Source organism: Vicugna pacos, chromosome 21 (assembly GCF_048564905.1).
Source record: "Vicugna pacos chromosome 21, VicPac4, whole genome shotgun sequence".
NCBI classification, from domain to species: Eukaryota; Metazoa; Chordata; class Mammalia; order Artiodactyla; family Camelidae; genus Vicugna; species Vicugna pacos.
In genome coordinates, this window is record NC_133007.1 from 17,115,527 (window position 1) to 17,228,237 (window position 112,711).

Sequence of the window (112,711 nt, forward strand, 5' to 3'; positions counted from 1 at the left end):
TGTTTTTGAAGGTACTGATCACACACTGCAAATTTCTTATTGATTAGAATCCGCTAGAGAAATTTCTCTCAGGTGTGCTTCCTAGGAAGGTTTTTGCTACTCATGAATAAGATATTTGCTATAGACATACTGTTTTAATTGAACATATAAACTATAAACTTGTGTTTTTCCCTCTTTGCAATGGTTAACAGCAAGCTCAAAGTCAAACTTATGATGCAGGTCAAGCAACTACATAGAACTTTTCTAAATAGATTTGTGAAACAACTTTTTCCATTATTTTATCATCATTGTTTTAAGAAATGTCCTAATTTTTACCTTCACATAGACTTTGCCTTTATTACCTTTATTTAGCTTTTATTTTTAATCTATTTTTGTAATCCACCTTAATAAATCCTTTTGAAAGCAAGATGAGTTTGATGAGCAATAAGTAAGAATAATGAAAACAGCTATGAGGTGTGAGGTCTAAGTGCCTGGAGCTCTGGATAGAGTGTTGGCTGGTTCAGTGCTTGAAGGGGCACAGGCGTCCAGGAGGGGGTAAAGTCATGGACATCAAGGAGATGCCGTGGGTGAGGGAGTGTGGTGAGAAAGAAGCCAAGGACGAGTCCTGAGGGTATCTTTATGGGCACATGATGGAAGAGAACTGGCAAAGGAGATGAAAGTGAAAAGCCTGCAGTGAAGATGGAGGAAAACCCCAGAGAGGCTGGTCCACATGGCAGCAGACTATAGCTTCCTCTTTAGAGGCTTTTAAACAAACCCACCATGTTTCTATCTTACCTTTTCCTCGTAAAATCAACACGAAGTATTGCATAAGTGAAAGTCTTAACTGAGCATTGCTTGCTCATTGTGACAATCTTCTATGAGTTTTTTTTTTTCTTTTTTTTTCCTGAATCAAAACAAGGCTACCCATGGAAAGTCAAGCCAATCTGTTTCCACCTCAAGTTCACTTCCCAGGTTCCCAGGGGTAATGAGACACACCAGTCAGCCTGGTCTACCACCAGGTTAAGGAACCTTCCAAACTTCCAGGCTGAGAGCTCACCCAGTGACCCGCGGACCTCCCAGGGAGCAGGGGCGCAGGGCTCAGGAAGCACGTGCAGCGGCAGGTGACGCCAGCTTCTCAGAGAGCCAGAAGTGGATTCCTGTAGAGAGACACCTGGACTCATAATTTAGGCTACTTTCAGCCCCTTGGCAATCAAAACCGGAGATGCTTTTGCATTTTCTTTTGTGTTGCCCGGAGAGATGGGCTCACTGTGCCAACAGCAATTATTTCATATCGCTCTGAGAAGAGTACACACAGCAGCTGCCTTGGAGCAGGAGCTTTGTGAGGTGGATTCAAAGTGTCTCATCTCGCCTGGCATCCAGGCACAGGCTTCAGAGACCGTGCTGAAACGCTAATTGGGCCACTTTCTAGAAAAATCAGCCTTGGTGAATCACAAATACTCAGTTTCCCTATTCAAATGTCTTGCGGTATGTATATGCATACTTGAGGGTGTTCGGGGAGGGAAATGGTCCAGCAGGGGTTCGTGAATAGCCAGTTCAGGAATAGAAGAAGCATTGAACTTTATAAAGCATATTCAGAGACATGACCCATTTTCATCCTCACATCCATTCAGATAGCCACACTGTCTCACTTCACAGATGAAGAAACCAAGGCTCAGAAGATTGATGTGAACTGAGGAGGATTCAGGCAGCTGGTTATTGACAGAACTGGAGCCCAAGCCTTAGTCAACCATTTAAGTCCTGGGCCCTGTCGCAGAACCTTCTCTATCAGACAGAGATCCAGAACCCCTACATCCATATGTTAGTTGCTTAAGTACAAGCCCACATATCATGAGCCTTAGTCCGTCCCTTCAGGAAAAATCTATATGGGTAATTAGCTCAGAGCAGCCTCCCTCCTCTCTCAGCATGTTACTTGTATCTTCCTGCTCCCACTTTTCTCTAACTGGCTTTTACCATCTCCCTCATGAAACTGAAAACATCCTGCAGTCCCTTTGTACCAGGTCCATCACCCAGGAAAGCTCTGTGATTTAGCACATAAGGGTGGGGCCAGGGAACAGTCTGGCAGAACCAACGCCACCACCAAATATTGCCCGAGGCCCCCTTAACAGGAGTTATTCTCTAGACCAGATGGTGACCAGAGGATGTGGTTGCATTTGCATTATTTTTCCTCCTTTAACTTCTCTACTAGGTTGATGCCATGGAAATAACCCAGTGAGACCTAAAAACCTAGGACCCTGGCTCTGTGTGGCTTTGAGCTATGGTAAGATCTCCAGATCTTTTTTCCTTCATCACTAGAAGCAGCAAATGAGACAAGATGAGGCTGAAGGTCCTCCTGCAGTACTGAGAGTCATCTCTATGGCAGAAACTAGGGTTTTTACTATTGCTTTTGACCCACTAGTGGGGCTGATCCCCAGTTTGTGGATACTGCAGATGGAAACATGGGGAAACTCACATGAAAGAAGATATATTCTTTTAGGAGTGATCTTTCAGCCTGAATCAGGAGAATAATGTCATTCCCTTCTTCATTAGCTCCCTGAGGTTGGGGAATAAGTTCATCGTTGTATCTCCAGTGCCTCAGTGTTTGGACATAACATGTTCTCAAGAAATATTAATTGAATTAATGAGTAAATGAAATTAACTTAATTGCCTGAGAAATCCAATATTTCTTAGCTCATAATTCAAAACCTTAATCAATATTTGAAAATATCTGTACCCTTGCCCATGTGCGTACACGTCTGTGATTCTCCGTGATCCCTGTACCACTCTCCAACTGCAGTTACGCTAGGACCTGAGGGTCCTTTGGTGTTTATTGTTCTTGCTAGAATGTGAGGCTCTGTTAGTTAGCAGAAAGATAAGACAATAATTTGAAATATAGAGAAGAGTCTGATGGGTTCATAGAGAAATAAACTGACAATGCTCAGAAAAAGCATGAAAATTACCCTTAACCATGTGAAAAGATGCTCAGCATCACTCATAATAAGATAAATGTAAATTAAAACTACACTGAGATACAATTTCCCACCTGTTAAGACCAGCAAAAATCCAAAATTTGGGCCACATGCTTCTCGGGCAAGGCTACGGCGAAACTAGCACTTGAATGCACAGTAGCTGGTAGAAATGAACAGCGGCCGAATGGCCCTGATGGAGGAGAAGTTGGCAAGTATTTAGTAAAATTATATGTGCATTTATCATTTGACTCAGCAATCACACTGGAAATTTCTATTTTAAGAATCTAGATTTTACAACACTGTCTTGAAAACATACTAAGAAAAATATGGCAACGCGTGTGAACAGGGCACTCGTACAGCACTATTTGCAACAACAAAAGCCTGGCAAGAAGCTGAATCAAGAGGAAAACAGTTAAATAAACAGCTTCAGCTGCACAGCGAAACACAATACAGTGTAAAAGGGAATGCTACCATGCAGTGATCTCTAGGGTCTATCGTTAAGCGGAAACAGCAAAGTGAAGAACACATACAGTAAGCTACCATTTACATAAGAAAGGGAAGATGTGAATACATCTATATCTACATCTATACATCTACTTAGATATATAAATAGTATATAGATACCCATGTATGTGTTTGTTCATGTAATAAAAACCAATAAAAGAATAATAAACTTTAAATGGTTAAATATAAAAGGGGAGAGAGAGAATTTTTGAATATTCTAAAGATTTGTCTTTAGAAACATAAATATTTAAAAAATTTTTTAAAAATAAAAATATTTTAAATAAAAACATAATTCCTAAAAGTCAAAAATAAAATATTTATATGTGTATCCAGTTAACAGCATAATTGCTCAGAAAGAAGTTATTTTAAATGACTTTATTTTATTTTTTGTATATATATATTTTTTGAAGTATGGTCACTTTACGATGTTGTGTCAATTTCTGGCATACAGCACAATGCTTCAGTCATACATGAACATACATATATTCTTTTCATATTCTTTTTCACCATAAGTTACTACAAGATATTGAATATAGTTCCCTGTGCTATACAGCGTAAACTTATTGTTTATCTATAAATGACTTTAAAAACAGTAATTTGATCATATATTTCCACTGAGATCAACCCTAAGGACAAAAATAACAGCAAAACAAACAAACAAAACCCTTAAGTCATTCTCAGTAGTCATATTGGTGGTAGGTTTGGTGTTGCTATTCTGAGATTGCTGTGTTGATTAAAGAGAAATGATTTTTTGGTATCATTGAGAACCACCTAGTTTTGGCTTGGTTGAAAGGAGATACAAATGCAAGATGAATGAGTTTAAGTAAGAGCCAGTAGACCTGTACTTCATTTGGAATATCAGTATGAATCATGAGGTATTTAGATCTTAAAGATACATTTTTTTTTGTTCTATCTAGTGATGAGTTGTAGTCTGACTGTAGTCTGGGATCCCAAAACCAACCAGGTTCAATGATTCTCTAAAAGGACTCAACAGAACTCAGCAAAATTGTTGTACTCTCAATTACAGTTTATTACAATGAAACAATACAGACTAAAATCAGCAATGAAAAACGGCATGTAAAGGACAAACTCACAGCTGTCCCCTCCCAGGGAGGTCATACAGGCAGCACTTAATTTCCCCAGCAATGATGTCCAGCAACTTGCACGATGTATTGCCCCCAAAAAACCTTACACACACACACACACACACACACCTCACACACACTCACACATACAACGTGAGGTGGTGAGTAGAGCGTAGAACTCATAGAATGTGTGGTGGGGTTGTGTTATTGGTAATAATAAGGACCTGGCTAATGACTAGGACAGTGGTAGTCAAAGAGGGATAAAGGACGAGTTCACTGGTGAGAGGATGTCAAAGAACTGAGACATCAGGACTTGAAAAGATCATCTCCATGGAGACCGAAGCCACCAGGAACCATGGCAGAAGTAGCCCTGGAGAGTGCGACGGTGAGCCCAGAGCTAAAATGGTCAGAGAATGAGTGGAAGGGCTCTGTTGGGGCAGATGACAGCAACAAGGAGGGGTAGTGGGTGACAGTCTATCCAGGGGACGCTCAAGCCTGGAGATTCTTAGGGTTTAGGTTTTAGGGAAGAGGAGGGGGAGGTGGGAAATGGTATTTAAGGAGCAATGAGGAGCCAGGGGGCACCCACCTCACCTCGAGGCCTGGGGGTAAGAGAAGCAGCCAGCAGTGGAGGGGAATAACCTGAAGGGGAAGGACTGCTCCGACAAGGTGTGTAAGGGACAGGCATCCACCACTGCCCTCAAGCTCCAGAGGGCCCAGTGGGAGGACTTTAAGAGACGGGGCCAGCTGGGAGATGGGGACAGAAAGAAATGGGCAGAGCTGTATGGGGATTCCAGTGTGGCGGAAGAGGGGTGACTGAAGAGTCTGCTGTTTGGGGACAGGGTTGGGGATGGGGGTGGGAGGTGGCTGATGTAATCAGGAATAACCGGCAATGAGACAGGTCCAGTCGTCTCATGGCAGATGGTCGTGAAGACGGGCGTGAGGGAGTGGCAGGTTCTTGGGCCACGATGACATTCCTGCCAACCAGGGATGAGCAGGCCAGGGAGAAGTCATCTTATCAGAGCATTCAGAGACCTCTGAAGGCCTGGGAGATCAGGGTGAGGTTGTCTTACCTAGAATTTACAAGGCGCCAAGAATCTTCTAAGTATGTTAACTCTTTTAGTCCTCATAACAACCCTATAAGGTGTTATTATCAGCACTTTTAGACGAGAGTTAAATAATTTGCCCAAGGCCATACAGCCAGAAAAGGTGGAGGTCAGATTTGAATGGAGACTATCTGCCTCAGGGCTCTCACTCTGGATCACTAACACTATGGATATTTGATGTTCATTGAACATTGGTTGGGTACCATCTACACGTTCATTTCTCCGTGAACTCCCTAAGAGTAGGGACTGCTGCTCATCTTTCTCTCCCGCACCTGGTATAGTGCCAGATATTTATAAGGCATTTAATGTTTGAATAGTAAGTAAATGAATTAATTAATATGTAGACAAATGAAATGAAAAAATTTGACCTTGATGAAGGGTAGAGGTTGGGTTAAAACATGAATGAAGCTCTTCCTTTGCCATACCAGGTGTTAAAAACTTGTTATAAAGCTTAAAGTAAAACAGGGCAGAAGAAGACATGAATAGAGTAGAACAGAAAGTCAGGAATTAGACCTAAACATACCTAGGAATTTATGATATGAAAAATTACAATAGTGTAGAAAAATTTGTGTAGAAATATGAATGAATGAATGATGTGGAGAAACTAGTTAACCATCTGGGAAAAAAATACAATCTGAGTCCCTGTCTCACACTGTCATCAGAATACGATTCAGATGGATCAAAAATTAAAATATCAAACAATATTAATCTTGAAGTCTGAGAAGTAAGCATGGTATATATACATTTACTTTTCTTCTCAGCATGGGGCAGGCATTTCTAAATGTATATAAATTCCCAAACATAAAAGATGGATAAATCTGATCAACCTAAAGATAAAAATTTTAGCTTGGCAAAAACAATTAGTAAAGATAAAAGATATGCAACAAGCTCTGATAAAATATTTGCAGCTCGTGTCATGGATAAAGGGCTTCTGAGGAATCATTATAAAAATACCTCAATAGCATAGTGGACAAAGGACAGGAGCACTTGGTTAAAGGAAAAGGAAATATAAATTGCTCTTAAGCATATAAAATATCCTCAGCCTCACTCATAGTAAGAGAAATGGAATTTAAATTATGCTGCAATCCCATTTTTAACTACTACACTGGAGAAAATCCAAGTTTGGTAACATAATATGTGGTGAGAGTGTGGGGAAACAGGCACACTTATGTACTTGAATATGTGCAAAATCACACATGCACGTACAAGGATATTCACTGCAGCTTTTGTAGAAAAGGTAAGAAGCAACTTAACTGAACCTGAACACGGATAAGCCACACCATACAGGATATTGTGTTGCTACATGGACGTGTAAATACAGGCACCTGTTAAAAAACATGAGGAAACTCTAGAATGATATGGAAAGTGTTCCAAGATACATCAAGTGGGGAAAAAAAAAGATGCAGGACAGTATGTGATCATTTCTAGTTTTGAAACAGCGGTTAAAGACTGTATGAATGCATGCACGTTTGGTATGTTTCTGTAAGATGTAAAGTTGTTTGGAAGGGCACCCAAGAAACTGGCAACATTGGTTGCCCCTGGGGAAAAGCACCGGGTACGTGGGGAAGAGCGGTGTCACGCACGCCATGCGTAGGGATTACCATGTATCCTTTGTATCTTCTGAATTGGTACGCAAGTATAGTACCTCCTCCAAAAAATAGTAGTGATAATAACAAAAAAGAATGTCTTTTTATCCTGAAGTTGAGGAGACAAAATGTACATACACCACTTTACTACAAGATAGAGAGTGTTGGGTGTCCTAAGAGAGGCAGGGATGAGATTACGTTCTAGTTTGGCTAGAAAGACAAGGCTGGTGGAAATTTAGGCAGGAGTATGCTTGAATTTTTTTTTTTTAATATACTTAAACGGAACTGGAATGAATACACTAATCTCCAAGTTCAAGTCGTGACTGGCAGCACTTTGGTCTCCAGCAAGTTTTTTTCTGGTTAAAAGCAGGTTCCTGAAAATTTGAAGAGTTTGGATAGAGCGCTGATATCATCTGGTAAAAGTCAGGGGTCTAATGTTCCTAGTTAAGAGCCTTTTTAAGCGCTCATCACCCTCCTTTGTGAGCTGTTCCGGTGTTGAAAGTAGTTGTGTTTAACACTATTGTGTGCCAGCAGGAGAGAGAAAATGTGTGTTATTTTTAGCAAATTCTAGTACATTGGTAGATGCTCTTTGGACTCTGCTGGCAGACTTGCCTCTCAGCTCCCGGGAAGCCAAATTCATTTAAATTGCCATCTTTGCCTGTCATCTCAAATGGAGAAATGGACTTTTTAGATTCCTCAAACTGTGATGCGGTGGGTGAATAAATTCCCAAGGTGGCATCCAACTGGGGCTGGGCTGAAAATTTTGTTTTGTTTTTTCCCTAAAGCTAAGTATTCCACAATAGAAGAAAAGTCTCAGGTAGTTAACTCTAGCCCTTTCCGTATCAACTAGTATAAACTGTCTTAAAGAAAGATTGAGATATCATAACTTGAGAGAAAGAAACTTGCTATTTCAGTGTTTATTGCTTTAGTCACCAAAAAGCCTCTATTAAAATCTGCTCTTTACTGTCCCTTTAAATGTAGTATTTGACACATACATGCCTCTGCTTTCTCACTCTCAGTCCCCAGAAGCAATTGCTATCTGGATTCTGTGCTTACAATTTTCAGTTTGTGGCTTGTCTTTTCACATTCTGTGTTTTTTTATTTTAATGAACACAATTTCTTAAAATTAATATAGCCACATCTAGCAAGTTTCTTTTATAGTCAACTTTTTATATTATGTGTTTAAAAATCCTTATAACTTCAAAGGTATTATTATACATTTTCCTTCTAAAGTATAAAAAGTTTCCTTTTCATATTTAAATCCTTAGATCAAGTGGAATTACTTTTTATGAATAAGGTGGGGAACTAATTTCAACTTTTTTCCTTTGTGCATTTATCAGTTTATTGTTTCTGAACTATTTTCTAAATAGTCCCAGAGGTCTGAAATGTTACCTTGGTCATGTATTGGGTTCATAAATGCATGGGTCTTCTGATTCTGTACCATTCGTTAATTGGCTATCCTTACTTTAGTATCTCACAATCTGAATTATCATTAATAATAAGCTTCATAATAAATTAAAGACCTGGCAGAGTAAGTCCCATCCCTCTTACAGTGTTCTTCTTCTGTAGGTGTCTCCGGCGTTTTCTTTGTCTCTATCTTCCTAGAATTAGCACGTGAAGTCCCACAAAAACAAGGATGGGGATTTTAATTGAAATTGCATTAATCTACAGATCAGTCCAGGGAGAATGAAAATCTTTTTAATACTGAGTCTTTTTATAGATAGAAAAACTGTTATCTCAGTATTCTAGGAACTCTATTTAGGTCTCACATTTTTCACTGAAGTTTTATTACTTTCTGCATATAGGTCTCATAAGTTTTTTGGTCAGATTTATTCTTAGGTACCTCACAGTTCTGTGCTATTGTAAATGCTTTTTCCCTCTTCCTTTAAAAAAATGTTTTCAAAACTATTGCCGATGTACAGAAATGTATTTGATAATTTATATTGACCTTATAGCCAGCTAAATTTGTATTATTTCTACTTTTTATCTGTAGATTCCTTTGAGCTTTTATGCAATCATATCTGCGAATGACAATTTTATTTATTCCTTTCCATATCTTGCCCTTTTATTTTCTTTCTTATATTGTGCTTCCTAGGAACTCCAGTGCAATGCTGAATAGAAGCAGTAATGGAGGACTTTTTTTTTGTCTTCTTCCCCATTTTAAAGGAAACGCTTTTTAAAGTTTCTCCATTAAGAATAATATTCACTGTAGTTTTGCAGATGTTTTTCATCAGGCTAAGGAAGTTCTAAATTCTATTTCTAGTTTGCTTGCTTGAGTTTTTACCATGAATGGGTGTTGAATTTTGTCAAATGCTTCGTTCTCCATCTGTTCTAATGATAATATGCTTTTCTTCTTTGAACCTATTAATGTGATGAATGACATTCATAGATTTTTCTAATGCTAAATCACTTTTTAAATTTATTATTTTTAAAATTAATTTTTTTGGGGGGAGATAATTAAGATATTCATCTGTTCATATAATGGAGGTACTGGGGCTTGAACCCAGGACCTCGTGCATGCTAGGCATGTACTCTACCACTGGGCCACACCCTCCCCTCTGCTAAACCACTTGTGCTCTCCTGAATAAACCCAACTTGGACACAGACTGTTTTTGTTTTAAAAATACATTTGGAATGATACATTCCTTGAAAGTTTAGTAGAATTCACATGTTCAACCATGTGGCCCTGCATTTTATTCTCAAGAATGTTTTAAATTAATGTTTCAGTTTTTCCCGCTACCGGAGATGGTAGGCTTTCTAGGTCCTCTTAAGGCACTTCTGCTGAATTACATCTTCCTAGGAATTTGTTTCTAGTTCATCTAGATTTTCAAATTTCTTGGTATAGAATATTTCCAGTATCATTTCATGTCTTTTAGCTTCTGCTGGTCTGGATTTAGGCCTCCCTTTATGTTCCTAATATTGTTTGTGCCTTCTTTTTTGCCTGCTTCTTCTCATCAGAATTGTAAGTCTGTATTAATAATCTTTTCAAAGAGCCCGCCTGGGCTTTGTTGAAGCTCACTATTGTATTTTTGTTTTCTATTTCATTGATGTTTACTCTTTATTTTCTCCTTACTTCTACTTTTCATGGGTTTATTCTAACTTCCTGAATATTTAGTTGCTTCATTTTTAGCCCTTTTCTTCTAATATATTATTTAAAGCTATGTGTTCTCCCCTAACGGAATATGTAGTATTTAATAGAATTATAACACAGGTTTTTTTTTTTTTTACTATCAATTTACAGTGGCTCCTTTACTGATGGAATACTTTACCATTTGATGAGGATTTAAAATTCTGGCATCTCTATTACTTGCAATGGCAATTACTCATTCTAACATTTACTGAATACTTTTTTCATAGAGAAATATGGGCACCTCACAGTCTGTTAACTGAGGAAAGAAGGTATGTCATGAACTCAAGTAGCACTCCTTCCTCAGAGTGGTTATTAAGGATTTCACTAAGTAGGTAACAATAATTAATAAAGAAGAATATGGGTATTAAGAAAACCAGAGTCTCATGACAGACACTACGTGATTCCCTACACTCCAGGGTTTTGGGTCAAACAGACCTAACTCAGAATGCTGTCTCTACCACTGCCATGTGTGTGTGTGGTCTTGGCTGTGGTTCCAAGTAAAAAGGGTTACTACATCTTTCCCTACTCCAGGGCTATGTAACAGCCTAAGTGGAGAATATGAGCCAGTTTAAGTCAGGCATAAACAGGGCTAATACTTGACTCAATATATATCTGCTTGGTATAATGCAAAGAGCTCTGTGGTCAAGTGGACCTGGAATCTAGTCACTACCTAGCCATGTGATTTGGGGGAAATTACATAATCTCATTTTGACTTATCCTTCAAATGACTTTTGCCAAAGTCAGCATATTCAAAGACTTTAAGTAGCAAAACTTTATTTTTGTTAAAGCTAATTTTCTTCAATAGCTGCAATGAAAAAAGCTGCAGGTCTCAAGGGTACAGTTCCACATTTCATAATGGAAAGTAATACATTAGAACTATTTTAAAACCTTTCATAACAGATATTCAATACCTTTATTGTGGAGGAAAAGATTATCAAAATATAACATTCCCAAAAGCACAACTCTGAAAATGTCAGTTTAATTCTTATAGGACTCAAAACTTTAATTGCATTCCCATTATACAGTCAGGAAGTAGAATAAGCCCTCAAGAAAAAAAAAAGCAAAAATGCCAAGATCTTCTCCAACCACAATTATTTTTAATCTATGAAACAGAATTTCCTTACAAATTAAGTGGCTTTTATAATAGTGACATTTATCATTGATGTGATCTGTTTAACATGACTGTAGTCAGAAGGGAAGTTGGGCCCGTTATTTTTCCAGAAATTGAAAAAAGTACCATCATTAAGATAAGGAAGAGAAAGATTTGTATCCATCTTTTTGGGACATGTGAGGTGAGACAGAAGTCTCGCAGCTGGAGAGTTTGTGGATATTGCTGGAGGAATTGGAGATGCTCTCTAGTAAGCGGGTAATCCCTCTTCCCCGAACACTGCTGTTTCGGCCAGAAGCTTTCACCCCAGATGGGCAGTCACCTGGGATATTGAAAATATGAGAAATGCGGCAATTTTACAGTTGTGTGATAAAGAGGTGCTTCAACTGACTCATCCTGCTGCAGGCTTTCACTAAGCCACGATTAAACAGGTCATCAACAGGGGAGGTAATTCTTAGAGTAAAGGTGGAAAGGTTCAACACGAATATTTTTTTGTTTTTAGTCCTGGAAACCTTAGCTGAGGTTCTTCAGGGACCACCTGAAATTTCACATTTTTAAAATTTTCCCATCAAAACTATAAAACTATAGCTGCCATAAAAGTAACAAGTTTTATTTTAAATGCCCTGAAGAGAAGTCTGAAGAGTAAGTTAAATTATATCGAGGTGATACAAAAATGTACATATCCAAGTTGTTTAAGGTGTTTATGCCAAGTGAAACTCCCAAGTCAACAAGATCCTTAAGTTCCAAAGCCAGTTTAGAGAATCTGTTTAAGTACCGTACCCTGGGATTGTCAAAAGACCCTAAACTCTTTGAGGTGCATTCTTATTAAATATAAGATGCTTACCAGTGGGTGCGTTTGAACTTTGTTCCTGATCAGAAGAGCTGAAACGAGAGAATCCTGAGCTCTTAACCCTTAGCTTCTGTAAGTAACAGAAAATACCAGGGGAAAACACGTTTATTTCTTATTGTTGGATCATCTACTTCAATTTCAGATCACTCTTTAAATGCAAACTAACACCCACTTTTCCAGTGTCTGATCAACTTTTGAAGAGTACTGCTGTAAAGGAGAGCAGAGAGTAATCCCTGAAGGGAATTACAGGGTCAAGAAAGGGTTATTTTTAAATATGACATTATAGCATGTTTGCTGATGAGAACGATTCAGAACAGAGAGAAACCCCAATGATGCAGGAGAAGAGGAGGGAATTATTGGAGCCACGCCCTCAGATAGGTAAGAGAATGGGACCTAACATATAAATAAAAGGATTGGTCTTAAATAGAAACACAGACAATTCATGCGTTAAAGCAGGAGTAAAAGCAGAGTATACGGACAGTGCAAAGGCAGCAATATGTGGAAACCCTCCTCACTGCTTCTATTTTCTCAGATCGGGAGGGGGCAAGGGGGCAAGAGCATCGCTAGAATAAGGGTGAAGAAGAGGTGATGGAAGTCCGAAGTGAGAGAAGGTGAGAAATAACTGTGTAGGGGAGGGGGAGGTTCGTTAAACTAGAGAAATGGACACTGCCAGGCAATGCTGAGGCTCACTTGAAGTTGGTGGTGATGAATATCTAATACCAGTCAGTATGGTAGCTTCTTTTGAGCCCCAGTTAACTTCACATGTATAGGAATAGAGCAGGTGAAGCGTTAGCTTTAATCAGGGTTAGTGTCTATCAACCAAGAATGGTGAAGAATGAAGGGCCAATGGAAATGACAGTGAAAGTGAATGGAAATAACAAAGCAAGGAATCTAAGCTGGGGAGGAAGGAGATGAAGGGCAGGGGTGAGGTGGGGAGAGGAGGAGACACAAGGCTGCGGCACCGTCCACGTGTGCATGGCACCCCTGGAGCCGTGCAATGCAGTGACCCTGTAAAGGAGCACAGGACAGTGGAGGCATACAGTGAACTGAAGGTCCCAGTAGAGATCAAAGGACTGCTGGCACAGGGAGACAGACAATGGTAGTTGGATGCTTGAAGTTGACATGAGGGAGGAGGTGCTGCTGGGGCACAGTGGGATAAAGGCAGGGGGTACTTAATGTACGGCAGGAGTCAAGGAGCCGAGAGGTCAGGCAGTCGGAAGGACTACCTGTGGGGAAACTAAAGTCAAGAACTCTGATGGGAATACTGTTTGATCTCCTGGCTTGGTGTTGCTGTAAGAATGATGGGAACCAATTCAGGGGCCTACTGATGCCAAAAAGGGGTTATGAGGTACTAACGCCTGAATGGCATGAGATTCAAAGACTAGGGATTTTAGGGAGAAGGTAGGAGGAAGTCAGTCTGGAGACAACAATATTAAACAATGACAAATACCTCAAAACTAGATCTATGATAAATGAGAAAAAAAAAAAAAGATGTCGCCATTTAAAAGGGCTAACAGGGAAGCAGCGTCTTTAGCTGATAGCCACATTTCAATTAGAGCCAAGGGGGTGGGTAAACCTTCCTGAGAAAAGGCGGAAGAGATCTGAGATTCTGCTGGCAAGTGAAGTTGAGAAGACCCAGAGGAAAGTTTCTTAGGAGTTGGGGAGGGCTCAAAAGCAAAATCGACCAAACAAGATGAGTCTAGGAGACAACTGAGGATTAGGTACCCTGAGCTTCCACAGTGACCGATGCAACAATGAAAAGGGGGACAACGAGACTAATTCTGGTGGTCTCAACACAGATGGTGATGATGGGGCTAAGGTGGACTTTACCCACCTGGGTACCACTGACATTTTAGGCTAATACTTAGTCTGGGAAGCTGTCCTGCACACTGTCAGATGTTCAGCAGGATCCCTGGAATCTACCTACTGGATACCAGTAGTACTCCCTTCCCAGTTATGACAACCAAAAATGTCTGCAAATGTTGCTAAATGTCCCCTGAAGGACACAAAGCAGGCTGTGGTCAAGAACCACTGAGTTAATGGTTAACAGAGTAGAGAGGAGAGGAAGAGTCTTGCCCAGAGACTATATGGAACTTTTTTATTTCTTTAAATTACCATAGAGTAAGATGGACTTTTGGGGGGCGCACACTTCTATGAGTTTTAACAAATGAAGAGATTCATGAAACCACCATTGTAATAGGGATACAGAGGCATCTTACCGCCTCAGAAACCTTCCTGTGCGATCCTTGTACAGTCATGCCTGCCCCCAACCCCTCACCCTTGGGAACCACGGATCTGTTCATTAGTTTCACTTGTATTTTCAAGAATGTCATATAAATGGAATCATCCAGTATATAACCTTGAGACTGCTGCTTTAGCTAAGCGTGAGTAATACCTTTGAGATTGATCCTAATAGTTATTTGTATCAAACAACCATTCTGGGGTTCCCTTTTTATTAGTATAGTTTTATTAACTATTTTAAAGTAATAGCAACATTCATTTATTATGAATAATAAGACAGAGTTCTTAGTACTTTCATAAACTGCTGTATTTAATCCTACAACCACTAGTCCTTATTATTCCCATTATACAGATAAGGACAGAAAGTTCAAATAACTTGCACAGAGTCACACAGCAGAGCCTGCAGTGAAATTCACGAATTCTGACTCAAGAGCCCGTATTCTTAACTGCTGTGCTCTCAGTAGTGCAGAGAGGCCTTAAAGTAAGGAAACAGCAAGGAGGGGAGAGAGGTGGTCGGGACACTAGACAGCTTCTAATCAAATCCTGAATCAGGTCTTACACATTTTTGAAGTAGGCATTTTAAATATTTGTATCATTAAGTTTTTGGAATAAATGTTTGGATGTGTTTTGCATAAACACTAATTGCCAGCTTTAATTTTCTTAAAACTCTGTCAAATATAGTGGGATATCAACATACTAGGAAGGAAAAGGATTTTATGCAAGCATCAACTGGATTAAGAACTGTTCGACATTCCACAAAGGATTAAAAAAAAATGTCTAAGAGAAAAGAGAGCCAAACAAAGTCCTAATCTTTGGCTGCTGCTCACCAGGACCATACTGAGCAGGACGTAAGAGATGAGCAGCTCCTAAAAGTCAGCTCCTTACCTGGTAACGCTCTGCATCCAGTACAACCATTTTGGGTGTCACACTATTGCTGGCCTCATAATCTTGAAGTGGTACATGAGCCTCTGTGAGCTGGATCCCAAAGAGAGTGGCCAGGGAGTTACTGATGCAGTACCTTTAAAAGGAAATTTAAAATGTTCATTATCAGAATCTCATTTAATTTATTCTAAAGCATTCACATCTAAAATTTTCTAACATAAAGAGAAAGCATGTTCTAAATTAGGGGAAAAAAGAAAATTCAAGATTTGGAGAAGAAATGGGAATAGGAAGTAGTAATTATCATAAAATCGGTCATTCCTGGTAAGCAGTGCTCTGATTACCAAACAGAATTTCAGATACATTATAAGGGAACAGGAATGAGGGTAAAGATGGGCAGAATTTTCACACAGTTAAGGCAGGGAGAGGCAATACCAGAAACAGGGCTAAAGCTGTAAAAACACTTATTCACCCTCAAAAGCAACTATCTGTGGGAGCTTATCCCACAGATCTGAGGTGGCAGGTGCTTTCACTGAAAAATGGGAAGAAAAGGCTCTGTATTGCTTGAGCACCTTCACAAGGAAGGGCTGTTCTTCATGAGAGGAGGGAATTTCATTTTCCTACAAGAATCCTAGAAGGAAAACATTTCAGTAAGTGCTTCTGAAGGCTCAGCCAAACTGCTCAGGTGGTAACTATACCTGATTAAGTAGTGAGATGGGGAGAATAATAAAAGTAGTATGATTAAAAAAAAAACCCCTTTGTTTTAAAAGAGAATTGTGGAAACAGAGGTGAACAGTGATTCACCCCAATTGCCAAAGCAACAGCAAGCAAAGTGGCAAAGTATTCAATGCAAAACAGTATTAAGAAGAAACTCCTTTCTCCAACTTACGCGATTTTCTTGCAGACAGCTAAAGCACAGAAGAGAATGTCATTTTCTTCATGCCACTTGCACCTGCACAAAAAAAAAGACTTTAATATCCTGATCTAACTGAAGTAGCATTGCTTATGGGTTTTATATGCCAGGTTTTTAGCTTATTTAAGTTGAATTATTTAAGAAAAACTGACACTATTGCTCAAAGATTAAGGTTTATAATTTAACACACAAAAAAGGTTTTTTTAAAACAAGTTGTTTTTTTTTAATATTGAAGTACAGTTACAATGTGTCAATTTCTGGTGTACAGCACAATGTCCCAGTCGTGCATATACATACATATATTCATGTTCAAATTCTTTTTCATTAAAGGTTATTATGAGATATTGAGTATAGTTCCCTGTGCTATACAGAAGAATAAGTTAATGGAACAATTAAACTACAATCTAAGAAAAATTTCCAGAAATAAGATCTGACACTGCATACTAAAAGAGCCCACCAAACACGTGGAAAAACTGACCTGCAGTAATATACTCAGAGAAATAGCCTAGCAAAACGATTAGACTTTAAAGATGAAAAAAATCTTCTTAAGGTCTCAAGGTAAAAGATCAAATAACTTAAAAGGTCAAGAGAATTAAATGTCCAAACTTCTAAACAGCAACACAAAGCAATGCAACAGTGCAGTAGTCATTTTCTAGAAACTCACGGAAATAGAACGTGAACCAACAGAAAAGTTTTCAACATGCAAGCACACATGTTCCCGAGAGCCCTGGGTCAATCTACTAGATCAAGATTCAGCAAACTTCTGTAAAGGCATCAGATAACACAGCAACCAGCTTAAAACTATAGGCGACATAATGAGACAGACAGAAACAGTAGTCATGAGACTTTACACCACTCTCCATATAAGACAGGTCAAGTAGACAAAATGTAAATGAAGAGATAAGGCAGTTCAGACATAATAAGGTGAATCCTATGGAGACTTATCAAACTCTGCACCCTGATAATAAACAATACGTATTCTTCTCTTCTCACGTTTCCACAAAACATTCACAAAAATTGATTATACATTAAATTAGCAAAAAACTGTAGAGCACTATAACTTCATAAGGCAGAAATGTTATAAATGATACTTTGATCACAATGCAAAGATACTAGAATTTACTAACAGAAACCAGAAAGGCTTTCCATCCGGACATTTAAAAGCCTCATATTATCTCTTGGGTTAAAGAGAGTTGAAACTAAATTTTTTTCAATGACAAAATATTAAGTCAACAACTTATGGGGTGCACTGCAAGCCACGTTTAAGAGAAAATTCACTCTACTAAACACTTAACAATAAAAAAAAGATTTTTTTTTTTGCTGTAAAAGACATTAGTGGAACAATAGCAAAATATGAATGTGGCCTTTAGATTAGATAGTAGTATTGTATTAATGGCAATATCCTGTTCTGATAATTGTATCGTGGCTATATGTATATTTATTTATTAAATATATACATTTATGTTCTTGTTCTTAGGAACCACACACTGACATTTAGGGATGAAAAGGCACTGTGACAGCAACTTACTCTCAAGTGGTTGAGAAAAAAGTTTGTGTGTGTATAAAGAAAGATATGAAGAAAATGTATTAAATTATTAACTCGGAAATCTAAGAGAATAGTATCTGTAACTTTCTTGTACTAGTCTTAAAACTTTTCTGTAAGCCTGAAATTATTTCAAAATAAAAAAATTTCCAATTTATTTCACTTATATAGTTCTTGTAAGTACAAGAATTCTATGTAGTAAAACATCTATATAAATAAATATAAAATAGTCTTTCACCAGTATAGAAATTCTAAGTGATAAAGCACTGTCAGTTTATTTGGTAGTTTTTTTTTTGTTTGTTTTTAGTGACAGACAAGGTAACAGTGTAACTTACAATCAATGAAATCTTATGTTCAAGAAAATACAATGATTCCAAAGTTTCATAGGAAAATACTGCCTAAAATGGTAAAAACTAATCCTACCGTATTTTCTCAGTCCAGAAAAGAAGTCAACATCACTATCACCAAATCACTGTAAATACCTTGTGTTGCTAGAATAATCCCACATGGCCACATCGAGGAGGCTCCGAACCCAGGTCTTGGAAGGCTCCTTGAGAAACTTTTGCTGGTAGATCCCCACTACAAGATCCTCTACAGTGAGGAGTTCTAGCTCTTGCCTGATTTCTTCCATTGGTAAACAGAAACACACAATCAGTGAGTCTAGGTACACAGAATGTGTACACCAACATGAAAACAAATACAGACATTAAACTGCACCTGAGCAGTGACCCAGTATTACTTACCTGATGATTTCTCCATATGCTTCAAACACCAGTTGACTCTAGCTCTATCATCAGACTGGAAAAGGAAAAATAATTTACTTATATTTTCTCCCATCCTGAGTTACTTTTAATTAATGCAGTCCTTTCAAACTGTGTTATTATGAGATATTGAATATAGGGGAGGGGAGGGTGGGCTAGGCGTTGGGTGGGAAGGGAGAGACTAAGGAGTTTGTGACAACTAAATGAGAACTGTGAAAAAGAGCAACATACAGCAGAAAAGACCACTGATGTTAATAACCAGTTATGTTCATAAAGCAATGTTAACATACTTTATGAACAGCAAGTGAGACTTACGGTAGGCAAATGAAGAAACATATGCTCAGAAAAAGATAAATATGGTAATTTTGTGTTCATGGTGACACTAATAAAGAGTAAGGTTAAAACTCAATTTTATGACACCTAGCCTAGAAGAATTTAGACAAAACAAAGGATAAAGATTATAAAAAGATGATCAAGGGATTGCTACAAAAACGAATTTGAATAAATAGCATTCTTCCCTTGAAGGACAGGTATACAGACTAGAAAACCATCCTTCAGGGTAAAAAAGATATTGAAAATATTTCAGAAAGAGGAACTAAAAACATGAGATCTGACAAAGTTGAAACATATTCAGTTTTTGCAGTCTTCAAAATACCTCCAATACCAGAGAAATTTAGAAGGAAAGGCATTACCCCTAACTGCATTCAAAGAACTAAGAATGAACATGTTTTAACAGACACAGCTAATACACAGACAAAACTTCTTTCTTTGGGTATCTTTCATAGATCTTTTGGTTTCTAAGTGGATGCCTTATAAGAAATTCATACATTGAAATTACCTTGCAGTAGATGGGTGGCCAGTTCCCTGGGTTTGGATGAATAAATCTATAAAGGTTTTGTAACACAGTTGCCTGGCCATGCCCAGATTCAAAGTGTGAAATAGGAATCTTGTGACTAGAATCACCTGAAGGAAATAAACAGGAGGTAGGAGTTAAAAATGTGACCAAGACAAACATTATGAAGTAGTTACAGAAGTAGGGGTAGGAAGGGAGTAGTGGGTAACTTGTATCTAAGCACTTGTACCAAGCCTGGTACGGTCAGGTACTTGACATACTTTATCCCATAATCTGATGAGGCAGGTAATACACACATACTAGAGAAGAGACCACTGAGAGCCACAGAAGTTAGCAGCAAGTTAACAGCTGGCTAACAGTGGAGTCTGGACTCAAACCCAGGTCTGTTAGGTGATCGAGCCTATACCGCGTTTTCACTGTTCCTATGTGACCTTTCATGGATGGTTTATTAACAAGGCTGGAGACTTTAATAGTAATGACTGCTTTTTAAATGGTTGCTAAGATGAGTATTTCCACTCCCAGTAAGAACTGGACCAAGTAATTCAGACTAACCTTCCCACAAAAATTTAAAATGCTTAAGGATATCAAGAGCACCTAGAGTAGCAAGGAATTACTAGATCAAGATGCAAGAAAATACAGAAACCCAGAGAGGTGCGCCCAGCTTTTGGGGCAGTTTTCCCCCTGGAGTCATTTGCTGGTCCCAGAAGAGGAAGTTTAATGGCTGAGAAGTGTGCCTCTGACAGATCTGGGCCCTGGTTTGTGAGACCCAAGGTGTCTTAAAAAAGCAAACATATAGCCTCTCTGGAGGAAGAGAAGATTATAAGCCTCAAATTAACTTAAATCTTTTTTTTTTCAAATAATGTATATGAATAACCAGGTACACAAAGAAACAAGATTGAGAACCAAAACAGAGTTGATAGAGATCTAAAGGTATTCCAGATGCTGAAGTTATATAGGACACAAATTTTTAAATAGTAAATAAATTTGATGAGATCAAATTACGAATTTCAGCATAAAATTGTAAACCATAAAAAAGAATATAGGAAGAGTTCAACTTCTGATAATGACAGACTGGGAAAAGCTGAACATATGAAACACCCTCTTGAAAGCACTGCAGGGGTGAAATGACGGATTATGGGCCCAGATCTTAGAAAGGAAGAAATCCTAGAGAGTTGAATCTGGCATTTGGGTTTGTTGGTGATTTGAGCATTTACCAATTCTACAAGAGAAAATATAGAGGCCAAGAAACTGAGATGTTTTCAGCAGACCTAGAGCTAGTAAGAATTTAAAGCATTACTTGTGTATATATAAAATTTATAAATTAAAAAATATCCAATTGTCTTCTGGCCTCCACTGTTTATGCTATGAAGTCAGGTGTAAATTTTACTGATGATTCTTTAGTGGTAATCTGTCCACCTTCCTCCTCTTTTTTTTTTAACGTAAAGATCAACTAGCAATAGACTGACTCTCATAAATCTGAACCCAATTTTAAATTATCTCAATCTCTGAAATTGGATTAAAACAACCCGAGATGGCTAGACACTCTAGCTTTCTGCCAGAAACAATCATAAATCTTTGGAGAGGAATAACAAGTTTTCATATGTACTGTTCAGCACTCAAAAAAAACCAGTCATATGAAGAGCTGAAAACTTGATTAAACATCAAGATAACCCACAGATTATAAAAATATATCCAAAAAGAAGATCCCTGTAATAGGGTTATCAGACATAAGGCTTTAAAATAATGAGGCTTATTATGTTCAATGAAATAAAATATACTGATAATTTCAACAGAATCATCATAAGAAAGAACCAAATGTAAACTCAAAAACTGAAAATACAATCCCCAATCCATTTTAGGATAGCAAAATAATCTTGATAACAAAATTAACATTAGCCTGTCTTTGACATGAATGCACAAATCCTAAAGCAAAATATTTGCAAACCAAATTCAGCAATTTATTTCAGAGTTATACAATGACCAATCTGGATTTGTTTCTGGAATGTAAGGTTGGTTTAACACTATGAAAGACACAAATCCAAGATACAGAAAGAGAATTCATCAAAATGTGCAACTGATACCTCCAGGCAAACTAGGAACAGAAAGGGACTTTATTCTGACAAAGAGTATATACTAAAAATAAGACAAAAAAAAAACTATAGTAAACAGCATACTCACTGGTGAAACATTAGAAACTGGAGTACTTAGCCAGCACATTAGCACAAAACAAGTTTCAAATTTTTTAAATAAAAGACATAGATTAGAAAAAAATCATTTCACAGATGTGATTATATAAGGAATTTACTAAAAACTCAGACTTCATAGCAAAGGTGGGATAAAACCCAAATACAAATGTAAACAGAAAATATAATTTTAAGAGATATCATTTACAATAGCAACAAAAATGATAAGCTGTAACTAATAAGATATTGAGATCATTAAGGAGAAATTTATAAGACTTCATTGTAAAGCATTACAGATTTAAAAAATAAAAGAGTAGCCCCGTGTTCATGTACAGAATTAATATCATGAAGCTGTCAGTTTTCTCCAAAATGATCTAAAGACTTAAAGATGATTCAAAATCCTGAGGCTTGAATCCAGGGATTCCAAATCCTGAGGTTCTAAATCTCAACAAGGCTTTTTGTGTGAAACATGATAAACTGATTCTAAATTGTATGTGGAATAGCAAAGGGTCAAGAATAGCCATAATATTCCAAAAGAACAAAGTCAAGCAAATATTGTCAAAATATTGTGTTTAACAATATGATACGGGCACCAAAAAACAAGCCGACCAATAGAACAGAAGGTATCAAAAAGACTCATGCATCAACAGAAATGAGGTATGATACAGGTGGCACTACATGTTGGGGAACAAGCTGATTATTCATAAGTGATGCTGAGACAACTGATTGTCCACAAGGGGAAAAAAATCAAACTATATCTCTACCTTACATCATGCACAAGTCAATTCCAGGTGGAATAAGAACCTGGATATGAAAAAACTTTAGAAGAAAATATGTCTTCATGGCCTTCAGGTAGAATGGAATTCTTAAGACAAAAAACCCCACAAACCATGAGAGAAGATTCATTTACTGAACTAAAAACCTTTATTCATTAAGACACCATAGCGAGAGTAAAAGACGCAAGGCAGACTGAAAATAGGTATCTGTACACAATTAATCAATAAAAACATATATATATAATAAACTTCCATAAACCAATAAAGATGACAAACAATCCAATAGAGAAATGGGGAAAAGACACTGATGAGTTAAAAAAAAAAAGGTGAAGAAATATACACGTTAAGTTATATAAAAGTTCAAACAAGGAAAAGTAAATATACTATTTAAATACGTATTTATAGTAAACTTATTCGTAAAACAAAGGAAGACACAATTCAGAATAGTGGTTCTCTTAAGAGGGGCGATACAATGAGGGAGCAATCAGAGGGCTTCAATGATAAAGGCAGTGTGCTGTCTTCAGCTGACTGGCAGGTGCACTGCTGTTCATTAACATTCTTTATACCTTTATATCTTAAGTGAATGTTATACTCTTTATTGTGCCTGAAGCTTCATTCAAAAAGCTGATAGACTTTTTGTACAGGAAGCTGAAAGCAGTTTTCAAGGCTCCGCTTGTTTGAAAGCAGAACTTCTCTCTCAAAATCATTAACTAGTAAAATGGATAAAAGCAGCGCCTCCTCTGGAGAAGCGGGGGAGAGTGAGAAGGGCCCAAACCTCCTACCCGCAACACACTCATCAAGAACCCGAAGTCCCCTTCAGAGGAACGAACTGGGTGGTGGAGGGGGGGGAGCGAGGAATCAATGGGGTCCGTATCAGAATCTCTTCCAATCTTTTGAAATTCTTCGATTCCAATGTGCTAAACCATAATGCCCATGAAGCATTCACTTGATTTCAATTACACATACATCATAAAAGGCCAGACTAGCACAGAAGCATTTGAAAGATCTACACGCACATTTCTTAGCTACTAATCAAATTGTACCCACGTGTAAATTTGCTTCAGTGTGTGACGGTATGGAGCACGGTCTTTTCCTAAGCATCAGCTTGATTACACTAGCCGAGCCATTTTCAGTTATTATGTCGACATAGCTGTCACTTTAATACAGTCATTTATCTTATTTAATTGGCACATTTCCCAGGGGTATCAAATTGGCAATTTAAGACATGCTTAAACTGGTGAGCTCCAAGGACCATAAGTTTCTTGAATGAAAAACATTGTGCTCAGTTTTAATTAGTTTGAAAAATAACTCAAGAAAACATTCCTAGAGTCCTTAATAGGTTTGTTTTTAAGAACCACACTTTCTGTTAATCAGTTAATTTGAAAAGATTGTAAAAAATAAGCCTTTAAAAAATAAGGGATTTAAAAAATTTTAATCAGAACCCAAACAAGAAATAGTAAGGGGACATTCTCACAAATGAGTGTCTGGGACAGAAGGATTCCAGTGTACTCAGGAGATGAACAAATCAGAAAAAGAGCTTAAGTGAAAATGTGAAATTAGTTCAACAGCTAAGTTTCTGTTTTTGGTTTTTTACTACTACCTGTTTAGTCAAATAACCTCAAACAACGTACCACTTGGGGAGATCAACTAGGTTCACACCTGAAAGTTACAACAGAATTTTTCTTCTATAATTTTTTCACTCAAAGCTACATAAAGGGGCCTACTGAAAAAACAAAACAAAAAACTACCTTAAAGTCCTTGTTCCAAAGCCTACTGCCCTGATCTCAAGCAGACAAAAAAAGGACTAGTAGATATTTTTCACTGAGACTGGAAAAAACTCAAAGGACATGACCAAAAATGAGTGTAAAATATTCTCCTCATTTATTAAAAAACAGTATTACAAATATTACAAAACAGCTGCTTGTTATGGCAGATTTGAAAAACCTATTTCTACTTTCAAACACTCCTACTGTTTTTTTTTAAGAAAAAAAGACACAATTAAAATTAAAAAAGCAAACGTATTATCATGATTTCCATTTTAATCGAACAAGAAACTGGATGAAATCTAGGTTCCAGAAGAGTTCAAGAGCCTAAGTATAAACGGTCACAACCTTTGGCTGCAAGATATTTAAAATAGAAACGTGTTTTCCTCCTCTGAGAAGTTAATTCATAGCTATTTTGTCTGTTTAACACTATCCTATTAGTTTCGAAGCATCAAGTTTTTCCCCCCTTACTTTTGAATGGACATTCCTGTGAATGGCCCTAAATCTAGACACTATGATAACTCTTAAAAGACCTAAGTACCTGGCCAGTGAAAGCCGCTGATCTTCAGGCCAAAGGATACAAACAGAAAATAAAAACACAATCCTCATAAAGGGAAAAGGGATATTATCCTATCAGTCTATATAATTTTAGTTTTTCAGGATCACATACACCATCTACCACTTCTATAAAGATTCTCCAACAATACTTAGTTACTCTTCCCCAATCGATGTTTTATGTGTCTGTTTAAAGCAGTGTCTTAACCAGGTACGCACACATTCAGTGCCTATATTCTACCCCATTCGTTTATACTTACTTGCAGCCTGACAATGAAATCGAAATCCTCGTGGAATTTCACCTGCAATACAAAATATTTTGAGAGAAGCAGAAATCTGGAAGCTCTCTGGTTGTACTACAGTAATATTCCATAGGCTGACCAAATCATAACATAGGTAACTGTTACTGCTATGCAAAATTATAGAAGATTAACCGTCATAGAGGATTTTTTTTAAACTTTGATAACATGATGACTATCAAAAAGCTTGCCAAACTGTCTAAGGTACTTTAAAAAGTTATTCCTTACAGAGCAAGAAATACCAGGTGAAGAAAATCTGGGCTAAAGGAGTCTTAGCCAGGGGTCCATGAACAGGCCATGAGGCCCTTGACAGAGCAAAGTATTTATGTATTTCTCAGAGGAGAAAAGTCTCCAAATTCTACCTTTTTAATGTTTTACATACATACAGAAAAAAGTATCTATTTGACGTGTCCTAAGTAGCAACTCTCATAAGTGTAAGTCGGAAAATGTGTTTTTCTGTTATCTCAAAACAAGGAAAAGGGCTGGGCTGTCCTAGTGAATTTTAAAGTGACTGGTAAACCTAAAGATGAAATTCTTCTTTCCCCAACCACTTCTCCTTTAGTCTTCTCCCTGTATATTCCTCCCACTTACCTTTAAAGGTATATGCTCCCTTAACTACTATCTATCCACTTGGGAACTGAACCGAATCCTATGTCTTCATTCCTAATTGCTTTCAATGGGGTGGAGCGGTAGGAAGAAGAAACAGTGAGAACATCCCAGAGCTATTACACACCAGGCTATTTCCAGACGTTCTCATGCATTCCTTAGAACAGCCCTCCAATAGGCATTATCTCCATTTTACAGAGGAATTAATAGGTTTTCAGGATAAATACTTTGCTCAAGGTTATGAAGCAATAATAGCAAGTTAAAAACTAGTGACTGTCGAGGTAAAGAAAGAACAGAGGTATAAAAAGCTTTTAGAAAATTCCAAGATATAAGGCTGCTGATAAGCAAGTAGCAAGCTACACATTCTTCAGGCATTCTGTCCACCCAACTCTAATGTTTACTTGAGGTTAAAAGCCTAAACCAAAAACTGTGTCAACATTTAATAATTTTTCATCCAATTATTATGAAGTCTTGTTACATTTTAAGAACTCAGCCGCACAACAGCTTTTAAGAAAAATACTATCATCAAATAAGGTTAAGATAAAAAAACAACTTTTAAAGCTCTAGCATCTACTCTAACTGGCTACTTACCAGGATTTATAAAACTGTGGAAATCTGCCATAATGCCTTCTTGGAGAGAATATTTAACACAGCCGATTTCACAAGGGAGGAAGCGCTGTTCACAATGAGGAGGTAGCTCACCATGGCTAAAAATGTTCAAAAAATAAAAAATGCCTCCAAGGAGAGCTTAAAAAAAAAATAGACAACATGAACAGACGAGCATCGCAAATTTACCCCTCTGACAAAAGCAAAAATTTTTAGAACCTTTTTTCCTGTGTTCCTATATTCCTAAATAAGCTGGAAAAGAGAAACAAATCAGCTGTACCAGATAAATGGACAGATTTTTATAATTACACTTATCAAGGATTAAAGTAGTAACCACTCTTTGCATGAAGTGACAACATTATTCAAACATACAGCCAGCTCTACATAAGCCCTGAATCTCAATACTGACTGAAGAAAAGCTGTGACCCATATTCAGGAAATACAAGGATTTGGAAAGTAAAATCAAGTAGAATCAGTGTAGAAAAACTCTATGATATAAACTATGAACAATTTAGTTCACTCTCCTTTTTACCAATATAAACAAGATCACTAACATATTCTCTAAAGGAAGAAAGAAATAGGAGAATGTAAGAAGGATCTTCTTTACTAGGATTGGCCACATTTAAGAATTTATTCATCTTCAGCCAAGCCAGAACACGATTAATGAAAAACAGCCAGAAGGAATAGCAAGGACTCTTATTAGCTACGTTTTTTTCTAGGCTAGCTCAATTTATCTCTACCTTTATAACAAATGTATGTTCAGTGCCTAGCAATAAACACTTAAATCCAAAAAGTATGTTTAATAACACATGAAATGATAGAAACCAAGAGATCAGATTTTTGTAAAGAAATTCTCCAGTGATACTTCAACAAATGTATGTTACCTTATCTTTTACAACTTTATTGCCATCATGTTCGACCACCTGCAGTCAATTACTTTGAAATGCAGGATCAAAATGAATAGAATGCATGTTTACTGATCAATTTACCATAGTACTTTAGGTACCCAAGTTTATCTAAGCAGAATATTTTACACTTTACCTTGATCACTTTCTAGAGACAAGCTTGACATATCTGGCGGTGAAACATTCGGCTTTGGTACAAGCATGCCTGGTTTCCTCAGTGGGGTGGAAACAGGTTTCTAAAGAGAAAGGTAATGATTGACCACATACTTAAACTCTTGTTGGGCACTTTATAAGCATTAAATTCAGCAAAAATAACTGCAAAACAGCCCATAGATTACTTTGGTAACCTCTTCAGGCCAAAACAACCTAAGAAGTATATAAATACATAATTGTCAATGACACCAATACCCAAAGGCAGACAATAGTAAAATCTATAAATATTTTGAATCAAAAGGCTTAGTGGTAAATAACCAGTCCAATGATTGCTGAAAGTCATTTGCCCACTGCTGATAACCAAAAACTAATCCTATGGAGTCACACAATATGTGCCTGTCCAGCGGCCAAAAGAACATCATTTGCCAACGCACTCTAATATTGTTTGCTTTTCACTTAAAGTAAAAACCAGATTGTGCTGATTCCAAGTCTCAATGAGGCGTACATACAACATGGCTTTCATTTAAGGGGAAATTGTAAATTCCTTAAAAGAAACTGTAGTGAGAAGAACAAAATTAAGCTCACAAGTGTAAGTACAAATTCAACTATTAGAGCTTTCACTCAAACATAAATCCACACAAAAAAAATCTCTCACACGTAAAATAAAGCACTCCTGAATTTCAATCCAATGTTACCAGTTTAAAATTTAAGAATAGAATTGTACTATGTAAGAATGGAAAGAACATGGGGCCGGGAGTGGGGGGTCCTTCACAATTACCTGCTTTTTCTTGATACCTAGCAACAACACATTTGACTTAATAGTGTTAACATTCTGCTATACGAAAAGTTTCCCACTTAATTCAACTCTTACCTATAAGGCACACATTCACCAACATCCACAAATCTTATTTCAATGTTTTAAACACAGTAACTGGCCTGATTCCAGGTGTCATTTAAAAAGAGAATGGGACAAATTACTTTTAAACATCTGAAAAAGGGTTCTTAAATCATAAAAGAGTTGAAGAAGACCCTCAGAGGTCGTCCAGTACAAACCCTAGATACCAACACTCCCACTGCTGATCACGGTTTATTGGCTGCAGGTTTCCTAATGGGATTTTTCCCTGGCCTTCACCACCAAACGGTACCAATCCGTACCCTAGCTCTGGAGCCTGGTGGTTTTTTAGCAGGCATTCTGACAGCAAGGGGGGAAGAAAAGGAAAACTCTTCTTTGCACTCACCCAAATCACCCAGTCGTCTACCCTTGACATTCACCCATTCACTCATCCAGCATTTACTGAACATGCCTCTGTGCCAAGCAGGTGGCTGCTCTTCTCTGGCTACTTTACCTGCTTCTCTGAAGGCCAAGAGTCCTTCCCCTGGGCAACCCTCCACTCTCGAGCCATTTCTGCGTATTTCTCCTTTTCCTCCTCCCTCAGAAGCTTGGTGAGATATTAGGGGGAGACAAGAAGAGAAGCAGCAGTGAGGACCTAGTGCCCTGGGCCCGCGGGTAGATGCCTGATCCTTACACCGAGGTGGTTCTGGAGTCGGTTTGCCCTGGGCCGGGAACGGAGGGCTCCCTCTCCCTCCAGCAGGGGCCCAGGGGTCACTGGCCTCCTCGAGGACTCTCGCCCTCCCGCCTCGGCCTCCTACATGCCCAACTGCCCGGCCGAGGTTCATCCGCCCCCAGCCTTACCGCCCAGTCAGCGGAGCAATAAGGGATGGCATCAGCGACGCGAGCCACGGGCAGGCCTCTCCGCCGTAGTTCGGGGATCCTCTCCTGCACGAAGAAATAGTAGGCATTGCGGGTGGCCCTGCGGTTCGGCATAGCGAGCGCGGAGAGGCCTCGACGCGGCCCTGAGACAGAACCAGCCGCCGCGCCCTCGCCGGGCTCCCGCCCTTAGTAACCGAGGCGGCGGCGTGCGCGCGCAGGCCCGCAGTTCTCAGCCAATCACGGCGCAGTGCGCAGCCGCACTGGCCTCGCAGGGAGAAAAACAGCCTGAGACCGGAAGATGCCCCCGCGTGCGGCTGTGGGGGTGGGGTGGAGGGGGAGCGAGGTCACAGGTGTGAAGCATTCTGATTGGCTGGGATGAGTCTTTGGCGGGTGTTGTCACGTGGAAGGCTTGGAGCAATTTTTGTACATTGTTGCGTAATATGCATCAAAGTAGGTAGAGAGGAAGAGGACTAGCAAGTGCTTACGGTTCTCCCATGTTTTGTAACTGTAAGGGGCCAACTCTATGCTGACCGTTGTGAAGGGTATTGGGTGGGAGGACAGAGTAAGAAACACGACAAACAAGATCTTTTTCCTCAAGAAGTTTACAGTCTAATGGGGAGGGTAAAATGACAAAAACAGGTGAATCAACCAATATGACTTGATTTGGTTTTCCCCCATTCTTAAATAACATTTATTATCGTTTCAAAAGATACTTTTTTTAAAATGCAATTTTAATAAGTGTAAGGAAGGAAACACATACAGTAAGCGGCTGAGATTTAAAATAATGTCCTTGAATAAAGTTTTATAGATTTCCTCATAAAGGTCTGGTTCTTTTTTTCTTAGTTTTATTCATAGAATATATTTGGAGCTATTGTGAAAACCTTTTTCCCATCATATTTTCTTATTAGTTACTGCCGATGTGCAGGGAAGGCACTGATTTAGGGTTAATCTTGTGTATTTAGTCACTCTGCTGAACTCTCAAATTGGTTCAAATTGTGCCAGTTGATTCTCTTGGATTTTCCAATTATATGTGCTTCCGAGAGAAATTCCCATCTGTGTTCAGTTTAGTAAGTATGTGTATACATGTTGTTTGTATACATTTTAAAATTAAGAACAGGAGCTGAAATTTAATTATATGCTCTAGGTGCATCTTTTCAAATGACCATATAATTTTATCCTTTAATTGATTAATATATGAAGTGATATTGCTAGATTTTTCTAATGTTGACGCATCCTACCATTTTTACTATTATAACCTCATTTTGATCATGAGGCATTGCTTATTTTTTAAAGCATACTTAATACGGGGTTTCTGCTTCCTTGATTGAAGTGATACTGAATTACAAATTTTGGGGCGGGTTATCCTTACAAAATGTTGGTATTGGCATTGTGATAGCCTCATAAAATGGACTGCCATCTTTTTCTCTGTTTGCTTTGAACAACTGATGAAATTATCTATTCTTTGACGGTTTGGTAGAAACTTACTAGTAAAAAAACTCTTTCATCCCAGTTTATCTTTGGTGGTCAGGTTGATCTTTGATTACCATCTCAATATTTTGTATGGTTATTAGTCTTTTTAGGTTTCTTAGCTTTCCTTTAGCCAATTTTGGTAATTCATACCTTTTTAGAAAATGGTTTCATTTAAGTTTTCAAATATATTGGTATAAAATGTTAGCAAGGATGTGACACAACTAGAACTTTCATACATTACTGGTAAGACAGTTGCATGGCAGTTTCTTATAAAGTTAAATATATGTTTACCATAGGACCCAGAACTTCCACTCATTTAGGAGAAATGAAAATATATATCCACACGTAGACTTGCATATGAATTTTCATAGCTCTATTTATAAGAGCCCTAAACTGGACAACCCAAATATTCATTGAGATAAATTGATTTAAAAAATTATGGTATATCCATAGTAGACTACTACTCAGGAATGAAATGCATTGAACTGTTGATATTCAACATGGATGAATTTCAAGATAATTTTGTTGAATTAAAAAAAGGCATACATAAAAGGGTGGGTACTATATGATTCAATTTATACAAAACTCAAGAAAAGACAAAACTATCATTACAGAAATCAGATGAGCAGTTACCTGGGGGCAAGAGGTAGTGGGGAGAGGACTGACTGAGAACTGACAAGAGAACCTTCTGGTTGGTAGAAATATTTTATATTTTGAGTGTGGTGGTGGTGGTTAGAGGTGGCGTATGGTTGTCAAAACTCCTCTGTTAATACACTTAAAAGGTGTGTATTTTATGGTGGGTAACTATAATTCAATAAAGTTGATTTTAAAAACAAAAATTTATTGGCCTAAAATTATGATATTTGCTTATAGTTATTGATGAAATAATTATAATATTTGCTTATAAATTATAATTTTAAATATATATTCTAATACCCTCCCTTTTCATTCCTAATGTTACTTATTCTTCCATCTTTTCACTCTTAATACTTTCCTTCTTAATACTTAATCTTTTCCCCTACTTAATATGTAATACTCCCTCTTTATACATCCCTCTTAAAAAGGTTATTTTATTGATCTTTAAAAAAACAAGTTTTAATTGAAGTATAGTCAGTTACAATATGTCAATTTCTGGTGGGCAGCATAATGTCCCAGTCATGTGTATGTGTGTGTGTATATATATATATATATTCAATTTCATATTCCTTTTCATTAAAGTTTATTACACAGTTTGGGTTTTATTGATGAAATTTACAGTTTTCCTTTTCTTTTCCATTTCTGCTTGAAGTTTATGGACTCTCTACTTATTTCAGGCTATTTTGTGGTTCTTTTTCTCATTTCTTGAATAAACAGCTTCATTCAAGTATTTTAAATTTCTATTTACTATCTTTCTAGGAAAATAAGATACTTTTCAATTTTCTGCTTTAGTTGGATTGTTCAGCATTTTTTCTCTACTTTTTCTTCCACTGGTTTCAAGTTATGCATTCTACTTTGCTTCATTCAGTGGCTACTCATATTTTTAACATACTTGTTTTAAAACATATTTTTATAACAACTCATACAGTTAATAGGTATCTATAGCCACTCTTCCCAAATAGACAAGAAGCTTAGAAAAGTATTGTTTCTTCTCACTTAGTATCCCAACCTACCCCTCCACTACCCCTCTTCCATCTCCCATGCTGATACCATCTGGGATTTTAGTTCCAGATTGCTTTTCTGTACCAATGTTGAGATAGTAAGGACAGACAGTAAATTAAACACAGATTTCTAAAGCATACAACCTGATGAGCTTTAACATATGTGTACAGCTGTGAAACCATCACTGCTATCAAGATAATGAACATAAACCATCCCCAAAAGGTTCTTCACCACCCCCTTAGGCTGCTTGAAGTTGTCTCACAGTTCACTGATGCTCTGTTCATTTTTTCCTTCAGTCTTTGTCCTCTGTGTTTCATTTTGCAGTTTCTATTGCCATTTCTTCATGTTTACTAATCTTTTCTTCTTAAATGTATAATTTGCTACTAATCCCATCCAGTGGGGTGTGTGTGTGTGTGTGTGTGTGTGTGTGTGTGTGTGTGTGTGTGTGTGTGTCAGATCATTTAGTTTTCATCTCTAGAATTTGATTTAAATCTTTTTTATATCATCCATATTTCTACTTAACATGATCTGCTTGTCGTTTACCTTCTTTGACATAGAATGTAGTTATAATATGGAATATAGTTAAATAACTACTCAATGTCGTTGTCTGCTCATTCCATCACCTGTGTCATTTCTGGGTCTGTTTCTACTGGCTGATTTTTCTCCTTGTTACAGGTTGTATTTTGTCCAGCTTCTTTGTAAGCCTGGTAACACTTGATTGGATGCGAGTTGTAAATTTTACCCTGTTGAATGCTGCATATTTTTGTATTCTTATAAATAGTTTTGTGTTTTCTGTTATGTTATTTGGAAACAATCTGAGTCTAGTTTTTTCTCCTTTTGAGGTTTGCTTTTATGTTTTGTTATTTAGAATCAGAGCAACCTTTAGGACTGATTTTCTCCACTCGTATAACATCCTTCTGAGTACTCTGCCTGATAACCCAGGAATTTGGAGGTTTTTCCACTTTGGCTAATGGAAACACAGACTATTTCTAGCCTTGTGTGAATTTCAAGGATTGTTCCTTCTAATCCTTTCAGGTTGTTCTTTCCCTGGCACTGTGTAGTTTCCTCCCACACATGCACTGAGCAGTATTCAGCAGGAGCTCTAAGGGAGATCCTCAGCAGATTTTCAGAGCTCTTCCTTTGGGCTGCTCTCTCTTTTCTGGTTCTTCACCCTATTTGTTTCTGTTCTTTCAGGGATTACTCACCTCTGCTCCCTGATGTCCACTGTCTGAAAACATTGATTCATATATTTTGGCCAGTTTTTTAGTTAATTCAGGCTGTTGGATAAATTCATCTCCTATTACTCCATCTTGGCCGAGATTACTTTATCTTGTGTTAAAAACTTAAAATAATATTTGCATTTAACTGCTCAATGTTTATGTAGGTGATCAGAGGCAAACTTCTCTGAGGAGGTACCGTTTAAAATGAGAAAGCATGCAAAGGTATGGAGCTAGTCATGTGAAGAGTTGAAAGAAGAGCATTCCAGACAAAGGAACAGCACATGATGAGGCCTCAACGCAATAAAGAGCTTGGTGAATCCTCAGAACAGAGGGAAGACTGGTTGGTGTTGCTGAAGTGTATGCAGTCAGGTGGAGAATGGTGCATGCTGAGGATGGAGTGATCTGCAGGGATCTGGGCATGGCAGTGTCTGGGATCAAGTATTACTCTAAGGATGTGGGTGATCATGTAAGGGTTTTTGAAAAGTGTCATTATATGGTTTACAATTTAAGATCACTTTTTTCACCAATTTTTTTGCATTCTTTTTTATTGAAGTATCGTCAGTTTACAATTTTGTGTTGATTTGTTGTGCACAGCATAATGTTTCAGTCATACAAATACATACATATATTCATTTTCATATTCTTTTTCATTATAGGTTACCACAAGATGTTGAATATAGTTCCCTGTGCTATACAGTATAAACTTGTTTATCTGTTTTATATATACTAATTAGTATCTGCAAATTTCAAACTCCCAATTTATCCCTTCCTACTCCCATTACCCCCAGTAACCATAAGTTTGTTCTCTGTCTGTGAGTCTGTTTCTATTTTGTGAATATGTTTATTTGTGTCTTTTTTTAGATTCCACATATAAGCAATATCATATGGTATTTTTCTTTCTCTTTTTGGCTTACTTCAGTTGGAATGACAATCTCCAGTTCCAACCATGTTGCTGCAAATGGTATTATTTTATTCTTTTTCATGGCTGAGTAGTATTCCATTGTATGTATATATCACATTTTCTTTAGCTAATCATCTGTTGATGGACATTTGGATTGTTTCCATGTCTTGACTATTATAAATAGTGCTGCTGTGAACATTGGGGTACATGTGTCTTTTCAAATTATATTTTTCTCTGGATATATGCCCAAGAGTGGGATTGCTGGATCATATGGTAAATCCTACATAAACAGAACAATGTTTCCAACTTTCCAACCACATTAATCTTCCTATTCAGAAATTCTAGACAGTGGCAAGTTTTGATTGGGGTGTGCATGGCAGAGGGCAGGGGAGGGGTCAAGAATTCAGTCATGGACATATTCATTTTGAAATGCCTATTATACATTCAAGGGGAGATGTCAAGCAGGCAATTGGCTATCTAAGTCTGGAGTTCTGGGCTAGAGCTAGAACTTGGAAGTAAGCCACATAGAGCTGGTATTTAAATTTATGGAATTGTATGAGATTGCTTAGGGTGAGAGTGAAGAGGAAAAAAAAGGATCCAAGATGAAGTCCTGAAGAACACCAGAATTTAGAAGTCAGTTAGAAAAAGAAAACCGAGTAAAGGTAAGCAAGAAGGAATGTCCAGAGAAGCAGGGAGAAAACCAGGGAAACTAAGAGAAGAGTTTCTAAGAGGAAGTGCTTCATTCATTCAGTATATATTAAGAGGCTACTGGGGGGAGGATAGCTCAATGGTAGAGTGCATGCAAAGCATGGGTTCAATCCCCAGTACCTCCATTAAAAAAAGGGATGATGGTGATGATGATAATAATAATAATAATGGGTCTGTTCAATGCTGGGCTCTATTTTAGGCACAATAATAAGAACAGAGCAAAGCTTATAATGAGGAAGGCAGGCAATAAAGAAATAAACAACTATGTATATAATAAGATGTCTGAACATTTCATTGGACAGTAAGTCCAATGAAGAAAAATAATGCAGGATAAGGGAATGGGGACTGATGGAAGACGTAGTTTTAGGGTGGTCAAAAATGGCCCTATTTGAGGAAAGGAAATTTAAGCAAACAATTTAAGGAAGTGAGGAAGCAAACCATGAAGGTGTCGGGCAAAGATCATCCCAGGCGAAGGGAACAGCAAGTGCAAAGATTCCAATGTTGGTATCTGTCAGGGATATTTGAGGAACAGCAAAGAAAGTCTGTTACTGTGAATTGAGCAAAGGGGAGAGCAGAGAGGATACTGGAGAGGGAGCTTGGGCCAAATCACGTAGGGCTTACAAGGCCACAGTAAGGATTTTGGATTTCAATCTAAATAGGTGAGAAGCCACTGGAAATTTGGATGGCTTCTACTGTTTTTTTTTTAATATTAAGTATGAGGTGTGATTTTCAGCAGAGTGAGTGTTATGAAACCACCCAAGGAGACACAGCATTTTAATGTTGTGAAAATGTTTTTTCTCATGCTATTTATCTCCTGATGCTAGTTTAAGTTAAGCCCCTGACAGTATAGTTAGAATGCATCCTCCAACCTGTGCTGATAATAATAGTGATAATTGCTAACATTCATTGAAAGCTACTGTGTCAGACTTTGTGCTAAACACAGCATAAGGGTTATCTCTCTTCTTCATAACAACCCTTATGACATAGATTCTATGATCCTCCCCATTTTGCAGAATGGGAAGCTGAGGCTCAGAGCAGTAAAATGACTTCCCCAGGGTGCACATTCCCCATGAGTGGCTCTGGCCTCTGAGATTCCTGCTTCTTTACACTAGTAGTCCAAGCTGTTCATTAGAGATGCTCAAGGATGTTTACTACCCAGTGCTCTGCAGAAAGAAAAGGGAATTCCCAAGTTCCCCACCCTCTCTAGATATTGCCTGAATGCACACCACGTTCTTGAGTAACTCAGCCTGAAGTCAAGTTGAGTCCTCCTGCTTGCTCAGACTATCCCCATGCAAACTTTGTTAGGTCACATGGATCCTACTTCTTGTGTCTCCCTGTAATGTCCCTTTCACATCTGTCTGCTTCAAATTCCTGCTACCCCATAGCTCAGTCTTGGTGCGTGTCCCTTCTTGGGTTCTTGTAACGAGCTCCCCCATGGAAGAGGCCTCTGCCTGTTGTTTCTCTTTCCACCAATACATCCTACACCCTGTGACCACAATAACTTGGCAGAAATACACATGTGATCTTGTTCTTCTGCTCAGACACCCTATGGGTGCTCCACTGCCGGCAGCATTAAGCCCAGACCTGGTAGCCTGGCTCCCCTTGGGCTGACCTCAGCCTACCTTCCCAGCCTCCTTGCTGACTCATACTCCTGGCAGCAGGCCCCGCTCTCACCTTGGCCCGCTGCTTGTGCATCTGCACTACCTCCTGCTCCACTTCTGCTGTTAGAAATTCTGCCCAGATCATGTTTAAGACTTAGCTCAGGGGTCACCTTTTCATGAAGACATCTCTCTCCAGCACTCCTGATGGGTAACTGACCCCTCCCCCTTTGTTCTCCCACCATCCCTGGTGCATGTCCTAATATAGGCCCTGTCACACTATCAGATTTAAAGGCTATATCTGTCTCTCCCTCACCCCAACACACACACACACACACACACACACACGCACACGACTACAACTCAACTGTAAACTCTCTGACAGTAGAGGCTGTGACTCATTCATCTTTGAAATCCTACTCACCCTGAACTTCTAAACAGCAGAGTGTCTAAAATATAGTAGGTGCTCAATGAATGCATATGGAATAAATGAATGAATTCAGGGAAGAAGATGAGGAAAAGGGAAGAAGGCCCTGAAACGGTTTGTAATTAATTAGACAAAAAAATACAGATTGATCTCTGTGCATAGGGCCCCCACTCAGAACTGGAGTAGGGGTACAGAATTAGCAATTCTATGAGAGAGCCTCGCCCCACGACTCCAACACGAAGGTCAAAGCTTCTGTGCTTTAACACAAGCTTTCAAGGGCCCACAAATGACCCTTCTGTTGTTTGAGTGGCTTCCTTTCACGATGCTCAGTGTTTTGGCTCTGTTGTTCCAGCTCCCTTACCTGCCTGTTTTCTGGGGGTGAGGTCTTTGTGTGACATACTTATTCTGGCTAACTTCCCTTCTTTGGGCTTCATCTTTGACCTGTGCCAGTGGAGAAGGCCTCTAGGACAATGCTTCTGGCTTAAACACCAAGACCTAGCACTCAAAGCCTTGATAAAATACAGCAACACACACTTCCTTCTTCCTTCCCACTTTGGGCTAAAGGATGCTGCCTGACCACTAGAATTTCCTTTGCTGCTCATCTAGGGGGCTACTGATGCTGTTCTGGTTTCCAAGGGATGCTAACACTGAAACAGAACAGAAACAAAAGCAAAAACTGGAGACACAGCAGCCTTACTTCATCTTTGGCTCTGTAACTCACAAAGAAATTATAGGTTGAACTGTCAGTCAGTAAGGGCTCCCAGGGCTTCAACTGCTCATAATTAACTTGATTAACAGCTCACAATTGAGACAGGATGAGAGCAGGTGTACATTTGGGGGCTTTGTAACTGGCTAAAGATACAGGCTTGACAAAACACCTGTCACCCCTTCTTGCTGACTCTTTCCTTCCTCCAGGGATGTCCCAGAGATTAAGCTGTGGCCCAGATGTATCTTTTGTCCAGCAACTGTTTCTACACCGTAGAAACATTAGAGCATACAGAAATCTAAGAAGAAAATAACAACAGAATGACCATCCTACCCAAATTAACCAGTTACTCTTTTGTTTTTTCCATTGTCTCCTATTTAAGTGCATTTTCCATGTTTGTGACCATGCTCTACCTACAATTTGATGTCCTGCTCCTTTTTTCTGCACCTCATCCTTGGATGGGCCTGTGGGGAAAGCAATGTTGGAGCCCTAACTCAGGAGGCTGCCCACTGTTGGCAGGGGTCTGGCTTCGGAATGCAACCAGCAGACATCACCTAATCCTGCACCCCGCACCACCGCAGCTTGATTTTGAAGCCTGAGACAGCAGGCTCTTGAGTTAAATCTGCTTCAAGTACGTTGAATTTTCAGCACATTCTCCCAATCTTTTACTTATTATATACTTACCATGGTTCTTGGCAGTATAGCTTAAAAAAATGTTTTTTGGCATCATGCACTTTATATTTGCATTTCCTTTCTTTAAAGCATTTTCTTAATGAAACAATTTATTTTTCAATAGGATAGGGCTTGAAAATGTTTCCAGTTTTGAGTACAGGGTGCCTCAAGTCACCAGTATTTATTTATTTATTTACTTACTTATTTATTTTTAGTTTCTCACTTTAGATTTTTTTTTGTATTGAAATATAGTTGATTTACAATGTTTTGGGTGTACAGTAAAGTGTTTCAGTTATATATATGTATATATATATCCACATATATATTTTTTCAGATTCTTTTCTATGTAGGTTATTATAAGATATTGAATATAGTTCCCTATACTCTGCAGTAGGTTAGATTTTTTAAAAAAAATCATAATTCATTGAAGGTGGTTTTGAAGATATAGGGGATGGAGAAGATAACAACCTGAAAAGGTAGCACAAGGGAAGGAAAGATGAGCAAAACCTCGATAAGAAGCATGGTATCTGTTTTAAAATCACATCTCATAGATTCCTCCTGGAAGTTGAGATCAGAGAGGAGGAGAAATGTGATATTATCTGTGTGCTTTAAAAAGACCTACGTTCAGCAGAATTCATGTGCATGCATGCCTATGTGCCTGCAATGAAATCATGTTTTAGAGAGGATTCAGCTGCATTATATTTATAACTCTGTGGTTGCTACCAGCTACCAGCATGTCTCCTTGCGGTGGTTCAATTCTCTTTTCTCCATGTCCTAATTCTGTTCTAAAGGGTACAGCTTTGGCGGAGCAGCCTGTTAGTCCCCACTTTCTCCCCATCATACACAATTCCAGTGGTGGCTTCCTGGGAGTCCTGATCTGGTCCCACACAGTCCTACATGCTGACATCTCTGTTTGCAGGAGGAAGTTAGAAGTGTTGGGGATCCAGCCCCTTCTCTTGGTGGTGAAAAATTCATCTCTATAGGGGTTCTGTCTTATTTGGCCAGGATAATGGACAACTGGAGCTTAACCAGATCTGAATCGCAAACATCAATTCGACAGCTTCCTGGGAAAACAAAAAAGTGATTAGGTAGTGCTTCTTAAACATGAGCGAGCTTCAGAAGCACTTGAGTAAGGCAGTTAAAATGCAGATTTCCAAGCCCCACCAGGAGCTTCTGATCTTACAAGGTTTTTTGTAGAGCAGGTAATCTGCATTTAAGCAAAGACTTTGATGTGATTCTGATGCCAGAAGTTCAAAAACCACACTTGGAAGAGCACCAGGGTTCTGGGGTTGTATCCTGCTACCACCACCAACACAGCAAACTAACACCACTGTCCCACTCTCCTCCTTCCTCCATTCTTTAGGCTGCATGTTTTGAATCATTAGGTGTACCCTTGAAGTTTCTCTTCATCCTCCATCACCTTGGTAATAACATGTGCGTTGGGGAGGGGCACATATGTGATTCGGCCCAACTTAGTATCTCCTTAGGGATGGCCCAGGCCCCACCCACTCAGGAAGATGCTGACCAACTGCACTTCTCTTGCTAGAAGATAGTCACGCGGAGTGCTCCACAGAAAACAAATTCCTGGGGTGATGGACAAGACCCCTGCGTTCTGTGATTCACTCTGGCACAAGCTCTTCCTCAAGTGCCCTGACTCCTTGCCTACGACGTACAGAGGCACAAACTCCAGGCACACATTCAAAGCTCACTTCTGGGAGCTTTCACTCTCTACTTTCCTTGAATATCCAGGTTCCCTTTGCTCAGTCCAGCTCCCATTCCCAATTTCTTAGCTCTCACGTCCAAGTTTTGCATAAGACAGCATCATTATGTATGTTTAGATATTAAACACTATTCAAACTCTCATGCAGTGTGCCTGTGCCCATACACACACGTATGGTAAATGTGTGCAAATAATTTGTAGACAATGCAATGCATCATCCTATCAACTCTCTGGCCTAGATGTTCCTTTAATAGTGCAAAGGGGATATGCTTTGGAGTCAAAAAAAAAAAAAAAAAACCTCGATTCAAATCCTCCGTCTGCCACTTACTAGCCACCTGGTCTTAGAGAAGTTAAATTCTCTGGACCTGAGTTTGCTCATTAGGATTAAATGAGAAAGCTTGTAAAACATCTAGGGCTGTGTGTGCAGACCCTAGTAGGAAACCTACAAGTGTCAGGTACCTCCTTTATTTCTATTGTCTATTTTTATTCATTTATGCATGTACATATGTATTTACTTTTGTATATGAAAGGAAATAATCCTCCAGATCTCTCTCACAAAGCATATTAGTCAGTGTTCTTAACTGGAAGCATCAGAAATCATCTCTGGCCAAAATAAGCAGAGGGAATTTATGAGAGGATACTGGGTGGCTCACCGAATTGCCAGGAAGGCTAAAGAGCCAGATGTGGAAAATGGGCTGGAACCCGGAGAGGCTACACAAGGAAGACCACAGCCAAAATCACACCTCAGAGTAGTCTGCTGGCTGGAACTGTACCACTGCTGGCCATGGACACCGGATGCCTCTGCGCCCTTAGTGGCTGAACCGATTCCCCACTGTCTCTGCTTCCTACATCACATCCTCTCAATTCAGAAATCTCTGGGTGAGAGGGTCGCTGGCCATGCCCAGGACCCGGGCCTGTACTTCAGCTGCTGCGGTCAGGGAGATGGTTCTAGACTTTTTGGCTTCTGCAGTTCCTTAAAATAAGTTCCTTAAAAATAAGAAGGGAATTCAGATGTCAGGCAACCATGAAAGACCACTGTCCAGAGTCAGTTCTCACCGTTTCTGATATTCCTATCTCATCCCCGTTTCATGTATACGTACACTCATTTCTAAGTGTGTGGAGTCTTTCTCTCCAGGGACTCTCCTGAAGCCTAGATCTGTTTTCGGAGGAATTTTATGCCTCTCTGCCTTGTCTCCTTTCTTTCCTCTGCCCAGAATTCCTCCTGCCCTGCCCCCTGTCCACCAACCATCCCTGAATAGCCCAAATCTTGCCTAGTCTGCAAATGCCCATTGAGATGTTACCCCTTCTTAGTTGTTGTGTTCCCCACTCCCCCCAACCCCCTTCACTAAACTGTTCCTTGCTTCATGTTCTGAGGGCATGTTCTCCATATCTCCATTATCGCATTTGCTCTGTTTCCATGTTTAATGGTCTGACCTTTCTCCCTCTCCTTGGACCCAAGATGAGGCTTCTTAATGGCAGGAAGTCTCATCTTTGTAGCCTTGGTTGTCATGAAACACATACATTTAGAATCCTTTCCTACACAAACAAGACAAATCCTTTTTTTAAAAAAATGTTAAGTAATCCATGCGTATGAGCCCTGCAAACTGTAAAGCGTTAGACAAATGCACCAAGACCAAAAAGCGAGTAAGTGTTGGACAAATGTAAGCCATCTAATTGTTCACTTCACTCCAGTTTTACATATTTTCTGTTAAAGAGCCGTGTGCCCTTATCCTACCTCACAACGTTTCAACGGGAGAAAGTTAGGACGCGGGATTCCCGCCCACGTTTTCCAGTTCTGCGGGGGCCTCTTGGTTCCTTCCACCGTCAAACAGGGAAGGGGGCGGAGCGGCGGGAATTGGGGTGGGGGTGGGGGGTTAAAGCAAAGCACACACAGTCGCCCAGCGGACTTGCTGACAAGTTATGCTAAGTCCCTACAGGTCCCCACCCTTGCAGCTCTGTCCCTCTCTCCCAGTTCAGATGGCCGCAGCCACGTGCGTACCCAGACTCCCCCTCCTCGAGTCCCCAGGAGCGCTTCTGGCTCGGTCCCGAACGCTCGCTTGGCTGGGAGAAGCCGCGCAGCCCGCCGGCCACCTCCCCCGCGCCCCCTCTCCCCCGTGTACTTTGTCACTGCGCGCTGACCTCCGGGCCGCAGGGGCGCGCACGTGACCGAGAAACTTTGGAAGCCCCGGGGCGGCGGGCGGCGGGCGGCGGGCGGCGGGGCGGGGAGGCGGCGGCGGCGGCCGAGCTCCCCCGCGCGGCGCGCTCTGCGGCGAGAAGGCGCTCGGCTGGCCGCGCTGCCGGGCGTGCGGGTGCGCCAGCCGGCGGGGAAGGCGCCGCCGAGCGCCGCGCGGACCCCGGGAGCCCGCGGCCGCGCGCGTGCGGCCAGCAGCGCGGCCGGCCCCCGGCCCCGCCTGCGCGGCCAGCCCGGCGGGCGGAGGCGCCCAGGGACGCGGGGGGCCCCCCGCTCGCGCCCGCAGCCGCAGCTCCGCCGCCGCCTCCGCCGCTCGGTTACCTAGATCCTCCCATCTCTGCCGCTTCCCACTTCCCTCACTCCTGAATCTGGATGGGAAGTTGGGCAAAATGGACCGGGTGCTGCTGGCGTGGGTTGCTCTCTTCTGGCTCACAGGTAAGAGGCATTTTCTCCCAAGCCGAATAACTTTATATGTATTCCCCTACTGGTACTGTTCTCACCCCTCCCCACCCCCAGTTCCCCCACCATCGTGTTTAAAGCTGCTTAGCAGGCTGGTGGTAAGTGGGGGAGGGGGCTCTGTGTGTGTGAGTGTGTGTGTGTGTGTGTGTGTGTTATAGAATGATGGGGGAGCCGGAGAGAAGCCCGATTGCAAGTGAGACGGCTCGAGATGCAGGTGTTTTGACTCAGTCGAGATATGAGATTGTTCTTTCGAATGTGCATTTCCCCTTCCATACAACGGTTCTTCCTCTGTTTTATCCTGACTTTGTAATGATGTGAGTCCTGGGAAGAGCCTGGCTGGGAAAAAATGAAAGCTCAGGAGACTCATTAAGAGAACCAGTTTTCTGGATGTTGAAGGTAGAGAACTGTCTCCTTAATTCCTTCCCTGGAGAAGCCAGGAGCCCCAGGGGCATTTTCCCGTGACTCCCAGGGGTGCAGGGGAATAAGGATGAGGAAGGAGATGGGGCTGGAGGCTTGATTGGCTGTGGAGTTTCGGACCCTGCTCTCTCTCATTTGGTACCGTTTGGGGAGTGGTCCCACAGAGAAGAGCTTTCCTCCCCCAATAAACAGATGGGAACACCCCCTGATAAAGATAATCTGAAGAGATATTCAGAAGGTAGGGCTTCCCTTAGCATTAGAGTCACTTCCTCTGGCTGGGACCTTCGTGTTTCCCCCTCCTTTTTTGGTGAACTTTCTCCCCTCCCTCCTGAGGTCTGGAAAGGCTCCGATTCCTAGTACACCATCCCACAAGACGCTCCGCGAGGTTGAGAGATAGGAGGCCAGGCAGGGTGGGCAGTCCTGAGAGATTCACAAAGCAGTCCTCTCTGGGGTGGTGATGGAGGGGTTAGGAAGAGCTAGGTAGTTTGGACTGGCTCTGAGGCAACAAGGTGGAAACCAAGTGATGGAAGAGAAGAACAAAGGAGCAGAAAGGTGGTGAGGACAGAATAGGGCAGTGAGGGGCAGGAGAGAAAATGCAAAGTAGTACCCCGAATAAAGTTTTGTCCCCTCTGGGGGCACCAACCAGAAGATTGGGAAAAATCAAGTCAGTAGGAAAAGAGGAACTAATTTAAAATATCGAAGGCAAGTAATTGAAAGAAGATAAAATATATTTAAGCAGAAACGCAAAACATTATTTCCCTTAGCTTCAGAATAAAATTATCTATTGCCTCAGTTTTTTTCCTCCTATTCCAAATGAAGGGCCCCTAACGCTGGCTCTTGCCCCCTGCTAGGTTTAGGTGTTTTGGGGGGTGGGTGGGGGGACTAAGCTGAGTTAGCCTCTTCTCTTGGCTGCTCTGAGTTCATCCCTCCCACATTATTCAAATATGAATCATCTCTAATTTCAGGGCTTGGCTGATCCATGCCTCCCCACTCCCCTGGCCTCCCAGTGCCTTCCACTTCCACCCTCACTGATTCGGAACGTCCTTAATTCGCCTCTACTTCTCAGTTATTGTATTTGTGGGGAACTGTGGCCTTGTGCCTGTATCACCGCCTCCCGGAAGTCATCCAGGCGTCTGGGTGAGGGGGTGTCCCTGAGTCAGAGGTGCTCTGCCAGACACTGGGGTGTACCCAAAGGAAAGCCCTCTAGGGATTTGCAGGGAGTCTGGCAGAAGAGGAACATAATAGCCCTTGCTAGATGGCTAACAGCTTTTTGTGAAATGGACTTGTATCCCTGAAAGGGACCATCTCATTCAGCCCTCTCAGTCTATGCAAATGGTGGCTCAGAGAAAGTAGTATGCACACAGCAAGTTTGTGCTGGAGCAGGGATTAGAACCCAGTTCTCCCCCAACCCCAGGCCAGTCCTGTTTGCACTGTCCGAAGCTGCCTCTCTGGGTTTTGTGTTGTAGGGGTGAGTTTTTGTTTGGAGGGGAGCTGCTGCTTTGTCTGTGCCTTCTTCCATCCTCACCTGGAGGGGTCGCTCCTCCTACCTGGAAGCCCGGCAACAGGTTTGTTATCAGGGCCATCTCAGCTGTCAGATGGCTGGGACTTCCACGCTCTGCAAGTGGGGCTGGCTCCAGAGAGCCCACTGATCACCCACTGGCATTCCCTGGTCCCAATTTCCGTGTCCCCCTCATTCTACCGTGGCCGAGCCTCTCAGCCTCAGCAAAGTAGAGGCTCTAACAATGGCGGCGGGGGAGGGGGAGGTGGGGAGGAGACAGGAGCAGTCAAGGCTGAGATGGATTCACTCTCATCGTTCACAGAGCAACCAGGAGAGGAAAGGTAAGACATTTTAGTCCAGCCCAATCAATGAATTCTCTCTTGAGGGGGTGGTAGAAAGGGAGGGAGGAAGGAAAGGACAGATTAAAAATGAGTCAGAGAGCCAGGGAAAAAACACATTCATTCTCCCTCTCCCTCCCTTTCTCTCTCCTCCCCCTTCTCTCTTTTTCTCCCTCTCCCCTCCCCTCCCCCTCTTCTTGTTTCTCTCTTTTAATGCAGGCTGAGCAATTTCTAATCAACACTTCAGTTTCCCCCCACCCTCAGGCTCCAGCAGCTCCTTCCTCGTCTTTCATTGCAAAAATTCTGTATTGCTTTCTGCTGTATATTTAGCCTCATGATTTCTTATTGTCATTGTGATGCTGCTTCCCATAATAGATTGTGTTGTTGTTGTCATTGTCCTTGTTGCTTTGAACAAAACAGAATGCTCACCAGCTGCTATTTTAGCAACAGGTGCCATCTAGCAGTAAGACTTGAGGAGGGTTCACTCTGTCTTTGTTCCTGAATACGGATGGCGTCTCATCCCTTCCTGGCAGCAGAGGCTGTGAGAAACGCCGCAGCGACACTCCGGGCATACACTCTGAGAGCAGGAGGGGCATTTTCCTGGAGATGGGTCTTTTGGGTCTCTCTGTGATGAAGAGTGCTTGCTCTATTAGCATTCCTTTTGGTACCCTTCTGGTTGTATTCGTTCATTTATTCATCCTTTCTACAAGCATCTAATAAATTCCTTCTCAGTACCTATCATAATGCTTGTCTAGGAAATTCCTCTGGTTTCCAAGCATTATGATAGGTGCTAAGAATAAAGAGAGAAAATTCATAGTCCTTGCCCTCAAAGAGGTGTCAGTCTAGTCTGACTCAAAAGAGTTTTCAGGTAATTTTGATAAGGAGGTAAAACATCCTGTGATAAGAACCGTGAGAGGCACACAGGTGCTTCGAGAATGTGGACCAGGCACACCCACCCCGAACGTGGGGTAGGAGTGGAGCAGCTCTGAAACGAACTCTTGGAAGAGTTGATGGCTGAGTTAAGACATTTGTTCATGCACAGGCAGCTGCTGAGTTACTGCCACATGCAGGCATCACACTGGGGTAAATAAGACAGCCCTGCCTTCCGGGAGCTCATAATCTGGTAGGGGAGACACCAGAGGTGGAACTGTGAACACAGTTACAGAGTACCCCCTGGGGACGTGGTCACGGAGATCTGTGCTCAGTATTGTAGATGCCTCAGAGTGCCTCCTCGCCCAGCCTGCAGCAAGAAGGGAGGCATCCAGGAATGGTTGTTACCTGCTTTGGTTTGCATTCAGGTAGATGCCTGGTGACCTTGTGGGGATGGGCTTGGGTATGGAGAGAGAAAGTGTGATTGGTCCTGGAGAAGAAAGAGTTACTTTTAGGGATTCCTGACAGCTCAACTGCCATTATCTCCTTTCCTGTCCTGTATACCTTTCCACTTCCCTCCCTCGTCTGTTTTACTTTCCCTGGTGGAAGAGACCTTTTTCATACCGGAGCATCTTCTTTCGGTACTTTCTGTCAGCTTTTTCCACTCCCCACCATCCTCAGCCTGGATGCGTGTCTCTGGACCAGGAAAGGGGGGTTGTTTCACTATCTCCATCACTCTTTAGATTTTAATATTCCATTCTACTGAGTGTCTAGTTTATACAGCATTGGGGATTAGTCCTCGTGCAACACTGTGCTAGTTCTATGCTGAGGTCTTTGTGCAAGTACCTGGTGCTTAGCACAATGTTAGTAGTGTTAGTGCCAGGACTTGGTTAGTGGAAGAACCCTGACCTGGGGGTTGAGGACTGGGTTCTAGTCCCATCTTCTCCACAAATCAACTGTATATCCATGGGATCTGAGTCTTTTAATCTGTTTTTTCTCCTTTTGACATGTAATTTTATTTTACTATTTTTACTTGAGATAAAATTGACATATCACATTGTATTAGTTTTAGGTGTACCACATGATTCCATGTATATATTGTGAAATGATCACCACAATAAATCCAATTAACATCCATCATTACACATAGTTTCAGGTTTTTTTTCTTGTGATAAATTTCAACCTTTATTCTGTTAGCAACTTTCAAATGTGCAGCACAGTATTATCAACTATAGTCACCACGCTGTAAATTATATCCTCAGGACTTATTTATTTTATAACTGGAAGTTAATATCCTTTGACCCTCTTCACCCATTCCCCCCACCCTCCACCTCTGGCAACCACCAGTCTGTTCTCTGTATCTATGAGCTTGGTTTTGTTGTTTCTTTTTTAGGATTCCACATATTAGTGAGATCATACAGTATTTGTCTTTCTTTGTCTTATTTCACTTAACATAATGGCCTCAAAGTCTATCCATGTTGTTGCAAATGGCAAGATTTCACTCTTTTTTTGGCTGAATAATATTCCATTGTGTGTGCATGCATATATATATATATATTATATGTATGTATATACTTCTTTATCCATTAAGCAATAGACACTTAAATCGTTTCCTTACCTTGGCTATTGTAAATAAAGCTGTGGTGGACATGGGGTTGCATATATTATAATCTTTTGAATGAGGTCACATCTAAGATTCTATTGTTCTGAACTTTTCTCCATTTAATTTTGATGAGTTGTCAGTCAAACTTACAGAGCACTAGGTCCCTAGTGAAGAGCCATGAGGGAGCCCCAGTTGTCTTCAGCCTTTCCCTGACCATTAATGGTTGGAATGAAAAACACCAGCTGGGAGAGGAGAGCTCTTGTTAGCATTTTCAGAGGAACAAGTGGAGCAGTGCCCAGTGCTTGGTGGATGGGACAGGGTCCACTGTGAACAATGAAGTGCAGTCGTACTGGGGACTGTCATAGCGAGGCAAGTGCTTTGGGCCAGATGGGATGGATTCTACTCTAGTCAACATGGCCCTAGAATGTCCGTTCTAGTCTTAGATTTTTGTTGTAGGACACACCTCTTCACTCCTTTCAACTATTTTAGCCCTTATGCCAACCTTCCCCCAATCAGAAATATAAAGATAGTTATGATCTGACTGTTGCTCTTGCTTATTTGCATGTTATAATGCTTTTCTATGTGTTAAATGGCGTTCATGTACATTACCCCTTTTGGTCCTTCTTTAAGTAAGGCTGATATTACCCACCTTTACATGAGAAGAACAAGGCTCAGAGGGACTTGTCCAAGTCTATGGCATCTTATTGGTTAAAATAATAAGAAATTGTGTCACTGACTAATATATGACTTGGTAGTTTCAAATGCCTGAATCCGAGGGAAACATTATTTTCTGGTTAAGGTGGGTCAAACTAGAACCCCTGATTTAAGTGAACATACATGGTGTCTACTATGGGGCATTGGGTAGTGAGGCTCCGAGCTCATAGAACTCAAGGAAATGTTGCAGGGAAAAGTGAGAAGGAATAGCATTTGGTATTTCTAATTTAATCCTGAGATCTACAGGAAAGGAGTGAATGAGGAGTACTCCAGCGAGGCATGAGGGAGCGGCGGATGTGACCCTGTGACAGCAGATACTGCTGGCATGTTAGAGCCCATCTGGGACGAGGGGCTGGTGCTGTGTAGCCAGGAGCCCCACGGGATGTAGCTGCGGCATACGTCTGCTTAAAATCTCGGTCTTCAAGATAGCTTCTGGCTTTCTGAAAATAAAAGAAGGCATTTTGGATGACTAGAGTTCTTTAGGGGCCAAGAAACAAGGAAGAGCTCAGAAGAACATGCTGCTTCCCTGTTCTCCTGCAGCGTCTGGAGCCCGGCAGGACGTGGTGCTCTGAATTAGGAGTAGAACCGTCACATTCAGCCAGGATCCTGCACTGTCCTTCCTCCCAGCCCCTTGGCTCATCAGGAGGCAGTCGGATTGAGAGGGATTGAGCTCAAACTGACCTGGATTTGCATACTAGCTTGATCTTTTACCTTAATTTCTTCAACTTTAAAATGAGGAAGCTAACTTCAGTTCTAGGGTTGTCGTGATAATTAAAATGAAATTATGTATAACTCCTAGCACAATATTTGGCACATAGGAAGCTATTTTGAGCCCCAAATAGGAATATTAGTCAGCATTTTGATGCAGCAATAGGCAACCCCCAAGTCTCAATAGCTCACAACACCAAACATTTACTTGTTCATTTTACATGAGAGCTGCAGTCAGTTGCAGGTCAGTTGTGAACTGGCTGGAATTGGTGGACTTGGCTCAGTTCCAAATGTCTTCTTATTCCAAGACCCAGGATGAAGGAGCAGCCACTATCTGGGCATGCTGTTCTCATGGCAGAAGTCTCAAGGTGGGTAGGGGCAGGGCACAGAGCCAAGCCAAACAAATGCCTTTTAAGCTTCTGCTGGGACAAGTCTTGTGGCACATGCATTCACATTCCATTGGCCAAAGCAGCTCATATGGCCAAGCCCACAGTCTGTGGAGCGATAAGTGTATCCTGTCTCCAGGGAACAATGTAAGAGGAGGGCAGGAAAACTAATTGGGAACAAATAATACAATCTATCAACTGACTTAAACCATTCAACAAATGTATTGAGTACCTATTATGCATCAGAGTCTTTAAAAGCCTATGGGAGATAGCTTGTTATTAACGGCAGAGAGAGATGATTAAATAGGAAATTCTTAGGCAAGGTGATGTGATTCTCTAGGGTTCTATGACCACAGTAAGAGCCAGAAGAAGCTTCTGCAGGAAGTGATAGCTGAGGAAACCAGAAGTATACATAGGAGTTACTAGGGGAAGGGTGGGATGGAGGAAGGGAAATTTACGGAGGAAACAGCATGTGCAAAAGCTATGAATCGAGGCAGGACATGTTGTTTTCCGAAAGTTACAAATATTTTAGTATGGTTGGAGAATTTAGTGCTGCAGGAGGAATGGAAGAGAGTGACCCCATCTCATCTGAAATGAGCCCTTGTACTCTTGAACTGCCTAGAGGGAGTCTTTAAAAGGATGAGAGTAAGGGAGTGCTGTGTTCAGATGTGCATTTTAGAAACATCATTTGGACCTCAATGTGGAGGGTAGATTAGACATAGGCAGACTTGCAGCAAAAACCAGCTAGAAGACCATTACAGAAAGAGAGACAAGACATGATGAGATCCTGAGCTCCTATCGTGCAGTGGGAATGAAAGAAGTGGATGGAGTGACAAAAGATAAAAGAAGTGGTCCTGGCTTGGTTGGATGTGGAGGTTGAAAGAAAGGAATGTCAAAGGTGCCTTCAGGGTTTCTGGCTTGGGACTGCCGGGGATGCCGTTTGTGGACATGAACTAATACAGGAGGAGAAACATGTAATGGAGGGAGATACAGGTTCAGTATTTTGCATCTACCTGTTAGTTAGAGTATAGAATGAGATGCTGTAACAAATAGACCCTAAAATATAGGAACTCACACAACGTAGTTTTTGTCTCTCTCTCCTGTAACAGTAGAGGTCGAGTGGGACAGAGTCTACCATTCCCAGTATGCGGCTCCCAAGACTGCTCCAAGGATAGGCACTTTTCAGCCACTGGGGGCAATGGAAGCAGAGCGCTAGGGCAAGTAGTTTGTTTTTAGAGAGGTGACCTGGAATACATACCTCTTCTCCACCCATACTTATGTCTTGAATCTTGTCTCATGGCCACAATTAGCTGCAGGAGAAGCTAGGAAATGGTAATATATGGCTGGCTTGGCTGGCCAGATTAAAACCTGGGAAGTTCTGTTACTAAAAGAAGGGTTTGGGGTGCTTGTGTAACATCCAGATGGAGAATGAAGCTATTTGGGTCTGGAGCTCAAGTGAGAGATACTGGAAATACAGGTAACAAGTTGATGAAAGTGGATAAGAGCTTTCTTATGGGAACTCTTCTCTGTCCAAATGGCTAGCCCATCCTAAGAGTCTGACCCACCTGAATGAATCAGGACAGCTTCCAAAGTACCTCCGCGCTGCAGGGTAGAGACTGACCTCTTTTAGTACTGCTTTGGTCCCACTGGAACAGCATGTAAGCCAGCTAGACATTACTCATGAGCTCATCTCAGATCTCTGGAAGATGAGGCAAATCGGACAGAAGGGAGATATGCTTGTGGCTTTCATCTGTGCAGTGGTGGCAGAGAATGGGAAAGCATGGCTCCATGGGACACACAGAGTGTAATGCTTATTGGATGGCAAGCTCTGTGTGCACAAGTACCAGAGAGAAACTGATTCTGCCCAGGTTAAGCTGGAAAGGAATTTATTGGCAGGAACTTGATTGACCTACAGGACCAATAGGCCAGCTGGAGAATGAGGCTTAGAAAATGGGCAAACACCAAGGGAATGCCTACTCTTCTTGGTCAAGGTTTTTTAATTTCATTTATTTTTTAACCCAAGTATATCAAGAAGATGAATTGTGTCTACTGGTGGGGGAGGAAAAAGATTCAAGCTGTGTTTTCTTTGTCTTTAAAAACAGAGCCTGGGGGTCAGCATTTCCCCAGAATGCTTTGCTCCCATGCTGACAGTGCTACTAAGGGATAGACACATTGTGGAACATACCTTCTAGAGATACTTGGACACCCCTTGTTTATCTCCTACACTTAGAAAACCTGCCCATCAACTGTTCCTAAAACAATGTCTTAGGAAATTGGGAAAGTATGTTAAAAATGTGAAGACAAAAAAAAGATGAATTTCTTAAAGATCTAACTTAAAGACAGGAAGAGGAAGATGTGTATTGTCATACTGAATGAGGAAAAAACTTAGGAGTCTGAAAGACAAGATATGCTGGTAAATGGGCAGTTTTGAAGTCAGATCCCACTTCTGGGACTTGAGGAGTTAAGGGATGGGTGAGCCTTATTTCTGAAGATGCCTGTCTGTGTTGATGATAATTTTCCATACTCTTTAGCAGCAATCTTTGTTTCTTTAAAATGGGGCTGTGCTTATGGATCTGCCTCTCAAAGATGCTGGCAGGAATAGCTTACAACTAATGGGGAAAAGGGACTTGCTTTGAACGAAATGAAAGTGCTAAAATAAGAACAGCATTGCTGTAGACACTGCTTTTGTTATCCTTGCAGGAACACAATTCGTCATGTATAGAATCCTTTTCTTTATATGAGAATTGGGGCAGGAACTTATTTTGCCACATGCTGGGAGGCCTTGTCTGCACTTGGGGCTGATCCTCTCTGGCTTGGTGACTGGGTACCCCTGGTGACTAGCTGAGAGCAGGGCTGCTGCTCTGAGCTGTCACTCATCACTCCACTTTCAAGCAGATTTCCTCCTTATTGGCTAGAATCCGTTCTCTGCACTGAGGACCACCTGCTAAGAAAGACCCTTCAGATTCACGTGTTCATTTGTTCATTCATTCATTGATTCATTCCACATTTTGTGAGCTTCGGCTGTATTTTATGGCCTTGGTGTATACTGGGGATACAAAGTCAGCCAAATCCTTGTCCTTGCCTTCAAGGACCTTAGAGTTAGAAACCAAATTTATATTGAATTTCTCAAGATCAGAGACTGGTCTTTTAAATCTATCTTCCTAGAACTTACCATCATATTTTAAAACATGTTTTTGAATGAATTTGAGTTAGATAGTCAGGGACAATTTTCCTGAGGATCAGGGGCACAATAAAAAGGGAAAGAATAGTCTGGTGGTCTAAGAATGATGGCCCCTCCTCTGCAAACCCAGAAAGCCACTATAATCTCCAGTCTTCAGTATGCCAGCCAGTGCTTCTTTCAGTCAGGAATCCTCACTTGTACAAATGTGTTCTACATCGTAGGATTCCTTATTTCACGTCACTTCTTTTTCTGTCTTTTGCTTTCTTCTCTAAGCAGTCTCCTTCCAGTTTGTTGGGAGACTTGCTTTATTTTGTAGGAGGAAACATGGGTTCTTTCCATACCTCTGTAAATGTCTTTGTAAGAGCTTCAAAACACAAGACCCTTATGGTGTCACCAGTGCCTGGACTCTGTGTCCCCGTCTCCCCCTTGTGCCAGCACATGCTCACTCATGTGTGTGTGGGACCCACACCCAGTGCTTCTCTGTCTGTCTCCCAGAAACTCCAACTCCTCAGTTACATGCCTGGTGTTTCCCCAGGTGGAGGGGATAACATATTTATAGTTAAAGAATGGAAAACGTCTTGGTATGCCTGAACCGTACATGGGGCTAAATCATGGAGAAGTCTCTACATCCCACGTCAAGGCATTTGGGTTTTATCCTGGAAAGATAAAATGATTCCTCATTGGAGGCCTTAAAGTAGGGGACTGCCGTGATTGGCTATGTCCTTTGAAAAAGAATATTTTAGATAGAAAAAATGGGGAGAGTTGGGCTGGAAGTTGGGAGACCACTGAGGAGGCTGTCATAAAACCCGGGAGATAATGAGGACTTGTGTAAAGCGACAGAGCTTTGGAGCCGCAAGCCTGGGTTCAAATCTGTCACTTGCTAACACTGAGATGTTAGGCACAATACATACATTCTCTGAAAATCAGTTTGTTCATCTGTAAAATGGTTGTAATGATAATACCTACTTCATAGGATTTTTGGAGAGAATTTATTAAGATGCTACATGAACGGTGCTTAACACAATTTCTAGCATACACTGAGCATTTCATAATTGTTACCTAGTAGAAGGAATAGAAACTGGATTTATTCCCACTGGGAGTGACAGTGCAAACAGAGAAGGTCAAATTTGAGCGAGATTTAGAATTAGTGACCAACTGAAGCTGGTTAGAGACAGAGAGGAAATGATCAAAGCTACAATTTCTCTCTGGGGTGATAGGACAGAGGGTATACTGGCAAAAGAGATAGGGAGACAGGAAGGCTGATTTTCTAAGCAAGAGTTGAGGCAGGAAAATAGAAGGTGGTGAATGAAGTTTCTCTATGTTTAGTTTGAAGTATCTGTTAAACATGCAGGTGAGGTTTCATGGAGCTGGGGGTCAGAGACATAACTGGTAGTTGGCATCATGGAAGAGTAAGATTTCTTAGGTTGAACGCACAGGTGACCATTTACAAAGAGGCTGAAAATATTTAGTTTATTTACCTGGCATTCAAAGATATTCTTATTAGCTCATATAGACTGTAGCATAAGAAGTACTATGTTTTTGGCATCTAACAAGTGGTGACATAGAAAAACAAAAAGCTGATAAGAGGTGGGATGCAAGCTCAGGACATTAACCTAGTCCCAGGGCAGATCTCTTGAGAACTGGAGTCAGAGGGAGGGTGTTCCCAGCCAAATCTCAGTGTCCATGGGGGGCTTGTTCTGGGGTAGGAGTGGGGTCCCATGAGAGGTAGTTTTTGCAGTGTTTTGCATCCCAGGTTCAGGTATAGATCAGTCACGTGTGAGGGCGTCGGAAACAAAAATTAATCTTCAGGAAAAAGGGCTTGTATCAGGGCCCAGGCGAGCAGACCGGAACTCAGGGCAAGCCTTTGGTCCCAACAGATTGCAAAACCGGATGGGAACACAGTCTAAGTGTAACATAAACATAGCTTCTGGGAAAGACATGCAGCCCAGTGGGTCTAGGGAACCCCAGCCCTTCCCTGGAATCCAGGGTAAGGGCCAGAAGAGCAATTCCAGACCTCACCCTCCAGTGGGAACAGGGTTCCTAATAGGCTTGGCCACGGCAGGCTTGGGAACTGTGTGGCGTTTGTCCTATAGTTTGAGGTTTGTAGAGCCAAGGCAGGCATTGGTATTTTCAACTCTCTCTCTAACTCTTCACTCTTACAGTCCTCAAAGATCCAATAAACTGATGTTTCCTTGAAATTCCTAGTTCTGTCCTCTCCAGCTCTCCAGAGCTATCCTGAGTGTCGGTGCCTAGGGCTTCCGTTTTGCCTGCACACGTTCGCATGCCGATGCGTGTGCACACACACAGGGGTACCCTCTGTTTCTGACTTCGGGAGGTGCATATGCGATTGTGCAGTGACGCGCACACCCGGGCAGGGTTGCTGTTGAACTAGTTACCTGCTGTAGCATTCCCGTGCAGTTTCTGCCCATTCTGCCCTCTATACACTCAGCATCTTACACCTTATTATCTGTGCTCACCGAGCTGTAGGTTCATGGCTTCAGAGAAGTAACAGACTGTTCTTGACAGCAGCAGCAACTACCTGTATTGAGTGCTTACTGTATGCCAGTATTATCCTAAGTATTCAGGATAAAATCTTATTTAGCCCTCAGGCAGTTCCATAAGACAGTTACTATTATTCTGTTTTTACCAGTAAGGAAACTGACACTCACCAGGGCTGAGTCATTTGCCTGGTCATGCAGCTAGGAAGTGGTAGGGCTTAGTTTCTGACTTAGGACTCATGCTAGAGCCATGCCTTTAACTGTCATGCTATCAAAAGGCAGATGTTTCTGAAAATGTATTCTTTGGAGTATGAGCTTACATGTATATCATAGAAGGAGCTGCAAATTGACTAAACTCTATTAATAATTAAGGGAGTCCACAGTGAAAAAAATAATAATTAAGGGAGTCCAGTGGCTTGGTCAAGTGGCTAATCTCATTAACAGAGAACAGAGCTGAGAAGGAGGTTATTCTTTCTAATCATCTGATGAACAAAACTGCATACTTAACTCTCTCAAAATAACCCAAACAAGCCCTGCCTGCATCACTTCAATGCTGCATCTGCCTCCTTTGCTGGTTTCATTTATCCTAGAAGGGCTGGGAAATGTGATTCTCGTGCGGAGCCTGAACAGGCAGGGAGCAGAGCAGAAAGGTGATTTAGTCAGTTCCACAGCTTTGTCCTTGGAACAGTGCCTGTGATTGGTTATCCAGCCTCAATCACTGCTAAGTGAAGTCATTTCACACCCCCCCCCCACCCTGTCCCATTTTTGTTACCTGGAAAATGTGTGTGAATAAGGATTTGAAGACAAATTACAAGGTTTAAAATTAATGCAATAGAATTTAATGCAAAAAAAAATGTCTTCTTATCCAAGTGAGTTGAGGAGAATGAAATCAGCCACATTAACATTTGAGGGGTGGTGAATGGAAGCAGTGGAGCCTGGGAACTGGGGTTCTTCTCTGAGCTTCCAAATGAAAACTCATTATTTGCCCCTTGATGGGGTGAGCTGCATAATGCAGCTGTAATCAAACCTACTGGTGGTGGATGATCACTGAGATTCAAGAGTTTCATCTTGGGAGGTGAGGGGAAAGGCAGGGAAGGTACAAGAGGATTCATATTTGAGATCCACCCTCCGCTGGTCATGGTCACAGTCCTCTGCTATGGAGTCCACTCTCTGCAGGCGCCCAGTGAGGTAACATGTGTTATCAGCTCTGGTGAGTAAGGAATATGAGGCTCATTTTACAGGTGAGGGTTACTGAAGAGGCTCCATTAAGGCTTCACCATTAGTACATGGCCGGAGGAGAGTCAAAGCCATGTCTGCTTGATGCCAACTGTTTTACCACACTGTGCTGTTTATGAGTCATTTAACCCGTTTGCTCTGCACAGTCCTAGAAATCCCCATATTAATGGTCATTCATTCGCTCACTCAATCCTTCATTTATTCCATAGTAGCTATTGAGCAGGTAGGTCCAGAACACTAAATCTTAAACACTCTGTTGCATTCGCTTCCCCATTCCATAGAATGCAGAAGCCTTTTTCCTTCCTAACAGGAATTAGAATCTAGTTTTTCATAGTGCTTTCACTGAAGAGTGGCACGGGTCTGGAGATCAGAAGACGTGAGTACAAATATGGTATCTTGCCCTTGTCAGGGGTGCTGCTATAAAGAGACATTCATGAATAAGGGCACGTTTGGGCTGTCAGAGTGAGTTTGCTTTGCAGGATGTCATTATGAACACGGGCAGTAATAAAAATCCCCCCCCCATGGAAACTAGTCCTTTCTTGTATATCTTAAGTCCACCTGCGATTCTAGGGTGAAACGCTTTGCCTCAGGCTACCTGAAGCTGACTTGGCAGGCTCCTGAATTCAGTTCTGAGCCTCTTTATCATGTCTTTCTATTCACATTCCTTTTTTCTGCCTCTCATCATCATTCTACTTCTGCTTCTAACGTCAGATCAAGCTAGAAACTCTTAACTCTCCCATTCACCATTCCCTTTGCTTGGAGTTTCTGGGTCTTACCATTGAGTTCATAGAAGGCTTTTGCCTCTCAGACACTTGCCTGGTCTTTCATTCACTGAAATTTCCCTCTTTCTTGGACACCAAGCCTCAAATTGATCTTTTCACCACTTGAACTTCTCATCTGCTTTCTAGCCTCTCCCTGCCAATCCCCCCCCCGCTTCCTTTTTTGGTTTGCCCTTCAGAGCTTTTGAACTTAGTCTACTACCTTTGATCAGACATTCTCTGTTTCTCTCAAAGCCTTCTTTCCCCCTTAATCTCTGTCCCCTTTGCTCGTTCACTAGCTGGAAGGGAAGTCACTTCCTCCCGAAGTCATACTTCCTGGCTTCATTGTCCTCATTTATCAAATATTTTTTGAGTAGCTATGGGCTCCACAAGCCAAGACAGCAAGATAAGACATCTTCCTTACCTGACCTGACAAGTCTGATGGAGGCATGAAAATAAATACTTGCAAAATTATTACAGTAAATGTCTGGAGGAGAATGCTGGGGGTATTGATGCTACAGAGGAGGAAGTGACAAATGGATTGATCGGTCAGAGAAGACTTTACAAGAAGCTTTTGAGCTATATGTTGAAAGATGGAAAAGAGTTTCCCAGGGAGAGAAGTGAGGAAAAAGCATTCTGTAAACAAGGAATATTCTTGTGCCAAGACCTGGAGAAGTGAGACAGCACATCCCACTTGGGAGCCTCTTAGTTTGGTATCCTTGGAGGCTGGTACGCAAGTAGAGGTGCTGCAAGAAGTGAGGCTGAGAAAGAAGCGGATGTTGGAGCACCTTATATGCCTTGCCAAGAACTTTGGGTTTTTTCCCGAAGACCATGGAGGCTGAGCAAAGGGTTCAAAGAAGGAGAGTGATAACAGTCAGTTTTAGAAAGGTAACCTGAACTTACAGCAAGGGGAATGGGCTGCATATGGGCAGCTGCAGGCAGGGAGACCAGACAAGAGGTTATTGCAAAGTTATAAGCAAGAAATGAAGAGGGTTTACACAAAAGCAGTGGTAGTGGGGTTAAAGAGGAGGAAGGAAGTATTAAAGATGCTAAGAGATCAAGTCGACATGACTTTGCGACCATTTGGATATTGGGAGTCAGGGCAGCTTTCTGGCCAAGGCAATCAGGTAGATGTTGATGCTCTGAGTTGTAATGGAGAAAACAAGGGGAGGAACAGGTTGGGGAGGTAAGGTGGAAAGGTGAGGTGAGGTCCAGGATACGGATGCCATCTGGACATGTTCATTCTATTTTGCAGCCATGGCCGAGGCCCTTCAGGTCACAGTGCCTGACAAGAAGAAGGTGGCCATGCTCTTCCAGCCCACTGTGCTTCGCTGCCACTTCTCCACGTCGTCCCATCAGCCTGCCGTCGTCCAGTGGAAGTTCAAGTCCTACTGCCAGGATCGCATGGGGGAATCCTTGGGCATGTCCTCTCCCCGGGCCCAGTCTCTCAGCAAAAGAAACCTGGAATGGGACCCCTACTTGGACTGTTTAGACAGCAGGAGGACTGTCCGAGTGGTAGCTTCCAAACAGGGCTCAACCGTGACCCTAGGAGATTTCTACAGGGGCAGAGAGATCACGATTGTTCATGGTAATAATGCTTCTGTTTTGAATCTAGGGAATGAGAGGGAGGTTGGTTCCATTCTTCCCAGATGCAAGAGAATGTCAGCCTTGCACCTTTCAATCCCTCAACACTTTGATTTTATAGGACATAGAGCATCAAGAAACCTAGCCAATGGCTTTAATGGGATGGTGTGGGGAAGAAGGGTGGAGGGTTGTAACATCTAGAGAAGACAGAGAGATGAGCTTTAGAAGTAGTCTTCCCTGAGCCTGACCTCTAGTCTGAGGAATTTATTATTAGAACTGAATAGAAATGGGCGTAGTGAAAGCGTTCTTAAATACCTTACTTCTTGACGTCAGCCTTTATTGCCCTTTCTCTAATGCAGAAAGCAGACTTCTCTATTAAGTTCCTCTGCCGGGGGGAAGGGATGTCTGTGTGCAAGTTGCATGTAGATGCTATGGCCCAAGCCCCAGGTAGTTTTGCACCAATTCCACATTTTCTCCTGCTCCCTAAAAGCTTTGGACAAGAGAAGGTCCAAAGTTTGATGTGACCTATTTGATTCTTTGAATTTTGAAGACCTCCTGTGAAGCCAGCTCATTTCCAGGAGGCCAGACTAATTCTGGAATTTATTTGGCTTTCAGGGGCCTCTGCAGGCCTGGTTGAAAACTGTCTTCTATTCCTGAAACCTGACTGGGACTAGACCCGTTTCTGGTCGTGCTCTAATTCTCTCACTTTGGGGATGCTAGTTTTTCTTTTTGTTTTGCTGTTTATTTGTTTGTTTTTAAATAAAGCAAACATCTTGGCAGCCAGGTAAAGAAATAGAACACGGCAGACACAGGGAAGGGGGCCCCCTCCAACCCTCCATCGTTCAGTGTTTTCCTCTCAGAGCACAGAATGGAGGACCAAGTCCTTTTTTTGTGATAACAGATGCAGATCTTCAAATTGGGAAACTCATGTGGGGAGATAGCGGCCTCTACTACTGCGTCATCACCACGCCTGACGACCTGGAGGGCAAGAACGAGGACTCGGTGGAGCTCCTGGTGTTGGGTAAGTGGCCTCCCTTAGCGGCATTTTCATCTTAGACCGCTTGCACCATTCTCCCTCTGCGTGTGTCAGCGGGGTGCACACACAGTCTTTATCTTTCGTGCACAGACAGACCGGTTTTAGAATATGTTCCGTATGAGCAGCAGCTGGATTTATTAGATTTTGTTTCCTGGCAGCTAGAGCTCCCTGTTTAGCATTGTCTTGAGTATTTCTTCTGTTTTCTTAGTTCCTCCCCGCCTTTCTACTTGCACCTTTACCCCTGATTTCTCTCTGCTCTTATTCTTTCCTGATCTTTTTATATGTTAATTGTTGAGGAGAATGCCGGAGGCCTTTGAAGCCGGGTAGAGACAGCTGAGAGATAAGCTGGTGTGTTACGATCTCCTGAGACATCAGGAATCTTTCCCCATTCAGTTATTGCCACTTAAGACAATCCTAAGGCAAGATGGCTATAAATGTTTGATAGTAAAGGGTGCCCAGTGAATAGAGCTATTGGAGAGATGTACTGGTGTTTAATTGGAAGGCAAATTTCTTGAAACCTGAAAGTCTCTGAGTTACTTTCAAAGCAAATATAATCTAATCCTTATGAATATTAATTACTTCATAAATGAAAACTCATTACTTTTGGCTACTTTTCTCTTTTGTGGATTCGAGGAACGTCAGTGGGAGGTGACTTCCTTGTATGAAACTGAAAATTGAGTACATATTTTGTGCTCTGTAGCTGTTGGTTGGACAAGAAAATTAGAATAAAATGTACAGAAATTAAGAAAAGAAAGGACATTCATTGTAGGAGAAAAGGTAAACCCTTGAAGCCATTTTCCAAAAGAAATTACATTTTTTGAAGTGTCCAAGAAACCAGGTAATAACAATTTGGGAGAATATTTAAGGGTGCTTTCTTTCAGAGGCAGATGAGGTTAATTTATACCCTCTGTGGGAAACTCAGTGCCCAGAGGGAAAATGGAATTTGCTACTTAGGAATTTTAGTTTTACTCTGTCATGACTTTGGCAAACCAACGGTTCTGCTGCCTTAATTTTTTAGTTTACAAAATGGATGAAAGTAATAATTAGCTATTACTGATTAACCCTTTAAATAATAATAGTTGGGCCTTATTAGAGGGCTGACTTAATTCAAATCCATATTTCTTGAGTTCAATATATAAAGCATAACTGCTGTGATTTGTAAAAGAATGGGAAATATGACAAATATTCAAAAGGAAATAAAAATGTAAAAAGGTTTATATTGACATTGTAGAAGAATACACGGCAATTAGATTTGGAATCTGCTATGACTCTCTAAATCAGAAGGGAATAAAAAGATAAATTTCTGCCTAATCGCACAACTCCCATGGCCAAGTTTGGAGGAACAAGTGGTCCATTGAGCCTGCAATTAGCTAATTGTGAACACAGTTATTTGGCCAGTGCAGCCATTTGCAGAGAAAGCAATTGCCTGTGGAGGAAAAGGAGGCCAGGTAAAAACCACTTTCAATAGTTTGGTCCCAGTTCTGCAAATGTGGGGAGAATAAACACAGCGACAGCCTTGTCATCTGCGAATGCGCCGAAGTATCTGAAGGGCGTTTCTCTGGATCGAAATGTACAAAGCAACCTGGGCAAAGGCGCTCTCCTCAGGACAGAAAGGTGGGTGAAAGGAAAGCTCGGGTGAAAGGAAAGCTCGAATGAAAAAGGTCAACAATGAAGGGAGAAAATAATGGAAATCAGAGTGACTCTAAAAAGAATCATAAAGGGAAAGTGGAGACGCTACAAATCAGCTCATCACAGTGGAAGCAGCATATCTGTGAGATAAACAGATACCTGCCAGGAGTCTTGGGGAGGAGAATCATACAATTCTGCTCTGTTCTACGTTAATTAGAAATGTTCAAAGCATGGTCAATTTGCCTTGTAAGCTTTTTAGGGCAATACTAGTTGTGTTCATTAAAGGGGTTAGTTTGAAATCTGTGAGAATTTTCTGGGTGCAGAAAGCACTATATTTACTTTCTAAACGCAACGTTTTGAGTCGTCTTTGTCTTGGTGCCCCTTTATGGAATTTTTCAAAATACTGTTACAGTTTTACGAATTCTAATTATTTGGTTTTTATATTCTGCCGGCTAATTTGTTGAGTATTCTTTCTGTGTGAGACTAGAAGAGCAACTTGATTCCTGAAGTCAGCCTCCAGGAGATACAGACCTCATGGGAAGATCACTGGGTCCACAGTCTGGGAGGTACAACCTCTGTGAGCCACTGGTCCAGGCATTGGACTTAGTATGAGGAATGGTTGAGGGAACTGGGAGAATTTGGTGTAGTGAAGGAGGACTTGGGAAGGGAGCTTGGGAAGTGTCCCCAGGTACCTGAAATGAAATTGTATAGAGGAGGGACTGGAAACTGACTGTGTGGCCAGATAAAACTAGGACCAGAAGTAGAAGTTACAAGGGGAGGGAGTCCATCTCTGGATAAAGAAAGAACTGTTAACAGCTGGGGAGATTCTAAAGATGCACTAAGTGTTCTCCAAAGATGCAATAAGAGTGGTGATATTTTGATGACCTTAAGAAAGTAGATAATTTCTTATGAGTTACTGTATCAGGCATTTGTGTATAGGAAAAGGTATTCAATTAAGTCATTTTTGAGCTTTATTTCACTTTTAAAACTCTCAAATTAAAAAGCAAATGAACATGAGTGATGTGACTACCTTGATAACAGAGAAACTGACCATCCCAGGAATTCAGTCCTTAGGACAGAGTTAAAGGGGTTACAGGTTGATTACGAGAACAGGCGGGGTGGTGCACACTCACTAGGAAGTCAGAGGGAGTAAACTATGGTCTTCTGCAGTCAGTCAGGGTTAAAAGGACTAATTCCACAAGAATGAGAAGAAGCTACTGATGGAGGCTTGAAGGAGTTGAAACTTTAGCTCCTCTTGGAGGATGGTCACAACACGGGGAGGAGAAAACAGGTTGGCATTTCAGATGACCAAGTAATAAGGAAAGATAAGTTAAAGGGATAAATCAGATGCCAAATGAAGAAGAATTCAGTTTTCTCATAATACAAAGGTGAAGATGGAAAAGTTGATGGAGCAAGATTATGAAGTGTCCTATATGTCAGACTAAGACGTTTCACTTCCTCTGAAGGCTTTGGGGAGCCAGTGAAGAAGCCTTCGTAGAGGAATGAAATGAGATCTCAGGGTCAGAACAATTAGGACAGGGTAGTCTCTTGTTAGAGAGGAGGGTTAGAACAGAGGGATAGGTTACGGGGCTGCTGCAGGGTGAGACGGTACGAGATTATGAACCAGAGTGATGAACTGGGAAGAGACAACACAGAAAAATTTCTGAGATGGAAGTGATGCATCTTGACGACTAATTAAAAACACAAGAGAGAGAGGGATGAGTCAAAAGGACCCCATTGTTTCTGGCCAACTGGGTAACCAACTGTTTTGTCAACCCAGACAGAGGACGCAGGTTGGGAAGCAGGTTGAAGAGTCAGGAGAACGAGTTTGGTTGCTGACATGTGCAGTGTGGGAGGCCTGTGGGACACCACGGTGGAGATGCCTTGCTGACAATTAAAAATATAGGTCTGGAACTCAGTGGAGAAGCAGGGATTAGAGATGATAGATTTGAGAGTCATGAGTGGTAGTCACAACCATGAAAGAAGAGATGAGTCACCCAGGAAGATTATATAAAGTGAAAAGGGCCAAGGACAGAACCTCATCCACCTTACATTCTGGTTTGACCTCATGTGAGTGGTAACACTGGTGCTGCACGTGTCCTTGTCTTGGTCTCCCCTGCCACACTGGGAGCTTCTCAATAGCACTGGACCATGAACTCTTCAGAGGCAAGGACCAGTTCTCATTCATCTTTATATCTGTGATGCCTAGCAGAGTGTCTAGAATAAAGGAGCTTGAGTGAATGTTTTAAAATGTTAAATAGACAGAATCTGTAACTAATACTTACTTTGTGCCTCTTAAATGTTAGTCAATACTAAGTATATAATTGTTGACTTCTGAAGTGTTGATACAATCAATGTCTACAGCCTCAAGTGAGATAGAACATGGTTTAATCTCATTGGTCATGATTCTTTATCTGGGTATTCAAATAATTACTAAGCAACAGATCCATCAGGGACTATGGCTGAAAGCAACAGAAGTAGACGCTGGCTAACTTAAGCAGGAAAGGAATTTGTTGGAAGGATATCAACACTGAAAGGAAGGCTGGAAAATCAGTCTCCAAAAAAGGATAATATATTCGGGTAACACCTATTAGCTTCTGTTAAAAAACAATCAAACAAACCCTTAAATTTCAGCGACTTACCACAACAGAAATTCATTACTTCATCTTGTCATAGTCAGATGTGGGTTCAGAGGCTTCCCTGGGGAGTTGCCTTCCAAGCGGTGGGGCTGGGGTCTAGGCTTCTCCGTTGTTCAGCTCACTGCATTGGAGAACTTTGCTCCCAGCTGCACAGAAAGAGGAAGTGAGGAAGATCACGTGGGACTTTTTAGGAGTCAGGTCTGTCAGCGACACGGGTTACTCCTGTTATTTTGTATGTGCCCAGGAAGAAAGTGAAAATATTTTGATGAACACAGCGCAGTCCCTGCCCTGTCAGAGATGCTCTAGGGTGTATATAGCAAGAATTCGTAGAATTCTGAAAGAATGCCTTTAGGGCTCCATGGACGTTAAAAAAATTAACTTTTTTTTTTCTAATCTCACATTTCCTCACTCAAGAATCAGTCTTGGAAAAGAGAGTCCATTTGGCCCAGTTTGGGCAGGTGTCTACTGCTTAGCCTTGGGAGATCAGAGGCTCTTGGTGGCTAGTCCATCAAGATACGGAAAAGAATTAATTCCTCAAAGGAAACCGAGGCACTGTTACACACACACAAAAAAGGGAGAATGGACATGAGATGCCTGAAAAAGCAATAAATATCCACTAAAGTGATACCATTACTATATCTCCTACTGTTGTTAATGTACACTGATAATAATTTGAGTTCACAAAATTTTTCTATAATAACTTTATAACATAGGAGAGCAGACATTATTTTCCTTGTTTTTCAAATGAAGAAATTAACATTCAAGTTTTGTAACTATTATCCTAGTTAAAAAAGAATGTCTTTGATCAATTCCAAATTCTTTGATTCCTAGCCTCCTCTCTTTCCTCGATACCACATGACCTGTCTATATTAAGAAGCTATAGAATGCTCCCCTGCATAAGCCATGCTTGCAAAAAATGTGGTTGCTGCTTGAGGCCATAGGTAATGATTTTTACTTGTCCCAGATTTGCTTTAGTTTTTCATTTGATTTCTGTGAAACTGCTTATAACCATTGACCTCAGCCCTCACTTCAAAGACATAGTTGTTCTTGTCTAGATTGTATACCTCCCCACTGAGCGAGACCCACCCCTCTCTTCCCCATACTTCTGAGCCATCTACACATCACTGTGGATGCTTCTTTTAGAGGTTTCAGAAGTATCTGCAGTTGTGATTCAGGGAAATGGGAGGATAACCGCTCATTCAGCATCAAACACAAAAACTATACTGAACACTCTTTTAATCTCTTTTTGATGATTCAGAAGATAGAGTCATTTTGAGGTTGGAAACGCACATGGTATTTTGAGTGCTTTGAGATGAGGGTGACAGCTATCTTGGAAATATTTAGACAGATGTTTGGGATGGTAGGGCCACAGCAGCAGACAGTCACAGAAGGTGGAAGTGTCCAGAAATCTGCCACCCTGAGATTAGACATTGGTCTAGGATCAGTGGCAGGAACACTCTGTTTATAACCTGGAACCATGCCACTGTTTGGATAGGAATAAAGTTCCCTTGGGCAGCTCCAGCTGGCAGGAAAAGGACCTCACCATTCAGGAAGGCTCAAGCAGGGAAGTTGTTATTTTAAAATCTGAAAGCAGCTCGCCTTGTTCTTGTTTCTTTCTATGCACCATATAAGGGCCTGGCCCCTTCTTTCTGATGGCTCATTGGTAGCTTGTTTTTTAAGGGCCAAGTACAAAAAGGAGGGAAAGGGCCCCAGTGGAAATATGGCTGGAGGAACACTTGTGCCCCTGGACCAAGAACAGAAAAACAGGACATGAGTTAAGGAGTGTTCAGAATGAAAGCTAAGGAAGATTTTCCTAATGATAAATAGCAATTTTTGGAAATTAAGGTTGGTAGAGGGAAATTATAGAGACTCCCTCTCTGATGATGAGCTTTCTTTTTTTTATAAACTAAAAAAAAGAAGTTTATTTTTAAACTTTTTTGTTTTTAATGAAAGTATAGTTGATTTACCATGTTGTATTTGTTTCTGGTATACAGTAAAGTGATTCAGTTATATATATATACATATGTATATATATAAAATATATATGACTATATATACATATAAAATACATATATATGAATATATTTACCTTTTCATATTCTTTCCCATTATAGGTTATTATAAGATATTGAATAGAGTTCCCTGTGCTCTTCAGGTCCTTGTTGTTTATCTCTTTTATATACAGTAGTTTGTATATGATGAGCTTCCAACATGGAACAGGTTTTCTTGTTCAGGATATTAGGATAAACACGATGGCTTTAGAGTTCATTCTATAAATCTGACCTCATCTAAAAGATCCACAGATTGCAGAATTAATTCTCTCTATAGGGTGATGCCCCAAATACTGCTGTCTTTTTTTTTTTTAATGCCGCCTCTGTTTTAGGGAAAAAAGGATACATGTTTATTGTAAAAATTCCAAACAAAACAGAAAAGGACAAAACAAGAAAATATCTCCGGAAATCTCATCATCCAGAGCTGACTGTGTATTCTTCAGAACTCTTTTGATTGCGAGGGATCGATACTTAAACTGGCTCAGGGGAACCTTTTGGCTTAGGTAACCGATAAGTCCCAGGATAGTCCTAGCTTCAGGCATGTCTGAGTCCCAGTGTTCAGATCATCTGTGTCCTCTGTGTCAGTTTCATTCTTAGGAAGACTCTCTCCACTTGCGCCAAACGTCGCCCCCAGCAGGTCCAGGCTTCCATGGTCTTTAACACCTTACATCTCAGGAGGATAAACTGCCTCTCTCCATAGTTTCAGCAAAAGTCCTGTTGTTGGGAGTGAGTTGTTCTTTGGGAGAGGAATGTAGGGTACCACTGGCCCCAAACGAACCATGTGAATTGAAGGGAAGATGGAAAAGGAATCGCTTCCTCAAAGAAATTGGGCATTTGTTTCCAAATGAAGAAGATAAGAATACCAGGCAGCCAAAAACACATACTGTTAATGTTTGATGGAATTCACCCATTTCTGCTTCTTTATAGGCCAAATGCAATGCTATTCCAGGAGGCCAGAAATAGGCTTGTCCCAGCAGGTCCTTGTGAGTAGGTGCTAAGTTGGGACTGAGTCTTCCCTGTGAAGGTAATGCCACAGAATTACCTTTGTTTTCCTGTCATGCCTCTAGTTTTCCTTCCATCTCCTCCTGTGACTTACCCAGAAGTACAGAATATATTACCCAGAGAAGAGGTAGAGAAACAGGCATGCATGAATTTTTAAAGAAAAATCAAGTTATTCACAATACTGTGCCTGAAATTGTTATTCTGGTCTAAAATCAACCTTTCTGCCTATTAGTATTAAAAAGCCATTAAGAACTTAATAATAAGGAACCAGGGAATTCCTGGGAGGAGACATCTCAGAACTTGTGACCAGCTTTAGGGATTTGATGGGAGTCTGTTTCTATGGTTGTGCAGAAATACTCTGGTGCTCACCCCTGTGTCCATGCTGCATCCCATCTTACCCCCACCTCCATGACGTTGGTTCTGGCTGTTTAGAAAGGCTACTTGTTGCCAAGACTCCTCCTCCCCCTTCTCTTCCTCTTTGCCAGCCCCAGCCCGTGCTGCTAACCAAGGAGATTTGCCGATTAAGAGGGCTTCAGCTCAGAGAGTTCCCATGGCAACAGCCTCCTCGGAGGTCTTTGTTGCCTGCTAAAACTTTGATCTCTGAGAGTGGCTGCTGCTGTTTCTCTCGAAGATCTATAAACAGTGGAAGAAGGGGAAAGAATTGGAGGAGAAGAAAGAAAAGTTTACTCCTGGCAGAAGGGAGAGAAGGAATTAATTACAGAGCCACACTCTAACCATAAATCTGAGGGTTTCTCCTTTGGAGCATCCTTTGACTTGGGCTGTGCCCACATTTTCATTTGTAGACTCGATTATACTGCAGCTATCTTGGCTCCACATGAAAGACCTCAAGAGGAGATGATTCCTCTAGGAGGACAGGCTTGTCACATCTAGCTTCAGATTTCCAGAAGAGCCAAGCAAACTGCACTGGCTCCCGTGAAAGGAGAGACATGAAACCAAGGGGAGGAAGCTTTTTAGGACTCAGCCCCACTGGCTTTTCTCCCAGCGCTTCCTCTCTGAGTCCTGGCTGCTTTGCCCTGAGCTTACCTAGATGCCCCTGTTGGTCTTGGTTTTGAGAAGAACCAGAAAAATGTGTCGAAGGAATGGAGGAGAAGGACAAGCCAGAAAAGTCAGCCAGGCATTGACTAGAATCTGATTCTGATTAATGGCTGTCAGTTCTACTGTTTGAGGAATGGAGGGGGTTTGTGGTTGCTCCAAAGACTAGGGATCATGCCTTCAACTCTTTGCAGGGAGCCTCCTACAGCCTTCAGACCTCTCTACTGCTGAATCGCAACCTTGCTCTTTGATAGGCACCGTGGAATGGAATCCGTTTTGCTTCAAGTATGGTTGATATTTAAATTATGATTTAACTTTTAACTAGTCTTGTTTGCATACTACATCCCTAGCACAATGAGGTACAAAGTAAATAAATGACACTGTCTTGTCCCTATAAAAATTACTATCTTTTGGTAAAGATATGTTTTGTATTTCTGAAGCAATGAGAGAACAGTGCAAGAAAAGATGAACACTGTATTTGATGTTCAAGAGGGGCCGATTTTGCCCCCCAGGAGATATTCGGCAATGTTTAGAAACATTTCTGGAAGTCACACCTTTCGGGGTGCTATGGCATCCAGTGGGTAGAGCCCAAGGAGGTTGCTGTACATCCTACAGTGCACAGAACAGCCCTTCTATCCCCCAACAAAGAATTATCTGGCCCCAAACATCAATAGCGCCAAGGTTGCAAAACCCTGATTTTGACCAGAGGTCAATCTGGATGCTGGGTAAGGTCCACTGTGAAGAGCATAGGCTGGGGTCAGATGTCCGTGGACTCAGTGCAGGATATAGCCTTTGACAAGTCAATCTTGAGGAGTCTTGCTCTCCTTAACTGTAAAAATGGAGGAGGGCTGATAAAAGTCACATGGAAGACCTGTTGTGAGGATTGCATAGCACATAATGCGAACTCAGTAAATGTCAGTTCCCTTCTCCTGCCCCTTCCTGTCCCCCACATCTCATTGCCAGTGTGTCATCCCTAATCCGGGGGAACCCTGTTTACGGAATGCTGTGTTCCGGGACGCCTCCCAGAGAGCCGACTTTCCTTTAGCCCGTTCCATAGGCAGAGGCTTTCATGAGCACTCTGTGAATTGGCAGTCCTAGTACTAATAGATTCATGTTTTCTCTATGACATCTGTGCAGCGCCTTGCGAGTAGTGACCCTAATCAGTCCTGTGGGAATCTTCCTGCTAGTGGATCTTGGGGCATTCTGTCCCAGCATGCTATCTTTTGGTTCCTGTGTTTTGGTTACTGTAGGAAGTCCCCATTTCTCAGTTAATTACAGGGTGTTTACTACCCAACCTAAATACAAGGCTTAAGTCATACAGGCCATTTGATACGATAAACTCTGGAAGGGTTTGGGGAACTTCTGAGACTTGGATTAGGATCTGGATGGGCCTGGAAAGACTTTAGATAGCATGAGCTTATAATTTATCGTCCAAACGAGGATACTCCTGAGAGTGAAAAGGGGAGACTTTTAATAATTTATGTCAAGACAACAGGCATACTGGTATGGTGGTCACCCCATCTTTAGAGATGATCACCTTGAAGGTTCTTTGTTTGACTGAAGAGAACAGAAGATCCAGGGGAGCTGGGGGCAGATGAGTTTCAGCTCACCTTCACCTGCTGAACCCTGGATGTTAGCTTGCGGTCTGTTCACGGGGACCTAGGGACGTGCACCTCTCCATTCATTTACTAGAAGCAAGCAAAGGGGCCCTGCTTAGAGGTGGTGGTTTGCAGTATAAGTTGCTCATTGAAAAATATGTGCTAAGATTTCTGAAGGGTAAGGGGGGAGAGTATAACTCAGTGGTAGAGTGCATGCCTAGCATGCATGAGGCCCTGAGTTCAATCCCCAGTACCTCCACTAAACAAACAAACAAACAAACCTAATCCCCCTTCCCCCACAAAAGAAAATTCTGAAGGGTAAAGGATGCCCTTTTAGGCTCTTCACTGCCACGGGTTGTTAAGAGGACAAACGAGATCTTGAAGGCACTGTTTGCCCGCCCCTCATCTCCAGCCGCCCAGTCCCGCGCTGGGACTGCTCTCCCCTCCGCACCCCAGCTCCCTCGCCGCCTTTCTCCCGCCTCACTATTTTTGCCTCACTTGTTGCTCATCACTGTGGGAGGAAACTCGGCCCTCAATTAGTGCGCATTCCTGAAGCCTGCGGTTGCCATGGTTACCCGGGCGGGCGCTGGAGCAGCTGGGTCAGCCCGCCAGCCTCATTGTAGTCCATGGACCCGGCAGCGACAAAAATGCGAGGCCCGAGCGCGGGAGGGAGGGGACCCGGCCCTGCAGAGGGGAGGCACCGGGGGCCCGCAGGAGAGTGGGTGTCGCCGAGAAATCGGCTCAGCCCTGGAAAGAAAGAATGGCAGCCCTTGAAAGCTGGTCAGGAGACAGTCTTGGCATTTTTCTCCAAAGCCAGCTGCCGCTATTCAAGTGCGCAGGTTTGCGTTCACACGGGGGAAGGTGCCTCCGAGTTCGCTCTGGGAAGTGCTCCATGGGGGAAGCCCCTCAAACCGGGAGCCGGGATGGCCACGGAGGAAGGGGCAGGAACTCTGACAATCCAGGACCTACCAAGCTGGGTGCCCCTCCATGTCTGCCTCAGACCACCTGACCTTTTTGGTTTAAGGAGCCATTCTTGGTATCTTTGCATCTAAGGTGTCTGTGCCAGTCTGATAGATGGAGCACAGTGAGCTCAGGAAATCACACTGGGCACCAAGAAACTCAATTTCCTCCTTGCATTAAATCCCCTGCTCCACATCACTTTGGAGTCAAATCTAGCTGTCTCTTCTGCGTTTCATCTCAGGCTAAGCTGAGCATGTTGTATTACTAATAATACTTTGTATCTGTTCGCTCTCTGGGGCTAGGGGGTTGGATCGCTATCGCACTTTGCAAAGGCAGAGAGCTTCGCAACCTTCTTTATTATTGTTTGTTAGTTTGTAGCAGCATGGTGAATGCCTTTTCATTAGCGCACACTGTGTTATGATGTATTCAGTAATCATTTTCTGCTCACAGCTTTACAAGGTGCTGAAAATTTTAACTGTCTCTGACACTCCTATATCCAAAAATTATACTTTAATTACGTAAGTAGAGCAACAATGCCACAAACACAAATTCTAACATTTCTAAATTAAGACTAAGCAAAGCTTGAGGGGGAGTGAGATGTTGGGGAAAAAATCCTGGAATGGGGGTGAGTAGACACACGTTCTACTCCTGGTTCAGTTATTAGTCAGCTATGTGACTTTGGGTAAGATTCTTAAGCTCTCTTGAGGCTCAGGTTCCGGAAAGCGTGGAGTGGGTTATGGGTTAGATGACCTCTGAGATCCTTTCTAGCAATCCAGTCTGATTCTGGAATTCTGTGTGAATAGAAGTCAGTGCCTTAGGCCGAACTTAAGATGACTGCTGAAAAGCCTGAAGCACTTATTAACAGTTAATTGCAGATGATTTAACGCGAGTCACTTTGTGGAGAGAATCCACAGTCAGAATTATTCACTATAATGTAAAGTGAGCTAAAATGTAATGGACACAAAAGGAAAAACTACACACATGAAATGCTTAAATACATAGTTTACAAATATAAATAAAAGAAGGGGAGGCTATATCCTCATTTGTGATGGATAATCATAAACCATATTTATTGAGTTGCATGGTTGCCATGGGAATATAGAATAAAAACAGGGATGTGTGTGCCCTTGGGGAATGTCCAATCTATTTGGGATTCCAAATAGCCATAGAAACAACTGTATACTTAAAAGGGCCGGAGAAAAACATCTGTGGTCTTCAAAGACTTACGAAAGAAACATTTTGGAGGGTTAGGAGCTGAGAGAACAAGGGTGAAAACAGTATATTCCTGAAAATGAATCCAGGGCGTCTTAGGAAGGCTTGGAAGTGGGATGAAGCCCAGATGTGCGTTAAACAGAAGGGAAAAGAGGGGAACCACAAGGAGCTGGGGGAGAAAAGCATCTTGGATCATCCTGAAGGTTCATTTGTATAATATACTGGCAAACCCAAGGAGGACTCTAAGTTAGTATGTTTCAAAGACATGAATGGAGATAACTAAGCTGTCAGTAATGGTGAGATTGCAAGGATGAAGGATTGTTGTTTCTCCTCCTTTTCACAAGTTCCAGGGCATTAAAAAAGGTATCTGTTGTTGTCTGGTAACTGAGTGGGAGATCTAAGATCTGAAAACAAGTTTGTCCTACACTCAGCATTTCTGCACCTTCCATTGCACTTCAAAAGCTTGGACTAATGATCAGAGCTTGGATTTAAGTTTTAAGACTCAAGACAAAAACAGTTTTTTGGATAAAACTTGTATGCATATTGTATCTCTCTGTAATGACTACCTTAAAAATACCCCCGCCTGATGGCTTTCAACTGCTGGGGTGGGGTGTGTGTGGGTGGGGGTGGGTCTTCAATCGCCTGAGATGGCAAGATGGCCTTTGGGGATGTTCCAGTGACTAGAGGATGCTCTTGGCATTGAGCCCTGAGCCCAGGAGTACTAAACAGTCTCCAGTACCTAGAATAGTGCTGAACTAAGGTGTGGTTCCTTCACATTCTCATTCAGAGCCTTTTTCCTTTCTGAGATGGATAAAAGGCACTATCATGAGCAGTAAATCAGAAGTCCAGGCAGAAGCCCAGAATAGAAAACAATGGGGATTTACTTCTGGAAAAACTTCAGCATCCTGATGGGTGAGCTGCCTCCTCATGCTGGGCTTCTGGGGATGCAGCATAGAGCACAGTCCTCACCCCAGAAGGGTTTCCATCCTGCTAGTGGAGGCACACATAAAGGAATCACCGCCACCGAGAGAGAAGTACTCTAATGCAGGTGTGGACAGTGGTCCTCGGGAGCATGGAGGAGGAGGCACCTACTCAGGGCAGTATTCTTACAGGGCTCTGGCAGAGCATATTTCAGAGTAAGGATTTGAACAGAGCAGGGGATTGAAAAGTTCACTGGCTGGTTGTCTTAGTACAGAAGGTAAGTACGTCCTGAATTGAGAGCCTGGCCAACCTAGGAAAGGGTATTAGAACCTTGGGGAAATGTCACCAGGACACGGTGAGTTGTGAAATATGCAAAGATAATGCCACGGTAGAGAAGTGGGAAACTAGATAAAGATTGTGTCTCTGGTGGGGTGGCCTCATGACTTAGTGGAACCTGACGTCAAAAATGAAAAAAAAAAAAGATGAAGACATTGGATTTGGCAGAAAGAAGGTCCTGTGAGTTTGATAAGCCTTGTGACACAGAAGCAGATGACTAAAACTGAATTCTCATCCTCACACTGTTGGGCAAGCTGCACAGGCCAGCCTGAGGCTTTCAGGCACAGGGATCACGTCTTGTTCTCTGTATCTGCACTTGGCACTGTATACATTTCTTTGTTGACTGAATGAATGAATAAACGATGAATGAATGACTTGGAGGCATTCCAGGAATGAGCTTGTTCTCAGGAATATGCACAAAGAGTTCAGTTGGGGATAACTTCAAGGTGTCAATGGCAGAAACAGCTGAAGTGGGAAATTATAGAGGTAAAATCTGGAAGTTGTTTTATTCACAATGATTGTTTTCTTCCCTCATCATTCAACCCAAAGTACGTGAACGTTTTTGGCTATGAAGTTGGTGACGGCATGGTTTGATACTGGCACTTGTGTGTGTGTGTATACAAACTATTAGTATGCCTGATTCATTTGGTCTATTCATGTGGAAATTTCTTAAAAGTAATGGATTTTGCAAGGTTTGGGGAAAACTGTTTGAGTGCTTACATGAAAACTGTATTTTCTACTTGTATTCTGAGCTGGGGTTTGACAAGAGTAAATGTGGTCTTCCATTTGCTGGGTCTGTTTTCCATACTTTTCTTAGACATTAAAGTGACTTGTAATTGCCACTCTTTAAATGAATCCTGGAAGAATGACAGTGATTCATAAGTGTTGGTAAAGAGCTGCTGAAATCTGGAATGTATTTACTGCAACTGTTTGGACTCTGTAAGATCAGACCTTCATTGGACATAGCAGAATAGAAGAGGGAGAGAAGATAGAGCATTTCTAGCTGGCAACAGCAGTTCTTAGGAACTGTTAAAACGAGAAGCTGGAAGCAAAATGACTTTCAGAAATAGAGGATTCCAGCATAAGTCCACTTTTTAAAATGCCTTTAGCTCCAGGAAAATATAAGTCATGGTATAAAAGCCAGAGAGCTTTGCTGTCTCTCTACTGTTGACATAACATAGTGGTATATTGTCTGCTATCCCCAAACTCCTACTATGTTCTCGATTTTGAAGACATTTAATTTTAGCCACTTTACTGCAAAAGTCTGTCACCCACGCCACCCCGGGGCTAACACTACACAGGTGCATTGTGGGAAGCCTTCACCATCTTCTGAAACATCAGCGATTGGCTGTCGCTTTAGGAGAATGAGAAGCTTGATGTATGTCTTTCTGTTGGAGTGACAAGCTTTGTGAATCTCCTGTCCAGTTTCTTATTTTAACGTTCTGAATTACACATGTAAAAAAAAAAATCTAAATAAGCCCCTTCATTGCTTTTCCACATGCCCATTCCAGCTCCCCAGAAATACGAAGGGCTAACAATTTGGTGTGTAATACTGTTGTTTTCAGATTCTGATTTGAACATAGGTGCCTACGAGCTTATATTTACTAACATTCTGTGTGTAGAAGCAGTGTCAGAACACCATCGAGGTGACTTCACAGCCCGTGGGGAAATCCCACCTTTGTGTTACATCTATTCATAATCGTATCTGTGTGTATATACCCTTCAGAGGTGGCAAGCATGTGATCCCTGGGCTCTGTACAGCCCCCAAATGTATTTTGTACGGCTTGTCCGGTGACTTTTAAAAAACATATGAATGGGTTGCCAACATTTGAAAATCAGGATACTTCACAGAAAAAATCTGGGGTTTGGCTTATCTTGAAAAATAGGAAGATTTGCAACCCAGACGACACATTCCTGAGAGACAACAATTGGCTTGAGGTGGGTAGTAGCAGCCGCTATGGAAACAGCCTGCCGTTTGCCACACTCCCGACTGTTCCCGTTGTATGACATTTGGCCAGCTGCCCTTGTCTGCATTACCTACTGGTCCCCATAAATATATAGAATTGAGTTCACAATGCTAATCACTAAGTAAGGGATTTGAGAACTAAAAATGTTATCAATCAGGTGACCATATAAATAATTGTCCAAATGAGAACAATTTTGAAATTAAAAAGGGGTGCTATTAATAATTACACCAGGACAACAGGCATAAGCCAGGACTGTTCTAGACAAGCCAAGATATATGGTCTCCTTATTTATAGACCTCTTTGTTCAACCACTTCACTTGACTGATGAGAAAATTGAGTCCTGGAAAGAGGAAGTAACTTGCCTGCAACAGTCCCCAAGTAAACTAATGGCAAAGCTGCCTTCAGTACCCTGACTCCTAGTCCACTGCTTTCTCCAGTAGAATGTGTAATATGTGAGCACTGTATCCTCCTTGAATGGATTTTTTTAAAATAATTAATGATTAACACAGAGCTAGTCTCCTGTGAGAAAGTATATACAAATCAGTGGCTGATATCATCAATAACATTTTTATTATAAATGTAATGAATGATTTGGGCTACAGCACATATAGAGATGTTTAAAACATTGGTAAGCTTGAGAACTAGAGAGTAAACCCAAGAAAAGCTTCTCATTTTACTTGATATAATAAGAGAGCTATTTAGAAATGCTAATTACCCAGATTAAAAAAAAAAAACACCATTAAGTAAGCATCTGATAACCAGCTTGTTAAAAACACAAGTCTGTTGACTTCCTGATCATTGCCTACTGGCTGGTAATTAATATTAATTATGCTTTTAAGAGATGCCCACAATCCTAAATTCCCAAATCCTTGACCACCTGACTGTTGCCTTGTTGAGTCTCCAAGAGATATTTGTACAGAGAACACTCCACGTGAGACCAGTGCAAGCTCTTAATCACTTGCTTGGACTTTGGCCCCAAATCCCTGTCTGGTTTCCAATCCCAGGGAACTGGACTAGACCATGCATACATTTTAGAGTCACCTCTTAGCCTTTTGTTGAAGCTTAGGCCAACAGCTAGCCCAAGAACTCTCCTTCAGGCTGTCTTCTTCCAATGACCCGCTTGACTCCCACTTGTCTTTCCCAGAGACCTTGCAACAGCAGACCCCTCTTACCATGTCAGTTGCACGAGATGGAAGACAGAAAGAAGGAAGCCCTTCTTGCCGAAACCTAAAACAGAGCGAGCCCAGTGGCCCACTCCATGCTTCCTTTCCCTTGGAATGTCCCAACTAGCATTTCAACTGCGGGACTATTTCCCATGCAGGACACAGGACCCGGACGCCTTACACCACACGGGTCTTGTATAGCTGAGCCAAGAAAAAGTAAAGTGAGCAAAGAGCCCTTTTACCCGACTCCCTAACACCTTGCCCCTGCTGCCGCGTCCTCCCCACAGTGTCCTGGAAGAGCTCCTTTTTCTTCGACATTTGTCAGAGCTGCTTTTCCGTGGGGTGGTTGGACAGAGGAGAGGACCAGTGACCAACCATCACCTTTAGACCCAAAATATAAACCATGTAATTAGGTAACTTTTTCTCTGATGCGCCTCAACAAACTTCAACAGGAAAAGTTGTTTGTTTGTTTGTTTGTTTGTTTTCAAATTTTATTTTATGTTGAAGTCTAGGTGGTTTACACTGCATAATTTCTGGAGTACAGCATACTGATTCAGTTATGCGTGCATATATTCCTTTTCATATTCTTTTTCATTATAGGTTGTTACAAGATAGTGAATAGAGTTCCCTGTGCTGTACAGTAGGACCTTGTTGTTAGGAAAAATTGTTTTCTAAATGAGCCAAATCTATATGCATGGAACAAGCCCCTAGGAGTTATATTTTCTGATAGTGACCTATGGCCACTGAACCTTTGAAGTGTTAATATTTTGGCTAAATTGGTATAAGTAAAAAATACCAAGTTATTTTCATCTTTGACAAACTATTTTAATGTGTTTACTAGAAAAGCTAAAATTACTGTTGGATCACATTATATTTCTACCAGCCAGAGCTGTTCTAGAAGCGTATGTCATGACCACGAATGAAGTAAAATTCAGTTGCAAGCTTAAGAACACAGTGACCTTTTGCCATCATAAGTCCGGAAGGAGGGCTGGTTGCTAATTGCTTCCTGGTACAACTTGTTTACCAGCAAGGCTGCACTGTGGCCGAGGTACCTGGTAGGGGGCAGACAACCCATCACGGCCTTTACATTTACCTGGATATGAGGACATGGTGGAAGCCTTCAGCACTTCTTTCTATATCAATCAGGCTGGTTTTTAAAAGGATTAAACCTCCTCCCGAAACATTTTCCAGTGTTTTGTTTCCTGCACAGCTCTTTGCTTCTCAGAGCCCCGAGGGGCACCTGTTCTGACACCAGCCCTCAAGTCTCTATGCCATATCATGCAGAAGGCACTTGGGTCCATTCCACACCAGCTGTGGGTACCATATGGAAAAGCCATACCATATACATATGTACAGAGTATTTCTGAAGCCAGAAGGAGTGTCGAAGAGGGTGTAACTGATCTAGCTTTATCTTTTCCTTGCCTTTGAAAACTTTAATCATTGAAATATCTTTAGGCTATAAATAGAATCTTGTAGGGAGATAATTCCGACTTAAAACCAAATATGTACTTTTTGTTTTTATATGGACATAGGACTGTGGCTGGGTGTATGAAAATGTAGGTTGAACGTTTGGATACAGACGGGTTTGACTTTCCAATAAAACGTGTGGAGTAGGATATATAAATGAGTGGAGATGGTATCTATCAGTCTGCTCTGGCAGGGTTGTTCATATTTGAAGCAGACAATTCCTCCTCCTGTAATAGCTGGAGAGGAAGTTCTCTTTCTGCTTCTGCCTAGTTTAGGTGCCGAGCTCACTTCGATGGCTGCCACAGATTGACGGAGAAGGTCATTCTCTTGACTGAGACCAGCCTTGGCGATGTGTCTCTCCTACCACAAGGACCACGGGTCAGTGGCCCCACCATGTAGGGTGGTGCCAATCGGAGCCAGGCTTCAGGCTGTGTTTTCCTCTGGAGTAACCGCTTTCCTTCTTCTTTTCCTTCCACCTCCTCCAGGCAGGACAGGGCTGCTTGCTGATCTCTTGCCCAGTTTTGCTGTGGAGATTATGCCAGGTATTCAGTCATTTAACTCTATATTTGCTCAATGTGCTATCACTCCATCTGTCTCGCTTCTGCATTAGTTACTAATTGCCCCTTTAACGTATTGGCACATTCGTCTGTATATGTCTGTGGTGTTCTCCAGGGTGAACTAAGCCCATTAGAGGAGGCTTCAAATTGTATTTCTTCCGTTACTAGGCCCTAAAAAATAATGGTAATTAAATAGGGACCCAGTCCTTCAATGTCAGGTATGAAGGCCCTTTGGTAATCTCAGTATCTCAGCAGGTCGCTATAAGTATCCTTAATGGAGTCATTATAATGGTAATTAAATGGGGACCCAGTCCTTCAATGTCAGGTATGAAGGCCCTTTGGTAATCTCAGTATCTCAGCAGGTCGCTATAAGTATCCTTAATGGAGTCATTATATGTCTGCATTCCTTATTCCCTAAGTTTTATGTTTACCCATTTATTAGTGTACAACCATGGGACTCTGCGTTGCCTTTTTATAATTTTATCAAAACAATTTTTTTCAAACCTTATGAAAGCTCTGCAGCCCTCCTCTCTTGGAAAGTACACGTGTACAGATCTACATTGCTTTGTACACAACTTCGGGGGCTTCTTGGCCCCCCTAAGTCCCTGGGGTCCGTGGACCACATGTCAGGGACACCTGTGCCAAATGCACACCTCTGTCTTCTCATGTAGCTTCTGCTGAATGTGCCAGCTAGATAAGCCAACATCAATTTGACAAGGCACTATAGCCCATCATGGATGGAGGCTCAGAGAGAAAGAAGAATGAACTATGGGAGAGAACATATCCAAACTCAGGGAGTAGGAGAGGGTATGATTCAGTCCTGCCTTGGAGGGCTTCCGCCAAAGGGTTAAGAGCTGCATAATGGTTAAGAGCAACAGAGACATACAAAATATTCCTGACCATTGGTTTTGACTTGGTTCAAGTTTTAAGAAACATCCAGAGTCTTCCCAGTTGAGCTTCACTAATTTTTCTTCCATGAATTCTCCTGGTCCTTTCCCATTAGCTGGCCAGCCCAAATAGACATTCTTCTTGATGCCGAGCCCAAGGACACAAATAGATATTTCTTTGTGATCCTCCTTATCCAGAGTTATGTCAGTTTTGTACCCATTTGTTCATCACAAAGAAAAACAATGTTATACTCCACCGTTTCAAACTAGATGTTGTATCTCCCAGTCCCAAGAAAGAGTTACTGTATTTTTCATATCTGGTCCTGGTTGCCTGAATTTCCCTCCCCTTTGATTCCAAGAATCCTTTCATGGGTAACATTGTTTGTTTCTCCAAGGTGACCTGCTAGTCTTTAAACCTTGACTGCCTGATCCAAGTTGTAGCCACCACACCACCCAGCTCATCTAATCCCCAGGGCCATGTCTACCTCAGGCCACATTGTGTTACTATGTTATTGCTAAGGCCCAGGCCAGAGCCCTCAACTATCTACTGTCATCCGCAAGAATGCTCTCCAGAACATTCTAGCCAGTCATAAGGCCTTCTCACTTTCTCCCTAAAGAAAGGGTGACCTGGTTAATCTGAAGGTATTTCTGATGGATGAGTGAGGAGGGATGTTCAGGAAATGTAAGTTGTTCATTTTCTCTCTGAGGAAATTATGTTCTAAATAAAGGTCAAATAATGTTATTATTAACGCAAAACCCTTCATATAACAAAAATGTCATATTCCCAAGCTCCAACTGCATGTCCATTTAATTGAAGGAACATTTAAGAACTAAAATTCAAACAAAACAATGGGTACTTGAAGTTGATTGCAAAGGGAGTTTGGTAGGCAGCTTTCAATCAAAATGAGTTGCTTTAATCTTTTGCTTTGAAAGGGAATCATGGCTCACTCCAGTCTGTCCCAGGCCTCCAGTGGGACACTGGGTCCTACAGCCAAGTCCCAAAAGCATGACATCAAGACAAGTCACTCAAGGGCCACAGTCATGTTTATCTAAGCCACACGGAATTGGTTTCCTTTCTCATGATCTTTTGGGTGGGCAAACGAATTAGAATTCATGTTCTGCCTCTGGCCGAGCTGTGAAAATGGCAGAAATTAACACACATGGTCAGATAGACACATGTCGGCCTTGCCAGCCATCACAGCCCCGAGCCTCTTTAGTCTGTGGTTGTGCGGGCCATCTAGACGGTCAGCCCAAGTGTGGTCAAACCAAACCATTCTCAGGGCACAGGGACAGCATCTTCTCTTTCCTAGCCTGTGCCTCTAGTTTTCTCTAGCAAACATTTTGATCTCAGCCCTGATGCTGAGGACAGAAAAGGTGTCACAGGGGTGGTTAGGGACTTGGACTACCTAAATATGTTTTGATTTAGATCACACAGACATAGAGAACTTTTTTTTCTCAAGACTTACACTTTTAGTGACGTGATTAACTTGACTCTGAAAGATAATGTATTCACAGAACCACCACTGGATAGCTCAGCAAGCAAAGATCCCCCTCTCCCCAGCCAGGAGTCTCTCTGCTCCTGGCCCCTACTTGTTCTGACACTACAATCCATAAGGTAAAGCCCTCTCCCCAGGAAGGGACCCTGAAACTCCCCCCTCACGTTGTACCAGGCACTCTGTGTGCTCAGTACAACTGCAGTGACCTTCCCTCCTCTCCCCGCCCGGCCCGGGGAGGCTCTGCGCTTCTCACTCTCCGACTTCCTCCTGAGCTCCTGAGTCTGCAGGGCTCTGTGCCCTGTTATGAGATGCTTTCTTCCCCCAGGTCCCTCCCACCCTCTTCTTGCACAGGGAGACACTGCCGAGAGGGTGCCTGTCCCGGCAGGGGCCGCCTCGAGTGTGGCTTTGTCTGTGCGTCCTTCCAGAGTGGGTGTTTGTCGGCCTGGTGATCCTGGCAGTCTTCCTCTTCTTCGTCCTGGTGGGGATCTGCTGGTGCCAGTGCTGCCCGCACAGCTGCTGCTGCTATATCCGCTGCCCGTGCTGCCCGGATTCCTGCTGCTGCCCACAGGCCTGTGAGTAAAGCCACGAGCGGGGACGCAGGGCGACCGGAAGAGATGTTGCCTTTCCATCAGACAGCTGTGCACCCCGAGTGCCTTCTCCACCGCCATCCCTTCCACCCTACCAGCTGATTGTTCCAGACTCTCCTCTGCTGGGAGCCCCCAGCTTCCCGAGATGACCATTCTTGTTCTCCTTCTCACCTCCATGCACCATCCATGCTTTTTATCTCCACCTCTCACCCCCACATTTGGAATTCCCATCGACCCTATGGATGAAAGGAAGGGCAGGTTCAGGATGGTGAGGCTGTGGGGTGAGGCTTTTGCCCTCTCCTCGGGCATCCAAACTGGAGGAAACCTTCTCTGGTCATGCCTCTAGAGTGCAGAGAGCTCCTCTTTTTACCAACTGTGTGTGCAGTCTGCAGTCTGCAGCCTTTGGGTCCCATTCAGCCACAGATAAGTTGTATTTACTCCTGTGATAAAATGGTCCACACAGGAATGGGTCCTCATTTGGGGACTCACAATTCTACCTCCCTGGCCAAGCCCATGTAGGCATTAAGGTTGGCACCCCAGCCATAAACCAGACACACCTTGAAGGAGAGAGAGAGACAACGTGCATCTTTAGTATCCTTAGGGACAAAGCAGCTTCCAGGAGGAGTCAGGTCCCTTGCTCTGCTTGAGCTCACAGAGCTGGGCCATGTGCGAACCCATTGCTGGCTTTGCCTGTCTAGAAGAGGCTCAGGATCCTCCTGGAAGCAGCCCCAGGCAGCCCTGGTGCTGGGCCTCCTCCAGAGGGGCTGAGGCAGCCTACAGACAGCGTGGTTGACAGTGGGCTGCTGTGACAGCTCCCAGCACCACTGAATTACTCAGTTGCCAGGTACTACTGAACACTGTAATGCCTTATGTCATCGCCTTTTGGCAGAGTTGGAGGAGTCCAAGAGAGTGGGGGAGGATGGTTCTGATGAATCCATTCAGTCCTAGTAGAACACACACACACACACACACACATCCATGCATCCAGGAGCTCCCTTCAGCTCATCCTCAGGGATTTTTGGCATGAGGGTTGTGGAGGGTGGGACGATGTAATCTCTCTTGCTCTTCATCTCCCTCCACAGTGTATGAAGCAGGGAAAGCAGCAAAGGCCGGGTACCCTCCCTCTGTCTCCGGTGTCCCCGGCCCCTACTCCATCCCCTCTGTCCCCCTGGGAGGAGCCCCCTCATCTGGCATGCTGATGGACAAGCCACATCCACCTCCCCTGGCACCAAGTGACTCCACTGGAGGAAGCCACAGTGGTAAATGTCGTTCCAGACTGCCTTGCCCCTCGCTCCTGCCCGGCTTCCACTCTGGTTCCTTGCTGTTAAGAACTATCAGCTCAGTGATGTTTCTTTGGACAATGATTCTCCGCACTCTGGAGATGGACCAGATATCTCCTGAAAGGCATACCAGGCTTTCCAAGAGCTGTAGGACACAGCTGCCCCTTGCTTTCTTCCCAGGCTCCTCAGTAACCAAAATGATAAGAAGAGAGGCAAGGTGCCCCTTGAATGTTGATCATTCAGTTAAATAAATAGTTTTGTCTTCCCTACCTGGTGCTCAGGGCTGTAACAGGTACCGTGAGTAACACTTAGAAGTGTAGGACATGGTTTGTCTATCAAGCAGTATGTCCCAACCGGGGAGAGAGAATAGACCTTTATTAGGACAATTAGATGCTAAAGCGTATGGCAGTGTGAGTTTACAGAAGAAAGAGTTCGAATGGTTTCAGAGTCTTCAGGGGAGAGGTGAGATTTGAGCTGGGCCTAGAGGAACGTGAAGGAATGAGCAGCAGAGACACACACAGGCCAGCCCGGAGCCAGGAGAACAGTGTGTGGGTGTGACAGTGCCCAGCTTGTCTGTCTGACGGGAAGACAGTGGAGAAGACGGTGGAGCCAGATTTTGGGGGAGGGGCCTTGAAAACCCTCCAGAAGAGCTGGGACACCAAATGAGAGCCACCACAGGCAGATTCCTGGGTGGAGAGGGGACACGGTGACAAGGCCGGTGGTAAGTGGGAGAGAGTGGGAACAGAGCCCATGAGCTGAGGTGTGACTGAAGTGGTTCAGGTGGCACATGTGAGCATCTCGGTTTTGACAGAAACAATGGGAGGTGAAATGAGTGGTAAATCTGAGAGATACTTTGAAAGAGCAAGGACTTAGACTTTCAGAGGCTTTGAGATGAGTCCAAGTTGTCTAGCGGTGCATATCCTAGACAGAAATGAAATGACTGGTAAGGAGAGTTTATTTGGATGGAGTTTAGCCCCATTTAGGGCATGATGAGTTCATGGTTATTGGCAGGGGAAGAGGAGTATAAGGATGTTAAAAAGTGGCTTTCCTGGAGGCATCTGAACAGGAGTCCAGAGCAGTAAAGGTTAGAACTGTGTGTGTAGTATATTTAGGAGGTGATCTTTAAACCTCTAGATGAGGATGAGCCACTGGGGTTGGTAAAACAGACATTTCTCCCCTGGAGGTATCTGGATGACCTTCAGTGGGGAGTGGGGAAGAATCACTAACTCATTTAATGAACTGTCAGTGCCCCACCGTGGAAGGAGTGGATATCCTCAGTGAGTAATTGGTATTTGTGTTTTTTTTTTCTTTCTCTGGAACTATTAGTAGAATTCTGATGTCTGAGATTGGCAATGAGTCACAGACTGAGAAGTAAAAGTTAATGATCAAGGACATGCCAGGAATTAGAGAGACAAAGACAATATAGTCCATTTCCCTGAAGGATGCAGTGGGCAAAGGAGACATGAATAGGACATGTCTCATCCTCTATTTGCAGCTTCCCTTCCTTTTCCAGTCTTCTTTTTCCTCCCTTCCCACCAGAACCCTTTTCCCCCTTACTTTTTGTTTAATGGATTCTTATAATAAAATGACTCATTCATAGAATGGCAAATACTTCTTCTCTCCCGTTTTTAACCTTTTCCCAGTTCCTGCTTGTTGCAGTTCAGTCATTTTGGCTCCATCCTGCGATACTAACCCACTACCATTAGAAGTGGCTTGAAAAATAGAAGAAAAAAAAAAGTGTTACTCCACGTACGTAGCAAGAAATCCCAAGGTGAGGTAGTTCTGGGGTTGGTTAGTGGGACAGTTCAGGTGACATCGCTGAATGACATTGTTCTTCCCATCTTTGGTTCTGGCATCCTGAGCGCATCCTCTGTTCTCCTGAGTTGGCTCCCCTCCTGATTCCGTGGTGATTGCCATTGTTCCAGGTGCCAAGTACATCCAGAGATGGACAAGCTATGCTTTTTCCATGTGCTCCTTTTCTCAAGAGTGAGGAAAACTTTTCCAGAAGCCTCTTCCCCTTCCAGCAGACTTCTCCATGTGGTTTTATCGGCAACAACTGTGTCCCGTCCCCATTCCGAAACCAGATTGGCTTGGACCAACCAGGACTCATCTCTTAGGCCACAATACCTGTTCACCGTGGAAATGAACACAGTCAGGATTCTGTTAGCAAGGAGAAAGGGGAGGATACACAGCCACACAGGTTGGCCACAGCGAGTATGGCCCTTGATATCTTTATCTGGCTCGTTGAGTCAGGACAGAGTTCTTCATGATCCTAATCCAGCACATTTCTGTCCTCACGGTCCCATGGCCAGAATTATTGATGGTGTTTGGCTATTTCTCCTGTAAGAAAGGTGGCTTAAGCCAATGTTCCATATAGAATGTTCTTTAAAGAATATTACGTGTTAAGAAATGCTGATTTGTAAAGATGTAAATTTAGCCTATTTTATATTTCGATGCTACTTCAATTTTAGGGTAATCATCTAGCAACAGTAATTTTTCAGATTACATTTGTACACAATGTACACTTTTGAACACTCTGCGCAGTTGAAAAGGCATCTTTGATGAGCTATGTATAGTATAGCCAGTTAGTTACTGAATGGGAGAGAGATAAGAGGCACCGTGATTCCTTCTCCTGTTCTTCATAGGAGCTGTTTGTTACCTCTTACAATGAAAGATCGTCTCCTCCTGCCCTGCGCTGGATCCATCCCCTTCAGCTTTGTCAAGAATCTTTCATTATTAAATCTCCACACGCCACTCCATTCCCACCTCTCATCTCCAGCCTTTCCTTCTTGAGTGACTCCTTCCTATCAGCATTCAGAACATGCTCAGTTCTCTTCCATTAAAACACGACAACAATTTGCAAAAACCCTACAGTCCGCTGGTGCTGCTTCCCTATCCATTTTCTCCTTTTCACAGGTGAACGTCTTGAAAGAGTTTTGAATACTGTCTCCATTTCCTCTGCTCTCACCAACTCTTCGGCTACCTTCCATCTTGCTATTGCTTTCACCACTCCGAAGACCAGCTCTTGCCAAGATCACCTTATTGTTAAATCTAATGGATACTTCTCAAAGCTTGCCTCCTTTGACTTCTCAAAAGCATTTGCCACCTCTGATGCACTCAGCTTTCTTTGTCTTCCTCAACACTGTACTTTGTAGTTTTTCCTCCCTAGTTCACTATTGGCTGGCTGTTTTTTCTCTGCACATCCCCCAGATGTTGGTGCTTCTGTTTTGTCCAGGGTCCTCTCCCTAGGAAATCTTATCCAGTCCACAGCATCAGTCATCCTCTATATGCCTATGACTGCCAGTCTGTATCTCCAACCTCTCTCCTGCTCCTCGGTCCCATATATCTAACTGCTTTTGAAACATCTCCACCTGGATGTCTTACAGCTATTTCAAAGTCAACCTCTATCTAGAAAATGGAATTAATCTACTGTTTTTCACCTTCAAACCCACTCTCACATTTCATATTTCAGTGGATGGCACCATTGTCCATCTAGTAGCCCAAACCAGAAGCAGGGACTTCCTCCTCAGCTCTTTCTCTCCTTCACTTCTCTCATCCAATGGGTCAGCAAGTCCTTCAGACTGGACCTCAGAATAACCTTGAATTGGCTTACTGTCCTCCATCTCTACTCAACAATCCTAGTCACTGCTGCCGTCACCTCTCACTTGATTAGTGAAATTACATCTTACCTGGTCTTTCCATATCAATTCTTCCCTGGCTCGAATCTATTTTATTTTCACATCTACCTGGACTTCACTCATCATTCTTGGCAAAGAATTGAGTAGGCAAGTAGGGTTTTGAAATGTCACTTTTCAAACTAATAAGGATATGTGTGTCTATATATATGCCTACTGTATGTATACAGAGAATATGCAAATTTTAAGCATCACTTCTCCCACAACTGAGCTGCTGTCACCCTGGGGGTGGAATCTGGCAGCTGTTCCATTCTCCATAAACAGCCTTCCTTACTTAAGATAGGACAGGAAGAACAAGGCTATATCCATGGGTATCTGCCTCAGAGACTTCTTCTGCAAATTTTACAAGTTGGATTTGGCTGTAAAAGGGACATTAGCTGAAAAATAGTTGAAGCCTTAATTGGGTCAAACATATCAGCTCAAATCTTTTAACTATAAGAATTTATGAAATTATAGTTTGGCATCAAAATGAATATCCCAGTATTCCCTGTCCAGTAAAAAAATCAAAGCTGGCAAGGCTAATAAATTAGAGGAGCCAAAGTAGGAAGAGCCACACCAACCAAAGGACTTGGACCAGACTTGAAAGGAGAAATAAATCATCCATCAACCCTAAGCTGAAACATCATCAGGGAAAAAGTCATTTTCCAAAAAAAACGCTGGATTTGGGCCAGTAGTAGAGGAGATTTCTTATTAAAATATCACCACCCATCAGAGCCTTCTCTGATCTTCAGACAAATTACAGATAAAAATCAACCTGACACCATTCTATTTGTTTTCAAATCAAGAAAAATGTAATGAATGCCTACAGATTTTCTCTCAAGGAGTTGACGGTCCAGCAGAGTGGTTTCTGGGAGCTTGTGAATGGAAATAAAATGAGTGAAAACCAGAGAGGAGTGTATGGTAAGCCTGTTTTCTGACGCCAGCTCAGAGAAGGAACAGTCTCATCCGCCTGGAGGGATCAAGGTCAAGAAAGGTTTTCTGGTGTTTTCTCTGCTCCTGAGCATGTATATGACCGAGCCAGGTTCTGCCACAATGAGACAGTTAGTCTCAATCGAACCTACAGCTTTGATTTTAAAAAAAACCAACAAAAAAAAAACCTTTTAAAGGGAGAAGTGCCTAGATTTTTCTCTATGGAAATCAAATGAATGAAGCCTCTAGAGTCTAAATATCAATACTCAGCTTCTGTGCTTTTTGACAAATTACAAGGATTCAGATTTCTGAAATCATGAGCTGGTGTGACTGAGAAATCAAAACTGCAGGTGTCTAGTCCGGTGGAGGCTCTTTATAATGCCAGTACTGAGAGGGGAAGCTGCCATCTTCATTGGAGGCTGCAAATAAATACTGTAACTTCAGGGGCATGAGAACCCATGCATACATGATCAAATCTGTCTCATAATGAGGAGTGCCATTTGTTGTAATGCCACAGAAAGCAATCTAAGCTCCAGTCCAAGTGCAGTTAAGGGAGCGGTTCCCAGCTGTTGCTCAGAGTGGCAGCCACCTCTCCCCGCCAGGGGACAGCTGGTGCATTGTTCATACAGCAATACCCATGCCTCCTTATCTCAGTATTACTGCCTGTTTGCCACAACAGTGCTTCACACAGTAAGAACACCTAGAGGAACCCATAGCCACAGGAAGAGCAGACGTCTTCCCTAGTGCCTATAAACAGGCTAGCTTGCTTTGCTAAAAAATCATCACCAATCAAAGCAACCAAACTTACTGCTCTTTCAAGCTATCATTCTAGCCTTCCCCTTCCTGGTCAAAATTCTGCAACAAACCCACCACATAGCCTCATCTGCCTTACTTTGTAATATCGTTTCTACTCCTGATTTATCTTCATTCATTCATTCATTCATTCATTCATACAAACACGTGTGTTTTGAGTGTTTACAGTGTGCCAGGCTCTATGCTGGGTGCTGAGGGTGCAGCGTGAACAGAAGAGCTGGTCCGTGACCTTAGAAAGTTTACAGTTTAGAGAGAGAAACTCTACTGAAAATATTCTTTCTAAAGAAAGCATTAACCCAACCCCCATCCCCAGGCTCGAACCCATTCAGCTCAAACATTTCAGTGCCTGTTATGTGTGCAGCACCGTCCTGGGCCTGACCCCGATCTAGAATGATAAGAATTCTTTTCCCTCAAGCATCTTTGGGAAGTCTAGACATTTATACAAATAATTTGAAACAAACTGCAAAATATTAAGGGCCATGATGAAAGTTTAAAGTAAATGATTTGTAAGTTAGGAGTGAGATAGAGAAGAGAGAGAACTTTCCTAGCTTGAGCAAAAGAAAGCCTTTGGATGAAATGATATTTGAACTGCCCCTAATAGTCACAAAGATGGGCAATAACCATCTGATTTAGTCCTCGTTTTCTTTTCTTTTTTTCATTCCTATTAACTGTCTTCTTGGCTTTATGAGTTTATTTAAAAGGTGAGAAGTACTAGTTGCATTTTAGAGACATGAAACCTGAGTCTTGTATAGGTCACCGCTTATGAGTCCCCACGAGAAGCAGCATGCCTGCAAGATGCCCTGCTCCCCACTGCCCAGCCCTGGTGTCATCCATCAGACATAACTGCCTCAGAACAGACATAGCAGTTCCGTGGGATAATTGCATTTTAATTGAACTGTCTGTACTATGTAAACGCCTCTGCAGAGATGGGAGTGTGTGTAGCTTGATAAATAAAATCATTTCTGCTAATAATTGCTTCTGCGTAAGGATTATGGATCTAACCTCCAGGAGAAGGTATCACTAAAGAGTGTGTGCTGAGATTCATTAATTTTTTAAACTAATTCCACAAATGGAGATGAATGTGGCCTGCCCAGCCTGTTCTCATGTGGAGAATCAGTTCACCTGCAAACGGGTGTGTGGGCGTCTTTGCAGTCTTCAGTGCCAGGGCTGTGATTAGAGTCTGGAAGACGCTATTTTAATCTTCCATGTACATGCTTGTGTGGGCGGCTCTGTCCACAGCCAGGTTAACATGACCAGAGAGCAGAAAGCAGGATTTTCTCCAGAGGCACATGCTGTGCGGTTTCTTTATGGTATTTGCCCTACTCTGGGAACAGAGAAGGTTGGAGGTTGCTTCCATCTCACTGTACAGTCCTGATGGGCTGGAAGGAAGGACGGTACCCCAGTTGATACCACCTGTGGCACTCCTATGAGCATCTCCTACTCTGGGCTCTTCCTTGTCTTCCTCAGCTATCTTTCTGTGCTGCCTCTGCTCCTCGACTCCAGAAAGGCAAGATGCCCGTACGTCTCGGCTTCAGTCAGACTGCATAGTCCCAGCGCTGCCACTTATTCCTGAGCAATTTGTAAAACTCTCCAGACCCAGCTTTCCTCAACCATGAAATGTGGCTTCTAACAGTAACTTCCTTACATAGTTGTAAGGAACCGGTGTCCACGTAAAGCATTCAGCACGGTGCCTAGCACATTTCACTGCCCAGGGAGTATTGTCTGTTACCCTCATTGTTCTGTCCCCATCCCATTCCTTCCTTTCTTGTTTTCTCTTTCTCTGTGAAGATTAGACCTGCCCACGTCCGATCACCCTTGGGGCTGGTATTGAACTAGACTAAGCTTAAGTGAGATGGGGCTTCAACTGCCTTTGTCGCTGACAGAATGAGTGATGATATTCTCTCTCATGCTTTCATTTTGTTTTTTATTAAGCCCTGAAAATAACACCTGCCTGTAACTGTGTAGCAGCAGGTTGCATTAATCATGTCTAAAATACGATCTTCCCTTTCCTGAAAGGAAGATGCTAAAGAAATAAAAATGAAACCATACTTAGTAATCCATGTATTTTGCATTGTATTTTGTACTAATGTGTATAAAGCCTATAATCTAATACTAGCGCTTATGGATCACCTAGTTACGGAATTTTTGCACCATCTCCCTGGTGACTAGAGGCTTTCAGGCCACCTGTGTCAAGTCCCTGTTTTAAAGTTACATGTGCTCCAGGTGCAGGTGTGACCCTCAGGCAGTAAATGATGTGTGTCCTCAGTCTAGAAAGTCATCCTTTTTTTTAGTGTGAGTATACACCCCCAAACTTTGAGAAGATGAGCTTTAAGTGGAGCTATAAGAGGTCAGGAGATCGGAAGCAGGGGGGAACAAATGACTAAAAATACTCTGTAATAGAATTTTATTGTTGACTTGTCATCCTCCATTCTAATGGAACCACCTGATAAAGGGGCTCTCGGGTATGGCTCTACATAATATACATAGAGATGGCTATTTCTGGGTGATTTCAAAAAGAGTTGTTATAAGTGGCAATCATGTTTTCTACTTGGTGAAATAAATGGAAGCCTCCTCCTGATTTTTTTCAGCTCACCTTCCTGTCCTTTTCTCAACAGTCCGCAAAGGTTACCGGATCCAAGCTGACAAAGAAAGAGACTCCATGAAGGTCCTGTACTATGTCGAGAAGGAGCTGGCTCAGTTTGATCCAGCCAGGAGGATGAGAGGCAGATGTGAGCATCTGTTAGTTTTATGTGATCTGTGCATCATGATAAAGGGGGGCTGGGGGTCGACCAAACGTGGGCAGCCCTGAGCTTTCGGGGTCAGAACTAGCAGGGGGGCTGGAGACAGCACCCTAAATAAAGTAGCTTCGCGTACACAGAGGGGAGGAAAAAGGGCTTCAGGTGTGAAGAACAGAGCAGTCATGTACCATCTTGGTCGCTGTTGTGTCTCTCCACGGGGCAGTCAGTATTGCTGGGGTTGTACAATCCTGGGGTCAGAAATAGTTTATTCAAACAGCCTTTCCCTACTACTTGCTTTACAATATATTCAAAATAATGACTTAAGATGCGGAAGCCCAATGTCAAAGGCCCTAGCATCAAACCACAGTCCAGTCGCTGACCGGCGGCATCAATGAAAGGGAAAGAGCAAGCCTGCCAGATGAATCTCGTAAAAAGGCGGCCGGCCGTCCTCTGAGATGCCCAGCAGCAAAGACTGAGGGGCAAGCAGAGAGACGGTCCCTCTTGTCAAAATAACATTTTAATTACTAAGTCTGTTGGTGGCAGGGCCCCAACCCTTAACTCACCCATGCCCTGGGAGACTTTGCAGCTGACACAGCTGATTCTTTGGGGTGGCTTCCAAATTACCATCTGTCGTGAGAGGCAGCACAGGGCAGGTCTGACACGGATGGGCTAATTATCTGAGGATGCTGGCAGGCATGATTGTGAGGTCACTATGTTTCTCTCTTTGAACCCTCCTCGCCTTGGAACCAATGGGAGACTGGATGGCATTGTTGGGGAAACAGTCCCAGACTAGAGGAGCTTTGTTCAGATTAAGGACAACATCTTCCTCCCAGTTTGCAGTTCTAAATTCATCCTGTCTGAGTTGTATCCCTTGCTGCCTCCTCCCACCACCCTGCCTATAAAAAGACCATCTCCAGATTGGAATGTCAGGAATGCAGATGTCACTGCACTTGACAAGCTGGTTGTAACAGTGTTGTCATGGATCCGTGGAAGGGACAGAGACAGAGACAGTCAGGGATCAAGGAGAAAGAGCCTGTGGAGGGAACCTGTGAATCTCACAGCTCAGGGAACAGGTTCAAAACTGGGGATAAAACTAAAGAGTGGATCCCGCTTCACATGATGTCTCCCATCTGCTGTGGTCTCTAAGGGCTGGCTGGTCAGAAGGTAATGACCAAGGAACTTAGAGATGGTCTGGGTCGACCTTTGCAGTGTACAGAGGAGGAAACAGGAGCCCAGAGGGTTGAAGTGGCAAAAATCAGGACTAGAACCCAGCTCCTCTGATGCCTGTCCAATGCTCTTCTGTTAAGCTAGCAACTTTTGAGCCCACTGTGGATGGCACCCCCGCTGCAGTGGTGGTTTTGCTCTGAGACCACAGCCTTCCAGCTCCTAGGACCTTAGGATGTGGGAGCGGGAAGACCCTCAGGTTGTTGAATCCACCTCCCTCATTTTATGGAGGAGGGAAGGGAGGCAGAGGGGGAAAGTACCCAGTGCCAGCGACAGGACTGGAACCCAGAGCGCCTGGATCCCGCAGGCTGACACTACAGTGACTGCATAGAGATGAAGTAGGAACCTAGTGCTCTTTTCTTGGAGAGGTTCTGTTCCTGAAGAACAGAGTAAACCCTCGGGTGGACCATGGACGTGGGACAGTCTTAAGATCTCATCAGAAAGTGAGTCTCAGAGCTTCAGGTGTGGCAAGGGAGGACCGGATTCTGCAAGAACTGGGAGTTTCAGGGTCAGGCCCATGCATTTCCTGGCCAGTGTGATCCTCGTTGGCCTGTCCCTTCTAAGTAGGGGGCTGCTCTTGGGAAGTTTGGGTCTGGAATCCCAGTGCAGGGACCAGCAAACTACACCTCCCAGGTTACAAATGTTCCACCTCCTGTTTTCGTAAGTAAATTATCTTGGAACACAGCCATGCCAAACCACTTCTGTATTATCTGTGACTCCTTTCATGTTGCAATGGCACAGTTGAATAGCTGTGACAGCCATCCTTGCAAAGCCTACAATACTGACTTTCTGGCCCTTTACAGACAAGGTTTCCCAGTGTCTGTGAAGGGGGGGACATCCATGTTCATGTTCCCACTGTGGCAGAAATTTTAGGGCCGCATACAGCTTGGATAGTCCATCATATAAACGGTCAGAGATGGCCCTGCTATCTAAAGAAATGAAAAGTGTCCACTATTCCCTGAAGCTTAAGGAAGGTTCTGAGCCAAATGTAATTTTTCCATAAACACACCTGGTGCATTTTAAAGTTCTCTTCTGTCGGGTTCCTAAGAGATTGGGATTCACTGGGATCACAAGAAAAGGAAGGTTCTAGATTTCATTAATCAATAGTATCTGAGTTATTTTCCTTTAAAATAGGCACTAATTAGTCCATTCTCCTGAGGAGGAAGAAAAGGCTTAGAATTAGATTATAATTCAAAACTAACTGATCATAGGACCAATCTGAATGGTGTTCCTGGTCAGCTCTGTGTCCTGGTGAAACAGGACAAGGAGGCTGTGTTTCTGCTGTGGGAGGAGGCCCTTCCTCCTCTGCCTGGGTGGGAACCGGCAAAAATCCTCTGCTCCTCCAAGGACTGTTGGGCACAGGGAAGAGAAGAGGGAGAGGGGGCCCTGGGGCACACATCTGCGCTGCCCACATCTTCTCTTGGTTCACCTCTCACTCAACAGCCAGGCCTGACCCCTTATAAATATTGATTTTAATAATAGTTTGAAGTTGAAAGGATTTTAGAAAACAAATGGATTCAGTTACATTACAAATAGATTTGCTAGATTTATTTTTTAAGTAATGTGAAATTCAATCCATTTCAAAGTTTTATAAATAGAGAGTTGTTTTTTCTTTTTTTTTTTTCCCCCCTTTCCAGATTGTGATTCTGGTCCTTATCCAGAAGTGCTTTTGCAAAAAGCTACTTAGGTCACCCTAGAAAATGAGATGGCTGTGACCATTGCCATCTTTTACATTTTGGGGCAAGAGTACAAGCGGAGGCTCATAGGCCATTAAGTGCAGCCTCCCACCCCCCACCCCCCACCCCCCGTTTCCTTCCCACACCTCCAAACAGCTGTCCTGGCCACCCATGGCCACATACACCTGGAATACTCTTTGGGGAGCAGAAGAGGTCTACTCAGGCCCTGGAAATGGACTTGGTACCCTTAGGGGAAGATATTCCAGGTTCCTGGATGGAGATCCAGAAAGGGGATGGATGGACACCAGGTGTGCAGATCCCTTTGGTCCTGTGGATTCCTTGCTCTATGGGGAGGGACACAGCTGCAGGAGGGTGGAATTGGGGGCCTCTAAAGCTGGGGGCAGTACTGGCTCTGAAGGCCCCACCCTAGGACCTGGCCAACATAGGGCAGGCACTGTGATCTATGGCTTCTCTCTCTTTTTGCCCCTTTTAGCTCAATGTGCTTGGGATCCTCATGGCTTATCATAGAATTAAAGAAGAAGAAAAACATTTGAGCAAGGATGATGGTTACTAGGAGGAGACCAGCTGCAGAGAGTCCAGGTTCTGGGAAGCCTGCCTTAGGTGGAACAATAACAATTGTTCTCCTGTTCTAAGAACAGAGCATGTAGGAAGCATCCTTCTCTGTAGGCGAGTGGGCTTCTAGCTGGAGCCAGTTCCTGCTGAGCCAAGAACACAAGTGCCACTAGCTCAGGTCTACAGCCCAGCCTGGCCAGGACTGAGGCCCTCCAGTGGGAGTTTCCCAGAGCCACTAGTCTCAGCCCTTAACAGAGATCCTGTTCTGCCTAACAGGTATCTGTTTCTGTCCCTGCAGATAACAACACCATCTCAGAACTCAGCTCTCTGCATGAAGAGGACAGTGGTTTCCGCCAGTCTTACCATCAGATGCGAAGCAAGCCGTTCCCTGTGTCTGGGGACTTGGAGAGCAATGCCGACTACTGGTCAGGTGCCATAGGAGGCAGCAGTGGGACGAGCCGGGGGCCCTCAGCCATGGAGTATAACAAAGAGGATCGGGAGAGCTTCAGGCACAGGTGAAGGTGGCCGTGGTGGGCAGCTGTGGTGCTGGGCGTGAGGGGGCAGGACCTGAAGGCAGGGTGAAACTAAGGCTGTTATTATGGGATAGCATCTCTGCCTTTCCAGGTTATCCTGCCACATCTCTCTATGGGCTGGTGAACATCCCTTTCCCACTAAGCAAGGGAACACCTGGGACACCACGTGCAGAAGGCCTCCTTCATGGCTCTCTGAAGAGGGTCCTCTAGAGCCCTTCATGGACCTTGTTAACACTTCTCTGCCCTACGCATATGTTTTATCCTGTCACCTCTAAAAAACCCCATCCGTCATCGCCATCACTTTTCATCATTTGTTTTGTGAAGGCTAAAATGCCAAACACATTATACTGTTGCATTTGATTCTCATAATTCTAAAAGGCAAGTACTATTAATGTCCCCATTTTAAGTTGGGGAAACGGAAACTTACAGATTAAGGAACTTACCCAGAGTCACAGGGCCAATGAATGTGGGGGGCCAAGATGTGTGTCCAATTTTGTGTGACCAGTGCCCACTGAATAACACCTTCACCACTCATCTGTCCTTTATCCTGAAGGACAGTAGGCATAGCCTGTCTCTCAGGGCGCCCATGGCAGAGTCCCTCTGGCCTGCCACCCCGAGAGGTAACTTGGCCCTGGGCTCTGAAGGAGGGAGAGGCCTCTCTGTGTCACAGGGGCTCCGTGGGCCTCGGCCATGTGTACTGCAGGCCACACCACCCACACTGGCTGTGAAGGTGTGAGGAGTGAGATACGAGGCTGTCAACCAGGGGTCACATCCATTATAATGACCAGAAGAGGGGCCGCGTGTGTTTCAGCACCACGTACATCACGAAGTATTTTTATCCACACAACCCCACTGTGATCCTTAGCACTGACTCACGAGATAGGCACGGCGCCTTGACTTTGCTGTTTGAGATTCTGAGGCGTGAGAGGTGCCCGAGATGTTTCGTCCAGCCGAGAGCGGAGCCGAGGCTGGGGCCGCGGCTCCTGACCGAGGCCCGAGACACGGTGGGGGCCCTGCGATCCCCCCGCAAGCGCCCCGCCCAGCAGCTGTTCGGTACCTGGCCCCACCCAGACTGACCAGCGCCTCCTCTGCCCGCAGCCAGCAGCGCTCCAAGTCGGAGATGCTGTCCCGGAAGAACTTCGCCACCGGCGTGCCGGCCGTCTCCATGGAAGAGCTGGCGGCCTTCGCCGACTCCTACGGCCCGCGGTCCCGCCGGACGGACGGCAACAGCCGCGAGGCCCGGGGCGGGAGCCGCTTCGAGCGCTCGGAGGCGCGGGCGCACGGCGGCTTCTACCAGGACGGCTCGCTGGAGGAGTACTACGGGCAGCGCAGCCGCAGCCGCAGCCGGGAGCCCCTGCCCGACGCCGACCGCGGCTGGTCCTACAGCCCCCCGCGCCGGCGGCCGCCCGACGACGCGCTCCTGCCGCGCCTGGTGAGCCGCACGCCGGGCACCGCGCCCAAGTACGACCACGCGTTCCGCGGCGGCGGGCTGGAGCGGCAGGCGCGGCCCGAGGGCGCCAGCCGCGGCGGCAGCCTGGAGACGCCGTCCAAGCGGAGCGCGCAGCTCGGCCCGCGCAGCGCCTCCTACTACGCCTGGTCGCCGTCGGCCACCTACGAGGCGGCCGCGCCCCCGGGCGACGAGGAGGACGCACCCGACGACGCGCTGCCGCCCTACAGCGAGCTCGAGCTCAGCCGCGGCCCGTCCTTCCGCGACCGCGACCGCGACCTGCCCTACCACAGCAACTCGGAGAAGAGGAGGAAGAAGGAGCCCGCCAAGAAGACGGTGAGGCCTGGGCGTCCTCCGAGGGGCTGGGCAGGGGGGCGGGCGGAGCGGGACGGCACCGCCCCAGGCCGGGCGGGCCCCGGTGGAGGGACAGGGTCGTCCGGCTTGGGGAACGCGGGCTTGCCCCCCCGCCCCGCCTCTACCCAGGACCAGGTGAAGTAAGCGAGCGTGGGTTCCTGGCGAGTTAAGCAACGGCCGAAGTAGCAGGGGTTGTAGGAGTATTAGAGATCGTTAATGACCAGCTTTAAGGGGTGAATTGGGAATTTGGGGTTTGCAGATACTACCTACTGTATATGAAACAGATAAACAACAAGGTCCCACTGTACAGCACAGGGAACTATATTCAGTACCTTGTAATAACCCATAATGAAAAAGAATATGAAAAGGAATATATATATCTATATCTGAGTCACTGTGCTGTACACCAGAAACTAACACAACATTGTAAACTGACAATACTTATATTTAAATTTTTTTTTTTTTTGAAAAGAAGCATTTAGCATCAAGGATTGTAGGGGTCATTACCACCTCAGGCCTTTTGGTGGGCTTCTGAGGTCTGAGTGTAGACAAGCTATGTTCTCCGCGTGCTCCTGTGTGTGTTCCTCTCCATCCCCCACCCCCTTTAGCATGAGGGTTTGTAACTTGCATCAGATGCCCCAAAAAATCCACATCCCAGAGGAGGTTAGTAGCCGTTGGTATTTATGAAGGACAGCTCGCCTCTTCACAGCTCACCTCTTTTTCCCTTTGACGTTTTATTGAGTGTAAACTGTGTGCCACGCCCTGTATATGTGAAAGAAATCTTTTGGTCCTTGCCCAAATTGTCTCTTGTTTAAGCGGCCTTATTTAGGCTTTACTGTTTTCTCCCTAAATGCCAAGAGCAGCCCATTCCACGCCTCAGCCCCCAGATGTGAGCTCTGGACCTCAAACATTGGGGAACAATCACAGGTGTCCACTGTGGGCTGCCAGAGTGTGTCTGTGCTCCGGAGGCCTCTCCCAAGCCGGGGTGCTTCTGCCCCCTCCTCAGTTACCCTGCCTCTCCTGCCGTTTTGTTTTTCATGACTCCAAGCAGGACATTTTTCTTTAATGTGTAGTAGGGGGCCAGAACATGAACAGAAAAGGGTTCTGGCAGGATTATTAACCCCTCCAAAACAATGAAATGTCTTTTGTTGTTCTTTAAATAGAAACCTGCGATGACCAAAAGCACTGTGAGTAGGGATGGCACTTTTAGGTGATGTCAGGTTTCCTGTGCACCATCCAGGCGAACTGTTAAGGCGCTGTAAACATTGTAGTTGTCTCTAAAGGGATGAGAAGTGATTCTGTGGCCATGGAACCAAGCTCCATCAGATGTATGTTAGCTTCAGCACCAATTGAGGCTTAGGGACAGTAGTCACAAACCTAATGAACTGTCCTAAGAGGCAGGGTGTGCCAGGCTCTGAACAGGTGTGGATTCTGCCCAGGGAACTATCCGTCGTGTTGGGGTGGGTGTCTTTAACCACCATATAGTTTAATGTTGGGTTCCTTTTGCTCTTCCCCAGAGTGACTTTCCAACCAGGATGTCCCTTGTGGTCTGACATCTCTCTGGATGACTGAAAACGGAACAGGGGAACAAGACACAAATCCAAGAGCCAACAGGCCCGGAACCTTCTCTGGTGACCACCTTGGAAGATTTGCTGATCTTTGCTTTGGCAAGGGGCAGGGCAGGAGCAGCCTTTAAGGGCTGATTCCACACTTCAGTGCTCATCTTACTAGTTTCAGAAACTTACCAAGAGAACAACTCCGCGTGAGCACGCTCACACACATCGGGTTTCTCACCCACAGAGTTCATCCTGCCCCGTCTCCTTCCTTAGCCAAACCAGGATTCCTTTCCCAGTTCTGAAAGGGAGTTAGCTCTGGACTGCGAAGCTCCATAAAATGCCTATGCCGACAGCCTGCCCTTCTATACCTCCTGTGCTGTGCTTAGAGATGGAAGAATTTATGACTACTATTAGAAGGCCTTCTACTGACAGCGGTAGATGACTTCAGGCAAAATATACCTTTTAGCCCCGGCACTTCCCAGGCACTAGTCAATGACTGTTGTTACATTGAAGTCACTCCTTTGGTGAGCTCAGTGACAGTGACCTGCTGGACAATCATAGAAATGACTTCAATTTGCTGTTCTGAATGACAGTTCTTGAGTGGCTGGAACAAAACAAGAGAGCTGTCGAAGTGGCGTTTCTTTTTCCTCCCTGAGAGCACAAACGACTTTTTCTCTTTCGGCACAGCGATGCCTGAGTCTCGGACGTTAAGGGCTCCCCTCGTCCTCCCCTCCGCAGGTTGGTGCCACACACAAAGCCCTGCCTCCCCCTGCACTGGGATTATGTTGTCATCAGGTGCCTTTTGATAAATGCTTAAAATACGCACATGAAAGAAAAGAGGGAGAAAAAGAAGAGAAAACAGCAATGCAAAATAGAGAAGCCTGAGAGAGAATCTAAGAGGAAAAGAATATATAATCTCATTATGTTTTGATTCTGGGCCATCCCCCCAACACCATACCACAAGATTCCACTGGATCATCTGTGCATTTTATACTTCATTTACCCTGAGTGGTTCTAGCCATCCCAGCTCTGCCCGCCATCCCAGGACACCTGAGTGGGGAGCAGGCATCCCTGGGCCCCCCCAGGCTGCCACTCTAGACACTCTGGGGGGATAGGGGTATTGCTTTCTCACAAAGGAGCACTTTCTACTCCTACCCTTGTCCAAATGATAGATTTTGCCTAAATCCCAAAGCAACATCTCTCTGGATTTTGTAATTTGTACAGATTGTGAAAAAGGGCCACAAACTCTTCCATTCTTGTCAAAAAGGACAGTTTGTTTCTCGAGCCCTTGAATCTGGGATTGGCCACGGGACTTGGTTTGGCCAGTGGCCCAATAACAAATGTGAAACAAGCAGAGACTTGACAAATTCTCGTGCACGGGACTTGTCCTCTCTTGCTGCTCTTGCGGTCACCCCCAGGTGAAGGAACCTGGGCTGTCCTGCTGCGTGAGCCCAGAGAAAAGGCCCCCGTTCCCCCTGGAATCCTGCCTGACAGTCTCAGCTGATTGCAAACCCGTGAGTGAGCCCAGACAAGCCCGACAGAAGAACTGCCTCGCTGAGCCCAGCCCAAATCGCTGATTCCTACTCAAGGCATGAGAAGTTGGTGCCCTATTTAACTGCTCATTTCCTTTCAAGGAAAAAGTGACTTTTTCTTCTTGTCTGAATGTCGAGGCTGGCATCCCTGACTCCCTCTAACCTTCGGTGTCAACCTGTCTCCACTTTCTTTAACAGACTCTGCTGAAACTTTTCACTCCACACTATTATGGTGGGACACACGGTTGGGTCCAGTCACTGGAGGGCAATGAGGCTTGGCCTCCCTTTTCCTCTACTCCCGGCAACGGTCCATCCTCTATCTGTGGATCCATGGACGATCTCTGAAGAAGCTTTCTTCAGCATCTCCTTGGTCCTCTCCAGAACCACCTGACTGGAGCGAGGCCCTGTTCTCAGAGGATCATTCCACTGGTGTCCATTTAATCCATGGCATTTCCAAACCAGTCCCATGTGTGCAATGAAATAAAGGATTGGCTGGGTGAGGGTCAGAAGGACGAGTTGTTATCATTGCCAGAGGACATCACAGTGGCTTTGGCTTGTGTGAGAGGAACCAGGAGGACAGGTCAGCCCAGTGCTGGCACTTCCAAGGGCTGGAAGACACAAGCCATAAACCTGGTGCTGAGTTGAGAATTGCTGGTGCCCCTGGCCTTTGAAGGCCTGGGTCTATTGTGTCGGTTTGGGCCCCGGTTCAGACGGTTAAGAGGATTGAAGCATCATGTCTCAGTCACCAGCTTTGGATTTCAACTTGCTTAGGCAATTCTGGAGAAGGCTGGGCAGCCACAGATAATTCTCTCTTTACCCTGGGCACCGTGTCTGGCTTCTTACCACCAAAGAGCCCCACAGCACCAGCTGCAGAGACCAGAGACACTGCTTTCATTAGCCGGGGGCGTGTGTGATTTGGGTGAAGGTTGAAGGGAGCCACAGGAGAGAATTACTAAAACTGGAAACCTGCAGTTCCAAAGACAACTACAGATGGACAATAAAAAATACAAAGATGATAACAGTCTCCTGAAATAACCTAGGGAGATGGGACCAGGTTGTCCTCTGAAGGGCTGCATAAATCACTCAAGACTTCCAGGCCTCCAGTCGAGAGAGAAGATAGTCATTTCTAGGTACATGGACAGGAGATAAGGCTGACCGGACCAGTAAAGGCAAAGCCGGCCATCGTTGGCACCCCGGCTTTTCCCAACACAACCTTTTGTTTCTTTTCCCCCTGAATAGTGTGTCCTGCACAGGAAGTGTTTATACTTGTTGACTTCCTTCCTAAGATGTATTTGAGATGGAAAATAAGTCTTGTGCAAGACATGGTCTCTGCCTTTGGGGACCCTGCAATTGAATAGGGGAAAAAAGACCTGCCCGAGAAGAAACTGGGAGATGTTATGCGTATAAGATGAAATACCGCTATGGATAAATTACAACAAACCCAGAGAATTAAAGGGTTTTTTTTTCATTTAAATGGGTACATTTCGGTATTTAAGTGTTGTGTGTGCTTGTCCATCCATCCTATTTAAAGATATGCTCAGTGATCTGAAAAACCAGTATTTAAAAGTCTGAGTCGGAAGAGGTGAGTTAGGATGGGGAGGGGTGAGAGGCAGAGGGCCTGGTGGGATGAGGCATGAGTGTGTTTGCCTTTGAGTCACAGCTGAGTCAGGGATGGGTTGGATGAGGGGGCATGGATGCCGGTGGCAGGAGGTGTCCCCTGGTAGATGAACTGCTTCTCTGGGCCATGCAGAAACTCTTGAGGAAACTGGGGATATTTGCCACAAACCTGGTGGTACTGTCAGCTGTGCCACCTAAGTGTGTGCCCGGGGAAGCTCTCCATCTGCTTCTCCAGGGCTCAGTTCTGCAGCCCCAAGGGTGGATGTCCACCGTCACTAACACACAGGTCTTGCAGAGATGATGGGCCACGAGCTCCTGTCCTGTGGTCCTTAGCCTGCACCTGGCTAGGGACTGTGCAAACTAGGCATGGAAAGGGGCTGCCCCTCTGGCCCGAGGCTCTCTGGGCTGAAAAGCCACATCTGGAAATATTTCTTAATAGTCTGAAAGACTTCATACAGGTAATCTAATTGGAGCTTAGGCAGCCTTTGAGAGAGGCTGAAGTCACAGTGTTATAACCCGCCCCCTCTTTTCTTTATAGATGGAGAAATAAACCATCACTGCCTTCAGTGACGTCACAAACCTAATTAGGTCTTTAGACGCTAAAGTCTTTTCTGTTGGATCAGTGCTTCCCGGGATTGCCTAACCATATGAATTACTTGATTGCTGTTAAAAATGTACTGTTGGACCCTGCCTTCGAGATTGATGGGGTGGGTCTGGAGCTAGGATGTGTACCTTTGACATGTATTTCAGGAGAGTCCTGCACTAGATCACACCCCATCATGTGCCCCAAACACTTGGTCCTGAGGCTCCCTTGGGCTTTGAAATTTTTCTTTTTGAATGTTCTGGGGAGGTCGCTCTTACTCCCCTGGGGCTGGCTGTGATGAAGCAGCCCGCAGTCTGGCTGTGACGGTGGTGACTGGCTCACCGAGGTCCAGGGGTAGGAGAACTGTGTGACCAGAGAGACAGGAACGCTAGGAACACTCCCCAGGAGGCAGTTCTAGATGCTTCCGGCCCTAGAATAGTAATCTGTTGTGACAACCTCAGATCCGACAACAAGAATTACAGGTAATTTTCTCATTCCCTTGATGTCATTCTGAGCAAAACTTAGCTCCTGAATAGAAAGAGAAGAGACCATTGGGGAATTGGCAAAAATAAATCATTTTTTTGAAGCATTCAAATGATCAGCCTGGCTGGTCAACACCTACTTTGGCCTTAAGACCCAAAGTGGGATCAGCAAGAATAACAGAACTCTATTTTATTTACCCTTCCAACGTCAGATTCAAATGCTGCCAGAATCTTACAGGAGGTTGAAATTGATTTATAGGAGGTAGAGATTCAAATCCACCAAAATAGGGGCCCAGGTACTTAAAGAAAAAAGTGCCTAGTCTTTTCCTGCCAGGATCCTACCTCCTCTTCACCTGGGCAGCAGATCAGTGAAGCTCGAAGTACGGGGCTTGTAACGTCAGAGTGGAGCAAGGATGGTGTTGAACTGCTTGAAGTAGCAGTCTGCGCTCTAGCACTGCCTGAGGGTGATAAGAATATTATTTGTGTTATTTTTATGGTGTATTACTGTTCACAGGCCCCTGTCATATGCATTGTCTTGTTTGATGTTCACAACAACCCCAGTGACAGAGGCAGGGCGGATGCGTTGGTCCCATCAAACAGAATGTAAAACTGAGACTGAAAAAGGCTAAGTGATTTGCCTATATAGTCAAATGATTTTTAAAATGATAGAGCCAGGCCTTCTGACTGTCTGTCTAGAGGTCTTGCTGATTCCTACAACACCTGTGGGACAGGCATGAGCCAAACATCTGGGGAGAAGTGTCCTGGACACGATGCTGCCTCACCGCATCGCCGGAGTGAAGCTGCAGGGACAGACACTGGCTGCTTCCTCCCAAGTGTCCTCCCTTAGATGCTGCTCTAAGCGGAAGTCAGCTCTGCTTACGGGGAGTTTCATTTTCACTAGCCGTGCTGTGAGGGGGAAACGCTTTGATAAAAATGTGCTTCAGATTTTAGAATCCTTCCTGAAGGGGAATTTCTGAGCCAAACTGCAAATTCATCCAGGCTCAGAATTCCGGGGCTTGGGAGCGACCTGTCTGGAGTGACGTATCTGGCATCTTCACTGTGTTTGGGGATTTTAGTTGAACTAAGAGGAGCCAATGCCGCATTTAGTTAACACTTTTGTTAGGGTTTCTCGATGGGGCTGAGCACAGGTCAATGCAGTCTGACCCATTTCTTCTGGGGAGGCTAACAGACATAACTCCCCTCTTACCCTGGCTTTCAGAAAAGCCACTTTATTGACAAAGGTATTAGACCCTATCCAGTGAGAATTTCCCTTGTGGGACTAAAAGAAAGGGGGACAGAGGGAACAGCAGGACAAAGAAAGGTCAGAAAGCTGATTCATGAGAGTCACCTGCCCAGCTGTTTTCGTGCCTTGTCTGTGGCATCGAAACCGAAATGTTTGTATCACTGTTGCCCGTGATTTTTTTTTTTCAGGGTCAAACATACAAAGCGAAATCAGTTGTTAACATTTAAATGAAATAAAGCATTTTCACCTACATTTGTGATCAAGAACTCATGATTTAACACAACTGTTTAATCATGATCTGACATTAAATGACCTCAGCAGGAAAGGAAAATCACACAATACATGACCTCCTCAGAATGTTTTAAGGGCTGTAATAGGAAATAAGTACCATGGGAATAGAGGCAAGTCCTGGCAGAGCATAATGCATGTTGTTACAGATTTTAATAAGCTACAGCCTGGACAGATTCTGGGGCCACGCTCACCACTCTCCACAGACCACCTGACATTCAGGAGAAGAAGAGGAAAGATGGTTGGACAGAGGATGGTACTTAACTCATTTTCAAGAAGGGCACACGCATTTGCCTGCTAGGAATGGCACTTGGGGAAAGGAGGAAGGCAACTATTTGTGGGAATTTTAAGTTCCGTAGAGATTTGAAACATTCCACGGTGTCATAATTAAGAGAAGGCAACTTAAAACCTTTGTTAGCAAAAGAGGTGATAAGTACCCCCAGAGGACTATTAATCTTCTCATCTCCACCAGGCTCTTTCAAGGGAGTTCCAGATTTTAAGGTCCTAGTTGAATGGAAAATTTGTCCTTGCTTGAAACATCTGGACTCAATTCTCTTCTTTTAGTAGTTACCTTTCAAATGTTCACACATCGATTTAACTTCAAGACAGACTCTAAAACAGCTTAATTCTGATTACCTTCTCCAGACTTACTACAGCTTTGTCCTTGGTTTTCATTCTGTCTTGCTTCTCAGCTTTATAAAATATGGTGTTTGACTTACAAAGTTTGTTTAGAATCACCTAAGTGTTTTTTTCTACACATTTTTTCTTTCTGCATTTCAGATCTGCTTTTGAAATCGCCTTTCTGAAGGAAGTTTTCTATAGTGATGGTCTATGGGTAAGAGATTCTGTCAGCTTTTATTTGTTTGAAACAAAGTCTTTACTTCATTCTTATTCCTGAAAGATAATTTCAGTGACTATTCAATTTTAAATCAATAGTTCTTTTCTCTCAGCACATTGAAGATAATTCTCTGCTCCCTTCTGGCTTTTATTGTTGCTTTAGAAAAGCCTGTTCCCAATCTAATTATCCTTCCTTTGTAAATAATCTGTCTTGTCCCTCTAGCCAGGGATTTTAAGATTTTCTTCTTGTTTCTAGTGTTTTTGGATTTAGTCAACATGTGACCAGGTATAAATTTCTTTTTACTAATTCACATTGGGATTTGTTGTGCTTCCTGAATTTGTGGATTTTTTCATTAATGATGGAAAACTCTCAGCTATTCACATATCAAATATTTCTCCTCTTTAAACTCTTTTGAGAATTGCAATTGAACGTATGTTAGACCTTTTCATTCTACTCTACACGTTGCTTGATCCATCTTTTGTATTTTTCATCTCTTTCTTTCTGTGATCTATTCTGGGTAATTCCTTCAAGTTTATCTTCCTTTTCAATACTTTTCTTTTCAGTTGCCTTTAATCTCCTTCAAGTTTTAATTTTAGTTAATACATTTAATAACTTTCTTCATTTATAAAAGTTCAGTTTAGTTCTTTTTCAAATCTACAATGGTCATTGTCAACATGTTTTGCTCTTTACTCTTGTATACAGTTCCCTCTTATTTCTTTGAATATATTAAATGTGCTAATTTTATACTTTATATCCAATAATCCCAGTATCTGAAGTCTTTGTGGGTCTAGTTTTGAAGTTTGTTACTTCCGCTAACTCTCACTCATGGCTTCCTGTTTCCTTATATGTGTTGTAGTTTTTGATTGTGAATTCTTATTTGGTAAAATGTCATATTAAATTGATGCCCATCAAGAAAGACCTTTCTTGCTCCTTACCTGTACTTTTTCTCTCCATAATAATTCCACATATACACAGCAACCCTGCGTCCAAGAAAAATAAATGATTGAGGGAAGAAGGAAAGGAAGTGTTAAGTGGGAAAAATCTAGATGGTACATGCATTTCTCTCTAAACGCAAGCTTCTAGACTAAAATGAGCCTGTAACAGGGGAGAGCTAGAAGGTTCAACTTTCATATTGTCCAGAGTTTGATCATTATAAAAGAATCATCATTTTAATTAAAAGTGAACAGAAGGCCATGTATTATTCAAGAGTGACCAACGAAATTATGGATCTAGATTTTATTCAAGAAGCGAGGAAGGACTAGACCCATAGGATGGATTAGAATTAGGCAAATGTGGGGAGAAAAATCAACTATTTTATGTTTTCACCCTACTGATTCTCATTTGTTTAATGTAAAAGTCATATTTTTATATACATTCAATTCAAGAAATAAAGAGGTAGGCTGATTTCAGGCTCTGAAAAAATCTTGCCAGAGATATCTTAATAATACTCATCACACCACTTAGGTGAAAGTTATATTTTCTGCTGAGTTGGTCTTAAGCATTTCTTGAATGTTTATCAGGTGGCCTGAGATGACTCACCAAATAAACATGGCAGGAGGTGTAGAGGTAGCAAGCAAGTTGCTCAGAGGAGACTGAGTTAGCCTGACACGCCATCTAGTGGCACGCATCCAAAGGCACGCCTCTAGTGCTAACTTTCCAGGACTCAAGTACTGGATAGATGTGTGCCTCACACTGTTTAAGGGTGTTTTCTTAAAAAGCTGTGTATGAATTCACTTTTGGAAAATCAAATTAAGTGCATTAGGAGTTCTTCATTTAGAATTGGTGAGTTCTTCTGTATGTTTCACAAGTTTAGACCTTTCCATGTTATATTTTCAGGGCAGACTTCCATGGGTACCACGTGGGAAAAACCTGATGTTTCTTGCTTGAGACCCAGTGGAAGTGAAGTACATGCCTCCCTTGATTTGAAACTATTTTTAAGTTTTCTTTTTAACACCACTGAGATACAACTACTTTCTGAAGTCAGGCAGGTCAGACTCTGATGCTGCAGAGTTATAGTGAAGTCAGTTTTCCATTAACAAGCAAAAATTATGTCACTGAACTGTGCAACCAGAGGATCTAAATAGTCCATTCCCTGGCCTTTGGCTGTAAAAAGATGAATCAATCTCCCCCTCTCTCTCTCTCTCCTGCTCTGTCTCTTAAAAACAAGCAGAGAAGATTCTATACTCTCTTACATTAAAATTTTTTTAATAAAAAACAATCCTTGCTCTCAGGTGATGTTTTCTTATATTTTGTTTACATATCATGTGCAGCAGCCCAGCACCAATGTATTCTTCTTGGCTTGTTTTGTTTTTTCCTGAGATATTCAGTCTCCAGTAGAGCAAAGCCAGAGAGAGATACATACCAACTTCTGTTTAGCACTGTTCTTATAAAAGCCCTTTGTTCAACTGGATGCAATTCATTTATAACGGATGTTACTACCATCCCCTCTCCCCCATAGCCTCTTGGTGTTGCTGCTATGGTCCAGGCAACTAGCTTTTCTCATCCCTTCATGCCAGGGAGACAGCCACTGAAGTTCTAACTGCAGTTGCTTTCCTTTTGCAGCCGTATTAGTCAAAAATCTTTTGGTTGCAAGTGACAGAAAGCCAGCTCAGACTAGCTTAAGGGAGGGAAAAAAAAGGAGGGGATGGAGGTTGTTTATCAGAAAGATCCTGGGATAGCTCATGGGTTGGAAGAAGAGCTGTAGGAACTGAAGGAAGAGCTGGGTTGTGATGTAGTCAGGTTCTTTCTATCATTTACATCTTCTTGTCTTTTTATGTCTGTATTTTTTTTCCCACTGAGGACAGACCTTCTCTACAAGGCAAGCACATAGCCACTAGCAGTCCAAGAGTCACAATTCTCCAGCTCAAGTGGCCAGATAGGTGAAGGGCCTTACTCATGGGAACAATCCTGCGGAAAGGCTGTGATTGACCCATGCTGAGTCACGTGCCTGTCTTTGAGTTCATCACTGTGGCCAGATAGATGGCAAGCCCCTTTAGACCAGGAAGATGAGACTCAGTGATGGACTGAATAGACGAATGAGACCGTTTCTCCAAGGGAAAGAGAGGTGTTATTAATAGAAATGGGAAAAGGGATGCTGGGCAGACAGCATACCACCCCCAGACATTCACTACTGCACCCTAAAGGGTTCTTCTCCCATAGTCATGGAGCCTTGAACACCCCTCTGATGTAATACCCTATCTGGGGCACTCAGGAGGCTGTTTTCTGTATAATTCAGTGAATAATCCCACCAGAGCCTTCCACATACCCGTGTGTCTCCTTGGTTACACTCCGCTCATTCTAAATTCAGAAACCTGTCTCTGTGACACTGCCTTCATTAAGACTTTTCATCTCTTTCCTGGGTTATTCTAATACCCCTCTTTCTTCTCTCCCACCTCCAGTGCTGTCCCCTGATAACCCACCTTCTACTTTGTTGTCAGAAGTTCTGGAGAGTTTCAAGAGAAGTACCTGATGCTGGGCAAAGTGTCTTCTCTTTTCCTCTCCAAGTTCCACAGAACAGGGGACTTTTTCCTTCCCTGCCCACCTCTTCATTCTGTTCTGTACAAGCGGGAGAGGAGAGGTAATTGGATTCCTGAGCATCCCTGAAGCTCACCTGTAAAGTTGCACCTGTAGAGATGAGTGTTCACGCACTGCGCCGTCTCTTTTCTGGTCCCACATCCTCTTTCATTTCCTGCTTTCAGGATGGCCAGCACCCCTGTGCTTCCTACCCTCACGGGAGGGTGCACTTGGGTAGACCCATCACTAGGCATCTCAGCCTCAGACCAGCTGCATTCTCTTACATAGTTACTGGAAATCGTACAGTTAGGGAGTTATTTGTTCCTTAGAGCCCTCAGTTGACTTGTAATCTTTGTATGGACATGTATGTGGCAGTGGTCATGGGAGAACCAGGCTGTTTCACCTCAAAGCCCTAATGCTTGGCAGGACATTTATTGACCAAAAAATATTTGTACAAGCTATGGAAAGTTTATTGATGTATCTATCTATACATATCATTTTTACACTATATTCTATGACTTTTTAAATATATTTTTTTCAAAAAAAATTATTAATTGCTTCCCAGCAACCAATATCTCACACTTATCTGACCACAGATTTACACTCTGATAATTAGGGATGCTGAGAATCTCCTCCTGTGCCTATTGGCCACCTGTAAGTCTTCATCAGAGAAATGTCTATTTAGGTCTTCTGCCCATTTTTTGATTGGGCTGTTTGTTTTTCTGTTATTGAGTTGTATGAGCTCGTTCCAGCATTTGACATATACATCTATTGAGCAAATTGTAACAAATTTAGAGCAGCAGATTCTTGAGGGGAAAAAAATTCATTTATTAAGAAATGTTCCCTCAAGAGAAGCAAACACCATGTCCAAGGCCTCCCTGCGAGGAGAACTTGGAAAGCGCTCCTCAGCCCACAGAGATTCTTTAGATTTAAATAACGACACTATGAAGGTGGATTTTCGCAAGGATCCAAATCCCTGCCACTCAGCGCAGGCCATGGGGCATTTTCAAAAGGAAACCTCTTCTCCAGGCTAGTTGAGGGCTCTTGTGTCCACGCTCAGGGCTTCAGAGGGAAAAGTCTTCAAGAGCTGGCAAACAAATGCATCTCTCATGCCAAGAAACTTATCAACACAGTGTTTTTGTTTTTCCTCTCAAGGAAATCTGAAACCAAATAAAATGTTTTAAATTCTTGACTTAAGGAGACCCAGTGTTTTTTTTTTTTTTTCTAAAGCTGCCAAATGCTCCTCACAGTATGAAAAAGAAAAAAGTCTACCTACAGACTCATTGTAAGAATTGAAAGGGATAAGAAGGAACTACTTAATTAACTCTGGCTTGTGGGAGAAGGCAGCCTGGCAGCAGGCAGCGTGGACCTGAACAGAGGACAGGGCGCCGGGGCACTGGGCTGGGTGCTATGAACTGGATGGGTGCCCGAGCCCCTGGATCCAGGCAAAGAAAATCAGCGACACAGGGTTCCTCCAAGAGGGAGGCCTGGACACTCTCACACAAGCCATTTTCACACCTTGGTGATGACCCTCAGTTGTAAAATTCCAGATGTGCCAATATTTCCTAATTGGAAAACTCAAATAAACAGTTCCATTGAAATTAAGATACCTGGCAAGATCGATGTCTGACTTTATCACTCCCTGCTTAAAACTGTCCTGGCTCTCCATAGTCTTCTTGACACAAAGTCAAGTGCTTTAGAACGGACACCAGGCTCTCTGGGGCTCAACCCCTTCCTGATCTTGCAGCCTCACTGCTGGTTTCCACTTTGTCTTCTGTTTTTTTCTGTTTCTTTGCTGTGCTTTCATATGCAGGACCATGTATAGCCCTTGAATACACTGTTGTTCTGCATCTCTATGCCTTTACTGCAGAATGCCTTCCTCCCACTTTGGGCACTTTCTCACACATATTTTAAGATTCAGTTCGGGCGTCACATCCTCTAGGAATCCCTGCTCCCACCAGGCTGAGCTAAGAGCCCCAGTCCCATGTTTCCACGGCAGTGTTCATCCTGTATCTGCACTCAACACATTAATTCAAAACGATCCCTTTCTGTGCCTGTCCACCCACTGGAATGCAAGTTCTTTGAAAGTATGCTTTTTTTGTCTCCTTCAGATCACTGTGGTTGCGGGGTACACAGTAAGTTCTCTGATCTTGGCTTGACTAAACCAAAGTGCGATCAGATTACGATATGCTGAAAGCTCTGATCACAGGAGGACTGGAGAGCAGTCACTCCCACGCTGGTGGAATATGCCCAAACCCTTCTGTCTCCAGGTCACAGCTCAGCCAGGACAGATGATCTCAGTCACCTTGAGGCCTTTCTCCGAGCCATATGCTGAAGCAGAGGTTGGAAAACTTCTGGAAGGGACTTGCCAAGAAATTGGTCCCTTTCTTAGTGACATGTCAGCCCGTGTGTGTGTGGGGGGTGGTTGCAGGGCAGGAGATGAGAACTGTTTTCACTTACATGTGGTGGGCAAGAGGCCAAAGATTTTGGAGGTAGAATCACCTGATGCCCTCCAGTGGCCACCAACCTCTGCTGTTCACACCAACTGAGGATTTATAGCCATAGAGGTTTTTGATGATGCTGTGGCTGAGACGTGCAGGAAACAGCCAGTCCCTGGACCACACGCTGTGTGTGTTTCCATCAGCACCTAGCCTAGCCTTTCCTATCCCCAAGCTCATGAGAACCATGAAAGATTATAAGCTACATGTATGAGACAGAGACATCAGGACTGGACAACGCGGTGGGGGGCCTGGAAGACACCCTGTCCAGGTGGTGGGGAAGATGAGGCACTGAGTTACTAGAGACATCTATTCAGCCTCTGACCATCCCCTCTGCTCCCTTCCTCTCCACCATATCTAAGCCTCAATTTCTTTTCATCTAAAAGGCAACAAGTCAGTGGGATATGTAGAAAATATCAAGTGTTATGAGCACCCCTTGAGTACCCCTTAACCTCTTTTTCTTTCAGTGTACATCAAATTCTGAACAGCACGCTCAGCACCTGCAATCTGTGATATAAAACGAGGTGATGAGCAAGGGCAGAACCCAGAGGATCCTGGTCTGGCTTGGTGGAGTCACATGGAATGGACAGAGTGTGGGGTAGAAGAGGGTAAAAGAAAATGGTCAAGGTGAGCTAGGAGGCGGGAGGTATAGCCCAGTGGTAGAGCTTGTGCTTAGTGTGCATGAGGTCCTGGGTTCAATCCCCAGTACCTCTATTAAAAAAAGGTAGGGGAGATGAGCTAGGAGACTTTAGAGAGGGGGGAAAAGGTAGATTTGGGGTGTAAGATCTTGAGGGAAATGCAAAAAGAATACTTTAAAGATTTTATTTTATTTTATTTTACTTTATTTTATTTTATTTTATTGTTATGAATGAAACCTCTCCGGCATTTCTGAGGAACTTTAATATGTGCCAAGATGGGACCTTGGGTTAAACTGGTTATAACGGAATTTAAAAAGTCTTCCTTCTTAGCAAGGCCTCCGTTCTGTCATCTAGCACAAAGGGATTTTTTATTTTTTGGTGGTTTCTTTGAGGTGTCCCCATGCTTGGCATGAAAACTGGGGGAAGAAAGGATGAGATGCCCTATTGCGTAGGTGGAAGGGGGGCCTGATGGTTTTGCAGATGAGCTCCAGAGAACAGCCTCTGACCCCACCATTGTCCCTCGTTGCATGGCCTCTCCCTGACGCCTGTCCTTACGCCCTGTGTCCCGGAACACTCCCTCCCATTCCAGTACAATTTTAGATTGTTCCACGGCGTGTTTATGTACACTGTTACCTGATTCATAACAGACCTGCGAGGAACACATAACAGGCATTGTTGCTCTATTATACAGATGGGAAAATGAGACCCCAAAGATGGGAATGACTTGCTTGACGTGACTTTTAAAAAGACCACAGGAACTGGAACTAGCACCCAGATCTCCTGAATCCTGGTTCCTTAATCCCCACGACACTTAGTTCTTGCTTTGTAAACAAGCGCCGAGATTGTGGGAGCACATGAGAAAGGGGTGGGGCGGCGGGAGGGCAGCATGAATTAAAGCTGGGAACGCTGAGCATTAACACAGTGCTGGAGGCTGGCAGCCAACTCGCCGTGAACAGGTCTAGAATCAGATCCCAAGGAAGATCTACAGCTGGGGCAACGGGCCATGTCTAACAGAATAAAACTAAGAGGAACAAATGCAACGCCTTACATTTTGATCTGAGCGATAATTGCACAGGATGAGATGGGGAGACATTGTTTAGGATCCTTTCATCCTTTTATTCTCAAAAGGGTTCGTTGTGTCTATATGATGTTCTTGACCAAGTAACGTCTATAAATGAGAGTCAGACATATAAGCCCCAGTCCTCCTGGAGCTCAGACTCCAGGGAGAGAGACAGCCACTACTAAGAGGTAAGACAATATGAGAAAGGTGGTCAGAGAAGGGCTCTCTGAGGAGGAGACATATTCAATCAACAGAATGAAACCCTGGAGGATAAGAAGGAACTCAGACTGTGAGGCTTACTGGGCACTGAGTGTTCCAGGCACAGGGAAAGCAAGTGCAAGGAGCTGGAGGTAGGAATGACTTCAGGATGAGATGCCAGCGAAACAGAAAGGAAGCCACTGTGGCTCCTCGTGAGTGAACTAAGAAGCATGCAGGAGATGACAATGAAAGGGCTGCAGGGACTAGGTTATTTGGGCTTTGAAGGAGACAATAAGTATGCCA

At 43.0% G+C, this 112,711-nt stretch overlaps 2 protein-coding genes and 2 long non-coding RNA genes across 10 annotated transcripts; 1 reads left to right on the forward strand and 3 right to left on the reverse strand.

Moving 5' to 3' along the window:
- Window positions 1–11,428: 11,428 nt before the first annotated feature.
- On the reverse strand, window positions 11,429–29,255 carry MAEL (maelstrom spermatogenic transposon silencer). Of its 3 annotated transcripts, none has more exons than XM_006209016.3 (12): window positions 29,041–29,254; window positions 28,694–28,786; window positions 27,331–27,430; window positions 26,275–26,430; window positions 25,039–25,080; window positions 19,487–19,611; window positions 18,631–18,685; window positions 18,370–18,511; window positions 16,321–16,383; window positions 15,438–15,570; window positions 12,306–12,381; window positions 11,429–11,783 (listed from the first exon to the last, which is right to left on the reverse strand). In XM_006209016.3, the coding sequence occupies exons 1-12, from the start codon at window positions 29,170–29,172 to the stop codon at window positions 11,596–11,598; spliced, it is 1,305 nt and encodes a 434-aa protein (XP_006209078.2). In that variant the 5' UTR covers window positions 29,173–29,254; the 3' UTR covers window positions 11,429–11,595. The 3 variants fall into 3 exon arrangements, with proteins under 3 accessions (XP_006209078.2, XP_072802301.1, XP_072802302.1); XM_072946201.1 differs by having other exon boundaries at window positions 11,741–11,783; window positions 12,306–12,343; window positions 29,041–29,255; XM_072946200.1 differs by lacking the exon at window positions 12,306–12,381 and having other exon boundaries at window positions 11,486–11,783; window positions 29,041–29,255.
- A 13,400-nt stretch (window positions 29,256–42,655) lies between these two features.
- Window positions 42,656–103,627, forward strand: ILDR2 (immunoglobulin like domain containing receptor 2). Of its 3 annotated transcripts, none has more exons than XM_072946202.1 (10): window positions 42,656–42,744; window positions 58,231–58,563; window positions 59,461–59,580; window positions 78,079–78,135; window positions 80,959–81,105; window positions 82,203–82,379; window positions 90,433–90,546; window positions 94,327–94,543; window positions 95,660–96,344; window positions 97,880–103,627. In XM_072946202.1, the coding sequence occupies exons 1-10, from the start codon at window positions 42,699–42,701 to the stop codon at window positions 97,913–97,915; spliced, it is 1,932 nt and encodes a 643-aa protein (XP_072802303.1). In that variant the 5' UTR covers window positions 42,656–42,698; the 3' UTR covers window positions 97,916–103,627. The 3 variants fall into 3 exon arrangements, with proteins under 3 accessions (XP_072802303.1, XP_072802305.1, XP_072802304.1); XM_072946203.1 differs by lacking the exon at window positions 42,656–42,744 and adding an exon at window positions 56,549–56,593; XM_072946204.1 differs by lacking the exon at window positions 78,079–78,135.
- LOC140687994 (uncharacterized) lies at window positions 69,418–70,102 on the reverse strand. The gene is made up of 2 exons (XR_012062635.1): window positions 70,066–70,102; window positions 69,418–69,657 (listed from the first exon to the last, which is right to left on the reverse strand). It is a non-coding gene; the product is annotated as an uncharacterized lncRNA (long non-coding RNA).
- On the reverse strand, window positions 90,205–103,987 carry LOC140688046 (uncharacterized). 3 transcript variants are annotated; one of them, XR_012062732.1, is made up of 4 exons: window positions 103,929–103,987; window positions 102,475–102,590; window positions 94,392–94,595; window positions 90,205–90,803 (listed from the first exon to the last, which is right to left on the reverse strand). It is a non-coding gene; the product is annotated as an uncharacterized lncRNA (long non-coding RNA). The 3 variants fall into 3 exon arrangements; XR_012062733.1 differs by having other exon boundaries at window positions 94,392–94,612; XR_012062731.1 differs by lacking the exons at window positions 94,392–94,595; window positions 102,475–102,590; window positions 103,929–103,987 and adding an exon at window positions 91,119–91,210.
- Between the last annotated feature and the right edge of the window lie 8,724 nt (window positions 103,988–112,711).

What these genes read in the sequence shown, in the direction of transcription:
- MAEL (XM_006209016.3), bottom strand. Translation starts at nt 29,172, where the DNA reads ATGCCGAACCGCAGGGCCACCCGCAATGCCTACTATTTCTTCGTGCAG. An exon ending in GCATATGGAGAAATCATCAG is followed by an intron (nt 18,512 to 18,630) that starts GTAAGTAATACT and finishes TACCAATGGAAG; the next exon opens with AAATCAGGCAAGAGCTAGAA. An exon ending in AAGTTCAAACGCACCCACTG is followed by an intron (nt 11,784 to 12,305) that starts GTAAGCATCTTA and finishes TCAATATCCCAG; the next exon opens with GTGACTGCCCATCTGGGGTG.
- ILDR2 (XM_072946202.1), top strand. Translation starts at nt 42,699, where the DNA reads ATGGACCGGGTGCTGCTGGCGTGGGTTGCTCTCTTCTGGCTCACAG. An exon ending in TGCTCTCTTCTGGCTCACAG is followed by an intron (nt 42,745 to 58,230) that starts GTAAGAGGCATT and finishes TCTATTTTGCAG; the next exon opens with CCATGGCCGAGGCCCTTCAG. An exon ending in CTGCTGCTGCCCACAGGCCT is followed by an intron (nt 81,106 to 82,202) that starts GTGAGTAAAGCC and finishes CTCCCTCCACAG; the next exon opens with TGTATGAAGCAGGGAAAGCA.